General features: G+C 48.9%; 3 protein-coding genes across 3 annotated transcripts in view; 2 read left to right on the top strand and 1 right to left on the bottom strand.

Moving 5' to 3' along the window:
* The window catches only part of DOK1 (docking protein 1), an 18,937-nt gene extending 17,580 nt beyond the window's left edge, over nucleotides 1-1,357 (top strand). The window contains exon 5 of the mRNA XM_065405578.1: nucleotides 118-1,357. Within this exon, the coding sequence (XP_065261650.1) occupies nucleotides 118-1,230 (1,113 nt within the window). The 3' untranslated portion in view covers nucleotides 1,231-1,357. The remainder of the gene's footprint in view (nucleotides 1-117) is intronic.
* A 7,929-nt stretch (nucleotides 1,358-9,286) lies between these two features.
* On the bottom strand, nucleotides 9,287-72,490 carry M1AP (meiosis 1 associated protein). The gene is made up of 9 exons (XM_065405762.1): nucleotides 72,230-72,490; nucleotides 55,972-56,154; nucleotides 46,865-47,045; nucleotides 32,592-32,765; nucleotides 23,548-23,698; nucleotides 19,326-19,467; nucleotides 13,508-13,714; nucleotides 9,960-10,100; nucleotides 9,287-9,433 (listed from the first exon to the last, which is right to left on the bottom strand). Exons 1-9 carry the CDS (start codon nucleotides 72,488-72,490, stop codon nucleotides 9,287-9,289), a joined length of 1,587 nt encoding a protein of 528 aa, XP_065261834.1.
* A 50,994-nt stretch (nucleotides 72,491-123,484) lies between these two features.
* The window catches only part of SEMA4F (ssemaphorin 4F), a 171,476-nt gene continuing 163,979 nt past the window's right edge, over nucleotides 123,485-130,981 (top strand). Inside the window, exon 1 of the mRNA XM_065405477.1 lies at nucleotides 123,485-123,587. Within this exon, the coding sequence (XP_065261549.1) occupies nucleotides 123,485-123,587 (103 nt within the window). The remainder of the gene's footprint in view (nucleotides 123,588-130,981) is intronic.

The following is a 130,981-nucleotide window of genomic DNA, read 5'->3' as shown; positions in this document are numbered from 1 at the left end:
CTGCTCTGTCCCTTCGCCCAAGTGCTGCAGCCTGGGCTACAGCGTGCATGGGCTCAGGGCTGCTGGGAGGCTCTTTTGGGCTGGTTGGGACACTGACCCTCTACCTCTCCCCGGCAGGTGATGTTCTCCTTTGAAGCTGGCAGGCGCTGCGAGTCTGGGCCTGGGAACTTCACATTTGAGACCAAGCAGGGGAATGAGATCTTCCGGCTAGTGGAGGCCTCCATTCGGGAGCAGAAAGCCCAGGTAGAGGAGAACAGACAGAGCTGCGACTCCCTGGACTTGGACTGCCCCAGTGTGGTGCTGATCCGCAATGCCCTGGCTGACTCGCTGAGCCTTGAGCTGCCTGCCGAGGGGGATGGCCCAACGGTGCCCAAAGCTGGGCTGGCAGCAAAGCTCAGTGCTGCTCCGGAGGAGAGGGACGCCATAGCCCTGCTGAAGGCTCGCACTCTCCCAGAGCCCCCGGTGCCACCCAAGCCTGCTCACCCCAGCACGCCCCCACGCTCCCCGCTGCCCAAGGTACCCAGGGCCCTGCTCCCTTCTGAGGACCCAGCCAGCTTGTACTCAGAGCCCATGGACGCAGTGAAGGGCATCCGAGCCAGGCTGGACCCGCTGTACTCAGACCCCATCGACAGCAAGCCTGGAGGTGGGGCCATGGGTCATGGCCCTGCCCAGGAAGAGGCAAAGCTCAGGAAACCTGGCTGTCTGTACTCAGGCCTGTACGACAGGGTCCAGCCAGCGGGGAACAGCCAAGCTGAGAGGCTGCCGAGATGCAGGGAGCACATCTATGATGAGCCCGAGGGGCGGGCCCCCCACCCAGTGCCTGCCAACACCTCCATCTACGATGAGGCGCGGCCAACAGGCGAGGCCTGGCGCACGCAGGGCATCGAAGACGAGGGCGGGTATGAGTATCCCTACAATCCCAGAACTGACGACTACTCAGTGCCTGCCTTCCAGCACAAAGCCGGGCCCAAAGGTCCCAAGCCCATCCCTGCCCCCAAGCCCCAGTCCGTGTTCATTCCCAAAGGCGCTGAGAGGAGCCCAGAGCCCAGCAAATGGCGTGTGAACCTGGCTCCCGACAAACCAGGTGTCAGATCTGGCTTCAACAACAACAACAACAACAATGAGGTGCTGTACAGCCAGGTGCTGAAGCCCCTGCGAGTGCCAGGGCAGGAGCTGTCTGTGGATGAGAATGCTCTAATGCCCATCTATGAAGACCTGGGAGAGATATAACCTCCTGTGCCGCAGCCCCTACTCTGCACCTTCCTCTGGGAGGGGCCATGGGGCTCAGAATCCGGCAGGAGCCATGCAGGGTGCTGTCCTCTCTGGGTCCCTGCAGGGTGGGCCCGGGGACTGTGCTGGACTGCCTGTCGCCCTCTGCCCTGTGAGTGAGCTGGTGACTGCTTCTCCTCCTGTGCCAAGCAGGAGGTTGGGTGATTCCCAGGAGACTTTCCCTGGAGGACACTATGGTTGGTGATGGGGAGAGATGTTTGACTGTGGTACCTATGTGCTGGGATTGGCTGCTTTACCACGTAACACTTTGGCAGGGGAGGACAGGGCTGTCATCTCTAGTGCACCCATCACCGTGATATCTTGGCATGATGACTCTGGGATCATGCGATTCCTGGGCACGTGGCTCTCCACTGGGGCCTTTTGCTGCTGAAATGCTCCTCAGCTCCCTTCAGACTGTCTTTGTGGCCCACAGTGATAGCAGGCTGTGCACCCTGGCACCCCATCCCAAAAATATTTTTCTAAAAATTTTATTTTGATATTAAAATCTTAAATTTTAAAACTGAAGAATCTGTATGTGTGGCATGTTTGAGGCGGGGTGCTGTGTCACACACCTGTTCTTGGGGGGGGAGAGATGCCGTGTCAGGCTTCCAGAGGCGCTGTGCCCCTGGGCCAAGGAAAGAGGCCAGATTTGCGCTGGGACATTGTGAGTGGCACATACATGCTCATTTGCATGTGCAAGTCCATGCAGTCTTATTAAACAAAAGCTGCACTGGAGATGAGAAAATATTGGCTCCATCTTCACAAAAGGTACTGGGGGATCCTGGGAGTTGAGCTGTTGGACTTCTAGCAGGGGAAGGCGGTTCAAATGATAATGAAATAGAATTATAAAATTGTAATTTAGACTTTCAAAAGGCCCTTGGCAAAGCCTCTCACAGGAGCCTGGTAAGGAACCAGTCGCTGTGGGGTGAGGGCGAAGCGCTGCCCTGGAGCAGAAGGCTCAGAACAGAGCAGGGATCGATGATCTGTTTCCATCAGAGCAGAGGGGTCACAGCAGGGCCCCAGGGGGCCGACTGGGGTTTCAGATATTTATTAACAAGCTGGAAAAGGGACGTGTGAATCTCCAGATGGCACAAAGGTATTGAGGGGAGCCGCGCCCAGAGGAGCCCGTGAGGAATTTGAGGGACTGATGGAGGGGAAAAGGCAGCATGCTGGCAGGCACAGCTGGGATTCAGGGTTGACTAATATGAAGTGTAACACATTGGAGGGTTTAATCTGAACTCGTCATGTGCCTTCTCAGAGCCTAATTTAACATTATCTGCTCAGCAAATGGACCCAGCATCGCTGGGCAGCTGAGTGTGACCTTGACACAATGTGCAGCTGATGCCAAGAAAGCTGATTGGCCACATAAGGGATGGGGTGGAGAATAGTATGAGTTGGGTCCTGCTCTGTGCTCCTATGGACCATGTGCTTTGGTGGAGCTGTGCAGCAGCTGGGCACAGTTTGGGCTGATGAGAAAGGAGTGGGGGAAGCCACTGGACTCTACTGAGTGGAGGAGACAGCTGGCCCTTTTCCCTGTGCTCTTTGTTACAGCAGGGACCTGCGGTACTTTGGCCAGGTCCCATCTTCGTTATGAGAGAATGATGCAAAGCTTGGGGGAGTGGTAAATAATGGAGTGGACGGGTCACTGGGACAGCAAGCTGGCTTGCTTGGTAAGCTGGGGACAAGCAAACACTGTATTTTAATATGGCTAAATGTAAATGTGTACATCTAGGAACAAAGAATGCAGGCCATACGTATAGGATGCGGGACTCTATCCTGGGAACCAGTGACTCCGAAAAAGATTTGGGGTCATGGTGGATAATCAGCTGACCATAACCTCCCAGTGTGGCACTGTGGCCAGAAGAGCTAATGTGAGCTTGGAATGCATAAACGGGAGCAGAGAGGTTATTTTACCTCTGTATTTGGCACTGATGGGACCGCTGCTGTGATATTGTGTCCAGTTCTGATGTCCACAGTTCAAGAAAGCTGTTGATAAGTTGGAGAGGGTTCAGAGAAGAGCCATGAGAATGATTAAAGGATTGGAACACCTTTCTCATAGTGAAAAACACAAGGAATTCAATCTATTTAGCTTAACAAAGAGAAGGTTAAGGGGTGACTTGATCACAGTCTATAAGTATCTACACAGGGAATAAATATTTAATAATGGACTCTTCTATCTAGCAGAGAAATGTATAATGCAATCCAATGGCTGGAAGTTGAAGTTAGACAAATTCAACCTGGCAATGAGGTGTAATTTTACAGTGAGGGTATTTAACCATGGAAACAATTTACCAAGGGTGGAGGTGGATTCTCAATCACTAACCATTTTTACATTGAGACTGGCTGTTTTTCTAAAAGTTCTGCTCTAGGCATTATTTTGGGTCAGGTCTCTGGCCTGTTATACAGGAGGTCAGACTAGATCAGGGGTTCTCAAACTGGGGGTCGTGAGCTGTCAACCTCCACCCCAAACCCCACTTTGCCTCCAGCATTTATAATGGTGTTAAATATATAAAAAAGGGTTTTTAATTTATAAGGGGGGTCACACTCAGAGGCTTGCTATGTGAAAGGGGTCACCAGGACAAAAGTTTGAGAGCCACTGGACTAGATGATTGTAATGGCCCCTTCTGACCTTGGAGTCTATGACTCTATAACAGTGGCAGGAGTGTTGCTCTGCAGATTTTTCCATGAGGTCTCAGTGCTCGTTTAGAGGCGGCATTGGTTTCCCTTTGTATGGTTGTAAGAGCTGCTTCTGTCTTTGCACTCAGGAGATCTCCGCTAAACTCCGAGCCTGGGAGAAAGGTCCTGGGTTGCATTTATGTAGTCTGGTTTCCTGTCCTCTATTTAAAGCTACTTCAGCACTAGTTAAAATTAAAATATGGTAGGAAGTGGCTTCTGCCTCCTCCCCCTTCAACTAATTTCTGCTCAGTCTGTGGGAGAAATAACTTTTTTGGCATCTTTGGAACAGTTTATCAGCCTGTTTGAAATTTGCAGCTCACTGGTGCAGTTGTTCATGGGGCCAGCAGCCATGATTCTCTCTGAACATGTGGTCTGGGTGCTTTGCAGAGAGAAAGGAGACGCTGTCCCTGCACCAAGGAACTTAGGGTCATGCTGAATGTAGCCAGCTGCTTTACTTGAGGAACATGTCTTGGAGTGTAAGGGGAGGAGGGGCTAACACCAGGTTTTACAGAGTGAGATTTGTTTTTATTTCTGCAGCAGAAATGACCCAGAGTTGGCAGCTCCTCCACCCACTTTCCTCGTGTCACAGCATCATATGAGTAGCCAGGTGACGGATGCTTTCTCAGAAGCCTCAACTGTGGGCAGCCTGGATGCACTCAGACTTTGTCCTAGCACATCAGACTTTCTAATGCTTCCTTATCTGTGTTACGGTAGCACCCAGCCTCCACAACTGGCTGCAGTTGTCTCCCCAGGGGCCCATGACCTTTGCAGTAGCACTGCACCTGCTTCCCCTTGTGCTTAGGGCTATAGCTGGGTCTAGCGAAGCGAGTCAGAGCTAGACTGAGCTGCTGCTGATAGCATCAGGGTTGCTAATTTTCTACTTGTACAAAAGTGAACACCCTTGCCCCGCCCCTCATCCGAGGCCCTGCCCCTTCTCTGAGGCCCCGCCCTCGCTCACTCCATCCCCCCTCCCCCCCCCCCCCGTCGTTCGCTCTCCCCACCCTCACTCACTCATTTTCACTGGCTGGCTCAGGGGGTTGGGGTGCAGGAGGGGGTGAAGGCTCCGGCTGGGAGTGTGGGCTCTGAGGTGGGGCCAGGAATGAGGGGTTTGGGGTGTAGGAGGGGGCTCTGGGCTGGGGGTGGAGCTGAGGGGTTTAGAGTATGGGAGGGGGCTCCGGGTGGAGGAAGGGGGTTGGGGTGTGGGGGGGTAAGGGCTCTGGCTGGGAGTGCGGGCTCTGAGATGAGGGATTTGGGGTACAGGAGGGTGCTCTGTTCTGGGGTTCGGAGCGTGGGAGGGGGATCAGGGCTGGAGCAGAGGGTTGGGGTGTGGAGGGGTGTGAGGGCTCTGGCTGGGGGTGCGGGCTCTGGAATGGGGCTGAGGGCTTTGGGGTGAAGGAGGGTGCTTCAGGCTGGGACCGAGGGTTTCAGAGGGTGGGAGGAAGATCAGGGCAGGGGGTTGGGATGGAGGCTCCGGGCAGCACTTACCTCAAGCAGCTCCTAGAAGCAGCGGCATGTCCCCCCCTCCGGCTCCTACAAGGAGGTGTGGCCAGGCGGCTTGGTGCACTGTCCCGTCCGCAGGTGCCACCCCAGCAGCTCCTATTGGCTGCGGTTCCTGGCCAATGGGAGCTGTGGAGCCGGTGCTTGGGGTGGGGGCAGCGGGTGGAGCCCCCTGACTGCCCCTATGCGTAGGAGCCAGAGAGGGGGCATGCCGCTGTTTCTGGAAGCTATGCGGAGCCACAGCAGCCAGAGATCCTGCTTTGTCCCGCTGCGCCACCAACTAGACTTTTAACAGCCCGGTCAGCAGTGCTGACCGGAGCCGCCAGGGTCCCTTTTTGACCCGGTGTTCTGGTAAAAAAACCGGACATCTGGCAACCCTAGATAGCATAGATCCTAAATCCTTCTTACTCCCTGGGCAAAGAACAGCACCAGGGTGAGGAAGACGGTCATTGGAGAGAGCTCCGTAACTCCCAGCTTGAGGGGAGTAGCATTGAGGCTACACAATGTGCAGTGGGCCCCTGCCTTTGGTGGTGCCTGCTCCTTACTAACCCTTCTGCAGGGAGAAATTGCTTTCTCCCAGCATGCCTTTACTGGGGGTTTGGCAGCATGCCTGAAGTGACCACTGGACAGCTGGTTGCATGTCCCCCCTCCCCCCAATGGGTGTCCTGAGCTCCTAGAACAGGGGTGGGCAAACTTTTTGGCCTGAGGGCCACATCGGGGTTGCAAAACTGTATGGAGGGCTGTGTAGGGAAGGCTGTGCCTCCCCAAACAGCCTGGCCCCCACCCCCTATCCGTCCCCTCCCACTTCCTTGTCCCCTGACTGCCCCCTCCCAGGACCCCTGCCCCATCCAACCCCTCCTGTTCCCTGTCCCCTGACTTCCCCAACCCCTATCCACACTCCCGCCCCCCGACAGGCCCCCCAGGACTCCCACACTGGCATTTTCACACCCCTCACACTCACTACATGTGCTGTCACATGGTCTGCCCTGGGCAGGCAGAGTTTAGCACAGGGGTCTCAAACACACGGCCCGGGGGCCGCATGCGGCCCGCGGGGTTATTTTCTACGGCCCGCGAGCTCCTCGCAGCCCCCCCTGCCCTCCGCCAGCGTTTACCTAGAGCAGCTCCGGACTGACGTGCACCGGGGGCAGGGCAGGGCAGGCTCCCTGCCTGCCCTGCTCCCGTGCCACTCCGGGAAGCTGACGGAACCTGGGGAAGGAGGGGCGCAGGGGTGTGTGTGGCTGTTGCTTCAGGCACCGCCCCCAGCAGCTGCCATTGGCCGCGAATGGGGAACCGCGGCCAATGGGAGCTGCTGGGGGCGGTGTCTGAAGCAACAGCCACCCCCCCCATGCCCCTCCTTCCCCAGGTTCCGTCAGCTTCCTGGAGCGGCGCGGGGGCAGGGAGCCTGCCCTGCCCCTGGTGCACATCGGGCCGGAGCCCACCCCCCGGACCCCTCCTGCAGCCAAACCCCCTGCCCCTGAGCTCCCTCCTGCACCCCGACTCCCTGCTGCACCCCGTACCCCTCCTGCACCCCACCCCCCAACTCCCTGCCCTGAGCCCCCGCCACACCCCTGGGGGCAGAGTTGGGGTGGGGATTTCAGGGAAGGGGTTGGAATGGGGGCAGGGAAGGGGTGGGAAGAGGCGAGGCAGGGGTGGGGCCTCATGGAAGGGGTGGAGTGGGGGCGGGGCGGAGGGCGGCGGGGCGGAGGTGTCAGTAAATGCAGCCCTTGGGCCAATGTACTAGTCCTCATGTGGCCCTCGTGGTCATTTGAGTTTGAGACCCCTGGTTTAGCACATAAGCTGGTGCCTGGGCTCCAGCCCTGTAGCACCCAAGAGGGGCTGAGAGCTGCAGAGAGCCAGAGTGGAGCTGGTCCCTGCCACAAAGTGCGGTAGCAAAGTGAGCTGAGGTGGGCAGGGGGTGGGGGTGGTCACAGCAACACAGGATTTGAAGGGGCGGGGAGCAGCTGTTGGAGGACATGCCCTACCTCACATTCGGAAGGAGCGACACAATGAGATCCTCGCCCTGGTTTTTGGTTGGGGGGCACAGCCTCTTGCAGCCAGTGCCATGCAGCACCGGAGGAGGACCAGGCCTGATCTTTGCTGTGTTTAGCTTTAGGCTGTTGAAAGGTCAAACCCTCGCCCCAGAAACACACTCATTTCCAGCTGAGCCTGAGCCAGGATGGGACTGGCTGCTTGGTGCTTGCCGAGGGACTGGACCGACTGCTCCTGTGACAGGACCGCTCGGGCTAATGGCAATTCCATCCGAGTCTGCTTGTATCAGAGGTGCACTGGCCTTGCAGCATCTGCTCTTCCCCAGCCTGGCGTGTGCAGGGAGGGAGACAGAGGCCAGCAAGGCCCACTACTGGGCTGGCACCTGGCTGCAGAACTATAAAGGCTCTGCAGCGCACCCTAGTGTTCTCAGCTCTCCCTGCTGCCTGAGGCTCACTGTGCATGGCGTTGCACAGACCCTGCTGCCCTCACCTGGTGCCATCTGATGAGGGAGCAAGGACAAGGGTAGGAAAGCTCTATAAGATGCGAATTATCCACTACAGGCAATGGAGGTGTCATTATGCTAAATAATTTTATTGTTGAACCATAAAAGCGTGGAGGCTCCGACTTGCTCTGGCCTGTACACGGCGCTCTAACTGCTCCTGGGTGCTCAGAAGGGCATGCAAGGAACTCCAGGAATGCCCCAATTGGAAACTACCATGAAGCCCAATAAACACAAAGCTCTGGCCAACTCCCTGCTAGGCCAGGGAGTTACTCTCTCCCCAGCATCTGCTTTTGCAGGGACTGCTAACTAGCACCTGAGCTGAAATTCTGGGGGACCTAGCCCCTAGTTGTGTATTGGGGAGAAGGTCTCGGGGAAATCCCAAGCCATCCCTTTGGCCCCAGAGCCAGAATTCTGTGCAGGGAGTTGACTACCGGTAGGCTGTGGTTCCATCACTGTCCATCTGCAGCCCAGCCCCAGCGGACTCAGAGGGGCACAGAGAGAAGGCTCTTTCCCAGCTGGAGTGGCCTGGGAGCAGGGGTTATAGCCCAGGGCACCACCAGTCTCTGCTGCTGACTCCTGGGGACTGTGGTGTAAGACACGGGCCAGTGCTTCTGATCATGGTGGTGTGTTGGGTAACCTGCAATTGGCTGTGTGCCACCGGGGGGGGGGGGGGGGGCTGCCCTGGGACTCAGGGGACCTCAGATAAAACTTGTAACCCGTTTCACCACCACTGTTCATTCAGGCAGCTCAAGGAACCTCCTCGGGAAGGACTACAGCTGCTCGGCATTGCAGCCTGTGCAGGGAGGAGCCCACTAGTGCCTCTGCATGCACCAAGGCCCTTGCATGGAGCCCTGTGGTCACCGCTCTCCCCAAGATCTCTTCCCCGCATTAGCATGCAAATCCTGGTCCTTGGGCTTCGGGATTATGCCAGTATGTGCATGCTTGTTCTCAGAACCCATCCTATGAGGCCACGTGGTGTGCTGCATTCACATGAATGGGAGGCGCTGTGTGGGGTAGCAATGGGTGTCATGGCAAGAGAGGGGCCCCTGGGGAACAGGCTCCTTGGGGACTGTCTCAGCAACTAACAAAACTGTAGAACAACAAGAGAATGAACGGTGGGAAGCGTCTTTCACAGCAAGGCCAAGCAGGTCCAGCACTTGCCTGACCTTGTCCTGTGCTGGCACATGTGGTGCTTGGCAAGCACTGGGACCAGCAACAGGCTGAGCTGTGAGTGCATAGTGACATGAATGTGTGCGTGGGGACTGCTGTGCGTGTGCACCGGGGTAGGACAGCGTGTGTGTGTGTGGGGGGTCTCACAACACTTGGGCTTGTAATAGAGAAAGGCCCTTGTCATTACATGCTCCCCAGGAATTCACTGTCTTCATCAGAGAAGAGAGAGAGCTCACAGGCGTCCTTCCATGCAGCAGATGATCTGAATGCTTTGGGTGGCGGGGGAGCCAGAGGAAGGGGAGCGACTGTGGCCTTGGCTTTGCTCTGGTGCTGTAATGCAGGAAGACACAGTGAGTACTGTCTCTGGAGGGCGTAGGGCAGGGGTTCTCAAACTGGGGGTCGGGACCCCTCAGGGGGTCATGAGGTTATTACATGGGGGTCATGAGCTGTCAGCCTCCACCCCAAACCCCGCTTTGCCTCCAGCATTTATAATGGTGTTAAATATATTAAAAAGTGTTTTTAATTTATAAGGGGGGGTTGCACTCAGAGGCTTGCTATGTGAAAGGGGTCACCAGTACAAAAGTTTGAGAACCACTGGCGGAGGGGAAGCTGCCGCACCCCTTAGTCACAAGCTATTGTGAGCATGTGCTTACTGCACCTATGAGAGCTGACTGAGGGGCCCGCGTATCAGCCCAGAGCAGCAGGCGGGCCTGTGCACAATGAGGGGACATCCTCTGCCTGTTTCCACCTCCCTCCCAGCATCACGCCTGCTCAGAGCCTTCAGCACCTCAGCTGCTTGGTCAGTGCTCAGGCAGAGTAGGGTTCCCCCAAGTCAACCAGCGGGCAAGACCTGTACCTGTCTGGAGCGATGCTCCTTGGGCTGGGCCTGCTGCCGGTACTGGGGTCTGGAGAACCGGCTCACCAGGTATTTGTAGAGGTTGCTTTTCACATGGAGGGGGCTGTATCTAGGTTCCACTTCCAGACTGTTCAAGGCGCTCTGTTCAGAGAGAAGTGACACAGGTCCCAGCTGGTACCTTGTGAGTGCCCAGCATCCAGCTTCCTGCTCTGAGGTGGCAGAAAATGGATGTGAGGATTTGTACCTCCATTCTTACTTCGTTCCCTGCTTAAATGACATGCACTCCTTCCAGTCATTCAGAGCAGAGAGGGAACCAATAGGTCCATGTAGTGAGTCGGTATTGGCTCCCCTCTTGCCCAGAAGAGGGAGCACCCTTGCAGGCACCCGAGTGGGCGGAGCCACCACCGCCTGTTCCCGCCCCCCGGAAGTCAAGGGGCGGGACAGGAAGTATAAGGGCCGGACGCCGGAGCTCAGTCAGGGCCCGGCTGCCGCAGGGAGCGGACGTGCCGCCGGGAGCTCCCGGCCGGGAGACCGCTGAGACCCAAGACCGTTGCCCTAACTGGCCGGAGCTCCCCCGAGCCCACTACGAGGAGGAGCCGCCGGAGCCCCCCCGCACCCGGTATTGGGAGGAGCCGTCGGACCTGCCCCGCGCCAACTACGAAGGCGAGGAGCCCCCAGAGCCCCTCCGCCCCTGTTGTTACCCGGAGGAGCCGCCGGAGCCCCAGTGGCCGGATTTCCCCGAGGAGCTGCCGGACCTGCCCCCAAGCCCCGGACCAGAGGAACCGATGCTGGTGGACTGGCCCGGACCCGGCGGCACCAACGAGGTAGGCCCTGAGGGGGAACTAGGAAGTAGCCCGGGGGTAGCCGACCCCGGTCAGGCTGCAGACGCATGTGAGCCAATGTCAGTGTGTTTCGGTCAGGACACCCCACTGACCCGCAGCGGCCGCTGCTAGGGCCCCGGGCTGGGACGCAGTGGAGTGGGTGGGCCTGCGTCCCCCCCTGCCACTCACGGGTGGCAGGTGTCCCTCTCACCCAACGCTCAGGTGTAGGAGCCTGGGCTTACCCCAACTGTTATATTGTTGCTCAGCCCCTGCCCCGGAGGGCCTGAGCCCCTTAACTGATGGTTTGCTCAGCCCCTGCACCAGTGGGCCTGAGCCCCTTATGTTGTTTGCTCAGCCCCTGCCCCAAAGGGCCTGAGCCGTGACTGTTTGTGCCCCGCCCTGATCCAGGGCCTGGGCCTCAGGACTAACTATCTGTTTGCTCAGCCCCTGCACCCGAGGGCCTGAGCCCCTGAACTAACTGGTTGTTGTTCCACCAGTGGTGAGTCGGTGTGGCTCCCCTCCTGCCCAGGAGGGTCGAGCCCCGGCACGAACTTCTTACAGTCCACCACAGTAGCTGATGGAAATTGTGCAGGGCCTGATCCTTATCTGGGCCTTCCCTCGCCCCACATGGATAGCGGCTTGTACTTAGCATGAGCCAGATGTCACTTCTCCTGTGAGCGTGTGTCTCTGCCTTTGGGCCTGCTTAACCAGGCCTGCTGTCCCTGAGCAAGCATGACACACAGGAGTTCAGACACAGGCCTCTCCGTCTGTCACGCCTCACGCACACACACGAGTGTTTCGGACACTGGCCTCTCCGGCTCCCCTCACACACGAGTGTTTCGGACACTGGCCTCTCCGGCTCCCCTCACACACGAGCAGGGCCGGCTCCAGGCACCAGCTTGGCAAGCAGGTGCTTGGGGTGGCCACTCCGGAGAGGGGTGGCAGGTCCAGCTATTCAGCGGCAATTTGGCGGACGGTCCCTCACTCCCGCTCGGAGCGAAGGACCTTCCGCCGAATTGCCCCCGCAGATCGCGATCGCGGCTTTTTTTTTTTTTTTTTGGCTGCTTGGGGCGGCCAAAACCCTGGAGCCGGCCCTGCACACGAGTGTTTCGGACACTGGCCTCTCCGGCCTCCCTCACACACGGGTGTTTCGGACACTGGCCTCTCCGGCTCCCCTCACACACGGGTGTTTCAGACACTAGGGTTGCCACTTGCCAACTTTCTATTTGCACAAAACTGAACACACTTGACCTCTGAGGCCCTGCCCATGCCCTGCCCCTTCTCTGAGTCCCTGCCCCCTGCTCACTCTATCCCCCTCTCCCTCTGTTGCTCACTCTCCCCACCTCACTCACTTGCTCATTTTCATCAGGCGGGCTCAGGGGGTTGGGGTGTGGGAGGGGGTGAGGGCTCCGGCTGGGGATGTGGGCTTTGGGGTGGGGCCAGGGATGAGGGGTTTGGGTGTAGGAGAGGGCTCCGGGCTGGGGTGTGGAGCTGAGCGGTTCGGAGTATGGGAGGGGGCTCTGGGCTGAAGCAGGGGGTTGGGGTGTGGGAGGATGTACGGGCTCTGGACTGGGGGTGCGAGTTCTGGGGTGGGGCCAGAAATAAGGGGTCCAGGGTGTGAAATGGGGCTCTGGGCTGGGGCACGGGGTTGGGGTGAAGGGGGGGGGGTCAGGGCTCCAGCTGGGGGTATGGGCTTTGATGTGGGGCTGGGGATGAAGGATTTGGGTTGCAGGAGGGGGCTCTGGGCTGGGGGGGCTCAGGGCTGGGGAAGGGGGTTAAGGTGCAGGGGGTCTGTGAGGGCTATATCTGGGGGTGCAGATTCTGGGTGGGGCTCGGGATGAAGGGTATGGGGTGTAGGAGGGTGCTCCGGGCTGGGACCAAGGGATTCAGAGGGCAGGAGGCTGATCAGAGCTGGGGCAGGGGGTTAGGGCACAGGGGTGGGGGTGAAGACTCTGGCTCGCCTCACGCACCCAGGTGTTCAGAGAGGCCTCTGTGTGAACACCTGCCTGCATGAGAGGAGCCATAGAGGCCTGTATCTGAACACCCGTGAGTGAGGGAGACAGATGGAGAGGCCTCTGTCTGAACACCTGGGTGCGTGAGGCGAGCCAGATACAGACCTCTCTGGCTCCCCTCACGCACGCAGGTATTCAGACACAGGCCTCTCTGGCTCCACTCACACACAGGTCTTCACAGTTTTCAGACAGGTCTTCTCCACTGGTCTGGAAAAGTTCTGCTGCTCAGACCAGCTGCCTTTCTAAATTCTGCTGAGGGCCCTGGATGCTCCTAGCTGCAACTAACCAAAACGTTAGATAACCATTTCCTCCTTCGCTCACCTGCCAGGCCCCAAGAGCAGGGCCCTGGGTTTCCCAGCTATTCCATGCACCTGAAGCAGAGCAGGAATACAAGCAAAGCTCTGCTTCCGGACATGTATTGGGGAAATGCAAGAGCCTGAACCCATGATGGGAGGAAGAGTATGGGGGTAATGACTTATTTATGCTAATCCTATTCATGTCAATAGGCCTGCACCTGCAATGCAAGTGAGAGGGTGTGAGGACCTTGCACTCCAAGCCAATGGAGGGATAGGGCCCCCCCAGCATGTCTTGCACATAGGTGACATGTCTGTGTCTGGATGTACCATTCCCTGCTAGTGAGCTGGTATCCTGTACATGCAGAACCTGCACTGCCTCTTGTTATCTAAACTTGTGTGTGCAGCCATTCGTCACTTGCCTCTATGGTGCTGAGTGCTGTCTCTGGAAGGTCAGCAGGGAGGGCCGGGACGTTGCATGGCAGCAGGAGTTCTCTGACTGCAATGGCTTTGATGAGCAGCGTGAAGGAGTCAGAGGGGATGATGACATAGTAGGAATTCACTGTGATGCTCCAGCTTGGACCCACACTCTGTGGCTCACGTTTGGCCAAAAGCATCCAGTCCCTTTTCTAAAATCAAAAGCCAGAAGCAATGCTATCAGTGAAACCAGGGCAGGGTTGGCAGCTTCCCTCAGCACCAGCTCATTGCAGGGGCTGAGGGGCTCTGTAGCAGAGTCGGATAGATCTGTCTCAGATTATGAACTCCATTTTGTGTTAGGTGCTGAACTCAAGTCTAAAGTTGCCTGAGTGCAACTTATTGCATTGCTTTTGAGACAGCACCCTTTCTGGAAGGGGCTTGCCATTGCCTTGAAGGACTATCACGGAGAAGCCAACAAGGCTGTAATCTGGAGCCATTGATGACTGTGTTGCTCAGCTGCAGCCCGACCCCTAAGAACCAATGGAACATTGGTACATCTGGGCCAAGGACTGTGGGAGAGGCTGGAGCATCCCCATGGTGCACATGGCAATAGAACAGGCTACGTGAGAGGGGGTTCTGCTCTGGGCAGGAGGGCTGGCCATCACCACAGGTAAGAAGGGGGGAAGGAGAGAGAGGGCAGAAGGGATGAACTCCAGACTCAGGGGTGAGCTGAGAGCAGGAGAAGGGGTGTCTCAGGACTTTTGTTTTGTTTCCAAAGATCTGTAACTCTTGAGGACTTTCAGAGTAAAGTTTCTGTGGTCAAGAAATCCCTTTACTAAGCCTGTGTTTCTCACTTTCCTGCCGCGCTGTTTCTGCAGGGGTTAAAATAGAAGCCCAGCATCCCCACAACCTGAGTGACGCTCCAGGGAAGTGTGTGTAAGCAAGTGGGAGCGCTTGGCTGGTTCCCAACACTGTTTTAACGGTCTAGGGCGAGTGGGCAGTGGTGCCCCATGTCCCAAAGGAGGGTCTCGGACAAGAGGTCTGAGCCCAGGAATGTGCCGTACAGTCCCAGAGCTAGTAACAGAGGTTAGACTCTGTCCTGACCCAACTGGCTTAGAAGCATGTGGGACCAAGTGATTGCGTCCACCCACGACCTGGTGACCATACACCCTGGCCCGGTACCACTCTGTAACAGGCTCCATCGCCCAGACTGACTGTTGAAAATAGCCCTGCTGTTGAACTGTATAGCAACTGGATCAGAGAGACCCTGCTCCCCAGGCTGGGATCCGGAACTCTGATTTTTACTGCTTCATTCACAGATTCCAAGGCCAGAGGAGACAACTTTCATCATCTAGTCTGACCTCCTGCATAGCACAGACCAAAGGATTTCCCTGAATTAATTCCTGGGTGAACTAGGCAGATCCAAGCTGGATTGAAAGTTTCCAGTGATGGAGAATCGACTGCAGCCATTGGTAAGCTGGGAATGGGCGACGGGATGGATCACTTGATGATTACCTGTTCCGCTCAGGGGCAGCAAATTGTATGGGCCCATGGTGCCCGGGCTCCAGCAAATTCAGGTTCCGGGGGGCCCGGCTCCACCAATGTTCGGGGTCAGGTCTACCCCCCGGCCCCACCTGCCGCCCCTGCACACCTCCCCAGAGCGTCCCTGCTTGCCCTGGGCAGCAGGCGGCTGCCCCCTGCAGCTCCGCGCTGCGCTCCCTCGCCAGCCGCTGACGGCTGCAAGGGAGTGGTGCCGCGGGCAGGCTGAGGCGGCTGCTGCACCTGTGGAGGGAGGAGGGGAGGAAGTATATGGCAGCCCCCTCCCCTTGGCAGGTGACTCTGAGGGGAGGGGGGGGGCTTATCCTGGCTGGACCTGAGCAGCAGCCTGGTGGGGCTTGGGTGAGTGTCATGCTGGGGGGCCCGGGGCCCCTCCCCCGGAGCTCGCTGCTGCCAGTGGGAAGAGGGCTGGGGGGAGTCCTCTCTGGCCCCCCACCCCAGCCCTGCAGCAGCCTGCCTGCTGCACCCCAAACTCATCCCTGGCCCAGCCCCATGCTCCGCACCCCCTCCCACACCTCAACCCTCTGGTCCCAGCCCAGAGCCTGCACCCAGCACCCCAAACCTCCTCCTGCACCCCCTCCTGTACCCCAACCCCCGTCCCAGCCCAGAGCCCGCACCTAGCACCCAAACTCCATCCCAGAGCTCACACCTCTCCTGCACCCAAACTCTCTCCCAGAGCCTGCACCCCAAACCCCCTCCTGCACCCAAACTCCGTCCCAGAGCCCACACCCCCTCCTGCACCCCAACCTCCTGCCCCAGCCCAGAGCCTGCACCCAGCACCCAAACTCCGTCCCAGAGCCCACACCCAAACTCCCTCCCAGAGCCTGCACCCAGCACCCAAACCCCCTCCTGCACCCAAACTCCCTCCCAGAGCCTTAGGCAGGTGTGTGGGTGGGGGGCAGGGGGCAAGACCAAAAATTATACAAACCTGACACCCCTGGTTCTGTTCATTCCCGCTGAAACACCTGGCATTGGCCACTGTTGGGAGACAGGATACTGGGCTAGATGGACCTTTGGTCTGACCCAGTGTGGCTGTTTTTATGTTCCAGTGGTTAATTGAGAACATAGGAGTGAAAGGGACCCCCTGGGGCACTGAAGTCAGGAAGCCACATCATACAGTCTGTTTTATAAACTTATCAAGATCCATCTTAAAACCAGTTTGGTTTCTTGTCCCCAGTACTCCTACTGGGAGACGGTTCCAGAACCTCCCTCCTCTGAGGGTTAGAAATCTTCTAATTTCCATCCTAAATTTACTCACAGCCAGTCTATCCCCTTTTAGTCTTTGCTAACACTGTCCTTTAGCTTCAATAGCTCTTTTCCCTCTCTGCAGTTAACTCCCTGATGGATTTATAGAGAGCAGTCATTTCCCTTCTCAGACTTCATTTTGCTAGACTGTACAAGGCAAGCTGTTTTAGTCTTCTCTCACAAAATAGCCCACCATTCCCCTACACATCCTACTAGCTCTTCTCTGCACATGCTGCAGTTTGATTTCATCTTTTTGAACATGCATGACCAGAACTGTACACAGTATTCTGGATGAGGTTTTACCAGTGCTTTGTACAATGGGATTAATGTTTCCCTATCTCTACTGGAAATACCTCACCTTATACATCCTAGGAGTTCCCTTTGCCTTTTTTCATGGCTGCATCACATTGGTGGCTCATAGTCGTCTTATAAGAACATAACATAAGAACACAGAACATAAGAACGGCCGTACTGGGTCAGACCAAAGGTCCATCCAGCCCAGTATCCTGTCTACCGACAGTGGCCAATGCCAGGTGCCCCAGAGGGAGTGAACCTAACAGGCAATGATCAAGTAATCGCTCTCCTGCCATCCATCTCTTATGATCAACTAATGCACCCAAGTCTTTCTCCTCCTCTGTTATTTCCAACTGATCAGTCCCCATCTTATAGCAGAAATTCCTACTAGTCCCTAAGTGCATCATGACTTCACAGTTTGTATTATTACATTTAATCCCATTTCTATTACTCCAGTTCTCAAGGTCATCCATTTCTTCCTAAACGATATTCCAGTGTTGACAATGCCTCCCAACTTTGTGTCATCATCAAAGTTCACTAGGCATAGTGGATAGGGGGAAGAAGTAGATGCGATAGATCTTCATTTCAGTGAGGCTTTTGACACAGTCCCACATGACATTCTCATAAGCAAACTAGGGAAATGTGGTTTAGATGAATTACTATAGGATGCGTGCACAACTAATTGAAAGACCATACCCAAAGAGCAGTTATCAGTGGTTTGCTGTCAAACAGGAAGGCTGTATCTAGTGGGTTCCCACAGGGGTCAATCCTGGGTCCAATACTATTCAATATGGGATGCATAAACAGCAGAAACTTGAGTAGGAATAGAGAGGTTATTTTACCTCAGTATATGGCACTGATGTAATATTGTTTCCAGTTCTGGTGTCCACAATTGAAGAAGGATGTTGATAAATGAGAGAAGGTTCAGAGAAGAGCCACAAGAATGATGAAAGGATTAGAAAACATGCCTTGTAGTGATAGACTCAAGGAGATCAATCTATTTAGCTTAACAAAGAGAAGGTTAAGGGGTGACTTGATCACAGTCTACAAGTACCTACATGGGGAACAAATATTTAATAATGGGCTCTTAAACCTAGAAGACAAAGGTATGACACGATTCAATGGCTGAAAGTTGAAGCTAGACAAATTCAGACTGGAAATAAGGTGTAAATTTTTAATGGTGAGAGTAATTAACCACTGGAACGATTTACCAAGGCTTGTGGTGGATTCTCCCCCATCTTTTCCATCAAGATGGGATGTTTTTCTAAAAGATTTGCTCTAGGAATTATTTTGAGGAAGATCTATGGCCTGAGTTATACAGGAGATCAACCTAGATGATCACAATGGTTCCTTCTGGCCTTAAAATCTATGAATCTATGAAAAATTATGTTAAACATAAAAGTATCACTTTTCACAGCAGACTTACCCTGCCCAGGAAAGCCTGGGGACAAATTAAGCCCTGGTTGGGGGAGGTAGAGGGGGCCAGGGGCGATGGGAGGGGATAGTGGGGGGCTAGGGGAGGCAGCGAGGGGCTGGAGCTTGAAGTCCTGTGGACAGAGCCTTCTGCCCTGCCACCCCAGAAGCCCAAAACTTGAGCCCCACCACCCATGGGAAGGTGGGGAACTCACCTGCTGCCTGATCCTCCAGTGTTGTGCCCCAGGTGTCTCCAGAGGGGGGCAGGGCCCAACCCCTGCTGGCGGCCCCAACAACCAACACCAAGCCGGTGCATCCAGGAGCAACAGGGATGGGGAGGTGCCACTACTTTGTCCCTCCACCCCCCAATCACAGCCCAGGAGGCTGTGGCCGCAAGAAAAGTTCCTGGTGGCCACATGCAGCCACGGTATCTGCATTTGAGAAACGCTGGTCTAGGTTTACTCAGTCCTATCTCTGTACAGTGGGCTGGATTTGATGACTTCTGTAGGTCCCTTCCAGCCCTAGATTTCTATGGTTCATTAGTACACTCCTGCTTATTGTGCCAATCAAATTAATGAAAATATTACATCAGCTTTGGTCCCAAGTCCAGTCCTTGAGGAACTCCACTAGTAATGTCCCTCCAGCCTGTAGTCATTTCCCTTTCCGCCAGCTTCTTGCCCACCTTACAATTCCTGTACTCATTACGGTCTTCTCTATCTTAACTAATAATTTCTCATGTGGCACTGTATCAAATGGTTTTCTGAAGTTCAAATAGATTAGATCTACTGCATTTCTCTTGTCTAAGAAATCAATTATCTTATCAAAGAAAGATATCCGGTTAGTCTGGCATGATCTATTTTTGGTAGACTCGTGCTGCATTTCATCCTATTTTCCATTTACCTCCCTGTCTTTAAATATTCTTTCCTTCAAAATTTGTTCTAAAACCTTGCATACTATTGAGGTCACAATAACAGGTGCCTGGATCACTTCCCCCCCTTTTCTTAAATTACACCCCCTGTTAAAAATGTGTGTCTTATTTCGAATCTGGATTTGTCATCTTCAGCTTCCAGCCATTGGTACTTGTGATGCCTGTGTCTGCTAGGCTGAAGAGCCCTCTATCTCTGGCCATCTGCTGTAGAATAGCTCCAGTGCATCTGCTGGAAGAACTCACCGGCACAGCTATGGACTAAACACAGAAACTGCAGGTCCTTGGGACAGCTCTCCTGGAGCAGGCTGGACTCTTTCCCCCCAGACTGATGCCTGCCTTTGCCCCAGTCACAGATCCCATGCAGACTGCAGCTTGCATGCACTCACCCTCAAGCTGTGACACAGAGCATGGAAGTTGTGCTGGTTCATCTCCAGCTCATCCCAGTCCAGCTGCCAACAACTCGTAGGTTTAATGATGAAGGGAAGTCCAAACAGTGCTGACTCACAAACCCCTTCAGCCTTCAGAGCCCTGCGAAAACAAAGGGCAACCTGGTGAAGACTGTCTGTGCTCAACCCATAGCAAAAGAAACTGACTGTTAAACACTTACTCCCGGGGTGTGGTGGTGGTGCAGGGTCTGGGATCCCACCCACGCCTGGTGCCAGTGCCCTAAAACACTCAAGCCCCGGGGGAGGAGATTCAGCCCACACCTGGTGCCAGTGACCTAAACACTCACCTTCCTGGAGGGGACCCAACCCGTACCCAGTGCCCTAAACACCCACAATCGGGGTGGGAGTGGTGCTGGGAGAGCTCAGAGTAAAGCTGAGCTGCTGCACGAAGGCAGGATTTGCTATTCTGTCTGGTCAGCACAGAATCGAGTACCCCACCCTGTGGGACTGATGGTGCCCTCTTTTGTATGAGTTGTAAATACTAACCACTCATGTGTCCCAGTCAATCCCAGCTCAGGCAATGATATTCTTTCCTAAACGATTTCAATTGGATCATGATTCTCCTTCACTTTCCATCCTAAACTCTGATGTTGTGTGCTGTTAAACAGCTGCTGTATCTCACCCCAGAGGTTGCTGCTTTTTAGTGGTGTCTGAAGTGTTCCCTCTGTAGCCTCATTGGCGGTTGGAAAGGGTTGTTTAGTCAATATGTGTAAGTGCTTTGAACATGTACAGTTGTATACATGTTCTAAGTATTTAATCTTTGGTATAATCACGAATTTATACAAAGGTGACTGGGAGGGATTGTAAAATCATTGTATACTAAGCTGTTCATTAATTAAATAAAATCCCTTCTATGCACAAGCCACAGAAAAGAACTAGAGAACCTGTCTCTATTATTATCATTATTAATTATTATTACTGGAATAACTGCCTGATGGGAAGGAGAAGCGTAAGTTTGACTTGGAGGCGTGAGAAAAATAGCACTGCCTTATTTAGATATTTGTAGCTTTCCCATCACCATGTCACACAGGCACTGGACTGTACAGGACTAAACTGTATGTGGGACCAGCTACTAACTCATTCGCAACAGGGGCTGAGGGCCAAGATTCCGACCTGGCAAGCCTGACAAAGTATCTGTACTACATTTACAGCTGGGAGCTTTTCTTGCTATTGTACCCGGTGGTGGAATAACTGCCTCAAGTATCTGCAAGTCTGGTGTCCTACTATGCTAATTGCTAATTTTTCCTTTGCAGAATGATGTCACAGCATCGTCATTTGCTAAGCTCTAGTCACTAGGGGGAGCGCTGGTTCTCAAAAAGCATTTGGCTTCAGCCTGTAATCAGTCCGTAACCTAAGAGTGCGTGACAAGATTGCTCATAACGTGACTCCGTCTTTTCAATGCAGGTAAATGAACAGCGTGAGTTAAACTCTGGGGTGGGAGGGAGCAGGGCCGCCCAGAGGATTCAGGGGGCCTGGGGCAAAGCAATTTCGGGGGCCCCTTCCATAAAAAAAAGTTGCAATACTATAGTAACATGTATTTGGAAATGTAAAAAATAACTAGTGAAATACATTCAAAAATTAATTTGTAATAATTTGAAAATACACTAAATACATTATTTAAAAACATTAAATGCTTTAATGGTATGTATACATTTGCAGTTACATAATGGGCTGTTGCTGGGTGATGGTGATGGTTGGTGCCAATGGGCTGTCGCTGCCTGGGGGTGGTGCTGCTGTTGCCCAGGGCTGGGTGGGGAGCTGGGCTCTGGGTTGGGGGGTGCCCGGCTCACAGGGGCTGGACTCAGGGCTGTGGGGAGATGGGGTCAGGGGGGTGTCCGGCTCAGAGGGGCTGGGCTCGGAGCTGGGGGTCAGGGCTGTGGGGGGGATGGGGTCGGGGGGTGTCCGGCTCAGAGGGGCTGGGCTCGGAGCTGGGGGTCAGGGCTGTGGGGGGGATGGGGTCGGGGGGTGTCCGGCTCAGAGGGGCTGGGCTCGGAGCTGGGGGTCAGGGATGTGGGGGATGGCGTCGGGGGGGTGCCCGACTCAGGGGGGCTGGGCTCAGAGCTGGGGGTCTGGGCTGTGGGGGGGATGGGGTCTGGGGGGTGCCCGGCTCAGGGGGGCTGGGCTCAGAGCTGGGGGTCTGGGCTGTGGGGGGGATGGGGTCGGGGGGTGTCCGGCTCAGAGGGGCTGGGCTCAGAGCTGGGGGTCAGGGATGTGGGGGATGGGGTCGGGGGGGTGCCCGGCTCAGAGGGGCTGGGCTCGGAGCTGGGGGTCAGGGCTGTGGGGGATGGGGTTGGGGGGGTGCCCGGCCCCGGCCCAGGGCCTCCCAGAGGATTCAGGGGGCCTGGGGCAAAGCAATTTTGGGGGCCCCTTCCATAAAAAAAGTTGCAATACTAATATAGAACACTATATTCTCGTGGGGGCCCCTGCGGGGTCTGGGGCAAATTGCCCCACTTGCTGCCCCCCCCTCTGGGCAGCCCGGCCCCTTACCAGGCCACTTACCCCCTCTCCCGGAGCCTCAGCACGCCGCATCCAGGAGCGGCCCCGGACAGCGCTGCAGCGGCGTGGTGTTTCCAGCAGGGCCTGAGCTCCCAGCAGCCCCGCCCCCTTACCAGCTGAGACGCCGGGGGATGGGAGAAGACGGAGGCGGGGGGAGCCTCTGACATACTCATGAGGGCCCCTGCGGGGCCCGGGGCAAATTGCCCCACTTGCCCCCTCCCCCTCCCCCCCCAGGCCGCCCTGGGAGGGAGAAGCCAGAGATGAGACATCTGGCGACACGGCTTTGTACAAATAGCCCATCCTCCTGTTGTTTCTTGCATCTCTTTCCTTCTGTGGATTTTTGTCTCCCCGCTTTTCTCCTGAGATTCAGTTTTCCCATGCCATGTGTGACAGGACAAGCTGTTACTGGGGAGTGAGGAAAAGGCCTCTGAAGAACAAATCAGAGCTCAATAGTAATCTACACTTCTACTCCCTATTTATGATGTAGAACCCCACCATTGGGGCTCAGAGCTCCCCTTTCCTCAGTACCAGAAAGCCAGATTTCAGGGAACGGGAGCAGATCTTGGGCAGTATTACCTCTTACCTGAAGGCTGGATTCAGGGCATGGGGCACAGTAGGAGTGAGCCATCTGAGGCTCCTGTCAGAGTGGGGGAAGGGAGGGCCTGGCTGTCTCCCTCCATGGCAAAGCCTGCTAGGAAAGGGGAGGAGTCTGGGGACTTTAAAATACAAACCCCTCACTCCGGCGAGGATAGGGAAGACAGCAGGGAGAAGGAGGTGAGGGGGCATGCCATGAGTGTGGCACTGGGAGGCAGGATCTGTGGAGAGTGCAGGTAGGGGATTGGACAGCCTCATCTCTCTGGGCTTTAACTACTGCTGGCTGGACTGTGGCTGTGCTTGGGATTTCTATTGTTCTGGAAGCTGGGCTATGTGCTACCTGGCATGTCTTGTGGTGCAATGAACACTTTGGTTTTTACCACACCACCCAGTGACAGTGCAGAAGCATCCTGATACTGCTGTGGATGGTGTCATGCTGTGCAGTTGGTTGCATCTCACATCCCAGGGAGATGATTGTTCCATTCACTTAATCTGTGGGAGGTTTCAGAGTAGCAGCCGTATCAGCAAAAACAACGAGGAGTCCTTGTGGCACCTTAGAGACTAACACATTTATTTGGGCATAAGCTTGCGTGCCCAAATAAATGTGTTAGTCTCTAAAGTGCCACAAGTACTCCTCGTTTTTAATCTGTGGGGTTCCTCACTAACAGTCCCTGTCAGCAGGGTTGCTGAAGAATGCACCATCACTGCTCTGTGACCTCGCTTCAGCTCTGAGCAGATGTGATAGTCAGCAGAAGGCAGCTAGTAGGACGGTGATCCCAGACAGATATGCAGAGATTCAGTCTGGTAATGTCAGAACCTGTTTCTTGCCTTTAGAACTCCACTCCTCATACCCCTGCTGAGTGACACGCTAATGAGGTTTCCGTGTAACATTAATTCCCCAATAGCTGACGTCCTGTGGTGTGCATAAAGGTGAGAAACTAAACAAACTCTTGCATGGTGACAGATTTCAGAGTGGTAGCTGTGTTAAGTCTGTATCAGCAAAAACAAGGACTCCTCGTTGTTTAAACAAACTCTCTGTACCTCTCGCAGAAAGGGTTTGTGCATTACGTACTTTATGACTCTGAGTTTATACAGTGTTGTAGTTGGACAGGCTGCCATCTGGTATGGTGTGTTGACATCATCTGTTCTCACTGTGACATCAGCTGCCCCAGGAAGCAGAGCTGGGCTAAGCAGTCTCTCCTGAATATCACATTTCACACATGCTACAAAGAGATTTGGCAAAGATGACTGGAAATATAATAACTAATAACATTTTGTACTTTACATCCTCAAAGCAGTGTACAAACACTTAAATATATTATTGTTTACTGACAGGCAACTACACAGGGAACAATGAAGCCAAAGTATGGGACACAGGGACAACACTGTCTAGCTAATGAACGATCCCAGCTCCCTCACAAGGTAGGTAAAAATAATTGCCCCCATTTTAAACAGAGAAGAAAGTAGCGCATACTTAATTTTTAGGTATGTGCAGAAATGATTTCCTGAAAATGGACGGATTGCCGAGTCAGCACCTGGCTTCTCATCCCAGGAGCAGACCACTAAGCAATGTCGCCTCTCTAGTCAGTCTCTCTCTTTGTAAGTCATCCACACAGAAGGAGGGAACAAAGAGCGAGACCTTGTCCTGCTTGGGATATTAATAAAATGGTTGTTGGTGACAGGACAGGGGAAGCTCTAGCTAAAAAGAGAGGAAATCCTCTGAACAGCTGTAGGAAGGTGGAGCTGAGGCAGTGTCCTAGCTTCATAATCGGGTCTCAGCCCACTCTTCCCCTTAGGGTCTTTTGTTTGTTTCCCCTTCGGCTCTGCAGAGTGATAGCTACTTAATCTCTGTGAAATCCCATCACTAGGTTGACATCTGCTCCGTGTCCAAAGGGATCTTGCTTATCTAATGGCTGTAGGCAGCTTCTTTTCTCTTCTGGGGATGCAACTAACCTCACATTATGCAGAGGTGAGGAAACTCTTGGCTTTGATTCCCTTCTTAGGGCTTGCTGACACTTGAAAAGCTACGGTGGCACAGCTGTGCTGCCAAGAGGTGATAGCTAGAATTCTTGCATCTATCTAGCACTGTCTACGCTGGGGATTAGTTTGGTTTAACTAAACTGCTCAGTGGTGTGAATTTTTCACACCCCTGAACGACATAGTTAAGATGACCTAATTTTCTAGTGTAGACCAGGCCTTAGCTCCAACAAGGCAGTGTATTAAGTGTGAGATTCAAAATGAGCAAAGGAGCAAAATCCATTTTTCACAAACAATCAGAATAAGTGCCAGCTCCTGCCTGTAAATACAGCTTCGGAGGAGAGTGCCCTCCTAAATGAAAGGGCAGAAATAAGCTTCTGAAACATCCATTCTAAAGGAAACGTGCAAGAGAGCATGTCATATACTTTGTCTCTGGTTTGGACCCGGTCAGATAAGAGCTGTCTGTGCAATGCCTGTGGAGGGTAGAAGTGTGCTCCTGCTGCTCTGGCAATATGATGCTGTGAATTTAAAAATGGCCCTGTATCACACAGGCATTGACGGGAGGAGGGGCAGGGCCATGTGCTCAGAGATTCCAGTGGCAATGCAGGTGTGACCCCATAGTTAATAAGTACTGCGGGAAAGCACCTAGTTCTGCTGCATTTAGGAAGAATTCAGATTTCCAATCTTCTAATGATCTCTCTCTCTCTCTCACTCACACACACACACACACACACACACACACACACACACACACACACACACACACACACACACACACACACACACACACACACACACACACACACACACACACACAGATGGTTACTCACCTTCCAGTAACTGTTGTTCTTCGAGAGGTATTGTTCACACCCATTCCAATTAGGTGTGCACGCACTGTGTGCATGGTCGTCAGAAACTTTTTCCCTTAGCAGCTCCCGTCGGGTCGGCCAGGGAGCCCCCTGGAGTGGTGCCCTCATGGCGCTCAATATATTACCCTGCCGACCCGACCCCCCTTCGGTTCCTTCTTGCCGGCTACTCCGACAGAGGGGAAGGAGGGTGGGTTTGGAATGGACGTGAACAACACATCTCGAAGAACAACAATTAGAAGAAGGTAAGTAACCGTCTTTTCTTCTTCGAGTGATTGTTCACGTCGATTCCAATCAGGTGACTCCCAAGCTCTGCCACATGGGTGGGATCAGAGTTAAGGAATCACTGACTGGAGCACTGCTCTACCGAGAGCTGCATCATCTCTAGCATGCTGTGTGATGGCATAGTGGGTGGCAAAGGTATGCACCGAGGACCAGGCAGCTGTCTGATGCATATATCTTGGATGGGCACCTGGGCCAGGAAAGTGGTGGAAGAGGCCTGAGCCCTTGTGGAGTGTGCCGTTATAGCCGGGGCTGAAACCTTGGCGAGGTCATAGCAGGTACGGATACAGTCCGTAATCCAGGAAGAGATGCGCTGTGAGGAGACCGGAAGTCCCTTCATCCAGTCCGCCACCGCTACAAACAGCTGGTTTGACTTCCTGAAAGGCTTTGTGCACTCAATGTAGAACGCTAATGCCCTCCGCACATCTAATGAGTGAAACTTCTGCTCCTGTGCATTGGCATGTGGCTTGGGGTAGAAAACGGGTAGAAAAATGTCCTGGCTGAGGTGGAATTGGGATACCACCTTGGGCAGGAAAGCTGGGTGCGGTCTGAGTTGTACCTTGTCCTTGTGGAAGGCTGTGTGTGTGGGGGGCGGGGTCAGAGGTTAATGCTTTTAGCTCCAATACCCTCCTGCCCGATGTGATGGCAACCAGAAAGGCCCCCTTCCACGAGAGATACAGAAGGGAACATGTAGCGAGCGGCTTGAATGGGGGCTCCCATAAGCCTAGCTAGGACCAGACTGAGGTCCCAAGTCGGTACCGGTGGGCAAGACTGAGGGTATAGCCATTCCAGGCCCTTAAGGAAAAGGCCTACCATAGGATTGGCGAAGACTGAACGCCCCCACTCTCCGGGGAGGAACGCTGAGATGGCCGCGAGGTGCACCTTGATAGACGATCCGGCCAGGCCTTGCCGCTTCAGGTGTAGGAGGTAGTCCAGGACGAATGGTATAGATGCCTGGAGTGGAGATACTCAATTGAGATTACACCAGCATGAAAACCGTTTCCATTTGGCCAGGTAGGTGGCCCTGGTGGAAGGTTTCCTGCTACCAAGGAGCACCTCCCTCACCAGTGTATGGAATCGGAGCTCCCTTCGTTTAACCATGAAGTTTCCAGGCTGTGAGGTGCAAGGACTGGAGGTCTTGGTGAAGCAGGTGGCTGTGGTCCTGCGTAATCAGATTGGGAAGGGGGGCAACACAATGGGGGTGCAGACTGACAGCTCCACCAATGTTGGCATGGCCACGTCGGAGTGAGCAGAATTACCTCTGCCTTGTCACTGCAGATCTTGAGAATCTTGTGGATGAGTGGTATCAGAGGGAAGACATACAGTAGATGGTTCCCCTCAGTGCATCATGAACGCATCTGAGATTGATCCCAGGCTGTGTGTTTGGAAGGAGCAAAACGTTGGACACTTCCTGTTGCTCCTGGTGGCAAATAGGTCTACCTGGGGAAACCCCCACCTTTGGAAGACGGAGTGGATGACCTCCGTCCGGATAGACCACTTGTGACTGCGGAACGACCTGCTGAGGTGGTCTGCAAGCTCGTTACATGCTCCCGGGAGATAGGACGCCTCCAGATGAATGGAGTGGGCTACACAAAACTCTCGCCTCCTGACAGAGAGGGGAGGAGCGGGCTCCGCCCTGCTTGTTTATGTAAAACATGGCGGTGGTGTTGTCGGTCAGCACCGCCATGCAGTGACCTTGCAATATTGTATGGAAGGTCTGGCAGGCTAGTCTTACCGCTCTGAGCTCCTTTATATTGATGTGGAGCAGGATCTCAGACTGTGACCACATGCCCTGAGTCTATAAGTGTCCTAGGTGTGCCCCCGAACCGAGGTCTGACGCGTCTATTACTAAGGTCATGGATGGTTGAGTGGTGGTGAATGGGACTCCTTCGCAGGCCATGTGAGGGTCCAACCAACATCTTAGGGTGTCTAGGACTCGTGACAGTACTGTTACTACCAAGTCTAGACTGTTCTGACCCGGGTGATAAGCCGTAGCGAGCCACGCCTGGAATGGTCTGATCCTCATCCTGGCATGCCTCACCACATAGGTGCATGCTGCCATGTGTCCCAAGAGGTGGGCATGTCCTCGCGATGGTGGTGGGGTATTGTCTGAGCGTCTGAATGACGTGCGACAGTGTTTGGAACCTGGGTTGTGGCAGGATGGTTCTTGCCTGAACCGAGTCCAGCACTGCCCCAATGAATTCTATTCGTTGGGTGGGTGACAGAGTCGATTTGTCTACATTGAGGAGGAGACCCAGCCTCTGGAAGGTCTCTCTGACTAACTGGACATGGGACTCCACCTGCTCCCTGGAGCGCCCCTGCCGGAGCCAGTCGTCTAAGTAGGGGTACACTTGCACCTGTCTCTTTCAGAGAAAGGCTGCGACGACTGACATACACTTGGTGAAGACCTGGAGGGCTGTTGATAACCCGAATGGGAGCACCATGAACTGATAATGTATGCGGTTGACAATGAACCTCAGGAAGCGTCTGTGGGGCAGCCAGATGGCTATGTGGAAGTATGCATCTTTCATGCTGAGGGCAGTGTACTAGTCCCCTGGAACCAGGGAAGGGATAATTATGCTCAGAGAGACCATGCGGAACTTTAACTTTACCATGAACTGATTGAGTCCTTGCAGGTCTAAGATGGTTCTGAGACCCCCCCCCCCTTTGCCTTGGGGATTAGGAAATAACAGGAATAGAATCCCTTGCCCCTTAGCTCCTGAAGAACCCCCTCCACCTCTCCAGTGGCAAGGAGCGCCTGCACCTCCTGGATAAGGAGTTGCTCGTGAGAGGGGTCCCTGAAGAGGGACAGGGAAGGGGGATGGGAGGGAGGGGAGGAGCAGAATTGGAGAGAATATCCCACTTCTGCCGTGCGAAGAGCCCAGTGGTCTGATGTTATATGGGACCATGCACGGTAGAAGTGGGATAGACGGTTCAAAAAACAGGGGGAAGGATCTGTAATCGTGGCTGGTATGCCGTCCTCGTCCTAACCCTTCAAAACCCTTGCTTGGGTCCCAACGATGGCTTGGTCGGGCTCTGCCCTTGGCCTGAGGGAGGGTTGGAAGGCCAATGCCTCGAATTCCTGCCCCTCTGTCAGTAAGTATCCTGCCTCAGGTGGGGCTGGTATTGCCTCTGCTGTTGCACAGGCTGAGGCTTTCTCTGGGTAGCAGGTGTGTGCATCCCCAGAGATTTCATCATTGCCCTGGAATCCTTAAGGCTGTGAAGCCTTGAATCAGTCTGATCTGAAAACAGCCCTGCACCCTCAAAGGGAAGGTCCTGCAGGGTCTGCTGAGCTTCGGGGGAAGCCCGGATGCTTGGAGCCAAGCTGTTCTCCTCATGACCATCCCCGAGGTGATGGTACATGCCGTGGAGTCAGCCGAGTCGAGTGAGGCCTGCAGGAATGTCCTGGCAACTGCCTTCCCTTCCTCAACCAGAGCTGAGAACTCAGCCTTTGACTCAGTGGGGAGTAACTCCTTATATTTTGACATGGAGTCCCACGAGTTAAAATGATACCTGCTGAGGCTAGCTTGCTAGTTAGCTATCCTCAGCTGTAGACACCCTGCGGCATAAATTTTCCTGCCAAAGAAGTCCATCCATTTGGCCTCTTTGGCCTTAGGAGCCGGTGCTTATTGTCCCTGATGCTCCTTCTCATTCACTGCAGAGACCACAAGGGAGCAAGGGTGTGGGTGGGAGAACAAGAATTCATAACCCTTAGAGGGAACAAAGTATTTTCTTTCCATACCCCTGGCGGTCAGTGGAATGGAGTCTGGAGTCTGCCACAAAGCATTATAATTGTTGCCAATAGTCTTAATTACTGGCAATGCCACTCTGGAAGGGCCCTCCGACGTAAGACTGTCCACCACCAGGTTCTCTGGCTCAATTACTTCCTCCACCTGTAGGCCCATATTACGGACCTGTGATCGCTGGGCGGAGGACCTGAAGTTGACACTCTGGCCACCGCCTCATCAGGCGAAGATGAAGAAGAGGCCAGTGGAGGCACACGGTCATCATGGCCCACCATGTGCCAAGTGGTTCAACGTGGTCCGACGGGACCTTGGATGTGGATGGATCTGGGGCCGGTTCCGATGTGCTCTCTCTAGTATGCGGGGGTGGTCTGGATAGAGCCGCCTCTGTGCTACGAGGGATGGTTCTGTCCACCGGTGACCGTGCCTTGTGATGCCCCGATGCAACCGACCTAGAAACCCTGGAAGGGGTACCCTGGGCCTGATGGTAAGCCCAGGGGGTCCTGAAGGGCCATTGTGCAGCGGATGGCCATTGAGGTTGCCAGGATGAAGTAGCGTGTTTCCCGCGCTTGTCCGACCTGTGCCTACTATGCTGTGAGTAGTAGGAGCCATCCTCAGAGTCCAAGGGCGACGACCACGGCGGTCCCGAGGATCCCTGCACTGGCAGTCTGTACCAAGAGGAGGAAGTCGGAGATCGGTGCTGTGACGACTGTGTAGACGAACAGTGCCAGCTTTCCTGTGACTTAGACCGGTACGGGGAGCAGCTCCTATGTTCCAGTGCCTTATCACGGTGCCGGGTGATAGAGGGCAATCGTGACCAGTGCCAACCCCCCGGTGCCAGAGATCCCGAGCGATGCGCTCCCTGCGTCTTACTGTCATGTATTGAGACTGATGCCGGGGGTGAAGAAGACTGTGAACAGTGCTAGTTTGGAGAGGAAGATTGCCTCATCATTGCTGGTTTGCCTCTAGATGGCACCCGTCTAGGTGGTGCTGGGGGCTTGTCTCTAACAGCAGGGGGCTGAGGCACAGTACTTTCTATGAGGTCCCTTGCCACCTCAAAAGTATCTGGGTTGGAGAGGGCTTCCAACTCCTCCACCAAGTTGAGCTCCCCTGGAGAGTCACTGGGTGCTGGACTCAACAGTGCCGACTGGATCGCCGGAGTCGACGCCACGGGGTCTTGCTGTTTGGAAGTTAAGTCCTTCTTCTGGGGCATCTCCCCGGATGGTCTTGCTCTCTGAGGAGAGCGCCCTCTGTCGGCCTTCTTATGGCGCTTAAGGGGCACTGGGGATGTCGACCGGTGCTGCGGTGCCGGGGATCTTCTGTACCGAGGATCTCTAGCACCAGAGTTCTTTCTCTGTACTGGTTCGCGGACCACCGCTGGGGTGCTCTGCACTGAGCTTGGGCCCAGGGCTTGGTGGTCGGGTGCTGCGGGACGGAGGGCAACTTCCATTAGTGGTTGTTTCAAACAGAAGTCACATTCCTTCCTAGTCCTAGGCTTGAAAGCCTTGCAGATCTTGCAGCGCTTGGACTGGTGCGTCTCCCCTAGACACCTCAAGCACGAGTTGTGAGGGTCACTGATGGGCATAGGTTTCTTGTATAGACCGCAAGATATAAATCCTTGGGCTTGAGGCCTGCCCTGGAGCCCAAGGCGGGGTGAGGGGAAAATGATCCACTCACCAACTATACTACTAACAATAACTAAAACAAGAAAATAAAGAAAATTTTTAAACTAAGAATGAATGGCTAAGGGAAGACTTGAAGGCAAGCAAGCTAATGCAGTTCCAACGCCGCCACGGACGGTAAGAAGGAACTGAAGGGGGGTCGGGTCGGCAGAGTCATATATTGAGCGCCATGAGGGTGCTGCTCCAGGGGGCTCCTTGGCCGACCCCACGGGAGCTGCTAAGGGAAAAAGTTTCTGACGACCGTGCATGCGGCGCGAGCACACCTAATTGGAATCGACGTGAACAATCACTCGAAGAAGAACTTCTTGAGGGTGGGTGGTGAATATTAAGGGGAGGGCTGCCCATGGTGTCGTGGAGGGCATTGAGAGACTGAAGTGAAACCAGTAAGGAAAATAGCGTTTTCCTTACTGATTTTACTTTGTACTCCCACTAATATGTAACTTCTGGTAGCTTCAACCATCTGACAATTACTTCAGTACTATATGAACAGATTGAACCATTTTGTAAGAGGACACCTATCTACGTGCTGCTCTGGCCCCTGCTAAGCATAATATATCAGCACAGGAAGTGTTATTTCTATCACTGTCAAACATAAATCATCTATAAAATCATGAAAGGCGTGGAAAAAGTGAATGGTGAAGGGTTATTTACCCTTCCCCACAATACAAGAACTAGGGGTCACCTGATAAAATTAATAGGCAGCAGGTTTAACACAAACAAAAGGAAGTACTTCTTCACACAATGCATGGTCAACCTGAGGAACTCATTGCCATGGAATGGTCTAGATAATACCTAGTCCTGCCATGAGTGCACGGGACTGGAATAGATGACCTCTCGAGTGCCTTCCAGTCCTATGATTCTATGAGGTTGTGAAGGCCAAAAGTATAGCTGGGTTCAAAAAAAGAACTAGATAAATTCATCAATGGCTACTAGCCAGGATGGTCAGAGATGCAGCGCCATGCTACAGGGCGACCCTAAACCTCTGACTGCCAGAAGCCAGGAAGGGAAGACGGGTGCATCCCTCCAAGTGCCCTGTTCTGTACACTCTCCTTGAAGGTCTGGTACTGCCCACTGTCAGAAGACAGGGTCCTGGGCTAGATGGACCATTGGTCTGACCCAGTCTGGCCATTCTTAGGTTCTTAAAAACCAGCTGAACCAACTTGGGTCACATTTTCTAAAATATTTCCTCATGAGGATGTCTGATTCTCTGCTACACTAAGGCTCCTTTACACTGTTCTAAGGCACATTTTGGGCTGCCAAGGTGGTGTAAATGCACATCCACGTCAAGTCACCTCTATGGTGCCAGAATGTAAAGGAGTCTGGTGTAACTGAGAATCAGACCTGAGACACTTCAGTCCCAATGGAGATGTCTGATAATGGCACCTGAAAATGGGCCATTCTAAATCAATTGCCTTTTTCAGCCTCAGCTATGGTATTAGCTGCAGCCAACAATAGAATGCTGGACTCTGTCACTTTGCTGAGTGGTGACTGTGCCCCAGGCCTGTGTGATCTGTGGGCCAGTGAGAGTCAGTGGGCCACAGCTGAGAGGGAGAGAAGATGAAATACTTAGACTTGTCCTGGGGGCAGTGAAGTGACGGAAGTCTCCTGAGGGAAGGAGGAGATGGAGCTGCTCTCTGTCTGTGCCATGATCGTGAAGCCAGGTTTTAAAGAAAGTCTCCAAGCTGACAACGTCATTCTCTATGGTTTGAAGGTCAATATCCATCCCCAGGATCGCACTGTCTGCGGAAGGAGAGAATCATAGAAATTTAGGGCTGGAAGGGACCATCCCCCTGTGCTGAGGCAGGACCAAGTATACCTACACTGCCCCTGACAGATGTTTGTCAACATTATACTAAGACTCTCCCAGTTGGGAAGAGGCCTCAGAACCCAGAACCATACGAACCATCTGTGCTGTGGCCACTCTGAGCAGATGTGTTGGTGTCTCAATGGCTCATATACTTTCCTTACTCCCAGTTTGTTTGTACTTGTATTTGTTTGCCCAACAGCTGCAGCAAGAGGAGTCCATGCCTGAACACAAGGAGTGCTCCCCTAGGCCATGCTGCTTATGCACATGCATGCCTCTACACTTCTGGTTACAAGGGCCTTCACCACACCAGCCTGGGATATTTTACATGGCAAAAAAACAGTGTTCAGATCAAAGGTAAAAACACATGCAGGTGGTAAGTTCATGGGATAGAAGTGGGAGTTTTAAAGTAGACTGTATCCATTTAAAGAAAATGTAGGTGAAACAGAAGTAGTACCTAACATGGTCAAAACCCTGGCTCAGCCTCACAACTCCTAAGGAGAGTAGGTATCATTGCCCCGTTTTACAGATGGGGAAACTGAAGCAGAAAGTTGCAAAGGGTCTTATAGAGTCAATGACAGAGCTGAAATTAGAACTTAGGTCTTCCTGACTAATGCTGGGCACAGTCCTCCTATACTGCCCATTAATGGTAGTTTTGAGCCAGGCAGTATTTGTCCCATAACTGCTCAGCTGAAATCACTGTTAGCCAGTTAGCATGCAGTCTCAATCCTGCCTATTTTATAAGAAGGGATAATCTGATACTTGGATTCAGTAGAGAAATGCGCAGAATTCTGAACTCCAAGAGACCGTTCTTCAACTGTGCCTCAAACTAAATGGTCAGACTAAATACTGTACACATTCCACTCATCTACATGGAAAATCTACAGGAACTGCAGCAGCATGTATGGCAGAGCCGGAGATATACTTGCTTCCAGCGGGGAGCTACTTGACTCAACTCCAGCAAAGTCAGGCACCAAGGATTTCTCTGGTGGCACAACACAAGGCTGCTCTCACTGCCCTGGCTCACCATGGCAGGGTGGATAAAAATCAATGATTTAAAAATAAAAAATAAAAAAAAAAATCGGATTTTTTTTTTTTTGATAAAATGCTTTTTGAGGAAAAACCTATCTAAAGATAATTTTAATTAAGATATGTTATAGCTCACAGATATCTCATCATGGAATAGGGATTATAAATTCTAATTCTATAGTATGAGACAATATATTCATGTAATGTTTAAGAAAGTTTTGTAAATGAGTTCCAATAGTTCATGGATTAGGGACCCAATCTTATGGGGTTCCAGGGGCTTCTGTATAGATTATTTAGGTTAATCTTTCTATCTACTCAATGGGACTCAGTGCTCAGTACTCCTGTTCTGTTTGAGCAGCATATTCCAGAAGTCTTGAGGTCTTTCTGAGTGTAGCCTTCATTGATTTGAGATCTACCATACCATTCTCTTACTAGAAGGGAAATCCTATAATGGCAGCAGGCCGTAAAAGAGACCCAGTTTGGGAATATTTTAATGAAGTTCCTTTACCTGTGGGTAAAACAGGCATGTGTGCAAAATGTAGGGTTACCATACGTCCTCTTTTTCCCGGACATGTCCGGCTTTTCGGCACTCAAACCCCCGTCCGGGGGGAATTGCCAAAAAGCCGAACATGTCCGGGAAAATGGCGGCTCTGCTCCTCCCCTGACTCTTCGGCTCTGTTTAAGAGCCGAGCTGCCCGAGCGCTATGGGCTTCAGGCAGCCCCCTTGCCTCCGGACCCCCGGCCGGGCACTTCCCCTCCCGGGCTCCGGCGGCGCAGGGTCCGGAGGCACGGGGGCTGCCCGAAGCCGGTAGCGCTCGGGCAGCCCAGCTCTGTTTAAGAGCCGGGCTGCCCGAGCGCTACCGGCTTCGGGCAGCCCCCATGCCCGGCTCTTAAACAGAGCCGAAGAGTCAGGGGAGGAGCAGAGCCGCGGAGGCTCTGCTCCTCCGCTGACTCTTCGGCTCTGTTTAAGAGCCGGGCTGCCCGAGCGCTAAGAGTCAGCGGAGGAGCAGAGCCTCCGCGGCTCTGCTCCTCCCCTGACTCTTCGGCTCTGTTTAAGAGCCGGGCATGGGGGCTGCCCGAAGCCGGTAGAGCTTGGGCAGCCCGGCTCTTAAACAGAGCCGGGCTGCCCGAGCGCTACCGGCTTCGGGCAGCCCCCATGCCTCCGGACCCTGCGCCGCCGGAGCCCGGGAGGGGAAGTGCCCGGCTGGGGGCGCAGGATCCGGAGGCAAGGGGGCTGCCCGAAGCCCAAGCGCTACCGGCTTCACGGTTTGCCGGGCAGCCTCCAGACCCTGCGCTCCCGGCTGGGAGCTTCCCCTCCCGGGCTCCAGCTGCGCTGGGCAAGCGCCGGCCGGGGGCGCAGAGTCTGGGGGCTACCCGGCAAACCGTGAAGCCGGTAGCGCTCGGGCAGCCCTTTCCCCGTGGCTGGGAGTGGGAGGGAGGAGGGGGCGGAGTTAGGGCGGGGAAGGGGCGGAGTTGGGGCGGGGCTGGGGGGGTGGGGAAATGGGCGGGGCCAGGGCCCGTGGAGGGTCCTCTTTTTTTATTTCATAGATATGGTAACCCTAGCAAAATGTAAACAGTGCAACAAAGAAATGCAAGGCCTGGTTGCCCAAATGAAACAACATCATGAAAAGTGTTTCTTCTCAGGCGGAAGCTGTGTTGAAGATGATGAAAGGAACATGTCTGAACATGCAGGATCTTCAGGTTGGTAAACTTTTTTATTTCATACTTTTTTCTTAAGGACTGCCTGTCTTCCTTCTGGATTATTCTTGAATTCTCATGTTTTAGCAAAAAATATAGTTGTTACTCTATGGTACTATCATTTTAGATGCAGTTGTGATAAAAAAGAAACAGCTGAAATAGGCAAATCTTCCTTTTACAATTTCACCTTTAAAGTAGTACTGAGTGTCAGTGAATGCAATGAGGAATACTAAATGAGCAGTATGGTGGTAATAATTAAATAACTGCATTGACTTATTTTGCTTAGGAGAATCCATCCTCAACAGGATTCCGAAGACTATCCACCTTCAAGATCACCATCATTTTCTATAGTTTCAGAGTTATCTGACAATGATAGTGTTTCAGTCACAACATGTATGTCACATAGCCACAGTATATCACCTGTAGCAAAAAGAAAAAAACCCTCCATCATCCGGAAACAACCATAGATAAGTTTGTGATAAGAACCAGCAGATTACAAAAAGAGGTAATTGATGAAAAAATTGCCCGGTTTGTTTATGCAACAAATTCTCCTTTCCCTATGATTGAGAACCCACACTTCATTAACATGGTTCAGTCATTAAGACCAGGATACAGTCCACCCAACAGAGCAGATGTCGCAGGCAAATTGCTGGATAAAGTGTATGAAAGAGAAATTGAGCAGTGTGCAAAAGGTCTAGAGGGTAAAATTGTTAAACTGAGTCTTGATGGGTGGAGCAATGTCCACAATGATCCTGTTGTATGTGCTTGTGTGACAACGGAAGAAGGGAATGTCTTCCTTGCAGAAACAATTGATGCATCAAGAAATGCACAAACAGCAGAATACTTACAAGAAGTAGCAGTAAAAGCTATAACAAACTGTGGGGAAAAAATTCAAATGTCTAGTACGCAGCTTGGTCACAGCTAATGCTGCAAATGTATCCAAGATGAGAAGAAATTATTTAGAAGAGAGTCCCAAGCTAATAACATATGGTTGCAGTGCTCATTTGATGCACCTCCTAGCCAAAGACTTCAGTGTTCCAGAAATAATTGCAATTATAATAATTGTTGAAATTGCAAATTTGCAAAATTGCAAAATACTTCCGTAACAACCACTTTGCAGCAGCTGCTCTGAAAAGAGTGAGAGGAACCAAGCTAACTCTCCCACAAGACGTGCGATGGAACTCAGTAGTGGACTGTTTTGAGCACTATATCAAGAACTGGCCTAATCTGATGACAGTTTGTGAACAAAATTGTGAAAAAATAGATGGCACTGTCACAGCCAAAGTTCTCCACATTGGGCTTAAGAGAAATGTTGAACACATGCTGAGTACCCTGAAGCCTATTTCTGTAGCCTTGAACAAAACGCAGGGAAATAGCTGTTTTATTGCTGACGCTGTTGAAATTTGGAAGGAACTGAGTGAGATCTTAAAAAGAGAAATATGCAATGACAGAGTTAAATTACAAGCATTAAAAAAACAAATGGAACAAGCACTATCTCCAGCTCATTTTCTTGCAAATATTTTCAATACTCAGTACCAGGGTCAAACCTTAACTGCTGAAGAAGAGGAGTTGGCTATGACATGGACGTCCAGCTATCATCCCTCCATAATGCCAACTATAGTAAACTTCAGAGCTAAGGGTGAACCATTTAAGAAATATATGTTTGCTGATGATGTTTTAAAGAAAGTCACACCAGTGAACTGGTAGAAGTCACTTAAGCACTTGGATTCAGAAACTGTTGAAGTGATCATCTCACTTTTAACTGCAGTAGCTTCTTCTGCTGGTGTAGAAAGAATATTTTCTTCCTTTGGATTAATTCATTCCAAATTGAAAAATCGTTTGGGACCTGAAAAAGCAGGAAAGCTTGTTTTTCTTTTCCAGATTATGAACAAACAGGAAAATGAAGGTGAAGATGACTGAGTTAGCTACAAAGCCAATATCTTAAGTTTCTCATGTTGACCTGGCTGACATAGTCGATTTTAATTTTTGTTTTTTAAATATTTCATTAACTATTTTAGTTAAAAAACAATTTTAACAACAACAAACCTGATTTTAAAAAACTTGAATGTTTAACTAAATTCAAAAATTCGTATGCTTGTTTTGTTAAAATATTATGTTTGCTGTTGAAGAAAAAAATCCAGAATACATAACATTGTTGTTTTAGTTAAAGAAAACAATTTAAATGTCTGTCTGGTGGTGATCTCCTCCTAATACAGCATGGCAAGAAAATCCTCCAAATATTAATGATTAACCTGTTGAATTGGGATAGTTCACCTCCCAATGACTTCATAAATATTTGCTTCAATTACCTTTGGTAAATGAAATAACCAAACAATCATTCATTTTCTGATATAGCTGTAAAACTAATCTGAAAAGTTTTCAAAATAAATCACTTTAAAAATGTATAGTGTGTATTCTTCACAATATATATTAAGGTTATAACAACCAAGAAGAATGCACTTTTATGTAGAAATCCATGATTAAATTGAGTCTTCCTGACTAGTGATTTAAATAATTATTTAAATCAATTTGATTTAAATCAAATCCACCCTGGTTTGTGGCCAAACAGGTGATAAATCCTGCTGTGCAAAGTTACTCCACTTTTCCAGATAAAATACAAGTCAAGAGAGAAGGATTCTTAATTAGCTTTCTAGCCTAACGTTCCCTCGGCACATTGCAGAGTGGAGGAAGGTGAGAGATGTACAGAGATTTTCTGATGTTCCCTCTAATAAATACATGAGGTGCTCAGAAACCATGGTGATTTGTGCAGTGTAAGAATTTAAAGACACACAGATATAGCTTTCTTCTTCAGCTAGAGTATTGTCATGTGCCCTAAAGCCACAAACTGCTCTTTACTAGTGATGGGAATACAAACAGTATAGATAGACATGTCAGACATCTAACAACCAATTCAAACAAATTCTGGAGAGTTTTCTCTCGCCTATGATACAGGCTGATTCTGCAACATTGAAGTAAATGGAGGAGCTTTCTGTAGAACGGGGCTGTCCTCTGACTCAGGACTAGACAAAGCAAGTACACTCTGTGTTTGATTCATAGATTAATAGCTTTTGTGGCCAGCAGGACCATTCGATAATCTATTCTGACCTCCTGCAGAGCATAGGCCAGAAAATTCCACCAGTGGTTCCTGCATTAAGCTCAGAACCTCAGTTCAGATACAGCAGCTCTTTTGGAAAAGCAACTCATCTTGATTTAAAGACTTGAGGTGATGGTGAATCCACTATGTCCCTAGGTAAGTGTTCCAATGGATAATTATTCTCACTTAAAAAATTATGCCTTGTTTCTAGTCTGAATTTATCACTTCAATTTCCAGCCACTGGATTTTGTTCACCTGTCCTAGGTTAAAGAGCCCTCTTCTATCAGAAATCACTGCCCCATGTAGGTACTTGTAAACCACAACCAACCTCTTTGTTAAGATAAAGAGATTGAGCTTCTTTAGTTTCTTACTATAAGGCAGGTTTTCCAGAGATGGACCCATTCTTGTAGCTCTTTTTGGAGCCTTTAGCAATTAGTAAACATCCTTTTAGAGCTGTGGACATCAGCCCTAGACACAATAGCCAGTAATGGTCTCACTAATACTGGATATGGGGGTAATAGATTCATAGATTCTAGGACTGGAAGGGACCTCGAGAGGTCATCGAGTCCAGTCCCCTGCCCGCATGGCAGGACCAAATACTGTCTAGACCATCCCTGATAGACATTTATCTAACCTACTCTTAAATATCTCCAGAGATGGAGATTCCACAACCTCCCTAGGCAATTTATTCCAGTGTTTAACCACCCTGACAGTTAGGAACTTTTTCCTAATGTCCAACCTAGACCTCCCTTGCTGCAGTTTAAGCCCATTGCTTCTTGTTCTATCCTCAGAGGCTAAGGTGAACAAGTTTTCTCCCTCCTCCTTATGACACCCTTTTAGATACCTGAAAACTGCTATCATGTCCCCTCTCAGTCTTCTCTTTTCCAAACTAAACAAACCCAATTCTTTCAGCCTTCCTTCATAGGTCATGTTCTCAAGACCTTTAATCATTCTTGTTGCTCTTCTCTGGACCCTTTCCAATTTCTCCACATCTTTCTTGAAATGCGGTGCCCAGAACTGGACACAATACTCCAGCTGAGGCCTAACCAGAGCAGAGTAGAGCGGAAGAATGACTTCTCGTGTCTTGCTCACAACACACCTGTTAATACATCCCAGAATCATGTTTGCTTTTTTTGCAACAGCATCACACTGTTGACTCATATTTAGCTTGTGGTCCACTATAACCCCTAGATCCCTTTCTGCCATACTCCTTCCTAGACAGTCTCTTCCCATTCTGTATGTGTGAAACTGATTTTTTTCTTCCTAAGTGGAGCACTTTGCATTTGTCTTTGTTAAACTTCATCCTGTTTAACTCAGACCATTTCTCCAATTTGTCCAGATCATTTTGAATTATGACCCTGTCCTCCAAAGCAGTTGCAATCCCTCCCAGTTTGGTATCATCCGCAAACTTAATAAGCGTACTTTCTATGCCAATATCTAAGTGGTTAATGAAGATATTGAACAGAGCCGGTCCCAAAACAGACCCCTGTGGAACCCCACTCGTTATGCCTTTCCAGCAGGATTGGGAACCATTAATAACAACTCTCTGAGTACGGTTATCCAGCCAGTTATGCACCCACCTTATAGTAGCCCCATCTAAATTGTATTTGCCTAGTTTGTCGATAAGAATATCATGCGAGACCGTATCAAATGCCTTACTAAAGTCTAGGTATACCACATCCACAGCTTCTCCCTTATCCACAAGACTCGTTATCCTATCAAAGAAAGCTATCAGATTGGTTTGACATGATTTGTTCTTTACAAATCCATGCTGGCTGTTCCCTATCACCTTACCACCTTCCAAGTGTTTGCAGATGATTTCCTTAATTACTTGCTCCATTATCTTCCCTGGCACAGAAGTTAAACTGTAGTTTAACTGTACATTTTCTGGGTTGTTTTTATTTCCCTTTTTATAGATGGGCACTATATTTGCCCTTTTCCAGTCTTCTGGAATCTCTCCCGTCTCCCATGATTTTCCAAAGATAATAGCTAGAGGCTCAGATACCTCCTCTATTAGCTCCTTGAGTATTCTAGGATGCATTTCATCAGGCCCTGGTGACTTGCAGGCATCTAACTTTTCTAAGTGATTTTTAACTTGTTCTTTTTTTATTTTATCTGCTAAACCTACCCCCTTCCCATTAGCATTCACTATGTTAGGCATTCCTTCAGACTTCTCGGTGAAGACCGAAACAAAGAAGTCATTAAGCATCTCTGCCATTTCCAAGTTTCCTGTTACTGTTTCTCCCTCTTCACTAAGCAGTGGGCCTACCCTGTCTTTGGTCTTCCTCTTGCTTCTAATGTATTGATAAAAAGTCTTCTTGTTCCCCTTTATTCCCGTAGTTAGTTTGAGCTCATTTTGTGCCTTTGCCTTTCTAATCTTGCCCCTGCATTCCTGTGTTGTTTGCCTATAATACCATGGCCCTATTTCTGCTCGCTAGTTCCCCGTTCATACATTGCTGTAGCAACCATTGATAGTAAATGATTTAAACTTGGGCTCTCAAAGCAGTTTATGGGAGTTGGGTGCCCAAATCCCTAAGACTCTTTTGAAAACCCCAATCTTAAAAATCAAAGCATGTTTCCAGTTTCTGGCCTAGTAGGAAGCAAAGCCTCACAGCAAACTTTCATTTTGACAGACCACAGTTTAGTATAGCCCTTTCCCCAGCCAAGGAGCAAAGCAATCCCCTTCCTGGTCATTATTATTTGATAGTGCCCATAAGTCTGCAGGTGCTGCATAGGGGGCAGGTCTCTGCTCTGAAGAGCTCACAATTATGTGGTGGAATTGAAGGATAAGTGAGCAGGGTCACAAGCATGCCCAACAGGCCAGCTGCTCCTTTAGGAAGCCTGGATATCAGGTGGCCCTAGCCTCTGTTTGCCAGAAGTTGGGAATGAGCGGACAAGGGATGGATCACTTGATGATTACCTGTTCTGTTCATTCCCCCTGGGGCACCTGGCACTGGCCACTGTTGGAAGACAGGATACTGGGCTAGATGGACCTTTGGTCTGACCCAGTAGGGCCGTTCTTATGTTGAGAGGTAGAGAGCTGATGATGCTCCTCTCACAGCCCTGCCTGAGATGGTGGGAAATACATCGTTCCCTCCGCAAAGAGACTCCAGGCACCTGGCCCCAGCAAGTGCTTCATTTTGCCTCGGAAGGATACTGAGCATGTAATCCTGGTGAACACACATGAGCTGTGCCTTGAGGAATAAAGCACTGGTAACTGTGTGAGTTCCTTTCTGAGGAGTACCCTGCACACGGTGCTGCAGGAATGACAGCTCCTCCCCAAGAAGCATGGCACTGGTGAATACTGCAGCTTCTCTCCAAGGAATGCTGAGCACACAGGTTAATGGCAAGCACGTGGACTCCTCCTTGCTGGAAATTAGTGCCAGAGTGTGTGTGAACTCCTTCCTCAGGCATGCCAAGGAGGAAAGGGCCAGGGAAGGATCTGGGCTCCTCGCTGGAGAATACCCTGTATGCACAGCATTGGTGGGTGAGTGAGCTTCTTGCCCACAATGCTGCCAGTCGTATTCTCTCCTCTCTCTGAATAATTCAGAGCTGGTGAATGCAACATTTTATGCTGGAGGAATGATTAATGTTTGGAGCATTGGCTAACGTCATCTGCTCTGAAATATAGACTGGAGACAACCTTAGCTCTTCAGCAAACAAAACACTGGGGAATGCACGAGCTTCTCTCTGATAAATGGCATGCACACACAGTGCTGAGCTACTCCTCTTGGAGTGATGCTGAGTGTGTGCAATTGGGGAATGTTGTCACTCCTCTCTCAATAAACATGAATTTCCTTTCTCTTCTCTAATAGCAATGCGGCTGCCTATGTACTGTAATTGTGTTGGCAAAACATATGGCCTTAGTAAAAGGAAACTCAACACTGTCTCTTACTAGAAAGAAATGGGGCTGCTTGGCCATACCTCAGTGCGGCAGCTGTAGTGAAATGCCACTAATTACATTCTTGAAGAGCAATTACCTGCACAGAGCCATTTCCTGTTCATCTATCTGTAAAGCATAAATTTATATTGAGTTTCCCTGACTCTCACAGAGAGAGATGATGGTTCTCCACACTCATGAAGAATTTATTAGCTCTTTAGCTTCTACATTGGCTGTTTCTTTGAAAAATGTACAGATGGATGAAGCACCTTTCTGGGACATAACTACTGTATTTACTCCACGCCCATTAGGGTTAGGGTCCTGAATGGAGGGGATAGGCACGAACCAGTCCTTCTAGGGTATGTCTGCATTGCAGCTGAGAGGTGAGATTCCCAGGGCAGGGTTAGGGTTAGGGTCCTGAATGGAGGGGATAGGCATGAACCAGTCCTTCTGGGGTATGTCTGCATTGCAGCTGAGAGGTGAGATTCCCAGGGCAGGGTTAGGGTTAGGGTCCTGAATGGAGGGGATAGGCACGAACCAGTCCTTCTGGGGTATGTCTGCACTGCAGCTGAGAAGTGAGATTCCCAGGGCAGGTAGACAGACTCCTGCTAGTCTCACTCAAGCTAGCACCCTGAAAATAGCAGCATGGACATTAAAGCATGGGCAGAGTCGCGGGCTACCCACCCTAGTCAAAGCCTGGCCAACCTTCTGGGTACAGGCTCAGGTGGCTAGGTGACCAGATGCCTCAATTTTATAGGGACAGTCCTGATATTTGGGGCTTTTTTTTATATGGGCTCCTATGACCCCCCACCCCATCCCCATTTTTCACACTTGCTATCTGGCCACCCTAGGCTAGCCTGAGCTGCTGCCTGTGCCGCACTGTCCACACTGCTGTTTTTTGCGCACTAGCGAGAAGTTGTCTACCCATGCTGGGAATGTCATCTCCCCGCTGCAGTGTAGACACACCCTTAGAAATTCTGAAACAGTGGAATGAGAGAACACTGTATGAGTTTGAATCGGACACTGATATGGCAACTAAATGTACCCTGAGAGAGCCAATGGGGAGCCCTTGAAAGTTGAGCTGGAGGATGTAATCCAGAATCTTGAAAACAGAAGCTTGTAATGGACTGAAACCTTGGTTTGAAGCTCAGATGGAAAAATCAGAGGTAATGAAGCTGTTGTCCTCGTCTCATTTGTTGCAGAAGTTGGAATGTGCCTAGAGAATGAGGCAGGGGATGGTATGAGACATGATAGTCTCAGGGTTAAGGCAACTGAATGCCGTCCTGGAAAACTGGATTCTATCCCTGCCTCTGCCCCAGAGTTTCTGTGTAATGCTGGGCAAGTCACTTAAGCCAGAACTCTCAGATGGCCACTAATTGTCTTTTCTCATTTTCTGGCTCCCCAGTGTGAGATACAAGGGGCCAGGTTTGTAGAAGGGCTGAGCACTCACAACTGCAATGGAATTCAATTTGAGCTGTGTTTTGAACATATGAAGTGCAATTAAATGCAAAATACAATGAACAATCAGGCCTTGGGTCTCAGTTTGGCACCCAGAATTAGTGGACTCCTTTGATAATTTTGACTTTAAATCTGTGGCTCCATTCCCCAGCTGTAAAATGGGGATAATACCACCACCTAAGTCTGATATGGCGACCCACCCGATCCCAGCCACCTGGGAAAAGGGGAAGGAGAAGACGACGACAACCTAATCTCACAGGGGTGTTGTGAAGATAAATTCTTTAATATTTGTGAAGCACGTGGGCCTGGATGCACAAACAGAGTTAGATGTTGACACAGACCCATCACGGTGCTTAGTTTTTAGACACCTAGAAAAATACTGTGATTCACAAAGCTTGAGTTTGGTGCCGAGGCTCCTATCCAACACGGGGGGGGGAGAGAGAGGCACCTTACAGTGCAATTCACAGAAGTCAGTAGGCTAGGCAGTGAGCCGCCTAAGCTACTGGGTGGGAGATGGTGACCAGAGAGGGGGTGTTAAGCACTACTCCTCTCATGGAGCCTGGACTTAGGTGCCTATCTCTGCTAGGAATTCCCAGGTGTGAGCCCTCCCCTGGAGTTAGGTGCCTATGGCACCTGAGGTGGAGAAGGGATTTGAACAGGGATCTGTCACACTCCGGGGAGTGCTCAAGCCATGGGGCTATGGGATATTCTGATGTGGGGACTCCCTCAGTCTCTCCTGTTGAAGCTGCTGCACTGATTTAATCCTGAGGCCAAGTGTACCAAATGGCACCAGTACAAGGAGACAAGGCAGCCGACCCAGCTCTGCCCAGCCTGAGAGACATAGGTGCCGACTCTGTGGATGCTCTGGGGCTGGAGCACCCACGAAAAAATTTGTGGGTGCTCAGCACCCACCGGCGGCCCCACCAATCAGCTTCTTCCCACTCCCCGCCCCCCCCAGCAACCCTGCCCATTGCGGATCAGCTGTTCAGCGGCGGGCAGGAGGTGCTGGGGGAGAGGGTGGAGCAAGAGGTGGGCTGGGGCAGAGTGGGGGTGGGAAGAGGCATTTGCTGGGCATGCTTTATTGAAACTAACCTGAAAGGCTTCACTGGGGAGGAAGAGTCCTCAAACATTTAAAGGGACAGGATGTCACACCAAGGTCTGTGTATTCCAAACCCCAAACCTTGTTCAACACTCTTTAATGTTGGAGAGTGACACGGTCATATTAACACCTTTGACTCTTTGGGCCCTTTATTCCAGCTACATTAATACAACAGGGCTCAGGCTTACACTTTTATCAAGAACTTTAATCCACTCCTTTGTTCAGCAGTCCCGGTTTCTCCTATCAAGAGCCACCTGCTAACATTGCTCCCTCTCTGACTGAACTCTGTATTCTTCCGCTATGCAGAAGCTTCCCCTCTGCACAAGTAGTAGACATTTTCAGTGAACATATCCATTTTGGAACTGTATGGATCAAGCCCTTCCAAAATTCATTTATTTCAACTCAGTTTATGGTTCTTCCAGCTCCTGGCTATATTAAAGATTTCAGTGTAATGATACCCCAAATTGTGGGACCTTTATCCTCTTCCTTATTCATTCCCAGCTCTACTGGTAATGGTTAGTGAGGGGGGCTGGAGCGCTTTTTATCTGATCAGGGTGTATTACCATCACAAAGATGAGCATTCTCCCTAAGGCCTCCTTTTTCAAACAGTGCAGAACCCTGAATAGCTACCCCATTGAAAGGGAAGATCACTTTAGGACAGACAACTTTTGAGGACCCTGGGAGAAGAGGGGATGGTAAAACAGTGAGCTTGGCTTTCTAAGTGCATGGTTGTATAATTTAGCAGCTCTGGGATGAGCAGTATGTGATTTGGTCAACACTGGCATAGTGAGGTGGGGTTGACTGAGTGCAGTCGGGCACAGATTGTTGCCTGTGGCAAAATGTGATCAGCATGTGCTGTGCTGCAGCCCAGGTTTGTGAGAGCAGAGTACAAACCTTTGCTATTGACAAACGCTGCTCACATAAACCCAGTAATTTCCTCAGGCCTCGGGAAGGCGAATTTAACTGAAACATCAGCTGCTAATCAGAGATATGAAGGAGTTTGTCAGACCAAATACCTAAATGAGAGAGTGCAATTAATTTGGCCTTACGTTTCATAAGCTTTTGTCACCAAGTTGAGTGGTGGTGCAGGATTTCTCTCGCTGAATATAACTCTTTGAATTCCTTGTTTAGAGAGTTGCCTGTACCCATTCACTATGAAAGCAGGAAGCTACAAACAGGAATGAATAGGGATTTCTGGTTCTGCAATTTCTTATTGTTGTTGCTTCAATTTCGATTGCTGAGAATGCCCCTAGAGATTAGGAGGAAGCATGCTTTAGCAGTACTGCAGCCAGCCAAAATAACATTTAGCCCCTGGGGCTCTAGTCACTCCTTAGGTTCCACCCAGTAAGTTGTGTTATGTGCCCCGGTTGGCAGAAAATCTGGGACTAGTGCAAGTCACACACAACCCCCTTTGCCGAGAGACCAGGAGCCAGTTAGTGTCGCCCAGAAAATGGGAGGGCAGTTGGAGAGGTAGTATGGACGAGAGCACCCAAGAAATGCACTTCAGCACATTCTCTGATCAAGCTTTGAAGATGAGTCTCCAAGAGAACCCAGGCCATGAATTAAAGCTGCCCACCCTCTGTGGAGCTCCCTGGGGAGTGCAGTGGTACAAAACTTGCCTGCCCTTCCTTAAATGCCTCTGTTGGCTCAGCAACGTCCCGCCTGTGAGGTTTGTTACATACTACTGACGAGCAGCCACTCTCACATTAAAAGGACATCTGGTGATTGTATTGCTCTCCAAATGCATAACCACACTGTGCTCCCTCTCTGCACTTACCATCACTGCTGACCTCTTCCTCAGCATGTATGCGCCACTCCACATCCGCTGACTCCAGCAAGTCTGCTTGTGAGATCTCTATGATCTGCAGTTTCCGCAGACTCACCAGGTCTATCTCTCTTAACCCTGTTTCCAGTTGTTTCACCATGTCTTTGCCTGGCTGACTAGTCAAAACTGTAATCTGAAATAGAAGGCACAGATCTAATGCAGTAGCTACCTCCAACTGCCAGAGATATCACACCCAGCTGCTGTTTAGCAGAATACAGTAGCTAGGGAAGCCCCTCTAGAACCCCTGCCCCCATGCAGTGCAGGGAGCCCAAAGAGGCCCATGTGACACCATGGCAAGGTGTGGTGCAGGGATCGCTATCATTAAGTGCTGATGTAACCTCGTTTTGCAAAATGGCGCTGTTGCCAATTCTTGTGATTTGATTGTGAGTCGGTGAGAGATGGTGTATTTCCTAAACATCAACTCCTGAAGTCAGGTGATTACATGAACATCTCTGCTTTCACTTAAAAAAAAAAATCCAGTCCTCATGGTTGTGGAGAAAAGCTTGAAAATGTTATGTGAGTGTACTCGGAAGGCTCAAAAATAGAGAAGATATACAGAAAGAGCTCAACATGTATTACTTTAAGAGGATTTTTAAGGCAATCTTGGTTTTCATGGAGCCTGACTCATGATTTTGGAATGGCTGGAGTTGTCCGTACTGAAATGGTTTCTATATTAAGTTACTGTCCCTTTGTGATGGGGTATGCAAACCCCAAACTGGGCCAGACAAGCAGGGGTTGGGGCGGCACACTGTAAGGGGCGGCATTCCGGCCAATCTTGGGGCGGCCAGCCCAGCCCTGCAGGGGCACGGACCCCGGCCCGGGGGGGTAGGAACTAGCGATCCCCGCCGTTCACCGTGCCACCAGGCTCCCCGGGACACACCACTCCCCGCCGCCTGCACCGGCCTCTGCCTCCTGCGCCGCTCTGAGCCCGGCCGAGCCGCCTTTAACGGAGCGGCTGAGCCAGCACCTCCTGCAGCCCCCGGGGGCTCCGCCTGCCCAGCCGGGAGAGGCATCCCAAGGCCGGAGGGGGGAGCCCCTCTCGCCCGGCTTCGAGCGGGCTGCAGCACCTGGCTGCCCACGGGCGGAGGGAGCGGGCGGGTGCCGCCCTTCACCCCCCTGCGAGCAGCCTTGACTGCCCTCCACGCGCTCCCTGCGGCTGCTGTTTTTTGGGGGTTTTTTTGCTTTGGCAGTCTGGCCGCCTTTTTTTTTTTTTTTTTGCCTGGGGCGGCAAAAAAGCTAGAGCCGGCCCTGCAGACAAGGTTGAAGGACAGTACTGGGCCCATGGAGCCCTGCCAAGCATGCTTCAGCTGGAGACAGGGTTGAAAAGGGAGCAGCCCAGCTCAGAAGGGAGGCTGGGAAGAGGACAGACCTACCCTGAAGGTTCCTGACAAAGGGGCTGGAGAAGACTCCCTGAGGGAACAGGACTCTATGCTGAGCTGGGTTGGGGGCTGATGGTTTGGTTTCTTTTGCCTAGGGTTACCATACGTCCCGGTTTTTCCCGGACATGTCCGGCTTTTTGGTAATCAAACCCCCGTCCGGGGGGAATTGCCAAAAAGCCAAACATGTCCGGGAAAAATACCGCCGGCTGGGCACTTCCCCTCCCGCGGCTGTTGTGCTCCCTACCTTGACTCTTCTGCTCTGTTTAAAGCCGAGCTGCCCGAGCGCTACCGGCTTCGGGCAGCCCCCATGCCTCCGGACCCTGAGCCGCCGGCCGGGCACTTCCCTTCCCGGGCTCCGGGGGCGCAGGGTCCAGAGGCATGGGGGCTGCCCGAAGCCGGTAGCGCTTGGGCAGCTCGGCGCTTACAGAGCCCAGGAGTTCAGGGAGCATACAGCAGCCGCCGGAGCCCAGGAGGGGAAGTGCCCGGCCGGGGGCGCAGGGTCCGGAGGCATGGGGGCTGCCCGAAGCCCGAGCGCTACCGGCTTCACGGTTTGCCGGGCAGCCTCCAGACCCTGCGCCCCCGGCTGGGCACTTCCCCTCCTGGGATCCAGCTGCGCTGGGGAAGCGCCGGCCGGGGGCGCAGGGTCTGGGGGCTGCCCGGCAAACCATGAAGCCAGTAGCGCTCGGGCAGCCCTTTTCGCGTGGCTGGGAGGGAGGAGGGGGAATGTGGGGCGCTCAGGGAGGGGGCGAAGTTAGGGCGGGGACTTTGGGGAAGGGGCGGAGTTGGGGCGGGAAAGGGGCGGAGTTGAGGTGGGGCCGGGAAAGGGGCGGGGCCTGGGCCCCGTGGCGTGTCCTCTTTTTTTATTTTTTAAATATGGTAACCCTACTTTTGCCTCATCTGGGACCAGATGCTGAGGGAAGGACGGAAGCAGTGGTAGGAAGTGATCCAGGGAGGGTAACTCAAAGGGTCCCCTCAGAGCCCAAATGCTGCTGATCCTTGTAGGGCCCCTGGGTTGGAGCCTGGTGGAGTGGGTGAGCCTGGGCTTCCCTACCCTGCCTCCCACCACTGGGTGGGCACTAACCTCTAGGCTGCCTAGCCCACCAAGGACCCTATGGGAGTGGGAGTTCTGTTGGAGGAGAAGGTATTTGTAGGCATTTCTATTTGTATTTGTAGAGGCTGGTAGGGGCAGTGTGCCGGGAGAGAAGCTGAGCCCTGATTAGGGGGAGGGGCTTCTCTGACTAGGGGTCCTATAAAGGTAGCCAGCCAGTCAGGCAGCAGCATAGACAGCTGCAGTGGCACAGGAGCCAGTAAACAGAGAGCTGTAAACAGGGGAGTTTGAGTGGGAGTTTGCAAAGGGAGTTTGAGGGGAAGACTAAGAGAGCCAGGCTAGTGAAGGGAGTGTGTAGTGGTCTGGCAGTGTTTTGATGCTCGTTGGGGGTTTCTGTTTCTGTGGGTGGTGGTGTTTTGGTTTGGTTTGTGTTTCTCGGACTAACAGGACTTAGGTGAGAAGGCTATGACAGATACAGAGGCAGCAGTGGTAGTGACCCAAACAGTGGAAGACACAATGAAGATGACTGGATGTGGAAGCTGCGGCATGTACATGATCCTGGAGGGGGTACCTGAAAAGAGTTTCGTCTGCATGAAGTGCCGCCTGATAGAGCTGATGGAAGAAAAGATCCGAGGATTGGAGATGCAGGTGGAAACTCTGGTTGAGTTTAGAAGGGGGTTCGAGTGGATGATGGAGCAAAGACATGAGGAGTCTGAAGGGAAAAGCTCAGACCTGCAAATAGAAGCAGGACCAAAGAACTCTGAGGGGAATCTGCTGGATGAGGAAAGTGGACAGTGGAAGCATGTGACTAAGAGAACCAGGCAGAGGAAAAGACGGGCTAGTGAAGGAGAAATAGAGCTCAGGAACAGGTTTGCGGAGTTGGAAAATGAAGAAGGTGGTTGCTGAAGGTGAAAGGGCAAGGAAGAAGAGAAGAGAAGCTAGTCCTAAAGGAAGAGGGGAAGAGTCAATGGAGATAACAACACCAAATATGAGCCCCAGGAGAATACGGGATGGGTTGCAGAGGATTGCAAGGGACAATAGGAATCAAGAGGACTTGCAGCCAGAGGGAACGAGGATAGACCGGAGAATCGCACCATCACCAGGAAAAGGCAGGTCTATGTGATTGGGGACTCCTTACTGAGAAGAATAGACAGGCCTGTAACTAAAGCTGATCCAGAGAACAGAAGGGTGTGCTGTCTGCCTGGTGCTAAGATACAGGATGTGGACCTGAGGCTGAAGAGGATCCTAACGGGAGCGGGAAAGAATCCGCTGATTGTCCTTCATGTGGGAACAAATGATACGGCTAGATTCTCGCTGGAGACTATGCCAGACTGGGGAAGACGCTTAAGGAAATGGAGGCTCAGGTGATCTTCATTGGGATTCTGCCTGTTCCTAGAGAACGGCAACAAAGGTGTGACAAGATTATGATGATCAACAGATGGCTCAGGCAGAGGTGCTATAAGGAGGGCTTTTGGATGTATGGCCACAGGGAAGCATTCATGGTCAGAGGACTGTTCTCTCGGGATGGACTTCACCTGAGTAGGGAGGGAAATAGACTTCTAGGATGGAGGCTGGCACAACTGATTAAGAGAGCTTTAAACTAGGAATTTGGGGGAGATGGTTGGGAGATGTCCAGGTAATCTCCACGCTGGATTTTAACATTGAAAGGGAAGAAAACGAAGTAAGAAAGGATACAGCAGTGGGTAGGAGAAAGGACATAAGGAGGAAGAGTAGTGTAGATACCAGTTTAATAGGTGATACTGGTGACAGAATGTCTGTGCCTAATTGGGTAAAGAAAGTGAGAGAAGCCAAACAGCAAAAATTAAGATGTTTGTAAACTAATGCGAGGAGCCTAGGTAACAAAATGGAGGAACTAGAGCTATTGGTGCAGGAAGTGAAACCAGAAATTATAGGGATAACAGAAACATGGTGGAATAGTAGTCATGATGGAATTAAAACCAATAGTAAAAGGTTCTATAGCCATATAAATAAGAAGAAAACAAAGAAAGAAGAAGTCGGACCATTAAACACTGAGGATGGAGTGGAGATTAAGGATAATTTAGGCATGGCCCAATATCTAAACAAATACTTTGCCTCAGTCTTTAATGAGGCTAATGAGGAGCTTAGGGATAATGGTAGGATGACAAATGGGAATGAGGATATGGAGGTAGATATTACCACATCCGAGGTAGAAGCCAAACTCGAACAGCTTAATGGGACTAAATCGGGGGCCCCAGCTAATCTTCATCCAAGAATATTAAAGGAACTGGCACATGAAATTGCAAGCCCATTAGCAAGAATTTTTAATGAATCTGTAAACTCAGGGGTTGTACCGTATGACTGGAGAATTGCTAACATAGTTCCTATTTTTAAGAAAGGGAAAAAAAGTGATCCGGGTAACTACAAGCCTGTTAGTTTGATATCTGTAGTATGCAAGGTCTTGGAAAAGATTGAAGGAGAAAGTAGTTAAGGACATTGAGGTCAATGGTAATTGGGACAAAATACAACATGGTTTACAAAAGGTAGATCGTGCCAAACCAACCTGATCTCCTTCTTTGAGAAGGTAACAGATTTTTTAAACAAAGGAAACGCAGTGTATCTAATTTACCTTGATTTTGGTAAGGCATTTGATACGGTTCCACATGGGGAATTATTAGCTAAATTGGAAAAGATGGGAATCAATATGAAAATTGAAAGGTGGATAAGGAACTGGTTAAAGGGGCGACTACAACGGGGCATACTGAAAGGTGAACTGTCAGGCTGGAAGGAGGTTACTAGTGGAGTTCCTCAGGGATTGGTTTTGGGACCAATCTTATTTAATCTTTTTATTACTGACCTTGGCACAAAAAGTGGGAATGTGCTAATAAAGTTTGAGGATGACACGAAGCTGGGAGGTATTGCCAATACAGAGAGGGACCGGGATATCCTACAGGAAGATCTGGATGACCATGTAAACAGGAGTAATAGTACTAGGATGAAATTTAATAGTGAAAAGTGCAAGGTCATGCATTTAGGGATTAATAACAAGAATTTTTGTTATAAACTGGGGACGCATGCCACGCATCACTTGGAAGTAACAGAGGAGGAGAAGGACCTTGGAGTATTGGTTGATCACAGGATGACTATGAGCTGCCAATGTGATATGGCTGTGAAAAAAGCTAATGCGGGCTTAGGGTTAGGAGTGGTACCTGAGGCAGTGAATGGGAAGACTGCTGAAGGAAAGACTTTGATATACCCTGGAAGGGGGAATGTTGAGTGACCTGGCCAGAAGGCTGAGTCATGAAGAGGATGCTGCGGGTCCTGGGATGAGCGAGGAGATGCAGACCTGAGAGAGAGAAGGCATAATGGCATGCGACCATGGGAAGGGGTGTTGGCCTCGAGAGCTAATCCCTATAGTGAGCAGGAGGATGCGCCAGCCAAGTGGTGAGTGGTGCACCCCATCACAAGTCCCCTTTGGTTCTCAAGTGGGCAGTCTTCCCCTGGCAAATAGTGATTCTCTCCCGCCCCCTTCCCCCGCCCCCTTCCCGCTCCCCCACATATCCCCAAAGGATTATGGACATATCTGGATGGACTTTTAAGAGGATTCAAAGTCCATTCCTCTGGCCCCAGTCTTATCTCACTATTTGAGTTTCATGCTCCAACCCATGGAGATGCTAGAGCTGTTCCAGTAAATGGTAGGAAATTTTGTTGCCATTGGCAAAACTACCTGTTTTTCACTAGCCTTGTTCTTGGAAACAGATTAATTGTTTTTGCTCTAATGTTTTTAAAACAAAACAAAACAAAAAAAAAGAACAACCTGAGCCAGAGCTGAAACCTAGTCTACTTCAGCCCAAACAGTTAGTTTGCCAAACTGAGACAAAATTAAAAGTTAGGTTATAATGGAAGGTATATATGCAACTGTAACCCACACACCTCCTGAGTGTGATGTTCTGTCCCCTCTAATGGCACCAAGACCACTTAGAGATGAATGAATCTGCTCTACAGCCTTAGCTGAGAGGCAGCTGGCTTTTAGCTCATGCAGTAGAGCAATGGCTCTCAAACGTTTGTCCTGGTGACCCCTTTCACATAGCAAGCCTCTGAGTGCGACCCCCCTTATAAATTAAAACTACTTTTTTATATATTTAACACCATTATAAATGCTGGAGGCAAAGCAGGGTTTGGGGTGGAGGCTGACAGCTCACGACCCCCCATGTAATAACCTTGCGACCCCCTGAGGGGTCCCGACCCCCAGTTTGAGAACCCCTGCAGTAGAGGCTCCTGCATTTAGCTCCCAAGGTCCCAGGTTCAATCCCACCCGCTAACAACCAGGCTTTGTCAGCATTACACAACTTTAATATAGGTATCGCTGCTATTGACCTCTAAAAATACAAGCTTAACTTTTCAAGTGAATAGTGATTTTTGGGTGTTAACTTGAGATACCTTAAAAATAGAGGGCTCTTTAACCTAGCAGAAAAAGGCAGTACAAGATCAAATCCCTGGAAGCTGACGCTAGGAAAATTCAGAGTAGAAATAAAGTTAAATTGAACAGTGAGGGGAATTAACTATTAGAACAATTTGTGGTGGGGTCTGGTGGATTCCTCATCAAATGAGGTGTTTAAACCAACCCTGGATATCTTTCTAAATGTGGGTTTGAAGCAGGAATCACTTGTCTGGCTTCCTGCATAACGGACCATGGACTTGGTGAAATCAAGTCCATGGTCCGTTATGCAGGAAGCCAGACAAGAGATCCCTTCTGGTTTTATAATCTCTGAATTTATGAAAAAGAACCTGATTTTCAGAAGTACTGAGCAGCTGCCCTCTGGGGGGAAGGATAGCTCAGTGGTTTGAGCATTGGCCTGCTAAACCTAGGGTTGTGAGTTCAATCCTTGAGGGGGCCACTTAGAGGGATCTCAGGCAAAATCAGTACTTGGTCCTGCTAGTGAAGGTAGGGGGCTGGACTCAATGACCTTTCAGGGTCCCTTCCAGTTCTATGAGATAGGCATATATTTATATTAAAATTAGGTCTTTTAAGGATGTCTCAAGTTGGGCATTCAAAAACTGAGACACAGTCAATAATTACTTTTGAAAACTTAGGCCACAGTCCTTTTACAGTCTTATACACGTGGATAGCCTTTGTACTATGGTGTGTGCCAGAAAAACCGAAACCAGAAATCCCCTGTGAAAATTGCACAGTAATGTGTGCTTGCACAACACATTATGGACTAATTTTAACAAACCAGAGGAACAGGGAAAATCTAGTGGAATATATGCCACCTACATCTGTAGATCATTTAATATTGTAGTTAACTGTCCCATTCCCTCAGCTGCAATGGAAGATTGTGCTGTGCATGTATTTGCAGTTAAATTAATTAGAGAAGGTAATTGTATCATCCCCTGAATTACACCTACTCTGTATTGCCCTCCAACACTGAAATAAACACCCCAAATCAGAATCACAATGGTCAGAAATTAAAAGCCATCACTTATTCCCCTCCTCCCAGCCAAATCCCTCTACCATTTCATCACCAAGTGGGGGTGGGTGGGGAAGTAGGAGGGGGAAGAAAGCAAAATTATGTAAGAATGAAAAACAACCTACACATCTGCATCTAAGGATAGAAAAAATGTATATTATATGGCATTATTAGAGAAATAATATTTACAATGCCATTATATAAATCAATGGGATAGCCTCTCCTTGGATCATGTGTTCAGTTCTGGTGACTGCATCTCAAAAAGAATATAACAGAAATAGAAGGGATTCAGAGATGGGAGATTACGTTTAGATGCTTCAACAATCTTTCATATAGTGAGAGAGTGAAAAGACTGGGGCTGTTTACTTTAGAGAGGCAATGAATAAGAGGGGACACAATAGATGCAAAATGGTAGATGATCTGTGTTTGGGTGCATGGGACAAGGATTCCTACGGAAGTCTCAAGCTGCTGCTGAGAGAATTAATTGCTGACTATAAAGTTTCTCTGTTTTCCAGATACTGATCCTATTTGCTTTTTGTACTGAAAATTGATTTAAAGATTGTGCTAAGATAATGATCTTTTTGTAGGCTTTTCCTGTTCTTTGCTACTGTGCCAACTAATCCCACAATAAAATGCTTTTCCATTTGAATTGATGTTTTAATGAACTGTGGACATACTTTAAGCCACAACTAGGATCTTTGCACAAATGTCCCATTGACGTTAGTGGAAATTCCATCCAGGGAATATAGGCAGAACATGACCCTAGAATGTAAGTGTAGGCCGGCAGGGAAGTCATATCAAAAAGTATCTTGTATGCAGATACACACAGTGTGTTTCACTATGATCTCATAAGAAATAAAATCAACTTTAAATAATATCCAGTCTTGGATGCCTGGAGATTAACTGTGTACAAAATGGGAAGTTAAAATAATCAGTTAATGCTTGTCATCAAGTTGTCTTCCCTCTCACAGCTAGGGCCATATTCCATGAGTGACTTGAATCTGTATGTGGCATGAGATCTTGGGCATCCTGCAGAGCAAACTATGGGGTTCCTCTTTTTTGGAATTGTTTTATGCTACTTACTTCCTCTCATGATGCTTAGCTACCACAGTGACTGAAACCTGAAATATACAGATGGACTGCACTCGATGGTTATTACTATCTCCCCAGCACTCTACTTACCTCAACAGAACTGTTCACTGAGCCTCCTGCTAGCATATGTCTGGTGTACTGTTTAAACTGCTGGAGCCCATCCTGCACAGCCTGCATCACTCTGTCTCCCTTTTGTTGGAAAGAGCCTTCTCTTGGTAAGGAGCGAAGTTCTGAAATGCAGGTCTGAAGCCGAGGAAAGCTCCCTTTTACTTGCTGCAAAACAGTATTCAATTAAATTAAAGAGAGGACATTTAAAATGCAATAACAATTATTTTTCACACAATGCAGTTTGGTTGTAGAACACATTGCCCCAAGATTACAGGGTTCAAAAAGGATTGGACAGTGATATGGATCACAAGACTATCCAAAGTTGTACTGTAAAGATTTTTAAAAGAACAAGAGTTTTGGGAGGATTATAAACCCTCTTGCTTCAGGACATGAGTCAATTAGGGGCTGGGAGGAAGTTTTTTGTTTGTTTTTTTCCCCTGTGGGCAGGTTATTCCATGGCTAACTGACTGCTGTGGAATTTCCTGAACCTTCCTTGGAGGCAGCTGGTAGTGGCTACTGTTGTAAACAGGATAGTGGACTAGATAGACCACTTGTCTAAATCAGTCTGTCGATCCATGTAGCTCCAGAGGCACAAATCACTAGCGCAGCTGCATCCCACTACAACTGCTTGTGTTTTGGCTCACGTACGGGTGATATATAAAGGATACGATGCTTAGTTACCAAGATGATAGCCATTTTATACGTTGTGTTTATCCATTCAGGGCGGTGGGTAAACCTCGGGCTTGGGGGGCTAGCTCCCAGCCCGGCCCACCCATAACACCCTCTTCTCCTCTGAAGCCCACAGCCCCAGGTCACCCAAGTGTCCCCAGCCCCAGAGCACCTGGTAAGTGGCGCATGGCTTCCTGGAAGAGGAGCAGCCTGCCTGGGCTGGGGCCAACTAGCTGCAGGAGGCGGGCTTGGGGCAGGACCATGCAAGGCTCTTTGGGGAGGCACAGCCTTCCCCAGCCTATTATACGCGCTGCTCATGTTCAAGATTATCTAACACATGTACCGAATCGTGACCTTTTCCTAATGTAGACAGAAGTTAACAACTTTTGCCTCGATATAGCTGGTTGAGGTCAATCCTAGTAGGGAGTCCTAGAGTCTAGATTAGCATTTACAAATATGTCAATTAAACTACAATAGGAACAAAGTCTCCATTGTAGACATACCCAGTAAGTGAATTGTAGTAAAATCTGGCCCATAGTATGTCTAAATTGCTGCTAAATGTACATTGAAGGGGCCAGCAAAAGTTGTTATTTACAGCAGTCTAAACTCCTAGACTCACTTTTGAATTTGGCCTTCAGTCTCCATTAGCCCATGGAACCAAATAGCAATCTGTTTGGAAGCCACTGTGGAGTCAGGGACAATCATAGAATCATAGGACTGGAAGGGACCTTGAGAGGTCATCTAGTCCAGTGCCCTGCACTCATGGCAGGACTGAGTATTATCTAGACCAATAATAAAGTGCTTCTCCAGCTTTCTGAAGGTAAAGACCATTAACATTAAATGTAGAACTAGATTCTGATGCTACTCAAGCACTTTGAGGAGAGGAAAGTGATCAGACAGTCAGCATGGATTCACCAAGGGCAAGTCATGCCTCACTAACCTAATTGCCTTCTATGACGAGATAACTGGCTCTGTGGATGAGGGGAAAGCAGTGGACGTGTTATTCCTTGACTTTAGCAAAGCTTTTGATACGGTCTCCCACAGTATTGGGACTATACGGTGGATAGAAAGCTGGCTAGATCGTCGGGCTCAACAGGTAGTGATCAATGGCTCGATGTCTAGTTGGCAGCCGGTATCAAGCGGTGTGCCCCAAGGGTCTATCCTGGGGCCGGTTTTGTTCAATATCTTCATTAATGATCTGGAGGATGGCGTGGATTGCACCCTCAGCAAGTTTGCAGATGACAGTAAACTGGGAGGAGTGGTAGATACCCTGGAGGGTAGGGATAGGATACAGAGGGACCTAGACAAATTAGAGGATTGGGCCAAAAGAAATCTGATGAGGTTCAACAAGGACAAGTGCAGAGTCCTGCACTTAGGACGGAAGAATCCCATGCACTGCTACAGACTAGGGACCGAGTGGCGAGGCAGCAGTTCTGCAGAAAAGGACCTAGGTTAACAGTGGACGAGAAGCTGGATATGAGTCAACAGTGTGTCCTTGTTGCCAAGAAGGCTAACAGCATTTTGGGCTGTATAAGTAGGGGCATTGCCAGCATATCGAGGGATGTGATCATTCCCCTCTATTCTGCACTTGTGAGGCCTCATCTGGAGTACTGTGTCCAGTTTTGGGCCCCACACTACAGGAAGGATGTGGAAAAATTGGAACGAGTCCACTGGAGGGCAACAAAAATGATTAGGGGGCTGGAGCACATGATTTATGAGGAGAGGCTGCGGGAACTGGGATTATTTAGTCTGCAGAAGAGAAGAATGAGGGGGGATTTGATAGCTGCTTTCAACTACCTGAAAAGGGGTTCTAAAGAGGATGGATCTAGACTGTTCTCAGTGGTAGCAGATGACAGAACAAGGAGTAATGGTCTCTAGTTGCAGTGTGGGAGGTTTAGGTTGGATATTAGGAAAAACTTTTTCACTAGGAGGGTGGTGAAGCACTGGAATGGGTTACCTAGGGAGGTGGTGGAATCTCCTTCCTTAGAGGTTTTTAAGGTCAGGCTTGACAAAGCCCTGGCTAGGATATTTTAGATGGGAATTGGTCCTGCTTTGAGCAGGGGGTTGGACTAGATGACCTCCTGAGGTCCCTTCCAACCCTGATATTCTATAATTCTATGATACCCAATGTGAGTAATGGTACTCACTACTCAATCTGGGGAGTCTCCACTAATGTCAGTGGGGTCCCTTGAGGAGTATGATGCTGCTCAGTATTGGTAAGTATCAGACTCTGGACCTAAATAACACTTCAAATTTTGGCAGAAAAAATTCCTTCTGCCCAGACCAAGTGGGTTTTTACTATAGACACATTTTAGAAGGAGATCCAGGAATTTGGAGAGTCCCAGTAAGCCTCTGCAGGCCCCAGTTTGAGAAACTCTGTTAGAAATTATTTTTTTGAACCTCTGCTTTGTTAAAAACTAGGTCAAAGCTTTATGCGCTCACTCCAAAGACCTTCTCTTGTAAAGTAAATTATGTTAAACTGCAATTATTGTGCTAGGGGCTTTAATCTGTAACGTTGTGCAGCTTTGGGTTAGTGGGCCCAGACTAGTGAATACCTAGAATGAACACTGGATTAGTTCCTAATCCCAAAGCTCTAAATCAAACAAAATACCATTGTATTTGTCCCCAATCTCCTGTTGTTCTTATTGGGAGACTTGAGTCTTTGACCTGCTTGGCATAATCATTTTCTAATTGGATTAAAGACATTTATGAATGCACAATTCCACATTTAGGTCCACAATACCATGTTTAAAGGGTACCTTATTCCAACACAGTACTTGTTTTCTAAATAAAGGAAGCAGCACTAATGCAAAGTGTATTCCACAACTGTAGGGGAGGAAAGCTAAATGAGGCAGAGGCAATAAAAAGAACCTGGAAGCTAACTGACTGCAAGTTAGATGGGAAGTTAGAACGTAATAATGGCCATACTGGTTCAGACCAATGGTCCATCTAGCCTACTATCTTGTCTCTGACAGTGGCCGATGCCAGATGCTTCAGAGGGAATGAACAGAAAAGGGTAGTTTTGAGTGATCCATCCCCTGTTGTCCAGTCCCAGCTTCTGGCAGTTGGTGATTTAAGGATACGGGGTGTGTCCCTGTCCATCCTGGATAATAGCCATTAATGGACCTATCCTCCATGAACTTATCTAATTATTTTTTTAACCCAGTTATACTTTTGGCATTCACAACATCCTCTGGTAATGAAGTCCACAGAGTGTGCGTTGTGTGGAAAAAGTAGTTCTGTTTGTGTTAAACTGGCTGCCTATTGATTTCATAGGATGACCCCTAGTTCTTGTGTTATGTAAGCAGTAAATAACACTTACTTTCTCTATCATATTCCCTCCCCATCCCCAGTTATCTTTTTTTCTAAAATGAACTATCCCAGTCTTTTTAATCTCTCCTTACATGGAACTCCTCCATACCCCAATCACTTTTTTTGCCCTTCTCTGCACCTTTTCCAATTCTAATATATCTTTTCTGAGATGAGGCAACCAGAACTATATGCAGTATTCAAGGTTTGGGCATACAATGGATTTATATAGTGGAATTACGATATTTTCTGTTTTATCTATCCATTTCCTAATGATTCCCAACTTTCTGTTAGCTTGTTTTGACTGCCGTTGCAGGCTGAGTGGATGTTTTCATGGAGGATAGGTCCATCAGTAGCTATTAGTCAGGATGGGCAGGGGTGGTGTCCCTAGCCTCTGTTTGCCAGAAGTTGGGAATGGGTGACAAGGAATGGATCATTTGATGATTACCTGTTCTGTTCATTCCCTCTGGGGCATCTGGCATTGGCCACTGTCGGACGACAGGATACTGGGCTAGATGGACCTTTGGTCTGACCCAATATGGCCGTTCTTATGTTCTTAACTATCCACTATGACTCCAAAATCCTTTTTGAGTGCTAACAGCTAACGCATCGTTTTGTATGTAGATGTAAGCAGAGTCAGGATAAGCTCTACCCTGACATCTGGTGGTGAATTATGGCGAGTGTGGAAAAGAACTCCAGGGGCTGATCTTGTTTGCATAGGCACACCCACTCGCCTGGCATGAAACAACAGCAACTGAAAGTGGTTACTTTGGCTGGTATGGGATCCCCAGTTTCTCTGTTATTGGGGCAGGAAGAATAAAGTTTTGTTACCCTGATTCTGTGAATCAAGGCCAGTGGAACTGTTGTATGACAGAAGGACTGAGTGAGTCCTTCACCATTACCTAAGTAGCACTTGCTTGACAAGGGGCATGGGTTACAAAACCCAGTGAATTGAGAGAGGATGGGGGCAGGTATTTGTACCTGATGGTATGGGCCCCCTCTGAGGGTTTGAAATGCCAATTGCACCACCTTCTCTCTCCACTGTTGAATGTCAGAGCTAACTTTGATTCCATTAGGAGTCTAGTTACAGACTGTCAAGTATCAGAGGGGTAGCCGTGTTAGTCTGAATCTGTAAAAAGCAACAGAGGGTCCTGTGGCACCTTTAAGACTAACAGAAGTATTGGGAGCATAAGCTTTCGTGGGTAAGAACCTCACTTCTTCAGATGCAAGTAATGGAAATCTCCAGAGGCAGGTATAAATCAGTGTGGAGATAACGAGGTTAGTTCAATCAGGGAGGGTGAGTTGCAAGTTTCTTCATGAGGTTGATAGATTTCCATTCCATACGGCTAAATGCAGTGCCTTGCATGGTGTCAAGTATCACCCTCCCTGATTGAACTAACCTCGTTATCTCCACACTGATTTATACCTGCCTCTGGAGATTTCCATTACTTGCATCTGAAGAAGTGAGGTTCTTACCCACGAAAGCTTATGCTCCCAATACTTCTGTTAGTCTTAAAGGTGCCACAGGACCCTCTGTTGCTAGTTACAGACTGCTGAGCTGAATTCACTTTGGGCCAATGGTGCACCAGCACTGGGGCTCCCCTACTATGAGCTGAAATCACTAAGAGCTGAGATCACTGAGTGCTGTGTTAACTAGTGGGGGAGCCTGAAGCTATATTGCTCAGCAGCTGGTGGAGCAATTTGTGGGGACGACTGGAGGAGCAGCGAGCGGCGTGGAGCCTTGCGGGGACGGTTGGAGTGGCCCAAGGAACGGCGAGCGGAGCTGTTTGCGGGGACGGATGGAGCGGCTCACAGGTCGGTGAGCGGAGCAGCTCGTAGAGCGGAGTGGTTCGTGGGACGGCAGGAAGTGGACTGGCTCGTGGTAAAGGCTGCGGCGGAACCCCACGGAGAGACCGCCGGTTGGCCTCGGAACACGTAAGGTGTCCCTTAACACCCTGCGTGCCCCCTTTTACTCTGGGGTTGCACTGACCAGGGACAGAGACTTTGGGGGTTGTTGGACTTTTGGGACTTTGGGTGGTTGCTGGACCCAAGAGACTTTGGGGGTGTTGGACTTTGGGGACTCTGGGTGATTTTGGGTTGCTGGATTCAAGAATCAAAGGGAAAGGACACAACCCAATTTGCTGGGGTGGGTTTTTTGCTCATGGTTTGTGTTATGAATCCTGTTTGTGGTGTTTTTTCCAATTTAATGCTGATGTCGTTTACCTCATGTTATTAAACATTTTCCGCTACACTCAGACTCCGTGCTTGCGAGAGGGGAAGTATTGCTTCTTAGAGGCACCCAGGGGGGTGGTATGTAATTGTCCCAGGTCACTGGGTGGGGGCTCGAGCTGGTTCTGTGTCACGCTGTTGGGAAGGGACCCCTATGTACTGAACCCGGCCCTTGCTGCTATCAACTTGGCCTGGCAGAAGGGTTACATATAGTAGGGATTATGTTTTCCAATGTGCATTACTTTGTACTTATCAACACTGAATTTCATCGGCCATTTTGTTGCCCAGTCACTCAGTGTAGTGAGATCCCTATGTAAGTCTTGCATTCAGCTTTGAACTTAACTATCTTGAGTAGTTTTGTATCATCTGGAAATTGTGCCAACTCACTGTTCTCCCCCTTTCCCAGATCATTTATGAATATGTTGAACAGCAATGGTCCCAGTACAGATGCTTGGAGGACCCCACTATTTATCTCTCTCCATTCTGAAAACTGACCATTTATTCCTGTCCTTTGTTTCCTGTCTTTTAACCAGTTACTGATCTTCCCTTTTATCCCATGACAGCTTACTTTGCTTAAGAGACTTTGGTGTGGGACCTTGTCAAAGGCTTTCTGAAAGTCCAAGTACACTGTGTTGACTGGATCACCCTTGTCCACATGCTTGTTGACACCCTCAAATAATTCTAATGGATTGGTGAGGCATGATTTCCATTTACAAGACCATGCTGGCTCTTCACTAACATACCATCTTTATCTATCTGTCTGATAATTCTGCTGTTTACTATAGTTTCAACCAATTTGCCTGGTACTGAAGTCAGGCTTACCAACCTGTAATTGCCAGGACCGACTCTGGAGTCTTTTTAAAAAATGTGCACTACATTAGCTACCCTCCAGTCATCTGGTACAGAAGCTGATTTGAATTGTAGCTTACATGCGACATTTACTAGTTCTGCAATTTCATATTTGAATTCCTTAAGAACTCTTGGGTTAATACCATCTGGTCCTGGTGACTTATTACTGTTTAATTGATTAATTTATTTCAACACCTCTTCAACTGAAACTTCAATCTGGGACAGTTCCTCAGATTTGTCACCTAAACAAAAAACAGCTTGGATGTGGGGATCTCATCTTTCCTACATCCTCTGCAGTGAAGACTGATGCAAATAATTAATTTAGCCATAGGTGCCAACTTCTGCTGGCACCGATGGGTGCTCGACCCCGCTCTGCCCGTAGCCCTGCCCTGACTCCCCCCCTTCCCGCCCCTGCCCTGCCCCCATTCCAATATTGGAAAGAGTCCAGCGGAGGGCAACAAAAATGATTAGGGGTCTGGAGCACATGACTTATGAGGAGAGGCTGAGGGAACTGGGATTGTTTAGTCTCCAGAAGAGAAGGATGAGGGGGGATTTGATAGCTGCTTTCAACTACCTGAAGGGGGGTTCCAAAGAGGATGGAGCTCGGCTGTTCTCAGTGGTGGCAGATGATAGAACAAGGAGCAATGGTCTCAAGTTGCAGTGGGGGAGGTCTAGGTTGGATATTAGGAAACACTATTTCACTAGGAGGGTGGTGAAGCACTGGAATGCATTACCTAGGGAGGTGGTGGAATCTCCTTCCTTGGAGGTTTTTAAGGCCCGGCTTGACAAAGCCCTGGCTGGGATGATTTAGTTGGGAATTGGTCCTGCTTTGAGCAGGGGGTTGGACTAGATGACCTCCTGAGGTCCCTTCCAACCCTGATATTCTGTGATTCTAACCCCTTCCCCAAAGTCCCTGCCCCAACTCCATCCCCTCCCTGCCCCTATTGGACTCCTTCCCCAAATCCCCGGCCCCGCCCCGCCTCTTCCCCGCCTCCTCCCCTGAGCATGCCACGTTCCCTCTCCTCCCCCCTCCCTCCCGGAGCTTGTTATACCGCGAAACAGCTGTTTTGCGGCGGCAAGCGCTGGGAGCTAGGGGGAGAAGCGGGGATGCAGTGCACTCAGGGGAGGAGGCGGAGGTGAGGTGTGGCGGGGAGGGGAGCTTGGCTGCCGGTGGGTGCAGATGACCCACTAATTTTTCCCCGGAGTTGGTGCCTATGCATTTAGCTCAGGGGTGGGGAAACTTTTTGGCCCGAGGGCCACATCTTGGTATGGAAATTGTATGGTGGGCCATGAATGCTCACAAAATTGTGCAGGAGGGGCTGAGGGCTCTGGCTGGGGGTGCGGGCTCTGGGGTGGGGCCAGAAATGAGGAGTTCAGGGTGCGTGAGGGGACTCCGGGCTGGGGTAGGGGTGCGGGGAGGAGTGGGAGGGCTCCTGCTGGAGGTGCGGGCTCTGGGGTGCGGCTGGGAATGAGGGATTTGGGGTGTAGGAGGGTGCTCCAGGCTGGGACTAAGGCATTCAGAGGGTGGGAGGGGGAGTTCAGGGTGCGGGAGTAGGCTCCAGGCTGGGGCAGGAGGTTGGGGTGCGGGAGGAGGTCAGGGGTGCAGGATCCGGGCGGCACTTACCTGAAGCAGCTCCTAGAAGCAGCGGCATGTCCCCCTTCCGGCTCCTATGTGGAGGCACAACCAGGCGGCTCTGTATGCTGCCCCGTCCACAGGCACCACCCCTGCAGCTCCCATTACCCACAGTTCCTGGCCAATGGGAGCTGCGGGGGTGGTGCTTGGGACGGGGGCAGCGCGCGGAGCCTCCTGGCTGCCCCTAAATGTAGGAGCTGGAGGGGGGGACATGCTGCTTCTTCCGGGAGCCTTGGCACGTGTGCGCAGACCGGCCTCTGACCCCGCTCCCCGACTGGAGCGCGGGAGGAGTGCAAGCCCCAGACCCCGCTCCCCAGCAGGAGCTCAAGGGCTGGTTTAAACCGGCTGGAGGGTTGGATATGGTCCCCGGACTGTAGTTTGCTCACCCCTGATTTAGCTTCTGTGCAACAGCCTTGTCTTCCTTGAGTGCCCCATTAGCACCTTAATTGTACTGTGGCCCAGGGCTTGTTTGACAGGCTTCCTGCTTCTGATGTACTTTAAAAAAAATGCTGTTAGTTTTTGTGTCTTTAACTAGTTGCTCTTCAAATTGTTTTTTGGCCTGCCTAATTATACTCTTGAGTTGCCAGCATTTTTGCTCTTTTCTATTTTCCTCAGTAGGATCTGACTTCCAATTTTTAAAGGATGCCTGTTTGCCTCTAACTGTTTCTTTTATTCTTCTGTTAAGCTACCGTGGCATTTTTCAGTCCTTTTACTGTTTTGTTGTGGGTTTTTTTATAATTTGGGGTATACATTTAGTTTGAGCCTGTATTGTGGTGTTTTTAAATAGTTTCCATGCTGTTTGCAAGCATTTCACCTTCTTGACTGTTCCTTTTAATTTCCATTTAAAGAGTTTCCTCACTTTTGTGTAGTTCCCCTTTTGAAGTTAAATGCTCCTGTGGTGGGTTTCTCTGGCATTTCCCCCAGTACAAGGATGTTAAATTTAATTTTAGTATGGTAGCTATTACTGAGCAATTCAGCTATATTCACCTCTTGGACCAGATCCTAGTTTGCTTGTTCTGTTATTATTTTTCTTTATTATTTTGATCCCCTGCTACTTGCTGCCAGGACAGACCTCTTCAGGCACTAGGTCTCTAATTATGTTTGGTTTATAAAATAACATCATGGGGACAGCAGAAGCCAATGGAGCTCATTCCCTAAATTGGGGGTGGTGGGCCCGAGGGGTGCACATGACTTAGCTAGAGCACACCAGTGAGGCATGACAGGAAGGTGAACTGGAAGTCATGCTTTAGCTCTGTTGCAATCTGGAAATGATACACTGTGTAATACCTAAGTGTAATTAACAGAGAATGCTCACACTCCAGAGGTGCAGTCCGTGAGAACAGGCTTGCATGTACTCATTTAAAGTCAGTAGAGAGTTTGTCTTAAACCAAGTTTGTCCTGAGTTGCAAGCAGGCAGCATGGGCGATGGGTGAACCCACCCCCTTCAGGGAGGGTAGCTCGCCGGCTCCGCCCTTTTTGCCCAAGGCACTGCCCCCCGCACACCGGAGCCCCAAGACCCCCCCCGCCCATGACCAGAGAAGACCCGAGGACCCCCACCCAGGCTGGAGGAGCCCTGGCATGCCCCCCCCACGAGCGCCGGCCCAACCCCAGCTCCTGGCCAAGCCACTGCCCCCCCCCCCCAAGCGCCAGGCCAATCCCAGTGCCTGGCTGAGCCACTGGCCCCTACAGGCCTACCCCAGCGCTACCCTGGCTGCTGGCAGGCCCGAGCTCCAGGCTACTGGAGCTGAGTCCCCGCCGGCTTCAGGGCGGGGCCACGGCCTAGCCTTTAATACGCCCATGGCAGGCAGCAAGTTTACTTGAACTAACATGATTTCACAGGAAAGTGACTCAATGAAGTCAGTGCATGTGTGGCTACTGAGCTGTATCAGAGTATAGGAATATTGTATAGGCATCTACTGGTGTAGGCAGAAAACAGATGGACTTGGCTGCCTTTTGCTGAAGTTCTGAGTAACATATAGCTGGACAGAGCACCAGACAATATCAAAACAGTCCAGATGAGACTGAATACAAACACTATTGATGCAGTGCCTAGAGGCTCCAGTCAAGATAAAGGCATCATGGTGCTCTGCAGACCCAGAGGAGGTTTTGGTCCCTGCCCTGAGGAGCTTACTATTTTTATTAACTACACTAATAAAGTGCCCATCCAGTGCTCTGGGTATCCTTTTACTAACTATTTTAAGAGCAGATGTAACAATTGAGGGAAGGTGGAAGGAAGACCAGGGTAACTGTAATGAATTAATAGGTGCAGTTTTGTATGCTAACATCATGCACAGGTGGCTTTGCAGAAGCATTGTGGCTTTTTTCATAGTGACAAATAATCACAGGACTGGAAGGGACCTCAAAAGGTCATCTAGTCCAGCCCCCTGCACTCATGGCAGGACTAAGTATTATCTAGACCATCTCTGACAGGTGTTTGTCTAACCTATTCTTAAAAATCTCCAATGAGGGAGATTCCACAACCTTCCTAGGCAATTTATTCCAGTGCTTAACCACCCTCATAGTTAGGAAGTTTTTCCTAATGTCCAACCTAAACTTCCCTTGCTGCAATTTAAGCCCATCGCTTCTTGTCCTATCCTTAGTGACTAAGAAGAAAATTTTTTCTCACTCCTTGTAACAACCTTTTATGTACTTGAAAACTGTTATAATGTCCCCTCTCAGTCTTCTCTTTTCCAGACTAAACAAACCCAATTTTTTCAATTTTCCCTCATAGGTCAAGTTTTCTAGACCTTTAATCATTTTTGTTGCTCTTCTCTGGACTTTCTCCAATTTGTCCACATCTTTCCTGACATGTGGCACCCAGAACTGGACACCATACTCCAGTTGAGGCCTAATCAGCACAGAGTAGAGTGGAAGAATTACTTCTCGTGTCTTGCTTACAACACTCCTGCTAATACATCCCAGAATGATGTTCGCTTTTTTTGCAACAATATAACACTGTTGACTCATATTTAGCTTGTGATCCACTATGACCCCCAGATCCCTTTCGGCAGTACTCCTTCCTAGGCAGTCATTTCCCATTTTATATGCATACAACTGATTGTTCCTTCCTAAGTGGAGTACTTTGCATTTGTCCTTATTGAGTTATCGCTGACTGCCCCTCAATTTAGCCACAATTAGTATCTGTTTTACAGTAGCACCCAGAGTTCCCTATCAGGATTTTAACAGTAGTAATGTATATTATGGTAGCACCAAAGGTTGCAGTTGAGACTGGGGTCCCAATGTGCTGTGTGCTGCACAGAAACATCAGAGCACACAATCTCTGCCCTGAGGAGTTCGCAGTCTAACTAGACAAGACAGACAAACCATAATAGACAGATGACAGATACGCAAAATGTCAAAGGGCCATGTCTGGTTTTGTTTTACTTTAATTTCACTTCTGATTTTCCTCCAACTATCTTACCCAACCCTCAAGCCCTGTCCCAGTGTCTCAGCCAACTTGCCACTGTCATTTCAATGTGCTCCTTTCCCATTCTGCCCACTCCAGACAGTTGTATTTTGTTGTTTACCCTCCCTGTTATATATTGGTATTGTGTGTTCTCTCTTCCCTGCATCTCTCTATCATGTCAGTTGCACCCCAGTACCTCTCTCCTTTGTGCTGTGACAGTGCTGCTGATGGCAGAGACTCTGAAGGTGTCCCTGATCCGCTGCTCCTGCCTCTAAAGGGGAGCAGAAGTCCTATGGGCCAACCCCAGAGTGGAAGTTGGTAGGCTCCAGCCCACATGGTCGGAGGGCTGGTGCTTCTGGGGGCCTGGTGCCCCAGAGTCCAAGAGGCAGCATAGCAGAAGGGGGATATGATGAGGAGAGAGTAGTGGCCTCATGGATGAGTTCAGGAAGAGTGTTCCACTTGTAAGAGATGTGTGGGAGAAGGAGCAAAATGGACAGTCAAAGCTACTTTATAGGCCAAGTAGAGAAACTAAGGGGTGTAGGCAAGGGAGAGGAACCCTGAAATTTCTTGATGAGATTTAATTCAAAATAGAGTTCATGAGCAGAGAGAGATGAAGACTGTTCCAGATGGCAGAAGCTGCAGAGAAGAAAGTTTTTGTGCCAACAATGGTAAGGTTGGGTGGAGGGAGAGACAGAGGGCTAAGAAAAGGTGAGTAAAGGAAGAACAGGCCTGTAAAGTAGACTGGAGCACCGCTATGGAGAGGGTTAAAATAAGAAGGGCAATTTTGAACAGTATTCTGAAATGGATCCGGAGATCCGGTGGAGGTCTTTGGGGTGTAATGGGAAAGACTGACAGTGATATTCAGAACATGCTGCAATTTGGGGAACTGCTGGTCAAAAAGGCTAATGCAATTCTTCCATGTATAAACAGGGGAGTGGTGAGTAGGAAGCAGGGCCGGCTCCAGGCACCAGCGTAGCAAGCAGGTGCCTGGGGCGGCCAATGAAGAGGGGGGGTCGCACATCCGGCTGTTCGGCGGCAATTCGGCAGCGGGGCCGTCACTCCCTCTCGGAGCGAAGGACCTGCTGCCGTAGAATGAAGTGGCAGTAGAGCTGCCGTAGAATGAAGTGGCAGTAGAGCTGCCGCTGATCGCGGCTTTTTTTTTTTTTTTTTTTTTGCTGCTTGGGGCAGCAAAAACGCTAGAGCCGGCCCTGGTAGGAAGGTAATTTTTCTTTTGTATACAGCAAAAGAAGAGACCAATCCTGGAACATGGTATCCGGTTCTGGTGTGAACATTTTAAAGACCTTTTGAAAAATTGGAGAGGATGTAGAGAAGAGCCACAAAATTTATTTGAGGGCTAAAGAAAATGCCTTAGAGTGAAAGAACTCAATCTGTTTAGCAACTGAGAGGTGACTTGATTACAGTGTATACGTATCGTCACGAGGAAAAAATATCAGGCACTAAAGGGTTTCTTTAATTTAACAGAGAAAGGCATAACAAGAACCGATGGCTAGAAGTTAAAGCCAGATAAATTCAAATTAGAAATAAGTCACAAATGTTTAACAGTGAAGGTGATTAACCACAGGAACAAACTACCAAGGGAAGTCATGGATTCTTCATCTCTTGAAGTCTTTGAGTCAAGACTGGATGCATTTCTGGCAGGTGTGCTTTAGTCAAACACAAATTATTGGTCTCAATACAGAGGTAACTGGGTGAAGTGTTACTGTCTGATATACAGGAGGTCAAACCAGATGATCAAATGTTCCATTCTCACCTTAAAGTCTGCGTAGGCCATAGATGAAGAGTTGCTATATAGTCAAAGTGAGAGCTGTTGGAGGAAGATCTTAGCACAGGTGAAGATTCATCTGATGTGTGGCATGGCTGGAAGAAAGTGGTGTGTCCAGAGCACTGCTGTACTTAGGGGTCTGCTTGGGCCTAATTTTAAAGCCTGACCCAAACCCAGCCTGAGCACAAGCTGACCTGAATTCTATCCAAACCCGAGAGGGTTCAGTAGTTTTCAGACCCGACCCAAACTTGATCCTTCCCTCTGAACCTGTTTCAGTGCTGCCGCCTCATCCTTGGGCTTTGGCCTGGTGGGGGCTTCCCACTCCCCATACCCCATGGCTGTGATCCATCTCTCGACACCTCCTGCCCCTGTGCCAGCATGGCTGCATAACCCCTCTGGGCTGCTGCAGCCTTGCTGTACTGTGTGTGCTGTGGAGTGAGAGCTGCTGTGATGTGTCGGCACACTCACTCCGCTGCGCACACACAACACAGTGTGGTGGTAGCATCCAGCAGGAGCAAGGCACACAACTGCTGCCGTGTGGGCTCTACAGGCAGAAGGAGGTGATCAGAGCCTACCCGACCTGAACCAGATCCCTGTAGTTGGGGTCTGTTGGGTTGCAAGGCTCTACCGGTGATCCCTGGCAGATTAGCTGTGGGGGCACTGTTAGCTGGCACAGTTTAGAGCAGTGCTTAGGCTGACCTGGTCCTCTACAGAGCAAATGAAAAAGCAAATTCCCTGGCCCAGTGGGCTTGCCATCAAACTTCGGATGTAATACACAGAGTAGGATTACCCAACTGTCAGCAGGAGATGGGGAGAAGAATAAGGATTACAGCAGTAAAATTACATGAGGACTCAGTTATGGCATATGCACATCTCAGGGGTTCCAAGCCACTTTGCCTTCTTCTGTCAAATCCCCCGTTAAGATTCACTTCTTCCATGAAACCCATAAAAAGTGATTCAGAGGATGATTAAGTTTTTTACATATAATAACTTTGTAGGCAGGGTCTGAATGAGCTCTCCCCTGACATCAGTGATGAGCTGGGGGAAAAGACTTAAGAACCAGACTACACCTACACTACCTAGGTATTCAGCAGACAGCTGCGTTGCCAAAGTGATGGATTTTGGCCAGTGGTGAGTTACAAATCACATTAGTATTGAATGGAGGGGTAATGAAATGTTGTTATCCTTATTGTACTAGTAAAGGGCAGCAGAACTGGGCTTAGCCTGTCCTGATAGAGGGGGTCATCCTCACTTACTAAGCAGGGAAGGGAGGCCAAATCCCAGTAGAAAAAGGAGAGCAGTAGGGACAGGTGTTTATACCTGGTGGTGTGTGCTCTGCCTAAGAGTCCTAGACACTATTTAACTCTTCCCCTCTCCACTGTTTAAAGGCAGAGCTGATTAGAATCAATTGAGTCATTTGTTTTCTCAGGTCATCATTAGAGCTGAAACCACTGATATCCAGGTCTAAGTGCTAAGCCTAGTGTGGGGCAGTGTTTCAGTGGAACCTCACTGCAGTCTTTCACTAATTGCTGAAATCACTGAGAGCTGGGTTAAGGGGTGGGACCTAAAGAGGTGGCAGTAGAGAGGCAGGTGGTGGCAGAGAAAGGGACAGTACTGTGGCTAATGGCCATGGAGTGAACAATGGTGCAGCAGCAGCAATGCAGAGTGAAAGGCTGCAACTGTGGCACTGCTCAACACCTTCCCCCCAGTTCCTCCAGGGTAGGAGGTGAACTCCCAAGAACACACCTCTGAATTCTGGGTCTTCGCTGACCAAGGACAGCAACTGGGAATGGGGTGCAGTAGAGGGGGAGGGCAGTGGCATGTTAAAGGAACATTTGTTTGTAAGGCTCACGTCCCAAGATGAGAAACTAAGGCAAAGGCCACTGCATGACATACTTTGGTATGGGTGTTTGCCTTATGACTGCATGTTTTTGAATGTGGTTGTGGTGTTTTCCCAAACTAATGCTTGGTTCCCTTTCCCTTTTAATAAAACTTCTCTTTTGTTATACACAGACGCAATGCTTGCGAGAGGGGAAGCATTGCCTCTTAGAGGCGCCAGGGCTGGTGTGAACTTTTCCCAGATGACTGGGCTGACTCTGTGTAGTAGTGTTAAGAGGAGCCCCTAAATATTGAACCCAGCCCTTGCTGCAGCCAACTTCATCTGGCCACTAGGCCCTGTCCTTTCAAATCCCTCCTTTAAGATTCACTTCTTCCATGAAACCCATAAAAAGTGATTCAGAGGATGATTAACTTCTTTACATATAATACCTTCTAATTAATCATAATTGTCTATGCTAAACTGCATGTATCTGTTACAGCCTTCAAAATCCTAAGTCTGTAAGATCCCTTGTTTCACACTCACCACAAAGGGAAGGAGGCACTCGTGCTGGTTCTGCACCACATATAGGCTCAGCAATGGGATGCGACAGGGACCTGCCAAACTGCATGCTAGACAGAAGAAGTTTTCCAGGGCTTCACAAAGTTTAGAACATGTGTTGGCCCAAAAGGGTGGCTTGACATCCACAATGAGGATCTGTGGGAGCTGCCATGAGTGTGCAGTGGCATAAGCGTTACCAGCAGTGTACCCTCTCCTTGTTTCTGAAAGTGTTTTTCTGGAATTCATGGCATCCGAACAGGAAACAGCGCACCAGCTGTCCAATCACCCATCTGCCTCTGAGAAGGAAAAAACAGAAAGCAGGAATGAGTGAGACTGTCCTCCTGAGATATGGTGCTAAATCCAGCCTGAACTCAGCCTAGGCTATAGCAGGGCAATAATATCAATGCATCTAGAGAGGTATGAAAATCAAGTGAGTTAGCCTAGAAAATGTAGCTAATCCTTCTGGGGAACTACAGCCTGACCCCCAGCTCCTTAGTTGGGGGGAGTAGCCTGGGGAGTAAGATGTAGCAGCGAGACCTGAGTTTAAAATATGATACAGCAACAACAAAAAGACATTGCAAGTTGGGACTGCATATGTCTAAGCCTTCCATTGTGGACAGGGAGGAAAAAGTCTTGTACTTCAGAGCTTGAGCCAATCCTTAGAGATCAAGATGAGACCTAATAGTTATGTAAAGGGCAGCTTATTCCACATCAGCCTACAGCAGAGTTTTCAGGCCAGTCTCTGAAGCATCTGGTTCTGGTCACTGTCAGAGACAGGATACAGGACAAGATGGACTGCTGAGCTGATCCAGTATGGCAATTCCTATGTTCCTCTGGGCCCCTCTCTATACAGCCCTGGTGCAACCGCAACTGGAATAACATATTCGGTTCTGGGCACCACATTACCAGATATTGACAAACTGGATCAGCTCAGCAGTCCATCTAGTCCTGTACCCTCATTTGTAAAATGAGAATAATGCTACTTACCTCCTTTGTAGAACACTTTGAGATCTATGGATGCAAAATGCTATGTATGAGCCAGGTATTATTATTAAGAAAACTGTAACATTGCTAAGTGGTAACTAAGGAGGGGGAAGTAGGAGACCAGTGTACAGTACAGAAATTGAGAGTGAAAATAATCAAGGAGATACCCATTTAGAGTCATTCAAGGGGGTACAACAGGAGTAAAGGGTTGAATTGAAGAAAAGGAAATTTTAGGCTCAGTATTTTTCTATATTGAGAGAGGGGAACAACTTTGGTAACATGAGGAACTGTCTCCCAAAGAAAGGGGTTGAGGCATTTAAAAATAGATTGGACAAAGTCCTGAAAAGTGTATAGTAGAAAACAGTTCTGCTCTGGCCCATGGAAGATGGAATAGATGAACACAAAAGGGCTTCCATCTCTGATGCCTACATTCCTAGACTCCAGTTTTTCATATGTATCTTCCAGACTACTTATGATGTTATCCTTTAATTTACTGCAACTTGCATGGTGTTTCAAGTTAGAGAGACAGTGGGCTTTTTGCACGAGAGCTTGAACAATAGACACTTGAAGGAGAAAAATGGGAATATAAACCCACTTAAAATATGTTTTGCTCACTAAACTTGTGTTAATTTATAACATCCTTAATTGTAGTAGCTGATGCCCCTATTATGGGTCTTGTATTCAAAGGGCCAAATCTTGAAAACCTCACTCTCACAAGACACCTAATGACACGAGTAGGTATTTTGCCTCTGTAAAGGTCAGTTTGTGCCCTCACAGGGAGACCTTTGTGTACATGGGGAGACCCACGCTACAAAGGGGGCTCATCCACTTCTGTGACCCTGTGCCCCTTTTCCCAGGGACCCTGCAAAGGTATCTCTGAGGCCCTAGGGGTCAGTGTGAGTGGGGAGTAGTGAAATGGCAGGGGGAGTAAGAGGGGGGGCAGGAAGTTTGTGCCATAAGTTAACACAGCTACAGGCCCAGAGTAAACACTCCAGGGCTTGGCTTAAAAGCTTAAAAGCAGAAAATTCATTTAGGATCCTGCGCAGTTCTTAAATTATTCCTGCTCAGTTCCTCCCCTGCCCCCATTTCCTCTCCACACACAAATCTTCGGCATAAGGGCTAGCACCTTCCTGTTAAAAACAAAAAACTTTTCCTTCCTTCATCAGGAACAAAGGTGCTGTCTAAAATCTCCTTTTACCTCACTAAATGTAAATGTTTTTGCTCAAACCAAGCAATGCAACTTCTAGGATATTGAAGTTGTTTAAAATTAAGATATTTTGCTAATAGCAACAATAGAAAAGCATTCAGATATCCTTGTGCTCAGACAAGTGATTGTATAATATACCATTTAACTGTACATATCTATTCCCTATGAGCCAGAATCTGATCCGTTATAGCTGTGTAAATGCACCTTAGTTCCAGTGAAATAACTAAATTATGCTGGATTTACTGAGCTGTGATGGTGGCCAGAATCTGTCCCTGTTTGCATTCTGTAATAGTTCTTAGTTTTCTGATCAGTTCTGCTCAGTCATGTACTTTTGAAAGCTTCTTTAAGGAGAAATGCTAGTGTATTTCTTACAGGCACCAATGGAACTAACCAGACTTTCCCTCTTGCCTGTACTCCAGAGACAGGATCTCCACAGCTCTTACTAGGGAAGAGGCATTCTTGTCTGTCACAAGTACAGTAGAACCTCAGAGTTATGAACTGACCAGTCAACCTATGCTCATTTGGAACCAGGCAGCAGCAGAGACCAAAAAAAAAAAAAAAGGCAAATATAATACAGTACTGTATTAAATGTAAACTACTAAAAAAATTAAGGGAAAGCAGCATTTTTCTTCTGCATAGTAAAGTTTCAAAGCTGTATTAAGTTAATTAAATTAATATTCAGTTGTAAACTTTTGAAAGAACAACCATAACATTTTGTTCAGAGTTACAAACATTTCGGAGTTACAAACAACCTCCATTCCCGAGATGTTCGTAACTCTGAGGTTCTACTGTAATGTCAACAAAACTGTTATATTCAGATTCTGGGATCTTTATCAGTGTTAACAAGGCAGAAAGAGAACAGCTTGACTTTCAGTTGCCAGACTACTATTTCAGGGCTGGTGGCAGGTACAAATATCTTGCTTTGACTTACAACCTGATCTTATTTCATATGAAAATACAGAATACCCAGGTTGCTCTCCTGAAGGCTTTCCTAGATCTTTGATTGAAATGACTTCCCCATCTATTCTGAGGACAATCTTTGGTTGTCATTCTTTTGTTTTGGGAAGAGGCTCCTCTACACCCCCTCCTCCCAATTCTCTCCTTTACCAGGAAGCAAAACCTAGTTGATGCAGTCAAAAATCCAAAAAAGGAATTTTATCTTGTGCTGGTTTCAGAGAAAAACTGAGGTGAATGAAGTGTTGAAAGGTACATAGATTTCATGAATTTGAATGAGACTGTTTTTCTTGATGCTTTCTGTATTATGCTTATTTTAAGTGGCTTCAAGAAAATAGATCACTAGCTGTGTTCTCTTGTGTCAACTGCAGGAATTAAACTTGTTTCTTAATCCTGGTGTAATCTTAAACAACCTGCACTTCATATTATCCATATGTCTCAAACACTTTGTTGTGTATATTATTTAATGCACAAAGCAGGGTATCTCCACCTTTCATATGTTTTATCTTAATTACCATTAGCTGTGAAAATGTTAGTATTACTAGATAATACTATATAGTCCTCTAATTAGATAATGCAATATAATTCGATCCTCAGCTAAGCAGCAGGTGACCTGTTAGAACCTGACATAAGTGATTACAGTAGAGCTCAATATTTCTGAGAGCCAACTGTCAGTTCAAATAACCAATGTGATGTATGTTTATTGCTCAACATAATGGGACAGTTAACTGTCAGAACTAGTTGCTAATGGTAGTATGGGTTTTGCTCAAAGTAACTAGAGCGCATATTGTCAGAGCTAGGAATAACATCTTAACAAAAGTAAACTGAAACAAAACTTGCCAGAGCAGGTGGGCAGTGATTTCTGGTCACATTCTGCACAACTGCATATTATAATTATTACCAGTTCAGTAGACATAATAGTAAAATATTAAAAACTCTGGCCTGGAGCCACAAAGGTACCTAGGCACTTACACCCCAGACCTAGGGGATTTATATAGATGTCTCCCATCTCTCTTCCCCCTCTAGTAGATGGAGAGGAATTGAACCTGGGTCTCCAACATCTCAGTCAAGTGCTCCAACAGTTAGTCTAAGAGTTATAAACTGGGTACTGCTATCACCATCTCCTCCTGCTCCAGCTGTTCTGTGCAGAGTGAGTGAGACAGGAACTTAATTCATTCCCACAAGAAATGCCTTAGGCACCTTGCTGACTGACTTCAAGCAGCAGGATCCCATTTCGTGGGAGGTACCTCTCTATCAAAGGGTATGTCTACACTATGGGATTAATCCGAATTTATATAATTCGAATTTTGGAAACAGATTGTATAAAGTCGAATGTATGCGGCCACACTAAGCACATTAATTCGGTGGTGTGCGTCCATGTACCGGGGCTAGCGTCGATTTCCGGAGCGTTGCACTGTGGGTAGCTATCCCATAGCTATCCCATAGTTCCTGCAGTCTCCTCCGCCCATTGGAATTCTGGGTTGAGATCCCAATGTTTGATGGGGCCAAAAACATTGTCGCAGGTGGTTCTGGGTACATCCTCCCCCCTCTCAAGGGAAGCAACGGCAGACAACCGTTTCACGCCTTTTTCCTGGGTGAACAGTGCAGACGCCATACCACAGCAAGCATGGAGCCCGCTCAGCTCAAGACAGCAGTCATGAACATTGTAAACACCTCGCGCGTTATCGTGCAGTTTATGCTGAACCAGAACCTGCAAAACCAGGCGGCGAGGAGTAGGCTACGGCAGCGTGGCGGCGAGAGTGATGAGGACATGGACATGGAATTCTATCAAACCGTGGGCCCCGGTGCTTTGGAGATCATGCTGTTAATGGGGCGGGTTATAGCTGTGGAACGCCGATTCTGGGCCCGGGAAACAAGCACAGACTGGTGGGACCGCATAGTGTTGCAGGTGTGGGACGATTCCCAGTGGCTGTGAAACTTTCACATGCGTAAGGGCACTTTCATGGAACTTTGTAACTTGCTTTCCCCTGCCCTGAAGCGCCAGAATACCAAGATGAGAGCAGCCCTCACAGTTGAGAAGCGAGCGGCGATAGCCCTGTGGAAGCTTGCAACGCCAGACAGCTACCGGTCAGTCGGGAATCAATTTGGAGTGGGCAAATCTACTGTGGGGGCTGCTGTGATCCAAGTAGCCAAAGCAATCACTGAGCTGCTGCTACGAAAGGTAGTGACTCTGGGAAATGTGCAGGTCATAGTGGATGGCTTTGCTGCAATGGGATTCCCAAACTGTGGTGGGGCGATAGATGGAACCCATATCCCTATCTTGGCACCGGAGCACCAGGGTACCCAGTACATAAACCGCAAGGGGTACTTTTCAGTGGTGCTGCAAGCACTTGTGGATCACAAGGGACGTTTCACCAACATCAACGTGGGCTGGCCGGGAAGGGTTCATGACACTCGCATCTTCAGGAACACTACTCTGTTTAAACGGCTGCAGCAAGGGACTTACTTCCCGGACCAGAAAATAACCGTTGGGGATGTTGAAATGCCTATAGTTATCCTTGGGGACCCAGCCTACCCCTTAATGCCATGGCTCATGAAGCCATACACAGGCAGCCTGGACAGGAGTCAGGAGCTGTTCAACTACAGGCTGAGCAAGTGCAGAATGGTGGTAGAATGTGCATTTGGCCATTTAAAAGGTCGCTGGCGCTCGTTACTGACTCGGTCAGACCTCAGCCAAACCAGTATCCCCATTGTTATTGCTGCTTGCTGTGTGCTCCACAATCTCTGTGAGATAAGGGGGAGACCTTTATGGCGGGGTGGGAGGCTGAGGCAAATTGCCTGGCTGCTGATTATGCGCAGCTAGACACCAGGGCGATTAGAAGATCACACCAGGAAGCGCTGCGCATCAGAGCTTTGAAAACCAGTTTCATGACTGGCCAGGCTACGGTGTGAAAGTTCTGTTTGTTGAAAACCCGCCCCTTTGATTGACTCATTCCCTGTAAGCAAACCACACTCCCCCCTTAAATCACAGCTTGCTTTTAAAGGAAATAAAGTCACTATCATTTAAAAATCATGTATTCTTTATTAATTGATTATAAACATAGGGAGAGAACCGACAAGGTAACCCGGATGAGGTTTGGGAGGAGGATAGGAGGGAAGTAAAAGGCCACTGAAAAAATTCAATATAATGACAGCCTTTTGGTTGGGCTGTCCACTGGGGTGGAGTGGGAGGGTGCACGGAGCCTCCCCCCCCCCCGCGTTCTTACACGTCTGGGTGAGGAGGCTATGGAACATGGTGAGGGGGGAGGGAGGTTATACAGCGGCTGCAGCGGCACTCTGTTATCCTGCTGCCGTTCGTGAAGCTCCACCAGACGCCGGAGCATGTCCGTTTGATCACGCAGCAGCCCCAGCGTTGCAGCCTGCCACCTCTCATCTCGAGCGTCTCTCATGACCTCACGTTCACTGGCATCTTTCCTGTACTTAGATACCATGTCCTTCCACTCATTCAAATGAGCTCTTTCATTGCGGGTGCATTCCATTATTTCCGAGAAAATCTCATCTCGCGTCCTCTTTCTCCGCCGCCTTATCTGAGATAGCCTTCGGGACGGAGGAGGGAGGCTTGAAAAATGTGCAGCTGCTGGAGGGATGGAAAAAAGGAGAGAAGTTTTTAAAAAGATACATTTTACAGAACAATGCTTATACTCTTTCACGGTGAAAAACACTATTCACATTACATAGCACAGGGGTCGGCAACCTACGGCACGCATGCCAAACACAGCACGCGAGCCGATTTTGAATGGCACGCGGCTGCCTGCCGCGGTTCCGACCCCCAGCCGCACTCAGCCCCCCCCCCCCACCGCTCTCCCCTGCTGGGGCAGGAGGCAGAAGCTTCATCCTGCAGCAGCCAAGCTCCCCCGCTTCTTCCCCCAGCCGTGGTTCAGCCTGCTTTCCTGCCCCTCCTCCTCTCCTTCCCTGCGCCGGCCCTTGCAAAGGGCATTGGCTTCGGTACCCAATGACTGGAAGTTAGCTAATGTAACGCCAATATTTAAAAAGGGCTCTAGGGGTGATCCCGGCAATTACAGACCGGTAAGTCTAACGTCGGTACCGGGCAAATTAGTTGAAACAATAGTAAAGAACAAAATTGTCAGACACATAGAAAAACATAAACTCTTGAGCAATAGTCAACATGGTTTCTGTAAAGGGAAATCGTGTCTTACTAATCTATTAGAGTTCTTTGAAGGGGTCAACAAACATGTGGACAAGGGGGATCCGGTGGACATAGTGTACTTAGATTTCCAGAAAGCCTTTGACAAGGTCCCTCACCAAAGGCTCTTACGTAAATTAAGCTGTCATGGGATAAAAGGGAAGGTCCTTTCATGGATTGAGAACTGGTTAAAGGACAGGGAAAAAAGGGTAGGAATTAATGGTAAATTCTCAGAATGGAGAGGGGTAACTAGTGGTGTTCCCCAAGGGTCAGTCCTAGGACCTATCCTATTCAATTTATTCATAAATGATCTGGAGAAAGGGGTAAACAGTGAGGTGGCAAAGTTTGCAGATGATACTAAACTACTCAAGATAGTTAAGACCAAAGCAGATTGTGAAGAACTTCAAAAAGATCTCACAAAACTAAGTGATTGGGCAGCAAAATGGCAAATGAAATTTAATGTGGATAAATGTAAAGTAATGCACATTGGAAAAAATAACCCCAACTATACATACAACATGATGGGGGCTAATTTAGCTACAACGAGTCAGGAAAAAGATCTTGGCGTCATCGTGGATAGTTCTCTAAAGATGTCCACGCAGTGTGCAGAGGCGGTCAAAAAAGCAAACAGGATGTTAGGAATCATTAAAAAGGGGATAGAGAATAAGACTGAGAATATATTATTGCCCTTATATAAATCCATGGTACACCCACATCTCGAATACTGTGTACAGATGTGGTCTCCTCACCTCAAAAAAGATATTCTAGCACTAGAAAAGGTTCAGAAAAGAGCAACTAAAATGATTAAGGGTTTAGAGAGGGTCCCATATGAGGAAAGATTAAAGAGGCTAGGACTCTTCAGTTTGGAAAAGAGAAGACTAAGGGGGGACATGATAGAGGTATAGAAAATCATGAGTGATGTTGAGAAAGTGGATAAGGAAAAGTTATTTACTTATTCCCATAATACAAGAACTAGGGGTCACCAAATGAAATTAATAGGCAGCAGGTTTAAAACAAATAAAAGGAAGTTCTTCTTCACGCAGCGCACAGTCAACTTGTGGAACTCCTTACCTGAGGAGGTTGTGAAGGCTAGGACTATAACAATGTTTAAAAGGGGACTGGATAAATTCATGGTGGCTAAGTCCATAAATGGCTATTAGCCAGGATGGGTAAGAATGGTGTCCCTAGCCTCTGTTCGTCAGAGGATGAAGATGGATGGCAGGAGAGAGATCACTTGATCATTGCCTGTTAGGTTCACTCCCTCTGGGGCACCTGGCATTGGCCACTGTCGGTAGACAGATACTGGGCTAGATGGACCTTTGGTCTGACCCAGTACGGCCTTTCTTATGTTCTTATGAGGGAGGAGGAGTGGCAGCATGCTTGCTGCTCCGCAAAAGCCCCGCGGCCCTGCTCTCCCGGCAGGAGCTCCAGCCGGCGCGTGGCAGCCCCGCGGCCCCTTGCTAAAGCCGGCCCTGGGTAAAGGAGGCAGAGAAGAGGTAGGGACGGGGCCTTGGGGAAGGGGGTGGAACAGGACATATCCCTTCCAGCCCCCTGCCATGAGCCGCTCAGGGCAGAGGGCAGGGGGCTGGGAGCACCTCCACGAGCTGAGCACCCCCAGCCCTCTGCCCTGCACCCCCCCACCCCCAGCCTTCTGCCCTGCACCCCCCCACACCCCCAGCCCTCTGCCCTGACCTCTGAAGCCCCCCACACCCCCAGCCTTCTGCCCTGCACCCCCCACACCCCTCCAGCCCTCTGCTCTGACCTCTAAAGCCCCCCACACCCCCAGCCTTCTGCCCTGCACCCCCCACACCCCTCCAGCCCTCTGCCCTGATCTCTGAAGCCCCCCACACCCCCAGCCTTCTGCCCTGCACCCCCCACACCCCTCCAGCCCTCTGCCCTGACCTCTGAAGCCCCCCACACCCCCAGCCTTCTGCCCTGCACCTCCACACACACCCAGCCCTCTGCCCTGACCTCTGAAGCCCTCCACACCCCCAGCCTTCTGCCCTGCACCCCCCCACACCCCTCCAGCCCTCTGCCCTGACCTCTGAAGCCCCCCACACCCACCCTTCTGGGGGTGTGGGGGGCTTCAGAGGTCAGGCCCCACTCAGCCTGCTGCCGGCCTAGGTGAACAGAACGCCAGGCTGGCAGCGAGCTGAGCAGGCTGGTGGCGTAAGATCAGCATTTTAATTTAATTTTAAATGAAGCTTCTTAAATATTTTGAAAACCTTGTTTACTTTACATACAACAATAGTTTAGTTATATAATATATAGACTTATAGAGAGAGACCTTCTAAAAAACGTTAAAATGTATTACCGGCACGCGAAACCTTAAATTAAAGTAAATAAATGAAGACTCGGCACACCGCTTCTGAAAGGTTGCCTACCCCTGACATAGCACATGTGATTTCAGTACAAGGTTACATTTTCCATCTTAATATTGAGTGCCTGTGGCTTTGGTGTTAGAGGTCCGGGCAACAGAATTCGGCTTGCGTGCGGCCATGGTAAGCCATTGTCTTTCAGCTTCTGCGCCCTCCTTTCCCACATACCAAGCAAAGCCCGTTGACTGCTGCGGTTTTCCTGTTAACCTTCAGCAGCAGAAAACAAACTAACCCCCCCACCATCCAATTCTCTGGGATGATCTCTTTATCCCTCCCCCCACCGCGTGGCTGGTATCAGGGAAGATCCCTGCTAGCCAAAGGCAAAAAGCTCAGCGCCAATTTCCCCTCCCCCCCCTCTCCCCACCCCCGCGCTTGGCTAACTGCAGGGAAGGATTTCTTTTCAGCCACAGGCAAACAGCCCAGTAGGAACGGCCACCTCTGTCCCCTTAATTAAATTCCCGTATTTCAACCAGGTTACCATAAGCGATATCACTCTCCTGAGGATTACACAGCGAGATAAAGAACGGATGTTGCTTGAATGCCAGCAAACACCAGGACCGTATGCTGCCAGGCTTTGTCATGCAATGATACCAGATTACTTGCTACTAGCATGGCGTGGTCAAGTGTCCTACCATGGAGGAAGGAATAAGGCTGCACTGCCCAGAAACGTTCTGCAAAGGCTTTTGGAGTACCTCCAGGAGAGCTTCATGGAGATGTCCCTGGAGGATTTTCGCTCCATCCCCAGACACGTTAACAGACTTTTCCAGTAGCTGTACTGGCCGCGAATGCATCCCAAGTCCTCAGGGCAAATTAATCATTAAAAAGCGCTTGCTTTTAAACCATGTTTTATATTTTAAAAGGTAAACTCACCTGAGGTCCCTTCCATGGGGTCATGGTCTTGGGTACTGGCTTGGGAGGGTACTTCAGTCAGGCTGAGAAAAAGATCCTGGCTGTTGGGGAGAACGGAGTGCTGTGTGCTCTCCGCAAGCTCGTCGTCCTCCTCCTCCTCCTCCTCTTCCCTGTCCGCAGAATCCTCAGGTGTGGCTGATGAGATTACCCCCGCCTCGGAATCCACGGTCAGAGGTGGGGTAGTGGTGGCGGCCCCCCCTAGAATTGCATGCAGCTCAGCGTAGAAGCGGCATGTCTGCGGCTCTGACCCGGAGCGACCGTTTGCCTCCTTTGTTTTCTGATAGGCTTGTCTGAGCTCCTTGACTTTCACGTGGCACTGCTCTGAGTCCCTATTGTGGCCTCTCTCCATCATGCCCTTGGAGATTTTTTCAAAAATTTTGTCATTTCGTCTTTTCGAACGAAGTTCTGCTAGCACTGAATCCTCTCCCCATATAGCGATCAGATCCAGTACTTCCCGTACGGTCCATGCTGGTGCTCTTTTTCGATTATCGGCCTGCATGGTTATCTGTGCTGATGAGCTCTCTGTGGTCACCTATGCTCTCCTGTGCTGGGCAAACAGGAAATGAAATTCAAATGTTCGCGGGGCTTTTCCTGTCTACCTGGCCAGTGCATCCGAGTTCAGATTGCTGTCCAGAGCGGTCACAATGGTGCACTGTGGGATAGCTTCCGGAGGCCAATACCATCGAATTACGGCCACACTAACCCTAATTCGAAATGACAATATCGATTTTGGCGCTACTCCGCTCGTCAGGGAGGAGTACAGAAATCGATTTTAAGAGCCCTTTATTTCGAAATAAATGGCTTCGTTGTGTGGACGGGTGCAGGGTTAATTTGATTTAACACTGCTAAATTCGAATTAAACTCATAGTGTAGACCAGGCCCAAGAGGGAGGAAGCTCAGCACATTGCTCTATCATTGACACCACCCATTGGCTAGCTCAGGCGGCTCCCCGCCTAGCATGCTGGCTTTTGTGGAATGCATTTTAAGGCACCTATCTCTCCCCATTCTTTGTATAGGAAACCTAGGCACCTAACTTGGGCTTTGTGGATCACTGTGGTGTTCCTGTGACTTTCTAGGTGTCTCAAAGCAAGGCATCATGATGCTTAGTGTTGCAACACTTAAATCCCCTTGTTGATCTGGGCCTCTGTGACTCTGAAAGCTGTAACTGGGCTGGGAATACTTAACAGCTTATAGACTCATAGACTTTAAGGTCAGAAGGGACCAATATGGTCATCTAGTCTGACCTCCCGCATGATGCAGGCCACAAAAGCTGACCCACCCACTTTCCCTTAATTTAAAGACTTCAAGTCGCAGAGAATCCTCCAGCTTGCGACCCCTGCCCTATGCTGCGGAGGAAGGCGAAAAACCTCCAGGGCCTCTGCCAATCTACCCTGGAGGAAAATTCCTTCCCGACCCCAAATATGGCGATCAGTAGAACCCCGAGCATACAGGCAAGATTCTACAGCCGGACCCTCATTTTACCAGCGATGGCACGTTAATGCCTAATTGACTAAAATCACTTTATCCCATCAAACCATTCCCTCCATAAACTTATCTAGCCTAATCTTAAAGCCAGAGAGGTCTTTCGCCCCCACCGTTTCCCTCGGAAGGCTGTTCCAAAATTTCAGCCCTCTGACGGTTAGAAACCTTCGTCTAATTTCAAGCCTAAACTTCCCCACGGCCAGTTTATATCCATTTGTTCTCGTGTCCACATTAGTACTGAGCTGAAATAATTCCTCTCCCTCCCTGGTATTTATCCCTTTGATATATTTAAAGAGAGCAATCATATCCCCCCTCAGCCTTCTTTTGGTTAGGCTAAACAAACCGAGCTCCTCGAGTCTCCTTTCATAGGAAAGGTTTTCCATTCCTCGGATCATCCTAGTGGCCCTTCTCTGTACCCGTTCCAGTTTGAGTTCATCCTTTTTAAACATCGGAGACCAGAACTGCACACAGTTGGTTGAGGAGCAGTTGGGTATAGTTCCTTTTACTTTTCTTTTTTAATGTATAAATTAGTAAAACTTGTGCCTAACATCATCCTAACACTCCCTGTAGCCTATATTAAATGGATTAAAAACTTAACTGAGAGATTGCAGAAAGTAATTGTAATTAGGAAATTGTTACCAGTGAGGTATCTTTGGTGGGGTTCCACAGCAATCTGTTTTCTGCCCACTGCTATTCACTATCTTTATCAAGAATCTGGAAGAAATAGCTGCTAAAATTTGCAGTGAGACCAAAATTGGTGAAGTGGTAAATGATGGGGACAGGTCAGTTATATAGCCTGATCTGGATTGCTTGGCAAAGTGGGTTCATTTGAACAACATGTATATAATGTAGCCATATGCAATTAATCTATGAACCCATATGGGGCTATTAGAGCCCCAGATGAGCTGAGTTTACAAATCTGACATTTTCTGGTGAGGTTTTGTGTCTAGTCTAGACGCGATAAATCGACCGCTGAGTGCTCTCCCGTTGACTCCGGTACTCCACCAGGGCGAGAGGTGCAGGCGGAGTCGATGGGAGAGCGTCAGCAGTCGACTTACCACAGTGAAAACACCACGGTAAGTAGATCTAAGTACATCGACTTCAGCTATGTGAAGTGTAACTTAGAATATTAGGGTTGGAAGGGACCTCAGAAGGTCATCTAGTCCAACCCTCTGCTCAAAGCAGGACCAATTCCCAACAAAATCATCCCAGCCAGGGCTTTGTCAAGCCTAACCTTAAAAATCTGTAAGGAAGGAGATTCCACCACCTCTCTAGGTAACCCATTCAAGTGCTTCACAACGCTCCTAGTGAAAAAGTTTGTCCTAATATCCAACCTAAACCTCCCACACTGCAACTTGAGACCATTACTCCTTGTTCTGTCATCTGCTACCACTGAGAACAGTCTAGATCCATCCTCTTTGGAACCCCCTTTCAGGTAGTTGAAAGCAGCTATCAAATCCCCCCTCATTCTTTTCTTCTGCAGACTAAATAATCCCAGTTCCCTCAGCCTCTCCTCATAAGTCATGTGCTCTAGCCCCCTAAGCATTTTTCTTGCCCTCCGCTGGACTCTTTCCAATTTTTCCACATCCTTCTTGTAGTGTGGGGCCCAAAACTGGACACAGTACTCCAGATGAGGCCTCACCAATGTCGAATAGAGGGGAATGATCACGTCCCTCAATCTGCTGGCAATGCCCCTACTTATACAGCCCAAAATGCCATTAGCCTTCTTGGCAACAAGGGCACACTGTTGACTCGGTTCCCAGCTTCTCATCCACTGTTAACCTACGTCCTTTTCTGCAGAACTGCTGCCTAGACATTCGGTCCCTAGTCTGTAGCAGTGCATGGGATTCTTCTGTCCTAAGTGCAGGACTCTGCACTTGCCCTTGTTGAACCTCATCAGGTTTCTTTTGGCCCAATCCTCTAATTTGTCTAGGTCCCTCTGTATCCTATCCCTACCCTCCAGCGTATCTACCACTCCTCCCAGTTTAGTGTCATCTGCAAACTTGCTGAGGGTGCAGTCCACGCCATCCTCCAGATCATTAATGAAGATATTGAACAAAACCGGCCCCAGGACCGACCCTTGGGGCACTCCGCTTGATACCGGCTGCCAACTAGACATGGATCTTAGATCGATCCCGCCCCCAGTGTAGACCAGGCCTAAGAATGGGATCCCAAAAGCCAGCATGCTAGGCAGGGAGTTGCCTAAACTAGCCAGTGAGAGATGCCAATGAGAGGCTGGGGCCTAATCCCTGCCCTGCTCAGAGTCTGGCGCCTAAAAGGTGCAGCCTTTGGAACCATCTCTGCTTGCGATCCACAACCAGGAACCCCTTTCCTACAGTCAGGCGGCTTAGATGACTAAGCTGTTTCTTGCAAGAAGGAATTACATGCCTGACTAAATCCACATAAAACAGCGAGGGGGAGGAGGAAGCCTCTTTTGCAACCCTTAGCCCAGTGGTTAGAACACTCACCTGGAATGTGGGAAACCTTGGTTCAGTTGCCCACTCTGCCTGATGGGGAGAAAGGATTTGAACAGGGTCTCTCTCCTCCCCATCAAGGAGAGTGGGGAATTGAATCCAGGTCTCCCTCTTGGGGAGTGCTCTCCCCACTGGACTAAAGGTTAGAAGGGAAGATGGCACCTCCTCCTCCTCTGGAAAGACTGTGAGTTGCCCCTATATAGTAGGCATGCTCTAAGCCAGGGGTGGGCAAACTATGGGCCGCATCTGGCCCGCCAGCCGTTTTAATCCGGCCTTGAGCTCCCGCTGGGGAGCAGGGTCAGGGGCTTGCCCCGTTCCGGCACTCCAGCTGGGGAGCAGGGTTGGGGGCTGCTCCACACGGCTCCCAGAAGCAGCGGCATGTGCCCCTCCAGCTCCTACGCATAGGGGCAGCCAGGGGGCTCCGCTCCACACGCTGCCCCTGCCCCAAGCGCCGCCCCCGCAGCTCTCATTGGCCAGGAATTGTGGCCAATGGGAGCTGCAGGGGCGGTGCCTGAGGACGGGGCAGCGCGCAAAGCCGCCTGGCCACGCCTCTGGATAGGATCTGGAGCGGGGATATGCTGCTGCTTCCAGGAGTTCCATGAGGTAAACGCTGCCCGGAGCCTGTACCCCTGAGCCACCCCCCCACGCCCCAACCATCTGCCCCAGCCCTGATCCCCTTCCCACCTTCCAAACCCCTCAGTCCCATCCCGGAGCACCCTTCTACACCCCAAGCCCCTCATCTCCAGCCCCACCCTGGAGCCCACACCCCCAGCCAGAGCCCTCACCCCCTCCTGCCCCCTAATCCCAATTTCATGAGCATTCATGGCCTGCCATACAATTTCTATACCCAGATGTGGCCCTCTGGCCAAAAGATTTGCCCACCCCTGCTCTAAGCACATCTATCAGCTTGGGACTTGCAGGCAAGATAAGTGGGGGGATGTCTCCCTTGCCCGGGTTTGATGATCCTGTTGGGGCTTAGGCAGGAGATAGGTCTATGGACACTTAGAGAGAAGTGTTGTATGTATGGCCAGAGGCAGAAACCTAGGTTCATAGGGAACTTTTACAGCAAACTTAGGTGTTGAGTGAGTTTAGGTGCCTATAGGGTTAGGCAGCAGCTAAGTGGGGGTTTTAGGTGCCAGTGCAATCCACAAATCTCAGATTTAGGTGCCTAAATCCCTTGTGGATCTAGACCAAGGAGCTCAATCAGTTTAGTTTAACAAAGAAAAGTATAAGGGGTGACTTGGTCACTGTCCATAAGTACCTATTTGGGGAACAGAAATGTGATAATAGAAGGCTCTCCAGTGTAGTGGACAAAGGTATACCACAAGCCAATGGCTGGAGGTGAAGCTAGGCAAATTCAGACTAAAAATAAGGCATACATTTTAAGTGAGGGAAATTAACCATTAGAGCAACTTTCCAAGAGTTGTGGTGGATTCTCCATCACTGGAAACTTTTAGAAAATCATTCAGTCTTGATTTTAAAAGATCTGCTCTAGGCAAACAAGAATTAATTCAGGGAAATCCTATGACTCTATGTGGCCGGAGGGAGCAAACACATGGGACTATAGAGGGGAAGATCAAGCAACCCCTATCTCAGAGGCCTGAATTAATGAGTAATTGAGTGGGAAGAGCCCCCCAATATAGCTAGGGAGGGAGGGAGGGAGCGTTGTTAGGGGAGGATCATGGCCAGCTGGAGAAACTGGTTTGTTCCAGTGACAGGGAGGAAAGATGGGAGTGAGGTTAACTAAACTGGATTCTGTTCCTGCCACAGAATCAATGGGAAGCCTTGGGGAAGTCAGCTAGTTTTTCTGTACCTCAGTTTCACTACCTGTAAAATGGGATTAATAATGACAGCCTACCTCAAGGGATGGATCAGATAGCAGGATATGGGCATAGAAAATGAAAGAGATGGTGGGTGGCAAATGGTCAGAACGATAAACCATGCCTTGTTAACCCCACTTACTCTCTTTACATAAAATAATCACATTTTTAACCTTAGATTCTCTATTTTTAATAATGTATTTAGCTTTAACACTGCCTGGGCTACTTTCAACATTTTTTTTAAATCCTGATCTTTTGTATTTGGGGGAAGGGGACCTTTTAGGCACCAATCCAACTTATTATGAGCTGGAAATGGTAGAATTAGTAATAATAATGAAGAAAAGGCAAGGCAAAAGTGTTCAGTAAATGTTTCTGTTCTGTATTTGGGGAAAAAAGAGATGATGTAGTCATCATATGAATATACTTTTTCTATTCCACTAGTATCTCTGGATGATGCTGAACAGAAACTACTAAAATTATACATTTTTAAATCAGCAGTCTGGATAACTGGCATCCAAGAGTTTTTAAAGAATTGGCTGAGGAGCTTGCTGGATAATTAATGTTGATTTTCAGTGAGGCTTGGAGCGCTGGGGAAATTCCCGAATACTGGAAGAGAGATAATGTTGGGTCAATATTTAAAAAGGATAAACAGCATAGCCTGGGTAATTTTAGGCCTGTCAGTCTGACATCAACCCAAGGGAAGATAATGGAATGCCTGATATGGGGCTCGATTTAATAAAGAATTAAAGGAGGGTAATATAATTGCCAATCAACATGGGTTTATGGAAAATAGACCTGTCAAATGAACTATCTTTTTTGGTGAGATTACAAGTTTGGTTGATAAATGTAATAGTGTTGATGTAACATACTTACAGAAATCTAAGGCATTTGACTTCGTGCCACATGACATTTTTGATTAAAAAAAACTAGAACAATATAAAATTAGCATCGCACAGACTAAATGGATTAGAAGCTGGCTAACTGATGAGTCTTGAAATGTAATTGTAACCAGGGAATCATCAAATGGGCGTGTTTCTAGTGGGGTCCCACAGGGATTGGTTCTTGGTCCTATGCTATTTAACATCTTTATCAATGACCTGGAAGAAAACATAAAATCATCACAAAGTTTGCAGATGACACTCAAATTGGAGAAGTGGTAAATAATGAAGAGGACAGGTCACTGATTCAGAACGATCTGGATTGCTTGGTAAACTGGGTCGAAGCAAACTGTCTGTATTTTAATATGGTGAAATGTAAATGCATGCATCTAGGAACAAAGAATGTAGGCCATACATACAGGATAGGGGACTCTATCCTGGGAACCAGTGACAATGATAAATAGTTGGGGGTTGTGGTGGACAATCAGCTATTAAGCGTCCAGTGCAATGCTGTGGCCAAAAGGGCCAATGTGATCCTTGGATGCATAAATAGGGGAATCGTAGAAGGGACCTCAATAAATCATATAATCCAGTATCCTTCACTGAGGAAGGCCTCGAGTTGGAGTAGAGAGATTATTTTAGCTCTGTTTTCAGCACTGGTGCAACTGCTGCTAGAATGCTGTGTTAAGTTTTGATGTTCACAATTCATGAAGGATGCTGATCAGTTGAAGAGAATTCAGAGAAGAACCACAAGAATAAGTAAAGGCTTAGAAAACATGCCTTATAATGATAGAATCAAGGAGCTCAATCTAATTTGCTTAACAAAGAGACTGTTAAGGGATGACTTGATTGCAGTCTGGAAGTACCTACACGAGGAATAAATATTTGATAATGGGCTCTTCAGTCTAGAAGAGAAAGATATAACATGATCCAGTGGTTGGAAATTGAAGCTAGACAAATTTAGACTGGAAATACGGTGTAAATTTTTAACAGTGATGGTAATTAACCACTGTAAAATTTTTACCAAAGGTCTTTGGATTCTCCATCACTTAAATTTTTTAAATCAAGATTGGAGGTTTTTCTAAGAGATCTGCTCTAGGAATTATTTTGGGGAAGTTCCATGACCTGTGTTACATGGAAGGCCCAACTGGATGACCATAATGGTACCTTGTGGCCTTTGAATCTATCAATCTCACTTGCAGGTGCATCATCCCAATCAGACAGGGATGATATTTTAAATCACTGTAATGGGTTTATTTCACCATCTCTCTCTCTCTCTCTCTCTCTCTCTCTCACACACACACACACACACTTTTCTTGCAGGTGTATCTACCTAACCTAATTTACTAGGAGCTCAACATCTCAGTTCTAAAGATCCTCCATCCCTGCCCTTGCTGGACTATATATATTAGGGCTGTCAATTAATTGCAGTTAACTCACGTGATTAACTCAAAAAAATTAATCGTGATTAATCGCACTTGTAACAATAGAATACCAATTGAAATTTATTAAATATTTTTGGATGTTTTTCTACATTTTCAATATTGATTTCAATTACAACATGGAATACAAAGTGCACACTTTATATTATTTTTTATTACAAATATATGCACTGTAAAAATGATAAACAAAAGAAATAGTAAAAGCAACGAGGAGTCCTTGTGGCACCTTAGAGACTAACATGCTTCAACCACCATCGACCTTCATGCTTCGACCACCATTCCAGAGGACATGCTTCCATGCTGATGATGCTTGTTAAAAAAATAATGCGTCAATTAAATTTGTGACGGTACTCCTTGGGGGGAGAATTGTATGTCTCCTGCTCTGTTTTACCCGCATTCTGCATATATTTCATATTATAGCAGTCTCGGATGACAACCCAGCACATGTTCGTTTTAAGAACACTTTCACAGCAGATTTGACAAAACGCAAAAAAGACACCCATGTGAGATTTCTAAAAATCGCTACAGCACTTGACCCGAGGTTTAAGAATCTGAAGTGCCGTCCAAAATCTGAGAGGGACGAGGTGTGAAGCATGCTTTTAGAAGTCTTAAAGGAGCAACGCTCTGGTGTGGAAACTACAGAACCCAAACCACAAAAAATGAACCTTCTGCTGGTGGCATCTGACTCAAATGATAAAAATGAACATGGGTCGGTCCACACTGCTTTGGATAGTTATCAAGCAGAACCCATCATCAGCATGGAAGCATGTCCTCTGGAATGGTGGTTGAAGCATGAAGGGACATATGAATCTTTAGCGCGTCTGGCACATAAATATCTTGCAATGCCAGCTACAACAGTGCCATGCAAACGCCTGTTCTCACTTTCAGGTGACTTTGTAAACAAGAAGCAGGCAGCATTATCTCCTGCAAATTGTAACCAACCTTGTTTGTCTGAGTGATTGGCTGACCAAGAGGTAGGACTGAGTGGATTTGTAGGCTCTAAAGTTTTACATTGTTTTATTTTTGAATGCAGGTTTTTTTGTACATAATTCTACATTTGTAAATTCAACTTTCATGATAAAGTGATTGGACTACAGTACTTGTATGAGGTTAATTGAAAAATACAATTTTTTTTTACAGTGCAAATATTTGTAATATAAAATAAATATAAAGTGAGCACTGTACACTTCGTATTTTGTGTTGTAATTGAAATTAATATATTTGAAAATGTATTAAACATCCAAAAAGATTTAAAATAAATGGTATTCTATTGTTTAACAGCATGATTAATCAGGATTAATTTTTTAATTGCATGATTAATTGGGATTAATTTCTTTAATTGCTTGACAGCCCTAATATAGATATAATATAAATAAGCTAAAATGCATGCATGCCAATTAACATCTTGCCCTGTTGCAACTGCTCCCTCATCAGTGCTCCCCACTTTATCATTCTTTTACGTGTTCTGTTTCATTTGGATTGTAAATTTGCAGGGCAGAGACTTGGCTTTTCACTTGTCTGTAAAGCTCTGAGCACACCCTTCCAGGTAAGCGCTGCCCGGAGCCTGCTCTAATTAAAAGGTTTCAGAGTAGCAGCCGTGTTAGTCTGTATTAAAAGCTAATTAAAAGCTGTTTCCATCCAGTGGATGTTTTTTGTCCCCTATATCAGATGAGTTTGGTGGGTCTCAGGTCCAGCTTCCAGAGCACAAGCCACCATGTGTTGCAGTGTGTTGGGTCCTCCTGCCGCAGGAGCCAAAATCAATTTATTCGCTGTAAATTTGCAAATGTTGACAAGACAGTAATGGTTACACCCACATTGGGAGCAGGCAGGGGAACACAACTCAGCAGACAGACCAAAAATTATGCTTTAATAATTTTTGTAAAAAAAAAACCCTCATGATTTTTTGGGGGTTGACTTAAAAAAAAAAACTTTTGGGATTGGCAATACTGTGAGTTTTATAAAAATCTGAATTGACTAGAATCTACTGGATCAAAATCCCCTCTGCTCATGGAAATGGAGAGAACAATCCATATATATAAAATATACAGAGTAAGTTAATCACTACAATATGAATTGACCCCTACTACACGTAAAGGCTTAAATGCACCTCAGTGTACTGAGCATCTGCAGTGGCCTGAGAATCTTAATGTCCTGATTGCCTTACTGCCTGGTGTTGCAATTTTCTGCCTTAAATATCACATTAGTACATGGGTTTGTATTTACTGTTTTGTTTTTTTTAAAAGGAGAAAAGCTTCAGAAAGCAGTACTGCATCAGTGGGGAGTGTCTGGGTGTTAAACTCAGAGCAGAACGCTGCAGCACATCATACAAGCCTGCAGCAGACAAGCCCTAGCACAGGAGTGACACAGAGTTTTGCGCTGCACAGTTAAACACATTTTTAAAGTGTCCATACTACTGTGATGATTGACACCCTCTCCTGATTGAGAGCAGTGCCTTCCCTGGGCTCAATCCACACAGGGTGTTTTCTAATTAGTGCTCAGCTGGTTTGAAGTCAGCTGGAGAAAATTTGCTGATGTTTAACAAACAGCCTGTTTCTCTTCATCCATGAAACTGGGAACTAGCAGAAGGGAGTGTTTCCCTCAATTTTATTCTCCAGACAGGGAGTGATTGTGAGGTTGGGTCTGAGGCAGCGAGAAAGGCAGCCATGACAAGAGCCTGTAGGGTAACCCGGCCTGCAGCAGTGCCCTGGATCCCCCTCCCCTGGTAACCTAGCCCTTGGCCGTGCCCTGAGCCCGCAGGACTGACCTTGCCTGCAGCCGCTGTGACAGGAACCTGCGGGGTTAACCTGGTCTCAAAATGGTGCTGTGACCCTGTGGGGCAAACTTGCCTGTGGCAGCCATGATTGGCGCCCATGGGGGAACCCAGCCCACAGTACTTCCCCAACCCGCCGGGCTGATGCGGCCTGCAGGGCAGGCGTGACCCGGGGCTCACGGGGTGGCCCCGACCAGGGCCCCATGGCAGGCGTGACCAGGGGCTCGCGGGGTGGCCCCGACCAGGGCCCCATGGCAGGCGTGACCAGGCGCTCGCGGGGTGGCCCCGACCAGGGCCCCATGGCAGGCATGACCAGGCGCTCGCGGGGTGGCCCCGACCAGGGCCCCATGGCAGGCGTGACCAGGGGCTCGCGGGGTGGCCCCGACCAGGGCCCCATGGCAGGCGTGACCAGGGGCTCGCGGGGTGGCCCCGACCAGGGCCCCATGGCAGGCGTGACCAGGGACTCGCGGGGTGGCCCCGACCAGGGCCCCATGGCAGGCATGACCAGGCGCTCGCGGGGTGGCCCTGACCAGGGCCCCTTGGCAGGCGTGACCGGAGCTCGCGTGGAACTGACCCCGTCCCTGCTGGCGGTGCCGGGTGCTCTGGCTCCAGGAGAGGGCCAGCGGCTGCCTCAGCACGGCGTGACCCGGGCCAAGGCCCAGCCGTGCGCCCCACGCAGCTGCGGGGCTCCCAGGTGTTTACCTCAGGCTGTGGCGGTGTACGGCCCAGCCACCCACCTCTGCCTCCCTCAGGGGCTGCGGAGGGTGGGACAGCAGTGGCGCAATCCCCACCTCACGCCGTGAAACCCCCCCTGGCGGGGTCCATGGAACATTCCAGCAGCCTCCTGCCCCCGGCTGTGCTCGCCTAGGACGGCCCTGCCCTAGGCAGACTGATACATTGGGGGGAGGGGGCGGTTTATAGACGCACCTCCCTTTCCCCATACACTGACACCCTGCGGGGGTGGCCACCACGCAGCCCTGACAGGGTTAAGGTGGCCACGTGGGCCAGTTAGCGGCCTAGGCTGCACCTGGAGAAGAAGCCCCAAGAGCAAGTGCTAATTAGCCATGAAGTGCAGCTGGACAGGGATGGGCCTGTCTACAACCCAGGTGCTGAGAGCTGCAGGGGACTGGGGGAGAGACGGCAAGGTAGGAAGCAGCCCAGGGATGCAGTGGTAAGGTTCAGGGCTGTGCAGACTGTGGCTGCTTGTTGTAAGGTCCTTGGGCTGGGTTCCCTACTAGCCATTAAGAGACAGCAAAAGGGAAGGCTGCCTGGGAGAGTGGGTCCGGAGAGACTTTGATACACCCAACCCCCCGAGAAGGGGACAACTACAGTGACCTAGCCGGAGGGGGCAGTCGAGTCCCAAGAAAGCAAGACTGAGAAAGATGGAGTGAGCTACTGCATGAAGGGGCATCAGACTGGAAGAACTAATCCCCAGACATGGCCAGGAGGAGGCGCTCCAGCAGTGAGTAGAGTACCCTGTGGACCCCCCCACACACACACTCCTCCTCACTCCATGGGCTGTGCTCATGACAGGGTGGGTAAATTGTGGGGGTTGTATAACCACCCTAAACAGTCCTGGCCCCCCTGCAACAAATACACTGACACATCTCCCACAAGCATCCAACCTCCTCTCTCTCTATGGGCTGCGCTTACCCGTGAGCCCTTCATGCTGAGGCAGGGAAGGTAAATGGGAGGAATAGGTTTGTACCTCCCCTAAACACAGTGCTGCCAGTATCTGCAGTGTACAAATGTATGAGGTGGCAGTGGGAACCAGTGGGGCTGAATGGGGGAAAGGCCCCGTCAGACACCCCTGTGTATAAATCATGTGTATAAAATAAAACTGTGTTAGTAGGGGGGATTTCAATCTGGAGGCACCTGCTGGAGGTGTCATGCTGCCACTAGTTAAATGTCCTTGGAATTAAAAAAAAAAAAGTATAGACAATATCCTAACACAAAAAGTATTAAACTTGGCTTGGGGCAATTCTATATTAGACTTCATTCTGACAGCAAAGATTAACTGACCACTGAACTAAAATTTAGTTGTTACCTAGGTGCAAATGATCACAACCTAATTAAGTTTGTTACATGCAACAGAAGATAGGCCACACCTATATACGTGGTGCTTTAAAAGAGTCACTTTCTCAAAACTGAAAACAATTAGGGGCAAAATTGATCGTTTTGTTTTAATTTTTTCCTCCCAATGTGAATTATAAGTGAGAGTTGTTTAAGGAAACTTTACTAGCTGCGAGACCCTGCCTTCCCTCCCCGCAATTCTACAATTACAAAAGAAGGCATCATTGATTAAGAAGGGAAATAAAAGCATATATATATATATATATATATATATATATATTAATTCTTACAAAGGGAAAAATGGGGAAATAGATAGCAATGACTATAAATTAGCAGTTACAAAATGCAGACAATAGATAAGAGAAGCTAAATATATCAATGACAAATGTAGAGACAGTAGGGTTAAAGACAACAAGGCTGTTTTTTTAAATATATGATGAATACATGAAATCCTAGCAATGGTGTAGGTATGTTACTAGATAGGGATGTAAAAATTGCCAATAATGATGCAGAGAAAGCAGAAGTGTTCAATAAATATTTATTTCCTGTCTTTGGAAAGAAACATAAGAACGGCCATACTGGGTCAGACCAAAGGTCCATCTAGCCCATTGTCCTGTCTTCCGACAGTGGCCAATGACCGGTGCCCCAGAGGGAATGAACAGAACAGGTAATCATCAAGTGATCCATCCCCTGTCACTCATTCCCAGCTTCTGGCAAACAGAGGCTAGGGACACCATTCCTGCCCATCCTGGCTAATAGCCACTGATGGACTTATCCTCCATGAATTTATCTAGTTCTTTTTTGAACCCTGTTATAGTCTTGACCTTCACAACATCCTCTGGCAAGGAGTTCCACAGGTTGACTGTGCATTTGTGTGAAGAAATACTTCATTTTGTTTGTTTTAAACCTGCTATCTATTAATTTCATTTGGTGACCCCTAGTTTGTGTGTTATGAGAAGGATTAAATAACACTTCCTTATTTACTTTCTCCACACCAGTCATGATTTTATAGACCTCTATCATATCCCCCCTTAGTCGTCTCTTTTCCAAGCTGAAAAGTCCCAGTCTTCTTAATTTCTCCTCATACGGAAACCGTTCCATACCCCTAATCATTTTTGTTGTCCTTTTCTGAACCTTTTCCGATTCCAATATATCTTTTTAGAGATGGGGAGACCAGATCTGCACGCAGTTTTCAAGATATGGGCGTACCATGGATTTATATAGAGGCAATATGATATTTTTTGTCTTATTATCTATCCGTTTCCTAATGATTCCCAACATTCTGTTCGCTTTTTTGACTGCCACTGCACATTGAGTGGATGTTTTCAGAGAACTATCCACAATGATTCCAAGAACTCTTTCTTGAGTGGTAATAGCTAATTTAGACCCCATCATTTTATATGTATAGTTGGGATTATGTTTTCCACTGTGCATTACTTTGCATTTATCAACATTAAATTTCATCTGCCATTTTGTTGCCCAGTCACCCAGTTTTGAGAGATCCTTTTGTAGCTCTTCGGAGTCTGCCTGGGATTTAACTATCTTGAGTAGTTTTGTATCATCTGCAAATTTTGCCACCTCACTCTTCACCCTTTTTCCAGGTCATTTATGAATATGTTGAACAGTACTGGTCCCAGTACAGACCCCTGGGGGACACCACTATTTACCTGTCTCCATTCAAAACTGACCATTTATTCCTACCCTTTGTTTCCTATCTTTTAACCAGTTACCAACCCATAAGAGGACTATCCATTTTATCTCATGACAGCTTACTTTGCTTAAGAGCCTTTGATGAGGGACTTTGTCAAAGGCTTTCTGAAAATCTAAGTACACTATATCCACTGGATCACCCTTGTCCACATGCTTCTTGACCCCCTGTGATGTTAGTGACATAAACTTCAACCACTGTTCTATATTTGCAGCAAATATTGTACAAAGGTTGTCATGTGAGGTGTCTATGAAAAGGTTACGATTTGCTGATTATGATTATGCTATCTGTATGTGTGTATCATTTTTGTATTTGAAGTTATGAATATGGCCTATGTACTTGTATCTCAACGTGTTTAATTCTAAATAGCATTAGTGAAGCATTTGGTCAGCTTCTTGAGAAAGGAATTTGCAAATTAAGTGCCCAATCAAGAAACACTTAACTGACAATGGCCCTTGAGAGACTCCAATCCACGTAAGAAGTCTTCCTGGGAACGTTCAAAATAGCATGTGAGCAATGTAAAGAACTGAGTCATGCATGGACATGTGACTTGCCCATGTGACTCCAAACTCCATTTTGCTGTAATTTTCCACACTAAGAACAAAGAGGTGTCCTTACACCTGGAAGAGACTATAAAAGGCAGCTGCCTCATCTCTATCTTGTCTTCAATCCTGCTTCTTACTTCTGGAGGAACCTTGCTGCAAACTGAAGCTTTGAACAAAGGACTGAATGACCCATCCAAGCTGTGAATGTACTCCAGAGATTTGATTTGAACCTGCAGTTTATTCCATCACTGCTACAAGCCTGAACCAAGAACTTTGCCATTACTGTATGTAATTGATTCAATTTAACCAATTCTAGCTCTCATCTATATCTTTTTTCCTTTTATGAATAAACCTTTAGATTTTAGATTCTAAAGGATTGGCAACAGCATGATTTGTGGGAAAGTTCTAATTTGTACATTGTCCTGGGTCTGGGGCTTGGTCCTTTGGGATTGAGAGAACCTTTTTTCTTTTACTGGGGTATTGGTTTTCATAACCATTCATCCTCATAACAAGTGGCACTGGTGGTGATACTGGGAAACTGGAGTGTCTAAGGGAATTGCTTGTATGACTTATGGTTAGCCAGTGGGGTAAAACCAAAGTCTTCTCTGTTTGGATGGTTTGGTTTGCCTTGGTGTAAAAAAGGAACCCCAGCCTTGGGCTGTAACTGCCCTGCTCTAAGCAATTTGTCCTGAATTGGCACTCTCAGAAGTGTCCCACCAAGGCAGCATCATTACACCCCCTCAAAGAAATCTAGTAGATTGGTGAGGCATGATTTCTCTTTACAAAAACCATGTTGACTCTTCCCCAACAAGTTATGTTCATCTATGTGTCTGACAATTTTGTTCTTTACTATAGTTTCAACCAGTTTGCATGGTACTGAAGTCAAGCTTACTGGCCTGTAATTGCCGGGATCACCTCTGGAGCCCTTTTTAAAAATTGGCATCACATTAGCTATTCTCCAGTCACTTGGTACAAAAGCTGATTTAAATGATAGGTTACAGACTACAGTTAGTAGTTCTGCAATTTCACATTTGAGTTCTTTCAGAATGTTAAACACTGGAATAAATTGCCTACGGAGGTTGTGGAATCTCCATCTCTGGAGATATTTAAGAGTAGGTTAGATAAATGTCTATCAGGGATGGTCTAGACAGTATTTGGTCCTGCCATGCGGGCAGGGGACTGGACTCGATGACCTCTCGAGGTCCCTTCCAGTCCTAGAATCTATGAATCTATGAATCTAACTTTTGGATAAATACCATCTGGTCCTGGTGACTTATTACTGTTTAGTTTATCAATTTGATCAATACATGATGATGTATTTGTATCTTATAGTGATAATTATATTCTTTCTATTCTAACATCTAGGTAAGATGTTAAACAGCAATTTCTAAAGGACCAAATAATTTGCATCCAGAGTATTAAAAGAGTTGGCCAAGTAGCTGTGTGAGTCATTGGTTTGTGGGGTGGTGGTTTTTTTTTTTTTTGTAAACAAACCTTGTAATACTGGGGAAGTTCTAGGAGACTAGGGAAAAAAAATTCTTCCAATATTCCAAGGTAAATAGAATGATCCAGATCACTATAAGCTGGTTAGCTTGACATAGATCCTGGGCAAATGACGGAAACACACCGTGCAGACAGTAAAGAATTAAAGGACGGCAGCATAAATAATACCCAACATGGATTTCTGGAAAAAAGTTCTTGACAAAAAAAGTGAGCTCTTTCTGATAAGATTGCAGGTTTGACTGATAATTATTTTGACATAATATGCTTAGACTTCTGTACGGCATTTGACTTAGGGCTTATCTTTATGTACAGCGCTGGCTTGCTGTAGCGCTTTAGTGATGACGCTCCTACACTAAAGGGAGAGCTTCTCCTATTGGCATAGGTACTCCAGCTCCCCGAGAGGCAGAAGCTATGTAAGTGAGAGATGCTCTCCCATTGACAGCGCTGTGTATGGGGTGGGGGGGGGGGTTAGGTCCGTAGAACTACATTGCTATGGGGTATGGATTTCACACCCCTGAGTGATATAGTTATACTGATATAAGTCTGTAGTGTAAATCTGGTCATAGTACCACCCAAGTTTCTGATTAAAACCTAGTAGTGTGCAAAATCAGTCTGGTATATTTTAAATGGATTAAAAACTAGCTATTAGTCTAAAAAAGTAATTGTAAATGGGAAATCATCATTCAGTGGGTGTGTTTCTAGTGGGGTCCTCCAGGGCTCGCTTTTTGGCATATTGTTTTTCAATAACTTTATCAATGATCTGGAAGGAAATGTAAAATCTATTGCAGATGACATAAAAATGGTGGCTTAGTAAATTATGTTGGAACAGGTCAGTTGTTATACAGAGTGATCTGGATGACTAGGAGAATGGGGCTCCTTGAAATGCATGTTGTTCAATACAGCCAAATACAACATCATAAATCTAGGAACAAAGAATGCAGGTCACAGTTGCTGGGTGGGGAGCGGGGGTTGTATTTTGGAAAGCAGTTACTGAGAAAAGGACTTAAGGTCATGGTGGAAACCAACTGAAGATGAGCTCCCAGTGGAATGGAGTGACTAAGAGAGCTAACTTGATTTTTGGATGTAGTGGTAATACTAATGAGATTATTATTGGATAGTGTGTCCATTTGTGGACACACTAGTGACAAAGTTTTTCCTAATATCCAACCTAAACCTTCCCCGCTGCAACTTGAGACCGTTACTCCTTTTTCTGTCATCTGCTACCACTGAGAACAGTCTAGATCCATCCTCTTTGGAACCCCCTTTCAGGTAGTTGAAAGCAGCTATCAAGTCCCCCCTCATTCTTCTCTTCTGCAGACTGAACAATCCCAGTTCCCTCAGCCTCTCCTCATAAGTCATGTGCTACAGTCCCCTAATCATTTTTGTTGCCTTTCGCTGGACTCCTTCCAAGTTTTCCACATCCTTCTTGTAGTGTGGGGCCCAAAACTGGACACACTACTCCAGATGAGGCCTCACCAATGCCGAATAGAGGGGAATGATCACGTCCCTCGATCTGCTGGCAATGCTCCTACTTACACAGCCCAAAATGCTGTTAGCTTTCTTGGCAACAAGGGCACACTGTTGACTCATATCCAGCTTCTCGTCCACTATAAGCCCTAGGTCCTTTTCTGCAGAACTGCTGCCTAGCCACTCGGTCCCTAGTCTGTAGCAGTGCATGGGATTCTTCCATCCTAAGGACTCTTAAAAGGATGTTGACAAATTGGCAATGGTTCAGTAAAGAGCTATAAGAATGCCTCAAGGTCTGGAAAACATGCCTCGTAGTGAGAGACTAAAGGAAAAAATTTAGTTTATCCAGGAGAAAGTTAAGAGGTGGGAGGGATAGTTCAGTGGTTTGAGCATTAGCCTGCTAAACCCAGGGTTGTAAATTCAATCCTTGAGGGGGCCACTTAGGGATTGGGGCAAAAATCTGTCTGGGGATTGGTCCTTTTTTGAGCAGGGGGTTGGACTAGATACCTCCTGAGGTCCCTTCCACCCTGATATTCTGTGTATCACTTAATTATGGTCTGTAAGTACCTAGAAGGGGAGAATATTTCTGATAGCTCTTTAATCTAACAGAATATGAATCAATGACTGGAAGCTGAAGCTGAACAAATTCATACTGGAGATAAGGTTCAAATTTTAACAGTGACGGTAATGTTGGAACAATTTGTCTAGGGATGTGTTGGACTTCCCATCACTAGGAGTCTTTAAGGGCTAGATCCACAAAGTGATTCAGGCATCTAATTGCCAGTTTAAGCACCTACATCCAACATTTAGCTCCTCAAAACCCACAATCAGCTGTCTCCTAACCCTATGGGTTCCTAAATCCTTACACTGCCAAGCAGCTTGGCCCCTAAGCCTCAGTGAGATCCTTAAGCGAAGTGTTCCCTGCTATCCACCTGCAGGGCCCAAGCTGGTAGGCCTGCTCAGAGGCCACCTACCGGACTGGGCCTCATACAAAACATGAGAGAGGTGGAGCCCCCTCTTACACCTAGTGTTTACTGCACTCAACATCCAGAGAATGTAGGAGACCCTGAGTCAAATCCCCATGCTACCTGATTCAGAGCAGGGAGTGTGAACCCAGATCTTTCATTTCCTAGATAAGTGCCCTTACCATCAGACTGTAGGGATAAGTCATTCTCAAGCTTCCTGTTAAAGATATTCCAAGTTGTATGAAACATTTAGATATTTATTGGAGCAGGGACTGGAACTTGAGTCTTCTCGTGCCCAGAGCACTGGGCTATAGTCATTTTCACTCTCTGGCCCAGTGAATATTTAGGTATTTAATCAAAGTGGAGAGACCCACTTGTTGTCTGGTGATTAGGGCACTCATGTGGGAGACTGGGATTCTGGTCCCTACTCTGAGCTGGCAAAGTGGAGATGTGAACCCATGTTCCCCACATCCCAGGGGAGTGCATTCACCCCTTGGGTTGGGAACTTGGGCATGAGGGAGTGGTGGCCCCACCACCATTTTGTACAAAAGGGCTGATCTGACTTGGGTGCCTAACTCCAGGAGGAGGTTCACAGCTATGAATCCAGAGTGGAGGGAGGCGGTTCCCATCAGCCCAGAGGGAGGTACCTAATTCCCTTTGAAAGGAAGGATTTAGGCCACACCCCTCTCCTCAGCATTTCCAATGGCAAGTGTAGGCAGCTCTCTGCCCAGTTTTCTGGCTTTTATGAATCCCAGTCTTATGTGCCTAATTCTCCCTTGCATGGTATCGGGAGCTTGGGGCTCTGGATTCCACTAGGTGGCAGGGTGCCTACCTGCAACTCTAGGGTTGCCAACCCTCCTGGATTGGCCTGGAGTCTACCGGAATCGGCATAGATCTCTGGGTGACCATTGAAAGCAATCCAGAAAATTTTAATAGGCTGCTAAAAGTCCGGTCGGCAGTGCAGCGGGGCTGAGGCAGGTTCCCTGCCTGTCCTGGCTCTGGGCTGCTCCCAGAAGTGGCTGGCATGTCTGGCTCCTAGGTGGAGAGGTGGCCACGGGGTCGCTGCATGCTTCCCCCGCCTGGCGCACTGACTCGAGCTCCCATTGGCCGGGAACCAATGGGAGCTGCGGGGGAAGTGCCTGCAGGCAGGGGCAGCATGTGGAGCCACCCCTGAGCTTAGGAGCCAGAGAGACAAGCTGGTCACTTCCAGGAGCTGCCCAAGGTAAGCGCCGCCCGGCCAGAGCCTGCACCCCAACCCCCTGCCCCAGCTGAGAGCCCCCTCCCAAACTCCGAATCCCTTGGCCCCAGCGCAGACCCCCCCCTGCACCCCAAATCCTTCATCCCCGGCCCCACTTCAGAGACCCCACTTGGATCCTTCATCTCCTCCTGCACCCCAACCCCCTGCCCTAGCCCAGAGCCCCCTCCCACCACCTGAACCTGTTGGAGTGAGTGGGGGGTGGGGCCTCGGAGAAGGGACGTGGCAGGGGCATGGCCGCTGGGAAGGGGCGGGGCAGGAGGCAGGGCAAGGGTGTTCGGTTTTGTGCAAGTAGAAAGTCGGCAACCTTAAACACTGCAGCTATGTCTACACTGCCCTGCAGTTTGGACTAGGGAGCGTGAATAGCAGTGTGCATCAGAGTGCTGTGCTGCAACTCTCCCATGTGGATGATGTGGCACAGACTCTAAGGTTCCTAGCTGGCATTAATGTAGTTTTGTTTGAAGAGGAGTATGTTAATGAAAGGTGGAATCTTTAGTATGTGGCTATAGTGTCCACAGGGGGAGTTACTGCGCAGCATGGTTGTGTGCACTGATATTCACACTCCCATACTCTGAACTTCATGGTAGCATAGACAAGCCCTGTCTCAGTCCCCTTTGTGGATATAGCTGTAAATCTAGATTGAATGTCTTCTATTTAAAAACAAAAAACATTGCTCTAATTCAACCACAAAATAGGGAGTTGATGCAGAAATTACTGGGTGAGATTCTATGGTCTGTGTAATGCAAGAGTTCAGATTAGATTATTGTAATGATCCTTTCTGCTCTTAAGGTCTATGAAGTGCTTTCCTACCTAGGCTCTTCCCAAAAACCTCCAGAGTGGGTCAGGGATGGGAAGCATGCTTGCCCATGGGATTTTTTTCTTTGTCTCATGTTTCTACTAGCTTAGAGTGCCATGCCAATTGCACCATCTTTTCCTCATTTAGGACAGACATTAATTTTTCTGAAGGTTTCTTGTTTCAGTTCCCAACTACCAGATCCTTTCCCGAGTGTTCTTCCTATGGATACCAAACTCACATTGCTCTGCCTGTTCATATAAGGCTTCCATAAAAGCTCCCATGTTTTCTCCAGCTCGCCGCAAAACCCTGCTCATTCACTGGACTGAACTTCCTTTTCTTATTTGTACTAATTGAGTGTGACAATAGGAAGGAGTCAAAGACTAAGTTACAATTCTTCCAACACTCAACAAGGCACTCCAATAGAATAAGGAAAATACTCAGTGTTATAACTAGAGCTACTCTGTCCCTCTGCTTCATTGCAGAGGTTTTTCTTAGACCCTTCCCCAGTCCCCTCTTGCGTGCCTTCCCACTACCAAATGAAAGAAGCATTTTAAGGACCAATGCTAGAAAGCTTTTGAAGATCTAACATTGTTGCCGACCACTCATCAGGTTTTGAAATGAAGCTTAGACTGTCCCCCTGGCATCTGTCACTAATCTTGGAGAGCCAATGTGACAGCCAAGAAAGGCAAAGGTCTGTTGCTGCTGCTTTTAATCCACTCACACTTTTATCAGTCTTTGACCTAGATTCTCCCATTCTAGAGAACACTCAAGCTGTTTAAAATTTCATTCACTTGCTTAAGATGCAAGGCTGCTTCCTCTCCTCTGAGCTATGCTTCTCTCCGGTGTTTCCCATTTATAAACGCTTGTGCATAAAAATTAGGCTCTGACTGTGGTGCAGTGCCTAATGGGCTAGCAGAAATGAGGGACACCTCTATTGCTATCAGTGCTGGAAATGAGCAGATTAGGAGCAGTGAAGCAGCCAAGATAAGGCACCAGGCAAGTGGGGCAAAATCCATGCTGGTGTAGCTCCAAAAGCTTCAGCAGAACTTACACCAGAGAGGAATTTTGCTCTGTAGCACCAGTTCTGTCCTCGATGCCAGTGTAACCCAGGCATGTGTTGCCTGATCCACAGAGAGTGCAAGTCTGTCTCTTTAGCTCAAGCTGTGGAGAGTCATGCTTTTAGAGCTGAAGGTCACCATTTTAATCTGTGGTGTCTCACCAGGATCTCCACTGAAGACCGACAGTGCTTCAGAGAATGTTAGAGTGCGCACTCTTCTAGTTAAGTTAGTGTCCCACTCCAGTCCCACATGGCTCCCATATGTTCTGGCCCAGGCTTACTCTGTAGCCAGATGCCCCAGCATCTCTTCCATCCCACTTTGTCTTAAAATTACCCTAAGTTTCTGGGTTGCTTCTTCAGCATTTTAGACTTTTTTTCTTTCAGAAGAAATTCCTAAATCAAAATCATTGTAATTGATTGAATTTGGGAATGTGCTGTGAGCACCAGGACAAAAGGAAATAGGGCCCCTTGCTAATTCTCTGTGCCATGTGGGAAGCAGGGAGCACCAGAGTCACATGATCATGGTAGTTAAGCAGGAAAAGATCTGCCTGATTAAGTCTGTCCTTAGTTAGGTCAGGACAGACACTGAAATTCTAGTGTAATAAAGGAATACATGTTAAAAGAGAAAAATCTGTAAGCATGTGAATTACCCAGTGCTGAGGACAGTAAATTGACAGACAGGCCTCCTGGGACCTATTTCCAGCTCTTGTGCTGACTCTATGTGGCCTTAGTCAGCTGACTTCAGGTGCCTCAGTTTCCCCATTTGTAAATGGCAGTAACATTTACCCCTCTCTCCTCAGGAATTCTGGGAGGGTAATTAATGTTTAAAGTACTTCAAAATCCTTAGATGAAAGAATCGATAGCTATATGCCAGCCTCTCCCCTCACAATCTCTGTGCCTTTTTTCATGGCTCCTTTGTGCTCCTAATGCTCCCCAGTGCTAGCGGGCCAGGCCCCTACCTTCTCCTAATTCAGTCCATACTTAGGATTCGTTTCTCCTGCCAGTAGTGCACATGCATAAACTAAATGCCCTCATTGTTGCACTGCTGCCACACCTCTATGGCTATAAAAACTGATACAGAATTGTTACCTCCACTCCCTGACTTATGTCTAAAATGTAGATTGTAAACTCCTAAGGGCAGGGAACTAGTCTTTATTCTGGAAAGGGCTGAATGCTTGTGGGTGATGTCAAGATAATAGAAATCTATATTCAATATTATTAACAGAACCACAAACAATGTTTCATTGGGTTTTATTACAATATTGTAAAGAGAAAAACCGGACACATGAAATGTTCTCCTGTTGTCAGAATGGCAGAACGAGTAGCTGAAGGGAATAGTAGCTGTAATGTATTGGGAGGGCTGCGGTTACCTGTGCCTTAGTTCCATGCTATTTGGCTCTCATTGCCACTAGCATGGAGCTACCACGATGGCAATAAGGATGCTGCTCCACACTCCACCTCATCCTTGTCACTTTTCATAACTTCACAACAGGAACTTCAGTGGAAATCCTTAAAGGATTTTTTTAAAAATAAATCAAACATTTATTAAGAGAATCCTGGCTGATATGGGACTTGATTAATAAAGAATTAAAGAAGGTGTGGTGATTTGGGGATCTGTCTGTGCAACTTATGAATTCTGGCTGATATTGTGAAATTACCATGAAATTGCTGCATCATGGAAAGCTTCTAATGTGTATTCACCTTGAGCTGAAATGGCTCGTGTCACATCTCTGCCAATGCACAGTCAACCTGTCACTTGATCATTACCTGTTAGGTTTACTCCCTCTGGGGCACCTGGCATTGGCCACTGTCGGAAGACAGGATACTGGGCTAGATGGACTTTTGGTCTGACCCAGTACGGCCGTTCTTATGTTCTTATGTTCTGTTCTTATGAATTAGTTGCCAGGAATTAGTGAAGGCCAAAACTATAACAGGGTTCAAAAAAGAACTGGATAGCCATTGATGGACCCATCCTCCATGAACCTATTAGCCAGGATGGTCAGGGATGCAGCACCATGCTCTGGGTGTCCCTGGCCTCTCTTTGCCAGAAGCTGGGATGGAAGACAGGAGATAGATCACTCAATGATTGCCTGCTCTGTTCATTCCCACTGAAGCACCTGGCATTGGGCACCTTCAGAAGACAGGATACTGGGCTAGATGGACCTTTGGTCTGTCCCAGTATGGGCGTTCTTATTTTCTTAAACCAGGGACAATGGCTGATCATTGAAGTCGATCAGCACCTGAATAGGTCTTACCTAGGAAGAATAAAAGAGTAACTGCAGCCAAGGGGAGATCAGCTCTCTCCAAACTGCTTGCAAGAGGAGGGGGTTTGGAGAAGTAGAAAGTTACCAAACCACAGAACAAAGAAAGCCAGGTGTTGGGAGGGATCATAGAAACAAGGGAAGACCCACAGGGAGACACAAGAAGTTTGGGCAGGAGGGAGGGAGGAAGGGAGTTCATAGACAGACAAGGTACGGGGAGAAGACTCCCTGTTTCAGCACACAAAGGAGGCACTGCAATAAAAGGCCACTGGACAGATGCTAACCCTAGCTCAAAGAATGCTCCAAGCAGGGAAATGTGTGTAGGATTTATTATTTTTTGTGTGGATCTGTATCTTTCTCTTGTGATTAGTAAAGTAAAGAGCAACAGCATTGTAGAACTCTGTGCAAAGTGCCAGTGTGTGTTGTGTGCTACATCTGCCTCCTGACAGACTGTAACCCACAAGGTTCACACCTTCAGTGGGATTCTGGAAGAGGGTGTGTTTTAAGCTCCAGGGGAAGTCTTAGGAGTCCACACTGGTTCCAGGAGCTAGACAGCTGGGCTGCTTGATCACAGTTGTCAGGAGGGGGTGCTAGACAGAGGGCCTGCACTGTGTGTGTGTCTAGGGACCCCAAGATTGGGACAGTGCCTGAGGATCCAGACATTAGATTCCCTCAAAGAAGTCTGGTCAATGGCCAAGAGCAGGAACTTGACCAAACCTGTGACAGGAGACCAATATAATTATTGCCAATCAACATGGGTTTATGGAAAAAAGATCTTGTCAAACTGATTTTTTTTATGAGATTACAAGTTTAGCTGATAAAGATAAGTAAGAACATAAGAATGGCCATACTGGGTCAGACTAAAGGTCCATCCATCCCAGTATCCTGTCTTCCGACAGTGGCCAATGCCAGGTGCCCCAGAGGGAGTGAACCTAACAGGTAATGATCAAGTGATCTCTCTCCTGCCATCCATCTCCACCCTCTAACAAACAGAGGCTAGGGACACCATTCCTTACCCATCCTGGCTAATAGCCATTAATGACCTTAACCTCCATGAATTTATCTAGTTCTCTTTTAAACCCTGTGTTGGTGTAATATATTTCTTCTGTAAGACATTTTACTTGGTTCCACATGACATTTTGTAATAATACAAAATCAACATGAAACAACCAATTTTTTTATTTTTGATAAGTGATAAATCTGAAAACATAGTTAAATGGGGAATCATCATCAGGCAGGTCTATTTCTACTGGGTTCCTGCAGAGAATGATCAGTTCTTGGCCCTACATTATTTAATATTTTTATCAATAAAGAAAACAATTACTGATAAAGTTTGCAGATGACCCAAAAATTGGGGGAGTGGTAAATAATCAACAGGACAGGCCACTACTACAGAGTGATCTGGATTGCTTGGTAAGATGGGTGCAAGCAAACAATGTGTGTTTTAATATGGCCAAATGTAAGGAGCAAAGAATGTAGGCCATACTTACAGAATGGAGAAGCAGTGACTCTGAAAAAGACTGGGGGAGCAAGGCGGGGAAGGTTATGTGGGATGATCAGCTCAACACGAACTTCCAGTGTCATACTGTGAACAAAGGGCCATTGCAGTCCTTGGATGTATGAACAGGAGAATTTCAAGTAAGACTAGGAAAGTTTATACTACCTCTGCATTTGGCACTGGGGCGACCACTACTGGAATACTGTGTCCAGTTTTGTGTGTGCAGTTCAAGAAGGATGTTGAAATATTGGAGAGGGTACAGAGAAAAGTCATGAGAATAATTAAAATATTTGAAAACATGTCTTTGTCTTCAAGTGTTTGTCCACCTGGATCCCTGTGTGAAGGGGTTAGAATGGTTTTGGCCTTTACTGTCTGTTGAGACTGGGTACATGCCCTGCATGTCCTCTCCTCCTGTGACACAGACATGCCCAGGCAGGTATATTACACCTATGTCCAACGACTCTCCTAATATTTCACTGAAGGGGGTTGTTGGTGTCACTAGGCATCATCCTAGGTAACTCGGGGTGGTGGTGGAAGACCACGAGAGTCAATGAAGCCCCCCCCGCTCTAGGCCAAAGTGAACCAAAGCCCCTCCATGTTAAACTTTACTAACCTCACAGGCCAGCAGCTGGAAAGCGGTAGTGATAAGGGGAACCTACATGCTTCTAGCTGAAGGACAAAATAACTTGCAGAAGGGAACATTGCGAACAAGCTACACAGCCAAGGTCGTTTAATGTAACTGCTACAGGGGGACAGGGGGAGGAAGGGGGGGAGGTAGGGAAGGAAGGGGGGGAGGAAGGAAAGAATAAAAAGGGAAAAACTGCTTGTATCAGCGCGCTTGATTTGAGACATGCTGGTCTCCTAGTGCCTATTCAGAGCTCTTGAATAAACTTTGTCTGCTTCTCCACCCTGGTGTGTTCATTGGCGCAAAGCACACAGGGCAACGAACCCCGCTGTTGCCCCCTTGGGCCCTCTGTGCCGGCAACAGGGTCTTGTGGGATCTCGACCAAAAGCCAAGAACTAGCTGGTGATCATGATTATTGTGGGATATTAGTACAGGAAACGGTTTTAGAGTTTTATGTAACATGCACTATTGGGTTCCAAAGCAGTTGCAGGTGAAACTTGTCACCTTAGGCGGGATGGGTCTCAGATGACTCAGTCCACACAGAACAATTTACATCTGTTGACTCAGCCCAGCCCTGTGTTTACAGACTGGAGCAGATGCCAAGTTGGAGCACTGATAAAGACAAAAGAACCACAAGGAAAGACTCTGAATGGGGACCAACGGGACTGAGCTGAAGTTAATGAAATGTCTGGATTATGAAATAAGACAAAAGTCTGGGACTGCATAAAAGAAGGAAAAAGGGCACACACTGTTCTCCATTATGGAGAAGATACTCTGCCAGCGGGAGTGTCTCATGGAAAGTGGATTGAAGTTCCCTGGACTAGACAAGCACTTCATGGACTGACCACTGGGTGAGAAATATCTTAGGAAAATAACTTGTTAAAAAATATAGGCTATAGCTTGCCTGTTATATTATTATTTTACCTGTAACCTTATATTACAAATAAGCAAATCTTTATACTTGCCTTTATTTAACTCTCTTAAATTTGAGCTTTGTAAAATAAATCTCAATTTGGTTTTACTATGGATATGTCTAAGTGTCTTGTGATGGACTGAAGTGAAGCCAGTAAACTGGGGTGTGTGGCTTCCACGGAGGCAGCGGATTGGTGTATGTTGCAGGTGGCCAGACGACAAGGGACTAGGCTCTCAGGCGCAACAAGGTGGAGTGTGTAAATTGCTAGCCTGTAGAGGGAAAGAGCAGGGTTTGTGGTAGCCTGGAGTGGAGTGCCTGCAGCTGGTAGCTTTAGGAGGATGCCTTTTGCCCAGTGGGCACTGACAAGACTCCCTCACACCGTAAGCAGGTAGTAGCGATTCACCCCGGACACCTCAGTTAACCATAGAATCATAGAATATCAGGGTTGGAAGGGACCTCAGGAGGTCATCTAGTCCAACCCCCTGCTCAAAGCAGGACCAATTCCCAACTAAATCATCCCAGCCAGGGCTTTGTCAAGCCAGGCCTTAAAAACCTCCAAGGAAGGAGATTCCACCACCTCCCTAGGTAACGCATTCCAGTGCTTCACCACCCAGGAATATGCACAAGGGAGTCAAGAAGGGATACCCCATCCCAATAACCGGCGGGGACACAGAACTCCTCCAGCCTCGGGGTCGCGGGAGGCGAGCTCACAGCTCCTCTGGCCTGGTGCTACAGCAGGGACACAGAACGTGCCCCTCCAAAAGCAATCAAATTTTTATTCCTATGCATGCTCCTGTTAACCCTGAAGAGTGTCACATGCACACACCCCTCCCCAGCATGGGCATAAAGGTGGAGCAGCTGCCACTCAGCTTCTCCTTATTGCCTGTGGCAGTGAGACAGAGCTACACAGTGTCTGACTATTCCCCTGTAGCTTGCTTAGCATATTTCAGAGGTTTAGGAATTAGTGATTGGTTAGTTTCTTGTAGTCCTGGTGTTTGAACTTCATTTGGCCCACTGGCAAAAAGAGGACTTTTGTTTTTAAGTCTCACCTTGGTACTGAGGCACTTGTCTGATGGCTGAGACTAAGGGTATGTCTACACTACAAAATTAGGTCGATTTTATAGAAGTCCATTTTTAGAAATCCATTTTATACAGTCGATTGTGTATGTCCACACTAAGCGCATTAAGTCGGCAGAGCGCGTCCTCACTACCGTGGCTAGTATCGACTTACGGAGCGTTGCACTGTGGTTAGCTATCCCACAGTCTCCGCCACCCATTGGAATTCTGGGGTAAGCTCCCAATGCCTGCTGGGGCAAAAACATTGTCGCGGGTGGTTTTGGGTACATGTCATCAGTCACCCCTCCCTCCGTGAAAGCAACGGCAGACAATCTACCCGTGCAGATGCCATACCACGACAAGCATGGAGCCCGCTCAGCTCACTGTCACCGCTGCTGTTGTGGGCAAGTCTACTGTGGGGGCTGCTGTGATCCAAGTAGCCAATGCAATCATTGACATTCTGTTATCAAGGGTAGTGACTCTGGGAAATGTGCGGGCCTTTTTAGATTTTAGGTGCATCATATTCCTGTCCTTTGTCACTGGTGAAGAAGTCTTGCAGCCGTACATTCCAGTCCAGTCGGCTCTGTAACACCCCATAGCACTTCTGTGGTTGACACATGTAACAGCTCCAGGGCTCTTGCTCTTTTGCCTTGGCCGAGGTACCTTGCGCTACCTGGACCTCCAAGCATTCAACACAGAAGCAACTGCAGCAGCTGGCATTGCTACACAGCAGCAGCTCCTTGGCTTCGCAGCAGACAGTGCAGTGGGACTGCTAACCGTCGTCATCCACCGCTTCCGCTGCGACTCTGCTCTCCTGCTCCCCAGCGACGAGCTCGGGGGATCCGTTCTGGTCCCCCTGGGTGCTGCTGGCAGCAGACGGTGCCGTAGGACTGCTAACTGTCGTCATCCACCGCTTCCGCTGCGACTCTGCTCTCCTGCTCCCCAGCGACGAGCTCGGGGGATCCGTTCTGGTCCCCCTGGGTGCTGCTGGCAGCAGACGGTGCCGTAGGACTGCTAACCGTCGTCATCCACCGCTTCCGCTGCGACTCTGCTCTCCTGCTCCCCAGCGACGAGCTCAGGGGATCCGTTCTGGTCCTGCTGGGTGCTGCTGGAAGCAGATGGTGCAGTAGGACTGCTAACCATCGTCATCCACCGCTTCCACTGCAACTCTGCTCTCCTGCTCCCCAGCGACGACGTCGGGGGATCCGTACTGGTCCTCCTGGGTGCTGCTGGCAGCAGACGGTGCTGTAGGACTGGTAACCGTCGTCATCCACTGCTTCCGCTGCAACTCTGCTCTCCTGCTCCCCAGCGACGAGCTCGGGGGATCCGTTCTGGTCCCCCTGGGTGCTGCTGGCAGCAGACGGTGCCGTAGGACTGCTAACCGTCGTCATCCACCGCTTCCGCTGCGACTCTGCTCTCCTGCTCCCCAGCGACGAGCTCGGGGGATCCGTTCTGGTCCTCCTGGGTGCTGCTGGAAGCAGATGGTGCAGTAGGACTGCTAACCGTCGTCATCCACCGCTTCCGCTGCAACTCTGCTCTCCTGCTCCCCAGCGACGAGCTCGGGGGATCCGTTCTGGTCCTCCTGGGTGCTGCTGGCAGCAGACGGTGCCGTAGGACTGGTAACCGTCGTCCTCCACCGCTTCCGCTGCAACTCTGCTCTCCTGCTCCCCAGCGACGAGCTTGGGGGATCCATTCATGAAGCCTGGACAGTAGTAAGGAGCAGTTCAACTATAGGCTGAGCAAGTGCAGAATGGTGGTAGAATGTGCCTTTGGACGTTTAAAAGCTCGCTGGCGCTGTTGGTCAGACCTCAGCACAACCAACATTCCCATTGTTATTGCTGCTTGCTGTGTGCTCCATAATATCTGTGAGAGTAAGGGGGAGACGTTTATGGTGGGCTGGGAAGTTGAGGCAAATTGCCTGGCGTCCGATTTTGAGCAGCCAGACACCAGGGCGATTAGAAGAGCACAGCAAGGTGCGCTGTGCATCAGAGAGGCTTTGAAAACCAGTTTCATGACTGGCCAGGCTTCGGTGTGACAGTTGTGTGTGTTTCTCCTTGATGCAAACCCGCCCCCTTTGTTGATTTTAATTCCCTGTAAGCCAACCACCCTCCCACCTTCGAAATAAAGTAACTATTGTTTTGAAACCATGCATTCTTTCTTTATTAATTAAAAAAGAAAAATGAGATAATGTACAAGGTAGCCCGGGTGGGGTGGGGGAGGAGGGAAGGACAAGGCCACATTGCTTATCCACACTAAAAATCAAACTATTTGTTTGAATGACTGCCTTCTGTTGCTTGGGCCATCCTCTGGAGTGGAGCGGCTGGGTGCCCGGAGCCTCCCCCCCCCGCGTTCTTGGGCGTCTGGGTGAGGAGGCTATGGAACACGGGGAGGAGGGTAGGCGGTTATACAGTGGATGCAGCAGGGGTCTGTGCTCTTGTTGGCTTTCCTGCAGCTCCAACAGATGCTTCATCATGTCCGTTTGTTCCCCCATTAGCCTCAGCATCGCGTCCTGCCTCTGCTCTTCGCGCTCACTTAATTCTTTCCTGGCCTCTGCCACTGAATGCCTCCATGCATTGAGCTGTGCCCTATCAGTGCGGGAGGACTGCATGAGCTCGGAAAACATGTCATCGCGAGTGCGGTTTTTTTCGCCTTCTAATCTGCGATAACCTCTGGGACAGAGATGATAGAGGGAGCGTAGAAACATTCTACGCTCTACGATTCTGGGGGGACTGCATGGTCACCTGTGCTGCTGAATTCGCCACGCTGACCAAACAGGAAATGAAATTCAAAAGTTCCCGGGGCTTTTCCTGTGTACCTGGCTAGTGCATCGGAGTTCAAAGTGCTGTCCAGAGCGGTCACAATGGAGCACTCTGGGATAGCTCCCGCGTCCGCACTACCCCAAATTCGACCCAGCAAAGTTGATTTTAGCACTACTCCTGTCACCGGGGAGGAGTACAGAAGTCGATTTTAAGAGCCGTTTAGGTTGACGGAACAGGGTTGGTTGTGTGGACACATTCATTTTTAAATTGACCTAACGAGGCTAAATTCGACCTAAGCCCGTAGTGTAGACCAGGTCTCAGTCTCCATTTTAAAACCTGCTCTGCCTGTAAGGCAGATATGCCTTTAAATAATGGGCACACTAAATGCCTCTTGTTTCAGGGGAAAGTGATACAATCACAGGGCTGGAAAGGACCTATGTCACAGTTTCAGGGTAACTGCATCTTTAATAATCCCCACACCCATTGTGGTCCACTTCAGGAATGGCAGCCTTTAGGTGTATGTGTGGCATCTTTTCAAGCCCAGGGGTATAATTGAAGGTGGCACCACTAATGAGAGATAGCTCAGTGGTTTGAGCATTGGCCTGCTAAACCCAGGGGTGTGAGCTCAATCCTTGAGGGGGACACTTAGGGATCTGGGGGAAAAAAAAAATTCTGAGGCCCCTCCTTGAAACAGTTATATGTTCTTCTAAAGGCAGTTTTAGTTAGTGCCCCTGTTATCCCAGGAGCGAGGGTTTCTTCTGGCACTAAGGAGTAGATTCACAAAGGGACTTAGGCACCTAAATCCCAGAATCAGCACCAATGATATTCACAAAACCCTGCTCAGCTGCTGCTGAACATAAGATAAGAGCTAAGGCATTCATATATACCCCAATCCCCAAAGCTAGTTGATTCGGGGCCATTCACCATCACAGATCACAAAGGATGTTCAAGCAGTTTGCTGTCTATTCTCCCAGCTAGGCCTGAGGATCAATCACAAAATGTCTGCTCTAGCCTCAATCAAGAGTTTCTAGGGGAAACATTGGACTCCGCGTTGCATAGAGTGGATCTTCCTCAAGGAAGGCTTTTTAAAATGTAACATCAGGCCTTCATTCTCAGCCAAGGACTCTGAGAGTCTGCCTCAGCTTGCTGGGACACATAGTGGCACTCCACATGCAAGATTATATGATGCAATTGCAAAAAAATATCACTCTAGGGTATATTAACAGCCATGATGAATATAAGACATGGGAAGAGGGGGGTAACTGACCCGCTCTACTTGGCCCTGGTGAGACCTCAACTGCAGTACTGTGCCCAATTCTGGGTGCCACACATTAGGGAAGATGTGGACAAATTTGGAGAGTTCAGAGGAGAGCAACAAAAATGATAAATGGTTTAAAATACCTGATCTATGAGGAAAGGATAAAAAAACTGGGTATGTTTAGTGTTGAGAGAAGAGGGACCTGATGAGTCTGCCCTCTGAACTAATGGCTACCCGTTCCTTGTTGCATCTATCTATGAAAGTAGCATTTTTGGTAGTTACTACATCCGCGAGAAGAGTGGTTGAATTACGAGCATTGATAGCTGACCCTCCTTAGATGGTTTTTATAAAGATAAGGTATACTTAGAGTCCCATGCACAATTCCTGACTAAAGTAGTTTTGGAATTCCACCTCCATCAAGCCATATATTTATTGACATTATTTCCTAAATCCCATTCTCATAAGGCTGAAGAATGAACATCCATGGCATGGAATCTAAGAGGTTTTCCCTTTTACTTGATCTTTTCGAGTGTCATCCCAGCTGTTAATTTCAGTTGTGGGCAGAATGAAAGGCCTCCCACCCTTGACACAAAGAACTTCCTCCTGGATTTTGTCCTGCAAACATCTATGCGACAAGAGATGACATTGCAAAAGTGCCTGTGACGTTATTAATATGAACTGGAACAGTATAGATCATTTTTTACAACCAAGGTCCTGTAGTGGCCCAAACCTTGTATAAAGGGGGTCAAATAAGGTGTCTAAGACAAGGATATGGTTGGCTGCTTATGATTATGCTGTCTGTATGCTTGTATCATTTTTGTATGTAAAGTTATAAGTACTGGCTCTATACTGTCTCTATTTCAAACTTGTGCTATGCTTCTGGGTGACACCTCAGACAATTTGGCGTCAGCACTGCCTAGCCTGCTTGATAACCCATTAAGGACCATCAGCTACACAACTGACCGATTGAGAGAAGGTAGATACACCTTGTGACTCAGCAAGGCATGCATGGACATGCCTATGGACAGAACTCTAAGGTTTTTCCATGCCATGTGCTGGAGAGTTTGTCTTTGAAACAAACAAAAGCAGAGGCCACATGGCAAGAGACTATAAAAGGCTGCTGCATCTCCTCCATCTTGTCTTCAATCCTGCTTCTGACCTCTGGAGAAACCTTGTTACAAACTGAAGCTCTGAACGACCCATCCCAGCTATGGATGTACTCCAGAGACTTGATTTGAACCTGCAGTTTATTCCATCACTGCTACAAGCCTAACCAAGAACTTTGCCATTACTGTATGTAATTGATTCCATTTAACCAATTTTAGTTCTCATCTATATTTCTTTCTTTTATGAATAAACCTTTAGATTTTAGATTCTAAAGGATTGGCAACAGCGTGATTTGTGAGTAAGAGCTGACGTATATTGACCTGGGTCTAGGGCTTGGTCCTTTGGGATCAAGAGAACCTTTTTTCTTTTACTGGGGTATTGGTTTTCATAACCATTTGTCCCCATAACGAGTGGCACTGGTGGTGATACTGGGAAACTGGAGTGTCTAAGGGAATTGCTTGTGTGACTTGTGGTTAGCCAGTGGGGTAAACCAAAGTCCTCTCTGTCTGGCTGGTTTGGTGTGCCTTAGAAGTGGAGAAACCCCAGCCTTGGGCTGTAACTGCCCTGCTCTAAGCAATTTGTCCTGAATTGATACTCTCAGTTGTGTCCCGCCAGAGGCAGCATCGTTACAGTGCCACTTCTGAGGAAGCTGATAGCATACGCTATGAGATTTCAAGCAGTTTCTGCAGCTTGTTTGGCCCAAGTACCTATAGCAGACATTTGTAGATCTGCAACTTGGACATGGATGCATATCTTTACAACATCCTCTCTCAGCATTCCAGAGGCGAGGCCAAGTTTGGAAGTGTGGTTTTACAATGTTCAGGTAGACTCCCAAACCCACCTCCGGACTGAACTGCTTGTGAGTCACCTGAAGTGGAATGGACATATGCAATCGCTCAAAAAGAAAAGTGGTCACTATCCTGTTCTGTAACTGGTCTGCAAGCTATTTTGCACATGTCCATTCCAGACCCACGCTCCTTCCCTTTATATCAGAGTCTGTCTGGCAAGAAGGAACTAAGGAGTAGATGGGGTGGCTCTGCTCTTTATACAATCGTGCAGTACTGAGAGACTGCTGAGGGTGCATGGGTACTGCTTAAGGAAAAATCTCTGACTCTGGTGCACTGGGCACACGCACACCTGAAGTGGAATGGACATGTACAACATATCTTGAAGAACAACAGTTTTATAGACAAGGTTAGTAACTGTTTTTTATCATGTCACCATCAGCTGGGGGCTAGGCTGAGCCTAACTTGTCTTAAAGGGCCATCCCGCATGTGACAGTAACTAACCATTCTTTATATTGAGGAACTCAAGGAGCTGAGTCTATTTAGCTCGGCAAAGAGAAGGTTAAGGGGTGACTTAATCACAGTGTAGAGGTAACTACAGATGGGGAACTGAGGCCCAGAAAGACATAGGCTTGCTTGGGTCCACAAAGATATTTAGGTGCCTGTATCCTATGTTTAAGTAACACTGCAATCTCTTGGTCGGCTGCCACCTAATCCTGAAGGTGCCTAAACATGACACCTACATTTACAGTGTAAAAGTTCCCTTAGTGCCTATGTTTCTGCCTCTGCCTTGCTCTAGAAATCTGGACACCTATTTCCTGCCTAAGCCCCACAGTGATCTATGACCAGCGGAGAGACAGGCACTTCTCTGCCTATCTTATCAGGTAGGCATGCTCAGAGGCCGTTCTCTGGATCAGCTCCCACTCAAAATGTGGAGGAGCTGCCCATCTTATAACTTTTAGCCCAGTGGCTAGAGGTCTCAGCTGGGATGTGGGAGACCTACATTCAGTTCCCCCTGGAGCCTGAGGGAAGAAAGGATTTGAACAGGGGGGTCTCCCACACCCCTCTGGAATGTGCTTCAACCATTGAGCTCTGGGGTATTCCCACGTGGGTCATCCTCAGTCTCTCCTGTTGAAGCTGTTCCACTGTGGATAACTATTAAAGAGTCATTGGAGCAGGGGCACTGTCCCCTGGGTCTCCCATCTCTCAGGTGGGTCCCGCCTGAACCCCCATGCTAGAGAGTCATTCTTGCGCTCTCTTGGTGTCTCAGTGACTAAGTCAGTGGTGGGCAACCTGCGGCCGTTCAGGGTAATCCGCTGGCAGGCCACGAGACAGTGTTTACCTCCCTGCGGCCCGCCGCTTCCCACAGCTCCCATTGGCCGAGAACGGTGAACTGCAGGCACTAGGAGCTGCAGGTGGCCGTGCCTGCAGACGGTCAACATAAACACTGTCTTGCGCCCACCAGCGGATTACCCTGACGGGCCGCAAGTTGCCCACCACTGCTCTAAGTACTTATCCACCTTGGAACAGCTTCAACGGGAGATACTGAGGAAGCCCCATATCAGAATATCCCATAGCCCAGTAGTTAGAGCACTTTCCTGGGAGTTGTGGGAGACCCCTTCAAGGTGAAGTGGCCTGTTAACACCCCTCCAATCATAGGGGGGAAAGGAAGAGGGGGGGAAGGCAGCTGAGGGGGGAATTGTTCGTGGGTTACAAATTGTTGTAATAACCTGAAGAAGTGGGTTTTTTACCCACGAAAGCTTATACCCAAATAAATCTGTTAGTCTTTAAGGTGCCACCGGGCTCCTTGTTTTTGTAATAACCTGCTAATACCTCCTCCCCCAGCTGCCTTCCCTGGCCGACCTTCCTTTAACACCCTCCACTCACAGGGGGGAATGGGCCACTTCACCTTGAATGGTGTCTTGGACTGTGAGTTCACTGTTTAGTGTCATCTGTTCTACTTTACATTTACTGTGACACTCCGAGGCCATGTCTACACTACCACCTATGTCGGTAAAACGTATGTTGCTCAGGGGTGTGAATATTCCACCCTACCGAGCGACATAAGTTACACCAACATAAGAGCGCTGTGCACACTAGCAATGTGAGCAGGAAAGCTCTCTCCTGTCAGAATAGCGTGTCTTCACCACCTGTGCTCTAGCAGTGCAGCTGTATCGGTGCAGCGCTGTAGCTGTAGACATGGCCTTAGTGTTTCCCAGACCTGCAGCAGAGCTCAGTGTGGCTCAAAAGCTTGTCTCTCTCACCAACAGAAGTTAGTTCAATAAAAGATATTACCTTACCCACTTTATCTTAAGTGCCTATACACAAATGCAAGAAGCCTGGGAAACAAGCAGGGAGAACTGGAAGTCCTGGCACAGTCAGGGAACTATGATGTCATTGAAATAACAGAGACTTGGTGGGATAACTCACATGACTGGAGTACTGTCATGGATGGATATGAACTGTTCAGGAAGGACAGGCAGGGCAGAAAAGGTGGGGGAGTTGCATTGTATGTAAGAGAGGAGTATGACTGCTCAGAGCTCCGGTATGAAACTGCAGAAAAACCTGAGAGTCTCTGGATTAAGTTTAGACGTGTGAGCATCAAGGATGATGTCGTGGTGGGAGTCTGCTATAGACCACCAGACCAGGGGGATGAGGTGGACGAGGCTTTCTTCCGGCAACTAGCAGAAGTTGCTAGATCGCAGGCCCTGGTTCTCATGGGAGACTTTAATCACCCTGATATCTGCTGGGAGAGCAATACAGCGGTGCACAGACAATCCAGGAAGTTTTTGGAAAGTGTAGGGGACAATTTCCTGGTGCAAGTGCTGGAGGAACCAACTAGGGGCAGAGCTCTTCTAGACCTGCTGCTCACAAACCGGGAAGAATTAGTAGGGGAAGCAAAAGTGGATGGGAACCTGGGAGGCAGTGACCATGAGATGGTCGAGTTCAGGATCCTGACACAAGGAAGAAAGAAGAGCAGCAGAATACGGACCCTGGACTTCAGAAAAGCAGACTTTGACTCCCTCAGGAAACTGATGGGCAGGATCCCCTGGGAGAATAACATGAGGGGGAAAGGAGTCCAGGAGAGCTGGCTGTATTTTAAAGAATCCTTATTGAGGTTGCAGGAAAAAAACATCCCAATGTGTAGAAAGAACAGTAAATATGGCAGGCAACCAGCTTGGCTTAACAGTGAAATCCTTGCTGACCTTAAACGCAAAAAAGAAGCTTACAAGAAGTGGAAGATTGGACAAATGACCAGGGAGGAGTATAAAAATATTGCTCAGGCATGCAGGAGTGAAATCAGGAAGGCCAAATCACACTTGGAGTTGCAGCTAGCAAGTGATGTTAAGAGTAACAAGAAGGGTTTCTTCAGGTATGTTAGCAACAAGAAGAAAGTCAAGGAAAGTGTGGGCCCCTTACTGAACGAGGGAGGCAACCTAGTAACAGAGGATATGGAAAAAGCTAATGTACTCAATGATTTTTTTGCCTCTGTCTTCACGAACAAGGTCAGCTCCCAGACTGCTGCACTGGGCAGCACAATATGGGGAAAAGGTGACCAGCCTTCTATGGAGAAAGAAGTGGTTCGGGACTATTTAGAAAAACTGGACGAGCACAAGTCCATGGGGCTGGATGCGCTGCATCCGAGGGTGCTAAAGGAGTTGGCGGATGTGATTGCAGAGCCATTGGCCATTATCTTTGAAAACTCATGGCGATCGGGGGAGGTCCCGGATGACTGGAAAAAGGCTAATGTAGTGCCCATCTTTAAAAAAGGGAAGGAGGAGGATCCGGGGAACTACAGGCCAGTCAGCCTCACCTCAGTCCCTGGAAAAATCATGGAGCAGGTCCTCAAGGAATCAATTCTGAAGCACTTAGAGGAGAGGAAAGTGAACAGGAACAGTCAGCATGGATTCATCAAGGGCAAGTCATGCCTAACTAACCTAATTGCCTTCTATGAGGAGATAACTGACTCTGTGGATGAGGGGAAAGCAGTGGATGTGTTATTCCTTGACTTTAGCAAAGCTTTTGATACAGTCTCCCACAGTATTCTTGCCAGCAAGTTAAAGAGGTATGGGCTGGATGAATGGACTATAAGGTGGATAGAAAGCTGGCTAGATCGTCAGGCTCAACGGGTAGTGATCAACGGCTCCATGTCTAGTTGGCAGCCGGTTTCAAGTGGATTGCCCCAGGGGTCGGTCCTGGGGCCGGTTTTGTTCAATATCTTCATTAATGATCTGGAGGATGGCGTGGACTGCACTCTCAGCAAGTTTACAGATGACACTAAACTGGGAGGAGTGGTAGATACACTGGAGGGTAGGGATAGGATACAGAGGGACCTAGACAAATTAGAGGATTGGGCCAAAAGAAACCTGATGAGGTTCAATAAGGACAAGTGCAGAGTCCTGCACTTAGGACGGAAGAATCCCATGCACTGTTACAGACTAGGGACCGAGTGGCTAGGAAGCAGTTCTGCAGAAAAGGACCTAGGGGTTACAGTGGACGAGAAGCTGGATATGAGTCAACAGTGTGCCCTTGTTGCCAAGAAAGCTAACAGCATTTCGGGCTGTGTAAGTAGGAGCATTGCCAGCAGATCGAGGGACGTGATCATTCCCCTCTTTTCGACATTGGTGAGGCCTCATCTGGAGTACTGTGTCCAGTTTTGGGCCCCAGACTACAAGAAGGATGTGGAAAAATTGGAAAGAGTTCAGCAGAGGGCAACAAAAATGATTAGGGGGCTGAAGCACATGACTTATGGGGAGAGGCTGAGGGAACTGGGATTGTTCAGTCTGCAGAAGAGAAGAATGAGGGGGGATTTGATAGCTGCTTTCAACTACCTGAAAGGGGGTTCCAAAGAGGATGGATCTAGACTGTTCTCAGTGGTACCTGATGACAGAACAAGGAGTAATGGTCTCAAGTTGCAGTTGGGGAGGTTTAGGTTGGATATTAGGAAAAACTTTTTCACTAGGAGGGTGGTGAAGCACTGGAATGCGTTACCTAGGGAGGTGGTGGAATCTCCTTCCTTAGAGGTTTTTAAGGTCAGGCTTGACAAAGCCCTGGCTGGGATGATTTAGTTGGGGTTGGTCCTGCTTTGAGTAGGGGGTTGGACTAGATGACCTCCTGAGGTCCCTTCCAACCCTGATATTCTATGATTCTATGATCTCCCTGCTATCCTGTGCCTGACAGGGCTAAAACAACACTGCCCAGCCTCGCAGAGACTTCCTGTTGGCGTAGCAAGAAATTCAGCTCAGATTTCCCAAGGCCCAGGCTAGTGTCCAAACTCGGAGCTCATTCCTCCTCTCAAGTAAGAGGTGGGGTGGGTGGAGAAAGAAGTGTGTGTAGGGGGGGGGGGGGTTGAGATGCTCCTGGGCTAGGGTAGCACATGTGGAGGGGGGGTAGGGGATGTGTGGGGAGCACAGGGACATTGGGTACAAAAGGCTGTGGGGGAGGGTGTGTGTGGGGAGCACAGGAAGAAGGGGTGCAGAAGGCTGTGGGGGAGGGGTGTGTGTGGGAAGCACAGGAAGAAGGGGTGCAGAAGGCTGTGGGGGAGGGGTGTGTGTGGGAAGCACAGGAAGAAGGGGTGCAGAAGGCTGTGGGGGAGGGGTGTGTGTGGGAAGCACAGGAAGAAGGGGTGCAGAAGGCTGTGGGGGAGGGGTGTGTGTGGGAAGCACAGGAAGAAGGGGTGCAGAAGGCTGTGGGGGAGGGGTGTGTGTGGGAAGCACAGGAAGAAGGGGTGCAGAAGGCTGTGGGGGAGGGGTGTGTGTGGGAAGCACAGGAAGAAGGGGTGCAGAAGGCTGTGGGGGAGGAGAGGCGATGTGTGTGGGGAGAAGAGGGAGATGGGGTGCAGCTTGCTGCGGGGGAGGGATGGGGGATGGAGCGCTGGGCGTAACAGGCTGTCTGGGGCTGGGGGTCGGGTCACCGGTCGGGACGCCCCAGGGTCGGGCTGCTGCCCCACGTGTTCATACCCGGGAGGGAGCTGTGCCCCGCCCCCGGAGTTACCTGCTCGCCGGAGCGTTACGCGCGGCGACGTCACGGTGCCACCTGGGGGCGGGGCGGGGCGTCGCTCGGTGCCGCGGCTGCAGGGAGCGGCGGCGGGAGGCCGGGGAGGCTGCAGCGGCCGCCGGAAGCAAGCGGGACCCGAGCGGCCGACAATGGGGCCCGGGCTGGGGCTGCGGCTCCTGCTGCTGCTGGTGCCCGCGGGGCTGGGGGCTGCCGCGCGCTCCGCCGTGCCCCGGACAGCGAGACCCTTCCCGGGTAAGGCTGGGGGGGTCCCCATCTCCCCGGGCCTGGCCGGGCCGGGGGGGTCCCCATCTCCCCGGTCCGGAGCGGGGGGGGCCCCATCTCCCCGGGCCCCATTTCCCCTGGCCGGAGCGGGGGTCCCATCTCCGCGGGCCCCGGCGGGGGGTCCTGTCGCCCTGGCGCGCCGGGTGCTGCTGTCCGACCCGAGTAGCCAGCTGGCCGCCCGGGCGTGGCTGCCTCCTGCGGGGGGCTGAGCCGGGCTGTAGGGGCGTACCTGGCGGGCAGCCCCGGGCCCTGCGGGCAGGGATTGAGTAGCGGCCGCTGTACACCGGAGCCTTACCCCGGAGCCGGGCACCGGCCCCGCCCGCCCGCAGACCTCCGCCGGCCGGCCCCCAGCCTCGCCTATCAGCCCTGGGCACTCGCTGGATGATGTCACCCGGCAATGCAGAGCCCCCAGCCTGCGGGTTTGCTCCTGAACGTGCCGGTGGCTCAGGAAGGCTGCGGGCATCCGCCGGGGGCCGGGGTACGGCTCTGTCCGGGGGCCAGCGGCTGTCGTCGGTCTCACTAATGTGCAGCAAGCGCTGCTCTGAGCTGGGTCCCCCCGACTCCGGCCGGGCGCGCTCTGTGGTGTGGCGCTAGCTAGTGGGGCTGCCTAGGGTCCTGCCTCCCCTCCCATTGCTGATCAGATTGTATCCCGGTGAGCTGCGCATGGACAGCTGCATTTTGTACATCACCCAATCGATTTTTTACCTTTTCCTTTTGAAAAAGGACATTACGTTTTAGACTGATATTAAAATAACGTGATTTAGGTTGAAAATGAAGCACTCACAAGTAAGAGGCCTAATTTGGCCCCTGTGTGCTTGTGCATTGTGATACAGTCTTTAAATGATCAAACACTGTTATTTCACAGGACCCCTGACACATTCAGGGAGGGAGCATAAGGGGGCAAATTAAGGTTGGGCAGGTAAACAAATCTGATATTTCTGACTTTTGAATGCTTCACTTTGCAACCTTAATATTCTTTTAATGTAGCTTTTTAAATACAACTTCCTAGCCTTTTTTAAGGAACTGGGGAAAAAATCCTAATTCAGCCACCTGGCTAATCAACAATGTTAGAACCATTAGATCCACAGCACCTTTCTGTCATTTGAGCAACTGGAGTAACTGAAACCAGTAGCAGGTTGTCATCCTCTATGTGGGCCAGCCAATAGAGGGAGATGAGGCACGGATTCTGGGCAGTGGGTTTCACAGCTATTTGGCAACAGCAGAAGAACCTTGAGATTCTGGAGTTCTGGCTTCTGTTCCTGGTTCTGAGGGGAGTGTGCTCTAGTGGTTACCAAACCACCCTGCCCTCATCCTATTGAATTTATTCAAGTCTTGTTACAGTGGTGGCTACAGTTTATACTATTTATAATACTCCTGGCTGTGTTTCTTGCTCCACTTGTGTTTAGCAGTGATTTTTTCTCTTGGTTTGGGTGAATAACAGGGAGGAATGATCTGTAGCCTTGTATCATCTATGGTAGTGGCTCTCAACCTTTCCAGACTACTGTACCCCTTTCAGAAGTTTGATTTGTCTTGCATATCCCCAAGTTTCACCTCACTTAAAAACTACTTGCTTACAAAATCAGGCATAAAAATACAAAAGTGTCACAGCACACTATTACTGAAAACTTGCTGACTTTCTTATTTTTACCATATAATTATAAAATAAAGCAGTTGAAGTACAATATTTATATTCACATTTCAGTGTGTAGTACATAGAGCAATATAAAAACCTCATTGTATGAAATTTTACTTTGTATTGACTTCGCTAGTGCTTTTTATGTAACCTGTTGTAAAACTAGGCAAATATCTAGATGAGTTGATGTACTCCCTGGGAGACCTCTGTGTACCCCCAGGGGTACATATACCCCTGGTTGAGACCACTGACCTACGGGTTCCTCAGAGGCTGAAATAAATGCACATCCGTTGCTGCTGGTCTTTTAGCCCTTGTCTTTGCTAGGAAAAAGGGTGTGTTCTTACTTTGCTAGCTAATGTGGTAACGAAAAGGAGCAAAATGCTAATACAGACAAGGCAGTTATAGCTTTAACATGAGTTATTAGCAAATCAAGGAAGTCCTGGGTTCTCCCATAGTCTTTATCTTAAGCTTCTAACACATGTGAAAGGTACAATCTGCCTTGGCTTCCCTAGGAAGTTACTATGTATTAAGTAACACAAACAGAAACATACTTTTTCCTAGTGAAGATGTACTCCTATGATTGGGATAGAATTTATTTGGAGACTTCTGTTTGTCAATATAAATGTGTTGCATTAATGGAAGTAAATAAGCTATGACTATTGGCTTATCACCGCCATTTCCTGTAGCTTTCATTATATCATCTTAACTCTCTTCTGTCAGTGTGATCTACATTAACTCTACAATCTTACTTGCATCTGAAGAAGTGAGGTTCTTACCCACGAAAGCTTATGCTCCCAATACTTCTGTTAGTCTTAAAGGTGCCACAGGACCCTCTGTTGCTTTTTACAGATTCAGACTAACACGGCTACCCCTCTGATACTCTACAATCTAAGTAGTACGCCCTTCAGAAGAGTGATCTCGTCAGAACCTGTTATGTTTGTAGAGGGCCTGGCACAGCAGGGCTGGGGCTCTGTATGCTCCAGCCATACATATTTTACTACTAATGTGTGGAAATGATTTCTGAGCCAAACAGTTTCACGTGTGTAGCAGTGATGGGATATGGATGCCCTTTTATAGCAGTCCTTTGTCCATGGCTTAAATTGATTAATTTATTGCATGTTTAGTATCAGATTATATAATTATTGTAGAAATACCAGCCCTGCAGTAAGACTCAGGGACCAGGATCCTACTTAAGCTGCTGCCTCACTTGCCTGATGCTGGTTTTAGAATAGTGATTTTTTTTTTTTTGCGCAAAGCCCATTGTTTGCTTGGCCCCATTCTTTCTGATGAATATCTGTGCAAAGTGATTTATACTTCTAGAGGACCGTTTGTAAATGCATTAGCTAGCTGAAGGAGAAAGCGTGTAGCTGTATCAGACCCTGGAAATGGAAAAGGTGGTAGAGGTAATGGCTTTTATTGGGCATACACGGGAGTTCAGATATAAAAGTAGGGAACTCCAGGCCAGGGCGCAAATCCAGTTATGTCAAATGTTTCCTGATTGTGACTGATTAGATTGAGTGGAGAATAAAGTGTCCTACATTGCTTCATTGTAGCTCTAGCTAATTTTGTAAATATTTGAAATGAGAAAATATGGATACATGGGAAGATTTACTTACAGGATCGTCTGTGTGTCTGAAGGCACTAAGCCAAGGAAGTTGGAATCCCACCTTTAAAACCCCCTTTTAAATGCTGCTTCTGCTTGGGGGTGAGCAAGAATAAATGCACATAAAATGGTATTTTTGTCTTCTATGGGGAGGAGCTGATGTGGGTGCGCTGGCTAAAAGTATTGCCTCTGTCTCCAGCAGGACTAAAGGCTCGTGCCAATGTGCTGTAGGCAGTGAGGCAATGGCATAGGCACCGGCTTTCTAATTTCCCCAGGGTGCTCAACCCTCTGCCCCAGGCCCCACCCCCACTTCACCCCTTCCCTCAAGGCCCCACTCCTGCCCCGCCTCTTTCTGCCCCTTCCCCGAGCACGCCCCATACCCGCTCTTCCCCCCACCCCAGTGCCTCCTGCATGCCACTGAACAGCTGATCTGCAGCGCGCAGGAGGCACTGGAGGGAAGGGGGGAGGAGCTGATCAGCAGGGCCGCTGGTGAGTGCTGAGCACCCACTATTTTTTTTCCGTGGTGCTCCAGCCCCAGAGCACTGATGGAGTCGGCACCTATGGGCAATGGAATGGGGAAAGCAATCTGTGGCATCCTTGATTCCCCTTAAATGCATCTCAGTAACAACCTGTAACTAGAAAAGCAAACCAGTCCTGTACATTCGTATGGTTAAAATGTGTTCCACAGGGATAGCCTCTCTCTGAGGCTCCCTCTAGCGCCTACAGTACGTTCCGGCGCATCCAGAAAGGAAATTGCAGAAATCCTGCTGTTGACTGAAGTGCCCCATCATCAGCTCACTCTATTAAGGCAGGGTCCCCTCCTTGTGAACTGATGCATAAGTAGCATTCTGATTTGTCTCCTCACTGGTGGCTGAGGTTGTAACCCTTAACTAAACGCTGCTGCTCGCATCAGGCCTCAAGCCAGCACTGCCTGGACTCGTCAGCATGCTTTTCCCCAGACTAGCCATAAGGTGTTGAGCTGGAAATCTCTCCATGAGATCTGAGACAAGTAACATAAGAATGTAGATCTGGCAAGGACCTCTTGGGTCATTGAGTCCAGTCCTCTGCTGTCACAGGCCACCCCGTCAGATTGCGCTGTTCATAAATTTATCAAGCTCCATCTTAAAAGGAGTTGGGTTGTTTGCCCCGACCCCTCCTATTGGGAAGCTGTTTCAGAACCTCCCTTCTCTGATGGTAAGAAACCATCTGCAAATTTTCATCCTAAATTTACTCTTGCGCCAGCACTGTCCTTCAGCTTTAATAGCTCTTCTCCCTCCCTTTTGTCTACCCCTTGATGTATTTATAGAGAGCAATCAGATCCCCTCGCAGCCTTCATTTTGCTCGGCTAAACAAGTCAAGCATTTTTAGTCTCTCCTTGTAAGATAGCTCTTCTTCATTACTCTTGTCACTGGAGAGCAAAACAGCATCAGAATGGGGTACTGTGCACTAGGCGGAGTGGGGTCCCCCTCTGAGTCTGGTACTAACTGCCAGCCCCGGAGGGTTGGGAGGGAGCAGGTAGACTGACATCTCAGTTGTTTTCCAGTCTCAGCTTTAGTTAAAAAAAAGTCTTCAGCTGTTATGAAAAAAACCTTCAAAACATGAATCAAATGAAACTGATGTAGTGACATCTTCCTGAGTCTGCAGAGAGCCTGAAACAGTAGTTTATAAGTGTGAGCTGCCACGTTGCTGCCCCAAACTGGCCTTTTCCTTCTTTCAGTTCTGCTTTGCATTGGGGCTGGTGTCTGCTGAATTTTAATCTTTAACACTGCTGGGGTGGATCTTTACTAGGGAAATGGTGTATTCTTACTGTGTCAGTGAACACATGGTAACTAGCAAGGTGTACAATTCTAGTGAAGACAAGGCCATTTGTAGTTTCACATTTTAGCAGGTTGAGGTTACGGCTATGGGAGCACCTAGGGTTTACCGTGGCCACCTTACATGTTAAAACTCCAGCTGTCTTGTCTTCACTGGGACTTTGCCATGTGTTGGCTAACGCAAGATAAGAATGCACCTTCTTGTCTAGTGAAGGCAAGACTGTAATGTGTCAGCAGAACGCTGTACAAACTCTTCATGTTATTGTAGTTCTCACGCTGTCCCTGCTTACCTGGCCTCTGGCCCAGATCTAACCATTCTAAAACCCTGTCCTGGACTAGCTCTCAGCTTACTCTCCTGACCACCTTGCCTCTCCCTGTCCTCCCCTTAATTTCTCCTCATGGGACTTGACCTCCTTAGGGCCTGCTCCCGCTCCCATTGAAGTAAATAGGAACTTTCTTAGATATTTAACACAGCCCTCGTGTTTCTATTTTCTCTTATAACTCGGCTCTGCCATTCCTGGAGTCTGTAGGTCATGCTTAGTCTTTTGTGTGCTGCCATCTTTGTCCTGGGGGGGTCCTGGGTTGGTTTCAATCCTTGTTAGTGAGGAGAGGAGGCTTTCGGAGAAGAAAAAGTTCACACCGGGACCCCAAAACATGGCTTTGGCGCCTTCTGCTTTCTTGTGGAAACGAGTTGCCTTGCAAGAATGCTCTGAACTCCTCACGCTGGTTCTGTCAGTAGCTGCACTCACTGGTAACATTGCCATCTCAGACAGGCCCTGTACGCTCTGGCCGTGCCGGCCTCTGCAGTGTGCTCCCTGCCCTCCCACTACCTCCTTTCTTAATCACTGTGTACAACATGCCCATCCTGCCTGTTACTCAGGCTCGTAGCCTGGGTGTCACCTTTGTCCTGGGCCCCTCTCTAGGTCCTCAGACCCATGTTAGGTCTACAACTCGCAGGTTCTTTCTGCATAATGTTTCCTATGGTACAGCCTTTCCGATCCATTCATGCAGCTAAAGCTCTCATCCAGGCTCTCACTGTTCTTCTTCGAGTGCTTGCTCATATCCATTCCAGTCAGGTGTGCGCGCGCCGCGTGCACGATCGTCGGAAAACTTTTACCCTAGCAACACCCGGTGGGTCGGCTGTGGAGCCCCCTGGAGTGGCGCCCTCATGGCGCTGGATATATACCGCAGCCGACCCAGCGCCCCCTCAGTTCCTTCTTACCGCCCCTGACGGTCGTTGGAACTGTGGAGCACAGCATAGCTGGTCTCCACACTCCCTAGCTTCTAGCTCATTTCTGTAGATAGTTGTTCATTTAGATAGTTGTGTATAGTAGTTGGAGTTCTTTAGATAGTTGTTTATTTAGTTTGTAGTTGTTGTAAATTGTTAGCGGGGGTTAAGGGGGTTGTTCTCCCCCCTTTTCCCCCCGGAGCATACCGGGCTCATGCCCAAGGCTCCTGGCTTTAAGCCGTGCGCGTCGTGCATGAAGCCGATGCCAACAAGTGACCCGCATGCCTCCTGCTTGAAGTGCCTCGGGGAAGCCCATCAAACAGATAAGTGCCCAATCTGCAAGGCCTTTAAGCCTCGAACGAGGAAGGAGCGGGACTTTCGGCTTCGGCAGCTCCTCATGGAGGCGGCGCTCAGCCCGGATCCTCCCTCGGCGCGCCCGACCCCGGCACCGAGCGCGTCGGTGCGCAGCGCCCCAGCGGGCCCGACCGGCGCCGCGGACAAGTCCTCCCGGCACCGGCAGACTTCGGCACCGAGCCCACCTCAAGGGACTCGGCGCCGATCTCTATCTCCGGGCCATAAAAAGGCCCGCAAGGCACAGGACATTGCTGCCCTGAAGACGCCGGCTCCCCCGGTGCCGGGGGTAGAGCCGCGTCCGCCTTTGGACCGCCAAAAGCAGGCGGCCACACCGTCGACTCCGGCACCGAGGCCGTTGAGTCCGGTACGGACTGTTTCACCACCTAGGCTGGTGGTGGAACCTTGTCTCCCCTCGACTCCGGAGACATTTACGACCGCGAGGGACCTGATCGCCCTCACGGAGCCGGCACCGTCGCAGCTCCCGGCACCGGTGGCTCCGCGCATGGTGCAGTCGAGAGGCAAGCCTGCACTGGTGCGCCCACCGTCTCCAACCGTGGACTCTCGGCACCGCTCCAGGTCTCGGAGCAGGTCCCGACGCCGCTCGGAGTCCCGGCGCCGACTATCACCTCGGCGCCGGTCGTACTCGCGGTCGAGGTCCTCTTCGCGACGCCGCTCCACATCTCGGCACCGTCGCGACCGCCGGCACCGATCGGACTCGAGGCGCACCTCCCG

The sequence above is a fragment of the Emys orbicularis genome, chromosome 5 (genome assembly GCF_028017835.1).
Source record: "Emys orbicularis isolate rEmyOrb1 chromosome 5, rEmyOrb1.hap1, whole genome shotgun sequence".
NCBI lineage: Eukaryota > Metazoa > Chordata > Testudines > Emydidae > Emys > Emys orbicularis.
This window is presented reverse-complemented; position numbering and strand designations above follow the sequence as displayed.

Excerpts from the sequence above, each read along its gene's own strand:
- M1AP (XM_065405762.1), bottom strand. The coding sequence starts at position 72,490 with ATGAATTCCAGAAAAACACTTTCAGAAACAAGGAGAGGGTACACTGCT. Across the intron at positions 47,046-55,971 it reads CAGTGAACAGTTCTGTTGAG|ATTACAGTTTTGACTAGTCA; the intron begins GTAAGTAGAGTG and ends CTTCTATTTCAG. Across the intron at positions 9,434-9,959 it reads AGGAGCATCGCTCCAGACAG|CACCAGAGCAAAGCCAAGGC; the intron begins GTACAGGTCTTG and ends CCTGCATTACAG.